Source organism: Carya illinoinensis, chromosome 13 (genome assembly GCF_018687715.1).
Source record: "Carya illinoinensis cultivar Pawnee chromosome 13, C.illinoinensisPawnee_v1, whole genome shotgun sequence".
NCBI lineage: Eukaryota > Viridiplantae > Streptophyta > Magnoliopsida > Fagales > Juglandaceae > Carya > Carya illinoinensis.
In genome coordinates, this window is record NC_056764.1 from 6,623,510 (window position 1) to 6,762,576 (window position 139,067).

At 34.2% G+C, this 139,067-nt stretch overlaps 10 protein-coding genes and 1 pseudogene across 18 annotated transcripts; 5 read left to right on the plus strand and 6 right to left on the minus strand.

Annotated features, from left to right (window-relative positions):
• Positions 1-1,465: 1,465 nt before the first annotated feature.
• On the minus strand, positions 1,466-4,198 carry LOC122292326 (CBL-interacting serine/threonine-protein kinase 10). 3 transcript variants are annotated; one of them, XM_043100610.1, is made up of 2 exons: positions 4,046-4,198; positions 1,466-3,430 (listed from the first exon to the last, which is right to left on the minus strand). In XM_043100610.1, exon 2 carries the CDS (start codon positions 3,053-3,055, stop codon positions 1,676-1,678), a length of 1,380 nt encoding a protein of 459 aa, XP_042956544.1. In that variant the 5' UTR covers positions 3,056-3,430; positions 4,046-4,198; the 3' UTR covers positions 1,466-1,675. The 3 variants fall into 3 exon arrangements, with proteins under 3 accessions (XP_042956544.1, XP_042956546.1, XP_042956545.1); XM_043100612.1 differs by having other exon boundaries at positions 1,466-3,417; positions 4,046-4,148; XM_043100611.1 differs by lacking the exon at positions 4,046-4,198 and adding an exon at positions 3,709-3,864.
• Positions 4,199-19,843: 15,645 nt separating this feature from the next.
• On the plus strand, positions 19,844-21,610 carry LOC122291484 (LOB domain-containing protein 15-like). The gene is made up of 3 exons (XM_043099215.1): positions 19,844-20,106; positions 20,268-20,517; positions 20,669-21,610. The coding sequence occupies exons 1-3, from the start codon at positions 20,093-20,095 to the stop codon at positions 21,095-21,097; spliced, it is 693 nt and encodes a 230-aa protein (XP_042955149.1). The 5' UTR covers positions 19,844-20,092; the 3' UTR covers positions 21,098-21,610.
• Positions 21,611-27,733: 6,123 nt separating this feature from the next.
• LOC122290745 (peroxidase 4-like) lies at positions 27,734-30,421 on the minus strand. The gene is made up of 4 exons (XM_043098362.1): positions 30,078-30,421; positions 29,125-29,316; positions 28,453-28,621; positions 27,734-28,361 (listed from the first exon to the last, which is right to left on the minus strand). The coding sequence occupies exons 1-4, from the start codon at positions 30,306-30,308 to the stop codon at positions 27,973-27,975; spliced, it is 981 nt and encodes a 326-aa protein (XP_042954296.1). The 5' UTR covers positions 30,309-30,421; the 3' UTR covers positions 27,734-27,972.
• Positions 30,422-57,140: 26,719 nt separating this feature from the next.
• On the plus strand, positions 57,141-62,527 carry LOC122292699 (biogenesis of lysosome-related organelles complex 1 subunit 1). Of its 3 annotated transcripts, none has more exons than XR_006236990.1 (4): positions 57,141-57,333; positions 57,432-57,637; positions 61,798-61,887; positions 62,262-62,527. XR_006236990.1 is itself a non-coding variant. In XM_043101176.1 (3 exons), the coding sequence occupies exons 1-3, from the start codon at positions 57,177-57,179 to the stop codon at positions 62,349-62,351; spliced, it is 453 nt and encodes a 150-aa protein (XP_042957110.1). In that variant the 5' UTR covers positions 57,143-57,176; the 3' UTR covers positions 62,352-62,527. The 3 variants fall into 3 exon arrangements, 1 of the variants encoding a protein (XP_042957110.1); XR_006236991.1 differs by having other exon boundaries at positions 61,798-61,870; XM_043101176.1 differs by lacking the exon at positions 61,798-61,887 and having other exon boundaries at positions 57,143-57,333.
• An 8,396-nt stretch (positions 62,528-70,923) lies between these two features.
• On the plus strand, positions 70,924-72,670 carry LOC122292633 (cationic peroxidase 1-like). The gene is made up of 3 exons (XM_043101074.1): positions 70,924-71,241; positions 71,631-71,825; positions 71,924-72,670. Exons 1-3 carry the CDS (start codon positions 71,014-71,016, stop codon positions 72,482-72,484), a joined length of 984 nt encoding a protein of 327 aa, XP_042957008.1. The 5' UTR covers positions 70,924-71,013; the 3' UTR covers positions 72,485-72,670.
• A 2,551-nt stretch (positions 72,671-75,221) lies between these two features.
• LOC122291407 lies at positions 75,222-77,400 on the plus strand (annotated as a pseudogene).
• Positions 77,401-82,266: 4,866 nt separating this feature from the next.
• LOC122291406 (cationic peroxidase 1-like) lies at positions 82,267-84,481 on the minus strand. Its single transcript, XM_043099115.1, has 4 exons — positions 84,202-84,481; positions 83,653-83,844; positions 83,261-83,426; positions 82,267-82,946 (listed from the first exon to the last, which is right to left on the minus strand). The coding sequence occupies exons 1-4, from the start codon at positions 84,415-84,417 to the stop codon at positions 82,561-82,563; spliced, it is 960 nt and encodes a 319-aa protein (XP_042955049.1). The 5' UTR covers positions 84,418-84,481; the 3' UTR covers positions 82,267-82,560.
• Positions 84,482-87,414: 2,933 nt separating this feature from the next.
• Positions 87,415-95,285, minus strand: LOC122291404 (protein TIC110, chloroplastic). Of its 2 annotated transcripts, none has more exons than XM_043099112.1 (15): positions 94,587-95,285; positions 94,353-94,412; positions 94,037-94,160; positions 93,827-93,895; positions 93,627-93,725; positions 93,289-93,355; positions 92,604-92,668; positions 92,027-92,121; positions 91,473-91,597; positions 91,260-91,360; positions 90,079-90,295; positions 89,643-89,797; positions 89,010-89,135; positions 87,924-88,910; positions 87,415-87,804 (listed from the first exon to the last, which is right to left on the minus strand). In XM_043099112.1, the coding sequence occupies exons 1-15, from the start codon at positions 95,114-95,116 to the stop codon at positions 87,562-87,564; spliced, it is 3,063 nt and encodes a 1,020-aa protein (XP_042955046.1). In that variant the 5' UTR covers positions 95,117-95,285; the 3' UTR covers positions 87,415-87,561. The 2 variants fall into 2 exon arrangements, with proteins under 2 accessions (XP_042955046.1, XP_042955045.1); XM_043099111.1 differs by having other exon boundaries at positions 91,473-91,600.
• Positions 95,286-95,447: 162 nt separating this feature from the next.
• Positions 95,448-99,866, plus strand: LOC122291405 (putative tRNA pseudouridine synthase). 2 transcript variants are annotated; one of them, XM_043099114.1, is made up of 7 exons: positions 95,465-95,825; positions 95,936-95,971; positions 96,220-96,332; positions 96,466-96,614; positions 97,165-97,309; positions 97,977-98,429; positions 98,752-99,866. In XM_043099114.1, the coding sequence occupies exons 1-7, from the start codon at positions 95,597-95,599 to the stop codon at positions 99,178-99,180; spliced, it is 1,554 nt and encodes a 517-aa protein (XP_042955048.1). In that variant the 5' UTR covers positions 95,465-95,596; the 3' UTR covers positions 99,181-99,866. The 2 variants fall into 2 exon arrangements, with proteins under 2 accessions (XP_042955047.1, XP_042955048.1); XM_043099113.1 differs by lacking the exon at positions 96,220-96,332 and having other exon boundaries at positions 95,448-95,825.
• Positions 99,867-108,093: 8,227 nt separating this feature from the next.
• On the minus strand, positions 108,094-109,749 carry LOC122291457. 2 transcript variants are annotated; one of them, XM_043099177.1, is made up of 4 exons: positions 109,597-109,749; positions 108,981-109,094; positions 108,685-108,858; positions 108,094-108,388 (listed from the first exon to the last, which is right to left on the minus strand). In XM_043099177.1, exons 1-4 carry the CDS (start codon positions 109,672-109,674, stop codon positions 108,287-108,289), a joined length of 468 nt encoding a protein of 155 aa, XP_042955111.1. In that variant the 5' UTR covers positions 109,675-109,749; the 3' UTR covers positions 108,094-108,286. The 2 variants fall into 2 exon arrangements, with proteins under 2 accessions (XP_042955111.1, XP_042955110.1); XM_043099176.1 differs by having other exon boundaries at positions 108,981-109,097; positions 109,597-109,740.
• Positions 109,750-125,080: 15,331 nt separating this feature from the next.
• On the minus strand, positions 125,081-128,751 carry LOC122291271 (protein NUCLEAR FUSION DEFECTIVE 4-like). Of its 2 annotated transcripts, none has more exons than XM_043098935.1 (3): positions 127,238-128,751; positions 126,397-126,817; positions 125,081-125,447 (listed from the first exon to the last, which is right to left on the minus strand). In XM_043098935.1, the coding sequence occupies exons 1-2, from the start codon at positions 128,461-128,463 to the stop codon at positions 126,397-126,399; spliced, it is 1,647 nt and encodes a 548-aa protein (XP_042954869.1). In that variant the 5' UTR covers positions 128,464-128,751; the 3' UTR covers positions 125,081-125,447. The 2 variants fall into 2 exon arrangements, with proteins under 2 accessions (XP_042954869.1, XP_042954870.1); XM_043098936.1 differs by lacking the exon at positions 125,081-125,447 and adding an exon at positions 125,686-125,929.
• Between the last annotated feature and the right edge of the window lie 10,316 nt (positions 128,752-139,067).

Consider the following 139,067-nt stretch of genomic DNA (forward strand, 5'->3'; position numbering starts at 1 on the left):
ACCGACAATGTCAAACAGGGATAAGATGGATATCTGGGTTGTCCAGATGGAACCACTTGGAGGAGTTGCTTAATTGAAAACATGGGGTCAGTTTCATATATCACATGATTACATCACACTATTTCCTTGCTTTATTTCTCGACCATAAGAATAAATGAGGGTCCCCGTTCTTTGGAGAAAATTCTTATCAAAGCCAGGTGGGTATTTGCCCTTTTGTCCGTTAGGGATTCACCACTATCGATAAAGCAAGGCTACAAGACCACAAATATTTTAAACCATGCACAAAAAGTAAAGTTTGAACTGCTTCTATCACTAGGACTGACTACAAAAACATGTGTGTGACACATCTGTTGGAAATATTTTTAAAATAATTAATTATATATTAAATTTATTAATAGTATTTTTGGGTTGATTTTGAAAGTAGTAAATTATTTTGGAAAGAGAGAAGATATGGAAAGTTTATAAGTTATGGTTTATAGTTATAATATTTTGGATCTTTATGCATGATACAAGCCTTTAAATGGCTTAGTGGTATTGAGGCTTTGGATTCAGCCATGGTGTACTGGGTTTGACTCACGCCTCCATCTAAGGATGGCAACACTTCACGCACCCAAAACGAGGACCGTGTGACACGAATTGGTGCCAGCCAGTTGGAAGAAAAACAACGTGACCATTGGACCAAGTCCAACTGACAACTGTTGCGTCTTATGGCAACAGACACAATATCTAAATGGCAAAGACCATTCAATTTCTTGTATATGTGTAAATTTGGTAGTCGTCATGTTCCATGGTTTTGCTACTAGAAGCATTCCTCGAATATAGGGAATGGACAAAAATGGGGATGAAAGAACTAAGAATTTGGTTACGCAGTGAGCTAAGAGATCAAAGATTCAGCCTGTCAAAGGAAAATGATCAACTGGCAACCATTTTACGATCCTATAGGAAATTGAGGATAACTTTGCAAAATTGATATTCATTTTTAATGAAGTGACATGATTGCATTGGTTGATTTAAAATGGGCTAAAAATAGTTGTAGTTGTATCATTACTTGCTGTCAAGATAGGGCCAATAACTAATACAAAAATAGCAATTAAATAAGTACGGGTAGCTTCTAAGGATGATGCTCATAATCAGATCATAACTTGCGATGTTGTTCTACTTGCATCATTGTGAACAATATCACACTAGCTACCAACTGTTTGTGCCTAAACTAGGATGAGTATATGGTGATATATGATAAATGACACCTCTAATACACCCGCTATTCATCTATCTAAATTTTGAAGAAGCCTTAATTAATAAGAAAATCCAATAATAAAGGCATACGTTGGCTCATATCAAGACCTTTGAATATGATCGTGATCCTTTCAAGGTATCTTGATATCACCAGGTTTAAAACCATGGAAAACCGAATTGAAACAAATCAATGAAACATGATTGTGAGTAAAACAATCGGAGAAGAACATGAAAAACAATACCAGAAAATTGCATTTGATGTTTTTGTGTGTCTTTTGGGGGAAAAAAAAAAAAGTAATCAAGCATATACAACAAACACCGCAAATATATAGAGTTAGGGAGAACAACACTCACAAGGACAAATACAACAGCAAAAAAAAGGCAGATTATCAATAAAAAATCAAGCATAAGATGCCATGGGAAATCTGGCAATGTGTTTTCATTGTTCTTGTTGCTGATGCTGCTCCTGCTGTTGTTGCTGCTGCTGCTGTGGCTGCTGCAGCTCTGGCAGTTGCTGCTGTTGCTCACCTTGCCATACCCAAACAATATCTCTTAGAGCAGGCTTTATATTCTCTTTCACTATTTGCTGATATTCTATGGTATCTCCATTTGCTTTCTTAACCTCCACCAAATGAAAAGATGGAGTGACCTCAAAGATCTCTGCATCAATGGACAATATCCCCTTCCTACCTTCCCTCATTCCCTCCAACTTTAACAAACCTGCCTCCTTCTTCATCACTTTCATCCTCAGATGCTTAGCAATTTCTTCCAGCTTAGAGATGATGACTGAGGCAGGTTTTCTGGAAGTAAACCTTTCTTCTCTCCTTTGACAATCTACTTCAAATAAGCCAGAAAGATCAAACCCAGCTGATAGGGAAATGATATCAAAAGCATTCAAGCTTGAAGGTCTAGCTGACTCTTGCTTTGAGTCAGCAGTCATACTGCTATTCTCACAGGGACCAGAAGCATTCAGATCTGAAGGAGATACAGATTTAATAAGTTTAGAGTTCAGTCCTTTTCTGAGCCATGAACTTTCCTTGATCTTTTCTATGGAAGCCCTAGTACTGGGGTTTGGATCCAACATCTTCATCAGCAGCCTGCGCACTTCTGGTGGGAACCAATTAGGGCACCTATATTCTGCTTTTCCAATCTTCCGATACATCTCCATCAAATTTGAATCATGAAACGGGAGATAACCAGCCAAAAGGACATAGAGAACCACTCCACAAGACCAAATATCAGCTTTGGCCCCATCGTAGCCTTTCCTGTTAATGACCTCAGGAGCGACATATGCAGGAGTGCCACAGGTGGTATGGAGTAGCCCATCTTGGCGCTTGGAGTCAGCAAGGGCACTTAACCCAAAATCAGAGACTTTTAGATCCTCGTTTTCATCCAGTAATAGATTCTCTGGCTTTATATCTCGATGATAAACACCCCGACTGTGACAGAAATCAACGGCATCAATTAGCTGCCTAAAATATTTTCGTGCAACATCCTCCTTTAGCCTTCCTTTAGCCACCTTATTAAACAGTTCACCCCCTTTGGCATATTCCATGACAAAGTAAATCTTGGTCTTGGTGGCCATGACCTCATAGAGGTGTATGATATAGGGGTGTCTAACCAGTCTCATAACAGATATTTCTCGCTTGATCTGATCAATGAGCCCAACCTTCAACACCTTTTCTTTGTCTATTACCTTAATGGCCACGCTTTGATTATTTCTTATACTCCTCGCATAATAAACCTTCGCAAAAGTGCCTTGGCCTAGTAATCTCCCTAATTCATATCTTTGCATCAACACCTTCGAGTTATTTTCCATCGAAAACTATACTAATGCAAAACAAAACCACAATATTTACTCCTGCCAACACAAGTAATCTAAAGTACAGGGCAGGAAGTATATTAGTATTATAAGCACTCAACCATCTTCACAAAGATCAACAACAGGCATTCTACCATGGCAAGTAGGCCCATATTGCTTTTGGGAACAACGAGCATATGAACTTCTATTTCCACATCCTGTCTCACCAAGAACAAAAAAGGATTTCTCTAGTAATTTGACAATCTCCTTGACTTCAGAGACAGAATTCCAAATCGTGATGCACATCTTTCAGCATTCCCCAGGTTCTCCCTTTACACAGAAGATCGTCTAGAGCATGGCTGAAAGCGTACCTGCAGGACCTTCAGTAGAAAACTGAAAAATTCAGCACAAAATCAACGTCAGTTAACTTCAAAACTCCCGACCAAGAGAGAAAAAAATGCAGAAACACGAACAAGAACAACAACCTTCAGACGCTCTTCAAAGAAGATAATAGACAGCACTAACACGCTAAATCCAAACTAACAAATAAACCTAATCTAAAAATTGACCATATAACTTAATAATGAAAGAACAAGATACCACAAAAATTCTGAGAAAGCTGCCTCAAAGTTCATACTTAATAGTAGAGAAGATTTTGGATAGATTAATACCTATGGAAGAAGATGAAGAATCCCATTATGCTAAAACAAAAAACTACAAATCCAGATAAGAAAACATCGCGATGTAGTCGGCTACAACTCTTAACCACAAATTCCACAAAACAACAGTGATGACGACGACGATGATTTCTAAACACAGGTTGCGACCAATATAAATAAAAAAAAGAAGATATTTCAACAAATAAAATCCGTCGGACTAATCAGGAATGAACAGATGTTTGAATGAAAATAGATCATTTAAACAAAACCTACTTAAAAATTAAAAATAAAAACATTAAATTTTGATACAAGACGAAAATCCAAACTAAGGAGGAGGGAAGTGAATTACCTTTTAGTTCGAGAAGAGAGGCGCTCCCTGAGGATCCGAGAAAACCACCAGAAAGACATGATAAAGAGAGGATTTTGAAATGTCTTAAATTTGGGAGGTTTTTCATTACAAGCTAATTTAAGGCAATTGGAGATACTCCGATGTAGGCGCGCCCATTCTGAGATCCATGAGCTTCTTTAATTCTTGTTTTTAATATTCTTACATATTAGTTCTTCCGTCACGGTGACGACGCTCACAGCTGTCAGCTAGTGGTTGATTTTTCTATTTTTGAGTTCCAATGGTTGAGTTCTTAAGGCCTCGTTTGATTCAAAGAATTAGTTAAGATCAATTCAATTTAGTATAAGTTTAAACTAAATTTAATATCTAAATATTTAATTTTTAAATTATTAAACTTATTTCAATTTAAAACTTACTTATATGTGGGATTTATAACTTTTTTCAATTCAACATGTTTTTATATGTGAGACCCACAATAACTTTTTTTAATTTTTCATAAATAGTACTAAATTTATCTTAACATCTAAACATATTTAAATTTATTTTAGATGGATCCTATATAATTCACTCTATTTACTCAACTTATTACTATTCATAAAAAAACTTAGCTCAATATCTATACGTAACCTTAAGATATAGATTAGATAATGAAATTGTTTTAAATGAAAGTTAAAAATTGAATAAAATAATGTTAGAATATTATTTGTAATATTATTATTATTTTTGAATTTAAAAACCTTGAATCGTTTATTATATCTTGTGTAAAAATTTTAAAAAAATTATAATGATGAGAGGATATGAAATAATTTCTGTATCCAAATGGGCCTAGTATAAAATCAGAAAGTACGTGTAAGAGTAGAATTACATGTACATACAAATTTATTTGTAATTTGATGTACTAGATTCATTTTATCATTTTCTTTTTAAATTTTATATTTTAATTTTAAAATTTTTCAGGATATGAATAACGTGTCATTTCATTAGTCTCTAATTAACCTTTTTAATGAAGCAGCAATTTTCGTGCAGAACCATGTGTCAATCAATTGGAAGTTAATGTGCGACAGTTTAATTTTATATAGGTCATCTATACAATATAGGAATAACGAAATAACCAAGAATTTGCATGTGCAATAACGTTTCAACTGATTATTGTTAGGCACTAGAGCAGTTTTCTGTGAAGGAAAGGAAAATTACCACAATCCTAGAGATTTAGATAAAACTAAAGGGGCAATCTATGTTTTGTCAATTATTTCATTATGTTATGGTATAAATTTAATTTATCATATATACTATTTTTAAGAATAATGTTATGCTCCACATTATCATTCTGGTCATTATGTAAAATGTGAAAAAAAATTTCACTTTTGGATGATTTTTTACTTTTTTAAAGAAAAAATATAAAGATGATGGGCAATGGCACCTCATCATAGTATGATATGAGAGTAGTGTATAAAATTTTTCTATTTTCAAAGGAGAAATTTGATCCTATCAAATCATATCACATACTCTTAAGTGATCTTATGTTAACTATCTATAAGTTTTTTTTTTAGTGGAAATAGACTTTATTTCATTCAATGAACCGAAGTTATAACTGTGAATTATCAATACAAGAAAATCCAAACTATAAGTCAAATTACACATTTGCTCTGGAGCATTCTCACACATATAGTGGCGGACATTGTCTTAACTTCTCAATAACCCTCTCCTAACAAAGAGAGAACGCTTTGTATAAATAGAACTGAATAGCCCCCTTCATCCTCTCAGGGAGGTAGAATACGGAAAATTGCTTCTATGGACACAAAGTCTAATAGCCTATTTCTACATTATTAATAACGAAATAACAAAAACTACATTATAAAACACAAAAAAAATAACAGAGCCACAAGGACCAGCATGAGCTCAAGCGGCATGCCCATCGCAAACATCGGCCTCACGAGCCCGGACGGCATGAGCATCTAGCACGCACACGGACCACCAATAGCCTCCACTGCAGAGACTGGCCATATGACCATCGGTCGTAACATCTTCTGCCACTCTCGACCAACTCTTGCCCCAAAGTAGGTCTGATCTAGTAACTCATCACCTTACTTTGGGTCAAAACATGAAGAGAAAGAACATAAACACTCCAAAATTGGAGTAACAGACCACAAAATCGGCGGCAGTGCCGCGTGCAAGACACGCACCACTCTTGAAGAAAAGTCGATGATCAATCTTTGAAGTTCTAGAGTCAGAAGTTCCAGAAAAGCAGAGCGTTGCATTGGCAGAATGCTCCTCGGTGGCACATGAGGGCCACACGCCGACAAGCTCCGAAACTTCCTCTTGCACGTGTAGGCTATGCTCTACTCTAAATGGCACTGCGTTCAGTGGTCTTGAAGATTGGCGGCTAAGCAACATCTAGGTGGGGTACATATTAACGGTTGGCAGCTAGAAAGACCCGAACGACGATCTTTTTTTATTTGTCTAAAAACACACAAAAAAAAAATTAAAAAACACTAGAAGAAACTACAGAGGAGAAGTGAGGGGGAAGGAAAGGGAGGGGGAGCCGAAGCTCTCCCACCCCCTTTAGCCAGATCTGAAACTTGGGAGATCTGAAACTTGGGAGAGTGGGAGAGTTTAGAGAGAAGGGAGAGAGATTTTAGAAAGGGGGGCCAAATCGATTCTTCTGTACTATCTATAAGTTTGTATACATATACTCAGAATAGCAAATTAGATGAATGAATGAGAGCATAAGAAATTTAGTCTAATCTAAGAACAACAGTGGTACCATTTCATTTTGATCTTGGTTAAAAAATGTAGATGGAAAGATAACAAACAATTATGAAAATAAGAAGAAAAATATTTTAAAAAATAAAATGAGAAAAATTGGAAAAATATATATTTAAAAAACTTAAAATGAAAGGGTAAAAAAGAAAAGAAAAAAGAAAAGCAAATATCCCTTAGTGGGCCACTCAAATATGAGCAACCTAGATGTGACCTTCAGATTAGGAAAACCCTTAGGTGGCGAACCAACACCAATGGCCCTTAGCCACCTAAACGCGCGTGACGGGCCGAGGTGGCTCATATCTGTGATTTTATTTTTTAAAAATGATATTTTTCTAGTTTGTGAATAACCCACTTGGTTGCCTAGGTCATTGAAGTTTTTGTTTGGAAAACACTATTTTGCCGCCTGGGGTTGACCGATAGGGTTGACCGCTGGGAAAAAAAATATATATATATATTTTTTATTTAGTGATTAAGAAAGTGATTTTAAATATATTAATGTATTTTTTTTTACTTAATAATTAAGAAAGTGATTAAAAAAATATGAAATAAAAAAAAAAAAAAAATTTACACTGGGCGGTAAAGCCCAGCGGTAAAGGTGAGGCGGCAGAGTAGCCTCACCCTTTTTGTTTTGTATTTTAAGAAAATATAATAGATCCGCCAGATCAAGCCACCATTGCTAGCAAACTGTTGACTAAATACCGTACCAACAGTTTGATAGCAACCAATTACATTTGATCTTCAACAAGATGTTCCAATTCTAGAAGGACACGTGGGTGCAGCCCACGTTAATAAATAAAAAATAAAAAATTCAAAGTAATTAAAGCCAATGTGCGAGCTCTGATGATTTTAATTGTGATATAAGTAGTCCTTTAATTTAAAAGTCATAAGAGTCACTGGCCATAGAATGGCTAGCTAGTCATGAATATCCTACATCTTCGTCTCTTAGATGCTTGACAATATTTTACAAAAAACTAAGTCATAGGCGCACGTTAATATATAATAGAGATCATCGATCTACATGCAGCTACCCAGATACGATCTCAACTAAGAATCAGCAAAGTCTTCATTATATTTAGGGTCTCTCAGCCTCATCAAGCTGCACTCAGCAGAAATGCCTACAACTAGCTCGGATTTTCCTCCAAAATCCCTCCAAACCAAGCAGAAAGATTGCAGGTTCTTCTCCAAGAACCATTCCAGGGAGTTCTCCAGACAAAAATCTTTCGAAGATTATCAAGGAGGGGCATCTGCTTCTGTTCCCTTCGCATGGGAATCTCAACCAGGAACTCCAAAGCTCCAGTTCCGCCAAGCTGGTACTGCTACTGATCTCCCTTCTGATCTCACACCTCCTCCTTCCTCCTATTCCAGTACTGCCACGAAAAGACCCATTAAAAAGAACTCGAGGCCTAGTAATCTTTTGCGTAGAATCTTCCCTTCAAGGAAATCACGAGATCTTCCATTTTCGCCGGCTTCTTCATCATCGTCGTCGTCTTCATCATTTAAATCTTCGTCATTGTCGCAGTCCTTCTACTCAGTGCCATCTTCTCCAGCGCTGAACTCTCATCGACGGGGTGATCGAATGTCAAGTAGCTCAAGACTGTCATTTGATTTGAGGATGGACGAGAAAAATCAGCACGAATATGATGATGATCGGGTGCCCATTTCAACTTTGTGCTTTAGTCGTGGATCAGTGAATGATAGGTCCAGAGGTTGCTATTCATCCATTATCAAGGTATTGCTTAAAGAATATGAATAAATAAAATGGGGTTTATGCTGCATGATCTGTTATTGAAGCGCTCTTGGTTATTTCTTTCCAACAAGCTCATGCAGATTGTACAACGTGTGGATCTTAGCTTGTCCCTGTACTGATTCTTAATCTGATCATCGAAATATATATATATATATATATATATATATATATATATATATATATTTATTTATATGTATGCATATTACTATATTAATCGAGCTGCTATATGTTATGAGTTTCTGATCATATATACGTATAGGATGATGATCTTAAAGATAATATGGCCAGGAAAGTGCCTCTTAATTCTGATCAATTGCTTCTCTTTCTTTCTATGCTTTTGTTTTTCCTTTCTCTTTGTTAATTAGCTTCTTATTTGTCAACTGTATAGATATAGTACCATAAATTTAGCTACACGTACAGGTTAATTTCCTCAAACCTATCTGATTGAAGATTTAAAAGTGCACATTTTTTTCCTTTATAGTTAAAGAAGACAGAAATTAGTACATGATGCATAAATGCATGCTTGCTTAATTTCGAAGGTATTATGACCAGGAACAGTACCCTTTCTAGTATCGAAAATCTTATGTACGTATAATCATTTTTATAGTTATTGTGCACTCCATTGATCTGATTGATCGTGTCACTTTTTTTTAATATAAAATAATTATTTTCAAACTGGAATAGAGTTCGGATCACCAATTAAAATATATAACTAATTACATAAAAATATTAATGTTTATGTGAATGATGGCAATATCTCTCTCTCCATTAATGGTACCTCCATGCTCTTCTCTTTTACTTTGTTAAGCATTGATCATCATGATTAGAATATTAGAAAAATATATACTAATCTTTATCCTATATATATATATTTATGAACATGAGAGATCCTACCGAGATGATCACATTAATGGAATTTCACCGGTAAATACGTTTAAGAGAGAGATGCTATATATATAATGTTTTTTTTCCCCAACAGATCCATATATAAGATAATATTGTTTATGAAATTGTCGGCTTGCAGCTCCAATTTTTAATTTGTGGGTCCTGTCTTAGGACTGCATGCAATTTTGAAAATAAAAATTATATGTATATTTATTTTTATATTTGTTTTTAAGTATTTTTTTTATATATTTTACTAATGTGATTGATTATATTTAAAAAAAATTAATATAACAAATCACTTTAATATATATAATATGTAAAAAATATACAAAAATAACTATACATAACATCATTCTTTTAGAAAAAGTTTGGATATCTTTCTCGATACCAGACATTTGTAATTTAAATTGGAAACATTCAGGTTGACTTCAATATTAATATGTTCAATTATTTATATAAATATTAATAGAATTGAGGGCAGCTGTGATCCATTATTGTTTTATAATCTTAGAATATATACATGTATATATATATAAACTAAGTAAGAAGCACGTGCAAAACACATTTATCTAATTGAGTTAAACAAGTTTTTTACAAAAATAATATGATTTTTTTTAAAAAAATTGGATTAATAAATAATTTAATGCATATAGACAAAAAATTAAATTTTAACAAATAATTTTAGATAATAATAGATCGTTAAGTATAATAATTATATATCTAGATATATTAGAAAACAAAAAAATTAGTTCAAAATTAAAGTCAAGATACATTAGAATAATATAGACAAATATTATGAAAGGAAAAAGTGTGAGAGGATGGATTTCATGGAGTAGGTAGAGAGGCAAACATCATAAAATGAGAATGAGGTTCGAGATGAGATTAGAGAGGGAATCGAGAATTAGAGAGATGTAGAAAAAATTAATTGTATTTTTAAAATAAGAAAGTAATGGACTTAATTATAATATAAACAGATTTAACAGAAAAACAAGAAAAATTATGGTAGCATTAATTAGATAGTCACTTATTATAAATATATATATATATATATATATATATATATATATATATATATATATATATATATATATATATATATATATATATATAATATATTAGTGTCACGATCGAAGACCTCTCTTTCGGTCAGTGAATTAATCTATTTATTTTTCTGCATTTTTATTTGCTTTAAATATATATATGTAAGTTAAAACAGACGGTGGAGATAGATCATGGGTTCCGCTTGATCGGGATGACAAATATTTCATTAATTCAAGAAGGTACTGTTGCATGGTCTGGGCTTGAGCTGGGATACGAGCATTAATAACATCTTTATAACCCTAGTGGGCCGTCTACTTCGCTCATTAGGCCCGTAATCAAGTTTATAATTTCTCGTAAAAAATAAAATAAAAATAAACGAATTACAAATATATATGGTACTAGTACTGGTGATTAACTATATTTAACTATAAGAGGGCTCCTTATGAACGAATGACTTGATTGATCTTATGAGAGATCCAAAAGAGACCAAATAAACGAGCTACCTACTAATTAATTTTGTATTTTGCTACCACCCCACCGTGGTCTGCTAATATATGCGTAATCTTAAATAGACCTAATCTCTAACTTTAAATTTAATTGAGACACTTTTATTTTTTCTCAAGCTAGGCGTGTGGGATGTTTTAGCTCTTATATTAATATCACATCTCTCCTTTTTAATTTTTCTTGCACCTATGCTACTTTGGCAGTGCTTGAAATATATAATATAATAGTAGGGGGTTCCTAGTCATGATATACAACTTTCAAATAGATAATTTTCAGAATGGAGTGCCAACTGGTGTTATAGTACCCGTATTCTCTCCAAAATGTACTTGAGGTGCCTTACAAGGCACTACCTAAGAAATGGTTCGATCAGTTGGTTAGCATGGATTGAATACAGCCGTAACACTAGTTGACACTCCATTTTGGAAAGGCCCCCATTGAAGTCATATATGGTTGGAAACTCCCTACTCTCGGCCTGTCATATCTTCCAAGCACCGCAAGGTAGCATTAATGGAAGAAGATCTAAAACAGAGAGATGTGACACTATGAGAGCTAAAATACCATTTACGCGGCCTAGCCCAAAAGAGAATGAAGAAAGTGTATGATAAGCATTATCGAGAGGTCGAATTAATTCCCTAAGTGGGTCTAGAAATTGACTGGGATATATGGCATCGGGCATACACCCTTGAACCAATTCTTCTCAGGTAATGTCCTGTTCCTTTTGATAGAGAAGTTAATACCACAATTGTGTCTTGTCCTCTAAATGGAAAGATGAACTAATGATCTGATCGTGATCCGTTGGAGTGCCATGATAACGAAAGAACTGCTTTGCCCTGCATGCAAACCCGGCCAATTTGTGGGGTTGTATTCTCAGTTATATAGTTGGAAATCAAGGCATGAAGATTTGAAGCTGAGACTAAGGTAGCCTAATTAGGCCTTGTTTGGTTTCATAAATAAGATGAGATGAAAGTTGCATGAATAAAATATTGTTGAAAAATAAATTTTAAATATTATTTTTATTTTAAAATTTGAAAAAGATAAATTGTTTTTTATATTTTATTTAAAAATTTAAAAAAATTGTAATGATTAGATGATCAGATCATGAGATAGTTTGTGAAAACAAACTAAGCCTAAATTATCTAATCGGGTGGTGTCAGGTGTGAGAACCTTGAGAAGATTCGCCCTGCTCAATTTGAGAGCATTAATCCTGGGTGGAGATCAATGACTGAAAGATTTTAGTGAGTTGGTCCATCAACTGCCATTGGTCATGCTCTAATTGTCGATCGAGCTCAACCCTCCATAGCCTATCTCTGATGCTAGGTCCCAACAGAGCACTTTTACTTTGGACCCATGTTTGACTATATTGAAGAGGAAAACGAAGAAAGAAGAAGATCAGATTACGGGGGCCTGCTTTGAGGTACCTGGTAGTACTTTTCTAATTTCATAAACATGAAATATGAGATAGATAATTATGGGAATGCTTTATTCCAAAGCAAATGGCACCTTATATAGATATAGATATGTACCCACATGCTTTACATGGAAATTATTTGACTTTAAATACCTTAATTATGACTCATATCCCACCACTTATTACTTTGATTGCTCGATCGATCATATCAAAATTAGATCTTATTCCATAACAAAACACGTGTTGATAACAAACTATCAACCAAAAGCACAAACATTTAGTATTTCAAAATTCAAATTCAATACCGAAATTATATTTGCAGTCATAAAAATTTAGAATGCACAAACGCTATATAATCATTTTGAAAAAAATGAATAAATATAGAACTCATATGAAAAAATTAATTTTTTCTTAGTGAACTCTACTATATTTTAAAAGAAATGTACAACGCTTATACAACTCATGATTGTACTCTAAATAATATATAAATACTAAGAGGATATATAAATACTTGAATTTGAAAGTGATAAATGCTGAGAAATCCATTGATCAATAGACTACCCTAAAATATCTGGAGGATCTTGATCGGACCAAAATCAGTACCGTGCATGTTCTACTTCCACGCTAACAGAAGTACGTACTCGTCATAGCTAGGAACATTAGACGTACAAAGCCTCGATCTAGTTTGCTTGTCTCCCTACACGGTACAGACACGGAACCATTAGCATCTCACGAATGTTTTCTTAAGTTCTAAACATAGAATTTATTTCTGGTCTGAATACGAAATTCCTTCCTTTTGCGGCTAATACCATGAATCCGTGATCACTATTTTTCTCTATTAATTCTTTTTGACGACATATTTAAATGTACTTATGACTGTTGGGAGTGTGAGTTCGCATATAATCTAATTATATTGTTCACATGAGCTAGGTACTGTCAATTTCTTCGCTCTCGATCAGTCTCAACATGCCATTAATGTGTACGGCTGACATCCTTGATTAATTGATCAAAGTTTTTTAATTACCCACATGGTCGGCCTTACAGCTAGCATATGTATCACCCCAGCGGCGGCCTGATCTATAAAAACAAAAGAATTTTTCCTTTTTCCTAATTTCTGCATATGGTATTTACTCAACCAACGTACGGTTAATTAGCAAAAGGTTCTTTAGCTGGCCGGCCAATGATCACATGCTTGAATATCAGACATCCATGCATGAATTTACCTTGGGCTTTGAGATTATATATATTATTGGTCTTGATGATCTGATCAATGATCTCATGCATGTTTAAGTCAACGAAATCAAGGGTACAGCGACTAATTAGCCCTGAAATACGGGTCAAAAAAGAATCCTTCTATTGACGTTCTTTTGTAATTTGGTGATTCGTGAATCGAAATGTACATATGAATCTGCGTGTATAGTTGAACATAGCCTGCCATTGGCATGAAACACGTTAAATATTCCTCTCGCTTTTAATGCAGTAATTGATGCTTGATAGCTCGGTAAAGCAAATTCTAACGTTATACTTGAAAAGGAGCCTTTTGCGAGATTGTCAGGGATCTATGTGTATATTCTACCATACGTAACCTTCCTAGGAAATGCTCATTCGGGTTAAATTAATTTTATTCAAATAAAATATTTAGAACTCGTACCTAGCTAGCCTTACTCAATTTTTAAAATATTTAAGCCATAAAATTGGCATCCCGAGGAACCTCAGGAAACTGAACCTCTCTCTCTCTCTCTCTCTCTCTATATATATATATATATATATCCCATTTCACCCAAGTACCTCGATCGATATATCGTGTGTGTGTGTGTCAGAAAGTTTTCCGAGCTAGCATTGGAGATTGATGGATCTATTTTCTTGCAATTTAAGGAAGTTTATTCGTAGTTTATAGAATCCCTCCAAAAATACGCTTTCTATAGGCCAGTTTCCCTCCTTTTCTTCACCTAACAAGATAGAGTTACAACTTACAACAAACTATACCGGCATTTTGAAGCTTAATCTAATAAATCAACTTAGCGCGCACTGGATAGCACATTTCAGAGCTGTTTCTTTCGACACGTACATTTGAAGTAAAGATCAGGCAACACCGTCAACAGATCAGGTCTAGATCACGGTGAAATTTCCAGTCTAGCAAGCAAACTCAAACGTGAAATCAGCCCAGAGGGAGGACCTCCATCTGGTTTAGACTAGATATGTTTGTTTTTTTTCAGTTTTTGTTTTTGGTTTTTCCGTTTAAAGTGTAACGAATCGACAATTTAATATTTTTTGAAGCCCAGAGACTACCACACGCCCCACCGCAAGATTTCCAAACCACTAATTTATTAGACAGACAGGAGAAGAATTTTGTCGAAAGGACAAGCAAGTGAGTCACATGCATGGGTCAAAGTTGTACATGTTCTCCACATGCCACCACACGAGGAGGCTCATGTAGCATCACTTGTGGTAGATCTAGGATCAAGGCCCTCAGCTTTTTTAGACTTGGTAGTTAACCATGCTCCTAGGGTGGCGCGTGGCCTTCACGCGCCTCCGACAGTATTTTTCTTTTAGTTTTAGTTTTTGGTTTTTTTCTAAGGTTAAAAATACGGATCTACAACTTTTCAAGCTATAATTCATTATTTTAATATGTAATTTATCTTTCTATTATTTCTTTTGTTTTAGGAAAGAAAAAAACATATTGTCTCTTGGATTTTTATTCATAAAGTGTGCCCTCATCTCTATCTTATATGTAATGTGGGGTTTTGTTTACTCTATCTTAGATAGAGCAATGCTTTCTCTCATACAGTTGGTCTATAGAAAGTTATACCATAGACAAAATCATGTCAATAATAAAAAAATTTGTGTACTAAAAAGCTATTAAAATTATTGTTGACTTACTGGTCAAAAATGTAATGTTTCATTATGAATGAATGGAGTTCGTTTTCCATTAAAAAAAATGTTTGAGCAAAATGCTGGGTTGTAAATAATGAATAATTGTGGATAAAATATGTATGCATGTGAGAGTATATTAAGAGCTCCGCTAGGTACAGTCGTGAATGGAAGTTGGCATGCAATTGTCTAATGCAAGTGTCACCTCACTGATAATGAGAAATTAAAATAAAATAAAATAAAAAGAAAATTGAATAAGAAGCAAGATCAGGCACAGTTTCAGCGAAAAAATCGATTCTAGCTCTCTGAAATCTAGACTTTTTTCCAATTTGGTTCGCAAACCACTTTCTTCTAGTTCTAATTTGCTTATTACATAGTCTGCAGATCTCTTCCAGTTTGCAAAACCAATTTCAATTATCCCAAACCCATTTCACAACTTTCTTCCAAGTTCCAGTTTACAAATATCTAGACCAATATGCAAATTTGTACACTTTTTTCCAGTTCCAGTTTCGACAATCATCTCTCTAGAAGCTTCTTTATTTTCCATTGCAAAAAAATATAAATATATGGCAACCATAACCATCTCTCCAGAAAAATATGTGGCAACCATTGCAGAAAATTAAAATATACAACAACCATTACTAAAAAATAAAAATATGTTTATGGAGATGGAGAGGACATCCCATGCGCAAGTTGTACCTATCCTCAAATATCTCATCTTTTTCTTATCCAGTTGTGGGAGAATTGGAAATGCTCAAAAATGTTTGAACAAAATAAAAATATATTTATTTCCTTATCTGTTTGATCTAGTGTCAGTTGTGGGAGACCGACATGAAGAGGGAGAGGGAGAGATTGAACGAGAAGAGGAGAGGGGGCATATATGGAAATTAAAGTGATGTGGGTCCACAATTGCACCACGGTTGCATAGGGCGATTGTTTTCGAATATTATTTGCTACTTTCATAAATATGTGTGCAAAATAATAGTCATAAAAACAAGATCACTGATCTACACCACATCCTGCATGAAGCTATGGATAATTGTAACTTTTCAACTACCTTTGACTTCTCTCTACACAAAAAAAAAAAAAAAAAAAAACCCATCTTTTTGATCAGTTTCGCTGAGAAGAAGGTGTGAGTCTCGGCTCTTCCTTCTCCATTTCATTTTCCTTTTCACTACCTATATGCATGTGAATATGCTTATAAGGTAGTTTTTTTTCTACAAGTTCAAATTTTTACAAATTTGCTACATTTCGACCATGGAAAGTCGATATGCACTCCACCAAAACGTTCCCCTGTTGCCGATCTACCGGGACAACGCGGAATTGTTCCCAAAATGTCAGTGAGTAGACCTCACATGTGGCTTGTTTCTGCATGTGGTCTTCACTCGCCTCCACCCCCAGGCAGCTTCGTCGGCTACACATGCCGCACCAGTAGATTCCCCTCCTTTCGATCCTTCAAATCGGCTCGACCCCACCTCCATCCCACCAGTGCGAGGCCTTCACACAGGTTGACTATCACTTTGCTGCAAATTTGCACTTCCGATGCTGGGGAATTTTTGCTTTCCCTAACCCGTACTCTTATTAAAGGGACTAAGGATTTATCTAAAAAATATCTCAAGACAACAAACTATAGTGCACTCGCTTACATCGTCTCCAGCGATGACTTACTTTTGTAACATCTCTTAAAATGGTACATTCTTTGTAGGGCTTGGGTTATGATCAAGAAATTGATCTCAAAACCCTTTTTTTTTTTTTTTCTTTTTCACTTCTTTTGCATTGTAGTTATTGTATTGGGATATTTGTTGGGAACCCCACACCCTAACATGTATCATATAAAGTTTGCTTCTTAAAAAATAAAATACACCACATCCTGCATGAATTTGACGATCTCCTGACGTTTGTAATATAATATGATATAACCTCATTAATAAGTATCCTTTAGAGCATTGGCATTGGTTTCATCAAAATTATTTTTAAAATTTGATAAAAAGTACAAGTTTTTCATAAATCTAAACCTTCCTATCTATAATTTCACATTGGATTAGCTATTGGATTCATCAAAATAATAATATAATATTATTTTTTTATAATAATATTTTTAATTTTTTTTTCATATTTTGCAATTACACTAACCATATTTACATTAATAATTTAATTTGATATTTAAATTATTGTTAATAGCCAATATTGTTACCAGATTAATAGCCAAAAAGCATCAATACCTTGAGAGAAAATTAACCAGACCATCAATATATATTTCTTAATATAGCCAACATTCAGATTAAATATTGCAGGTAAAAATTGACCATTTTGAAACCCAAACTCGCAGTCTGCTGCATATCTCCATAATCTTAGATTCAATGCAGAAATATAATGAGCTGATAAATAACCTTTCCAACATTCAGATTATGTACAAACATAAACACAAATGTTATTGAAGTAGCTACAGCAATATATCTTATTGATGAACACTCATCAAAATTTCACATGAGCTTCTTCTCTAAAGGCATTCGGAAACCATTCACACATTTATAGGGCAGCATTGAATAATCATGAGCTTAAGAAGTTAAAAGAAGCCTCATTTTCAATTACTCAAACTTTTGTCAGTACTCGTCAATCTTGTTTTCGCTGGCAAAATAGTTTCCAGTGATTTCTGGACAGCATAAATTGAAATCTTCTTTGTTAAGTTTAGAACCCATCCACTCAAAATCGACAAACTTCAAGTACAAAGATTGGAAGTTTCGAAACCCAAAATCAATTTCAGTCCAAAACTACAAAAACTACAGAAACATTATATATGCTAGAAAGATTACATATCAAGAACCGAGAAGAAAATAATGACAAGGATTTTCCATTTTGAAACAACACCCATGATCTGATCCATTATCACGGCTAGCCCACATGTCAAATCAGCTGAGACTTCTTGGTTCAAAGATTCAAAACTTCCAGTACCCAAAATAAATCTCAATCAAACAAACACAAATCCGAAGTAAACCAAGACTTCACGATCAAGAAAAATTGGAGAAACCAAATTCACAATATTTTCAGCTTTAGCTTCAAAGTAAAATCAAAACACAATCAACATACAAATTTAAACTGGAACTATTGCATACATTAGCTAATACTATTTACCAGAAACCTAGCCGAAAAGAGAAACAAGAAACAACACCATACTGTTTACCAAGAATTTTAGGGCCTCTGACATCAGAGATGAACAACAAAAGCCCAAGCCTTTAAATTCCCAATTTGAAAGAAACCTGTTTTCTGCAACCAATTTGATTTTCGTGTGAAGAATCAAAGAGAGACCAGAAGGTTAGGGTGCACTGTGAAGAACCAGAAAGGGAGAAAAGGGGAGAGAACACACGGGGAGGGGAAGGAAATAGCGGTTGGGAATTAAAATATAGTAAAATAATCGGTTGATGAGTGTATAGTAACCCTTCAAATTTGAAGAAAAACTTAGAAATCCTGTAACTCAAAACTCTCAATTTTTCATTTGCTGAGACCAATGCAGTTGTAATTTATACAAATTTATCATTTTATACATTTGGCTTGACTTTTGATGAAGCCAATGTCAATGCTTTTAGGATTGAAATACTTCTATATGACTAGTACAGCCTTTTCTTTTTCCTCTTCTGCATGGCTCTGAGACAACTCAATCGCCCTCAAAGCTGATTAATTCTGTTTTCATTGGGACATTCTATGTGTATAACAAGTGTCCATGTGCGCGCGCGCGAGAGAGAGAGAGAGAGAGAGAGAGAGAGAGATCAATTCGATAACGTATGTTAAATGTTCTTCTGTCTCCAGCTGCATTTGTTGACATACATGGTTTTTTTACTTTAACCAGTCATATGTTTTTCCAATATCATAATTTCAGGTTGTCGCAATGTTGGGTGTCGATCAAATTTGGAGGTGTCAGTAAAAAAACGCCAAACACGCTTTTCCTTCGATTTGATTTAAAATTGAGTACCTATGCTAGCTCAAACATGCGTGTTGCGTATATTCTTTTTTGCATAATCATATCAGGCTAAGATTGATACAGATCTTTCATGTTTGTTTTTATTGATGTGCAGCTATTCAGAACTGTAACGTTTTAAACTTGCGAGAGGATCCATACATATAACAAGGAATAATTACAGGGAAGTACGACTGATATTGACAGAGGAACTAAAAACTGTTCACTTCAGAAACCAAAGCCTATGGCCAATTTCTAATCTTGCCCACCATTCTTTTAATTGCCTCTCTTTTCAAGAAATAGTACACTTAGATGTCCATCAACAGCCATTTCATGTAGATATAATAAAAAAATGAAACGAAGAGAAACACATAATTAATATGAGGCATCCAATGCAGCTAGCTAGCCCATAGCAATCATCCATCTTATGCAAACTCGGCCATTTTTAGGTCAGGTGCTTCCCATCAAAAGTCAAATTCTCCAAGGATGCACTCGCAGGCATGCTATTGTAGAGCTGGCGCTCTCTCTCTCTCTCTCTCCCTATCTCTTGCTAAAGGACAAACGCAAATTATTCTGTATCTCACTCAACCGAATCCTTCAACACTATCTAGGAGATATATATATCATACCCGCTTGATAAAAATATTTCAATTCTGTCATTGATGTTAATTTATTCTTGTATAAGGTACTTTAACCTACTTCCCCCTTCAATAACCTTGCCTTTTAAGCACTGATCATTCCTTAGTTTAGTTGTATATCTCTTTGCTTGATCTCTTATATTGGTAGACATCTTTGCTTCGCGTCCTTCGAACGAGCTTTCTCCTCCGAACCCATCTAGCAAATTTGATCCATACATACAACCAGTTCTGGCATGCTTGAATGTCCACAGAGCGGTAATTAAGATATAATTCTATACCATCCATTTTTAAGAAAATCTTTTATTATTTTTCCCCAGATTTCAACTTTGCAATTAATTTCCTCAACAGATATCGTACATATAAACTTGATTGCTCTTCTTTATCTTTTAACTTGATCATCTTGTTGTTTATTTTAGGGAAAGATTTTACGACATAGGAAAAAAGATCAAAAGAGAGACAGATGCATCTTCTCAAATGGGAAGGAGACATTTATTTGGTCCTTCTGGGACCTTGAACACTCTCACACCATGTGCTGCATGTAAGCTCTTGAGAAGAAGGTGTGCTGAAGAATGCCCTTTCTCCCCATATTTCTCTCCGCATGAACCCCAAAAATTTGCGGCTGTTCACAGAGTCTTTGGTGCAAGCAACGTCTCCAAGATGCTAATGGTATATATACACTACCTGTTCAAATATTTTACTTTTTCAAAATGATCTACTTACTGCTTTTCACAATATTTTACTTTTTCAAATGATCTACTTACTGCTCTTGATGAAATATTTCCCGACTTTTCTTCAATCGACTATTTGGTTTATCTAGGAGGTGCCAGAGAGTCAAAGAGCCGATGCAGCAAACAGTCTGGTTTATGAAGCAAACTTGAGGCTGAGAGACCCGGTATATGGGTGCATGGGTGCAATTTCAGCTTTGCAACAACAGATTCAAACTTTGCAAGCAGAACTTAATGCAGTAAGGGCCGAGATGTTGCAACACAAATTTAGTAACATCATTCCTTCAAGTCCAGCTGCGATGGTTTCTTCTGGGGTTCCTGTTTCAATTTCTCATGCCCCACCTCGCACAACTCTTTCTAGACCACCACCACCTCGTCCTGATCCACCTGTATTGCCACCTCTGCCTTCAGCTGTCACTTCTTTCTCTTCTTCATCCTCTACTTCTCTGTATACACCACCTTCAAGCGCAACAGGTTACAGCTCCTTTATTTTGAATGCTAATGTCCCATTTTTTGACTGAATTCACTGCATCTACTCCTTTTTCTTCGTTTTTCTTGAAGAATGCCCATGCTCAATTGAGTAGGATTGGCCATTTGATATAGTAGAATTGATCCATTTGTTTCACGCTTATATATAATTCCTTGTGGTTGGGAAGTTATTGAAGAGATAAAAAGAGAACTTGGAGGCGCCTGACAATGGTCATGACTCTAATCTTCGCCAGTTATGATGAGATTCCTTTTGTTTTTTGTACGTTGTTTCTTTGGAGGGGGTGCGGCTGGAAGAATTTTTCAATTCTCATTCATTTTCCAGCTGATCTCTTTTTTATTCGAAAATGTCGAAGATATATGTTGCAAGTTTTACATCAAATAAGAAACTTACATGTTGAGTCCGGTTTATAATATGATCGATGTTGTCACATTAGTACTAAACCAAAAATAGTTGACTTTCCCTTTTATCTGTAACATTTTATGACTTTGTACTTGTAGAAGTACCTATGCAGTTAAAGTTACAGTGTTTCTAGCTTGACGTTTCATTAATTTTTGTCGTTGTTTCTTCGCGTAATTAAGGTACCAACAGATCATCATGAAGAGACTAGCTTACCTTATCAATTTAGGATCACCACAAGTGTTCCATTGCGTTAGGGTTTTAACTTTCAACAGTGCAGTAGCTATATATTACGACTGCATTACCCATCGACATTAATTCTGCTAATCTATTTTCTGCTAAGAAGAAATTTAAGAACCTAGAAATAGTAAAATTATTTCTGAAAATTATAAAATACCTTCAAAAAGAGGTCTGCATGCATGTCAGCACAGCCTAGACACATTTTTTTCTTCATTCACAGCCTATATATATATATATATATATATTGGTTAATAAAATGTGTGACATATACAAATTAAAGCCGTAGTTTTCGGTAGGGGTTGACATGCACAATCGCCGGCCAATCTCTTGCACAATTAGTCATTAGTGCACGTGTGAGGAATATCCAGACTTGCAGCTTGAACTTTTGAGTCCAAGTACATGTGCTAGCTAGCTACTAGCTAGTCTGTGCCATATCGGAGAATTTAAGGACCTAATCAAAGCATTTTTATCCGGAGAAATGCTTAGTCTCAGATATATCGTCTAATTAAACTCGCGAACTAATGCGAGCACTTGATACAGTAGTTAGTTAGATTGTAAAATTATTTTTATTATAAAATATATCTGACATATCATTTGAATTCATTTTAATTTGTAAATTTAATATTTTTACCAAATATCTTTGTAGTTATGGCAGTTATTTTTACTAATTAAAGAACTATTACGCAGTTACTCTAGCCGCCCCCCTCCTCAACCCCCTTTTCTTTCTGCAACTAGTTTTCTTGATTACCCCAATTCGCAGTTTAAACTTCATTGACTAGATCACATAGCATGGTCAATGTGCATTAGTGTTTGTCCCAAACGTCACAGCCTAAACATAATATATTATATATCTATATATTATGTATGGGAAAAGCAAATGACAAATCGGAAGACTAGAGAAAATAAATGCATGCCATGGAAGTGGAGCTCAGTAAGCAAGTTTGACATTTATCATACATAGATATTTGAATATTGACACACTGCGAACTTTAGAGTTTTCTGAATTATTTTACATTTATATATAAATTATATATATCCAGCGAGAAAATTAACAAAGTAATGGATTTCGTTGTCCGGTATCAATGAAAATGGCAGCCAGGGCGAGTTTTATATTCCAAGTCTAAGATGTATTTAAGTTTCCTTGGCGTGTGGATGAGCACAAACTCGATCGAGTGATGCAGAAAACCAATTATGCTCTAACTTAAATATATAAACAATACCCAAGAAAGGACTGATTAATATACATGCAATTGCGTGCACTTAATAATCACCAGAGGGCAGATTGCATTGGGAAGGATTTTGGTTTCACGTCGCAATTGCTTGAAAAAGCCGCATCTTAGCTTGTCCTTTCTCAATCTCCTGATTTTAATATATATATATATATATATAATGAATTATTCTATTCACAATCTTATACAATATACAAGAAAAAAAATAAAAGTAAATAAAAAAAAAAAATAGACGTACGGTATAGGGCTGCTAAATAGAAATTTTAGTTTATAACTGAACCTACTAAGGTTAGGTTGATAATATGTTGAAATTAGATGAATTGGACAAAAGTTGAAAGTTGAATAAAATATTAATGTTAGAATATTATTTTTTAATAATATTATTATTTTAAGATTTTAAAAAATTAAATTATTTATTATATTTTATATAAAAATTATAATCATAAAATGAGATTAATCGATTAGGACACTCAATTCAAAAGAAGCTAGCCGAACTAGAGGCGCCTCCATCATCATGATGCACCTTCCTTCAGCCTGATCTCCCAAGTTCCAACAATACAGTAGTATATACTTCCGTGAAATGATTTTGAAAGACGCCATATATCCTTGCTTGTGGACAAATTCATCATGTAATTATATATATTCAATGAAGACAGACTGACTTCTAATATTACCCTAAAAGGGACAGAATAGATGATATTACTTCCTATTCATGATGTTGCATTTATCAATATTTGTGACGTGCTGACATGATGAGACTTGCTGGTAAATCATATTACAAATGTCAATAATTATAAGTATTTTTATTGCTTGATTATGAGGATCATTCCTAGATCTAATGAAATTAGAAACCTACTTGCATCATCCAGTTCTAGCTAGCTATTTTTATTTCTTAAATCCGAAGATGAAACAGGTTTTCTAATGGGCTTGATTTTCAAATGGGAGAGATCAAGATCATCATGGTAATATATAATACAACAGACAAGAAGGTTTAATGACAAATTAACCTGTTACTTGGATTCTGTAATCAAATTGGAAAGGTAGTACTTGAACTATATAATATATATATATATATATATTTGCGTATCCCAAGCAAATGTTATTAATAGAAGATTACTGTCTGTAACATGAAGTTTCTATTATCAAGCTGATCAATGTGTAGAGTAACTATTTACATTATTTAAATTTTAAGATTCAATTTTTAAAATTTCTTTACTAAATCAAATTATGCTATATAAACACTTTAATAAATATGATATCCTCACCAGTTTAATTCTTCTGGCAATATCACCTCCTCCTCGTCCAGCAGGCACATTAATGCCTCCTTTCAATTAAGAAATAAGTTGACTTATTTTGTATTGAGACTTCCTGAGCTTAGATCATATTCATGAGTACTCAAATATACAAAAATGCATGGCTAGAAATTAAACATGCAGTTCTCTCTAAAACTTCATTTAGGTGTCGACATGCATTCATCCGACTTATGGAATAAATTAATCATGGGTTCGGTCTTGCCATCGGCTTGTTCAAGTTTGCTAAGATTCAGATCATGATCGGGACATGCTGCAGATGATCATCATCATTGGGAAAAGAAGAAACATGAAAGGATTAGAAAATCTCTCTGTTGCATGCATGTGGGAAAATGATGATCAGAATGCTTATATTTATAATTGCCTTGTGGTTTTACCTTATAACTCACTTGGTGATAGAATACCATTTCTCGATCGTGTGATGCCTCTAAGCTAGCTGTACGTAGTAGTATTTGAACTGCCAGTGATATAATAAACCATGCACCATCGTCTATAAGCGATAATTCAGTGGCCAACATCATGTCTTGCCAGCATATGCACACGGGAGAGATCAAAGAATAGGGGAAACAAGAAGGAGAATTAAACTTGATGGGCTTCCTTCATGATCAACGTCGTGATCGGATTAGTGCAGTGAAACTGATCAATCTCAATTTTAATAGGTAAACTCTTCTTTCAGGCATGTTGGTGCACCGATGCGCACCCATATCCCATGTGTACCATTTAGTTAAACAGTAGATTTTAATAAAAAGTTTTGCTATATACAAGTAAATTCGCGTACTAATTTGCGTATTAATATTGATTCTTTCATACTTAAAAATCAAATTAATACTGTTGTCAATAAAATTTATTTTTTTGAACAATCACAATAAATTGGTGTACATATTAGTGTACAAGTGTGCTTGCAACTAAACTTTTCCTTTAATAAAAGTGGGAATGAATTTTAAACAATGGGAAAACACCAACGCTTTTAATAGATTCCCTCTCTCTCTCTCTCTCCATTCTTTTCTCCCCGTCGTTTCCATTCTCTCTGCAATTCTCTTTTCCTCTCCCGTATTCCCATTCTACTATTTTTTTTTTTTAATTGTCTTCAAAATGATCACAATCATATTGTTTGACTCAGGAAAAGTGAATCATTGCTATTACGCTAAAGGAAAAGTAAGCCATTGCTTTTCCTTTTCCTTCTCCTCTTCTCAATCTGTGAACCATAAAGACACATTCTTATGAGTCCATACAAAGTGGCAGATCTATATTCCATAGCCGAAGGACCCTAACATTCTCGGGGACTTCTCCAATCTCTCAAGCTTAGCCAAAGCCCCAAATCATTCTCCCGTAGCCAGCCACGACACCTTCTCCATTCCGTCATATCAAGCCCCAAGTTAATTTTAACATGACAAGAGTTCTTCTACTTGGAAGCCAGTATGCAAAGCACATATTCATGTACATCCTCTATATTATTAACATAACAAGACGTAATTCGTAAGAGATTTTAATTTTAAATTTTTATAACAAATCAAGTACTGTCATATCAATTAACAGAGGGTGTGTTTTGCACACCGACTTCCAAATAGAATTTTTTTTTTTTTTTATGACGAATATATTGTCATTTGCACAATCAAATGCTTTTCACTCTGGATCACGCAATGGGGTACGATGGTGACCTATCCTTTACAAGGTTGCCTACATCCGTGTACTCAAGTTTTACTAGCTAAAAGTTTTGTTTTAATGGTTTATATAGATTTCGTATGTATAAGTGATCTTATGCAGTCATTCTGAGAAAAAATTTTATTTAAAAAAAAAAATCACACTTAAAACTTACATGAAGAAACCTATTTTTTCATGGTAGACCATATATTTTTCTCAAATGGACTATACAAGGCTTATACACTTTAAAACTATATCTAGCATTAATTTTTTTTATTTAATATTTTTATTTAATTTATTTAATATCTTTCTATTTTTTTTATCTATAATTTTAAATACTGCTTTTGAAAAAAAAAAAAAAAGGAGATTATGAACTATTATATATTTCTTATTAATGTCAAAGTTTAAAGTGTTCAATTGGTTGTAATATGGCAGATATATACCATGGTAGCGTTTTTCATTAATAAACTAATAAAGTATGGACGGAAGGATCATTATAATATGAACCTAACTTCAAGTATATGTATCTCTGAAACTTTCTCGATCCATTGATGAGTTCGAAAATTTAAACCCGAGGGAATCAGGGATTTATATAGTAATTTTTTCCTGTTCTTAATACAATCAATATTTCATTAATCACAGAAATTAATTCCAATTTTTCTTGTCTTTTATATTATTTTTTCAAAACATTTCCGGTTCTTTAGGAGGTTTGGGCGAGTAAAATTATTGTGATGCAAAAGCCAGTGGAAGCTGAAACCAACAATGTCCAATCTTGGTGGCCACAAGGATATTCTCTGGCAGCCTGTAAAAAACCCGGGCCCTTAAGCCCATTCAGGTTTAAGACTGTTTGTTTGTTGAACCGAGAGACCTCTCGTAAGCCTAAATAAGGAGGGAATACCGGTTTCTTTTCTGAGTATCTTATTGGAATTCCAGCCAGTGAGAGTGCCATATCACATCATTTTCGTCTCTTTTTTTTTTTTCCTTGATTTTCTAATTTTATTTTCGGTGAAGCATTGTCTTGGGGTACGAAGGCTGAAGCTCGAGCGCTTGTCTGCCACAACTCTCAAGGCTTTACTACATACAGTCGGCGTGCAGTTGGCTGTACAGAATGATTAAAAATTTTTTTTATATTCAAGAAAATTTATATGAATAAAAAAAAGTTATAAAAATAATTTTTTTTTTTATATAAGTCCTGTATTAATTCACTTTTTTACAGTCGACTGCATGCCGACTGCATCTACCGACTACAAAAAATATTTCTCCTCAAACTATTACCGGTCTATTTCTTCAAGCACGATTAACATAACATAATTAAACACGACAGAAAAAGAAAACAAAAATGGACATAACCATACATAATTCTTCATAATTATCTGATAATTTATTAGGAAAAATAATTTATATAATCGTGCTTAAGTCTTGTATATTTTCTTTAAAAAAAAGATAAATTTATGACCCACGTAAAAAAAACTAAATGATAAATCCTACTTTTTTTTCAAATAAAGTAATCCAGACTTGTATGTAGCTTTTGCTAAATATAAATTTTTTAAAATTTATTTGACTTTGGTAAGTTTGAGTTTTTTTTTTTTTTTTAAATTAAGGTTTTATTGAAAAACTATGTAAAAATAATAAAATAGTTGTGCAAAATTAATTATATTTTATTTATTTTATTCTCGGTGGCTGTAACTAGAATATACAATTCACATCATTTAAATTAAATTGTAAGATTCAAATTTAATTTGTATTCAAATCAAATCATATCTTATAAGTATTTTATTACGTGTGTTCTTGACCAACTTGATAATATAATTTATCATTAAATCTACGTAGAATGTGAATAAAAATTTGAAATACTTGAACGAAATTCTTTACTCCTATGATCCAAAAACAGCTTTCTACACATAAATAATAGAAACACTTCCAACATAAATTTGCAACCGATCAAGTACCTTAATACAAACAAACAAACAAATCGCCTCCCTTGTAAGGCGAGACAAGAGAAAAGAAACACTTGGGTCTACAAACAAACGACCCTCCTCGATCCAACTCATTCAAAGTAATTTTTTCCTCAATTTCATCATCTCCCTTAATTAGTTAGGCTTCCTACAGTTCTTCCTAATCTCACCGCTGGATCCAGTGAGGGGATCGATGTCTCCCATCTTGATCATTGCAGTCACAAAGTCCTCATCAAAGGTCTTGTCATTTTTGCTGTAGGTTTCAACCAGTGAATCGGTAGACCCACCATTGTACAAAATCTGATCGGAGTGGAGAAGACCCTTTTGGTCGAGAAGGTTCTTGAAATAATTGTTGTCAAAAGCGGTAGGAGTTTGGAGATCTAGAGGCGCAAGATTCTTGCGGCCACCGGTGTTCCTTGGGCACTGACTCTGCCTGGTTTTGGCAAATGAACTGTCAATGTTTGTCTCGTTGTATATGCGGTCTCTGAAAGTTATACACCTTGCTTGCCCGATTGTGTGAGCTCCTGAATTACCCAGAATATGATGAGAAATGTGTTTGATTGTTTAGAGAGAGAGAGAGAGAGAGAGAGAGATCAGAGAGAGGTATATACATACCAGACAAGGCAACCATATCCTTGGCAGAGAGACCTTTAGCTTGGAATCTATTGATGAGGTTATTGAGGGTGGAAGTGGGAGGAGGTATTACGCCACTGTTGGCATCAGAAAGGCTGGCTGTCTTGGAGTCTCTTCTTCCAACTTTAACATCCCAATCAGGCCCTCCAAGCTTCACAAAGTTTAATATGTTTCCAATGATAAAGATTAATTAGAATGGCATCATAGAAAATATAATATGCAGAGATTTGAGTCTAGATGCAGTACTACAGATACAATGAGTTAGAAATTTGTTTTAAAAACATATATAGTTTCAAATAGAGAAATACTAAATGATCTTCGTCTTAGATTCTCACCCATTGATGTGATAAATTTTACGTCTCGAATGAAAAATCTCGACTACTTATGTTGTGATACATGCAATTCAAAATGATAAGTTTTAAGATAAAAATTATATTTTTATTATTAATAAAGATAATAAATGACATTATGAAAGGGGAAGAAATTGTTAGATATTCATGTTAATATTTTCTATAATATTAAAAAAATTCTATATCTATAAGATTAAACAAAATTATAATTTTAGTTAAATATTATAAACAGTCCAGAATTAATCATATCTTGTAATCCCAGGAAAAGAGAACAAATTAAAAAGAAAAGAAAAAAAGAACTCACAGTTACAACAGAGTCGCGGGCAGTAATGGCTAAGATATCAGCACAAGAAACCACTCCTGGGCATGCTTTCTCCACAGCTGCCTTGATGTCATCCACAACTTTGAAGCCCCTGATGGATCTGTTGTTGGGGCCTGCTGTCTTCTCACCTGTGAAAGAGTCGGTGTCATCCAAGAGTACGGACCCGTCACAACCCTGCACGTTTCAACAAGCAATAAGCGGTATGTTCACGATCAGGACGAGACAAGCCGACGCTAAAAAAACATGATCCTTATCCAATAATGTTTGTCTTTTCCTGTGCTTTTTTTAACACTAGATTTCACCACTATTGCAAACTGGATTCGCTGGCCCCAAGCCCTACCAAACAAAGTTGACCATGTCTCCAAAGTGGGTGTCTTTTAACTGTGTCCATCATTTCGCTAAACTTTTGCATGTGCTTGCTGAAGTTCCGTGCATCAATATATAATCATGCACATGATTTCATGAACCTTCCCTTTTAACTCTGCTTTTTATTTTTCAGGATGAAAAGCACAGAGACACCGACACGTACGTTTTCAACCTTTATTTAGGAACTGCACGATTGAGTTCATATTCACTTAACTTGCTAATTACATATATGTTAACAACTATGGGTTACGAACTTTAGTTTGACCAAATCTACTATTTAAAAAAATTGATTTATACAGTATTAGAACGTGCAATTATAGCACTTCTAGCTCTTTAAAAAAAAAAAAATTAGGTGAATTTGAGATTAAAAAAAAACGCAATTTTTAATAGTTGATTATGCGTATTTTTTTAAAAATGAGTAACCAAGATTTATTTGACCATAACTATATCTAACGAAAAAACATCATTCGTAGTTTCTTTTTCAGTAAGGTTGTGCTTATAACTTGATTATGGCAACAAAAGTAGATCCCAGAAGATGAATATATAGAGACAAAGAAGAAAAAATTTACGTTGACAAAACAGTCATGGAAGTGGAGGCGAAGGAGAGAAGCACCCAGGCGGCGTTCTACAGAAATGGCATTCTTAACAACAGACTGCACGGTGCTGAAGACCTTGGGACAACTTTTAGAATAGAAGTCTGTAGAGAGTTGAGCAGAGGAGCTCCCCGTGAAGAGCACAAGAATAGCAAATGTGGCTATGATTGTGAAATAAGTGTGAGAAACAGTACTGAAGAAGGCCATTTTCTTTGAAAAACTAGGAAGTAGTGGAAATGGTCTGCCGAGAACATGGAGGGATGGGTATTATATAGAGGTAGACAGATGCGAAAAAGAGGCAGGTCTCGACCTAATCTCTAGGACTGAGTATTGCATGGTATGGTTTGCGCCTAGAAATTAAAGAAAAGGTAAGCAACGGGGACGTGGGGGGGGTTTGGTCTAAATTAAATAATGTATGATAAATGATAAAGCAATGCCCAGAGGCCAGAGACACGTTTGCGTAAATTGATCGACATCGTCGCTGCAGCATGCGTCAAATTTGTCAAAAAAACGTGGGTCCTTGAAATTATCTATCAATTAATGTAGGGGGTACGTTTGGTGAAGATAGACTACATCAGAAAAGATAGCTTGTGCAGCCAGCCATCCCAGGGTTTCTGTAATTTGATTTTCGTTTTGTCTTTTTTTTTACTTTGTCAGTGGCATGTGGCAGCCAACCTCGAGGTTGTTCTCAGACAATTCAAAAGTTAAACGTTGACGATTCAACGGGGGCAGTTGCATTACTTTGATCTCTCCATCGATCATTGACAATTGCAGCACACAGTACTCTTACTAGTTATTTTTTTTTTTTTTTTGATATTGGGGAGGGGAATCGAACCCAATACCTCTCTTATGGAGGTTGGGTCTCATACCATCTGAGGCACATGCTCTTGACAGTACTCTTACTAGTTATTAATTATCAGTTAAGGAACCCCTTGTGACAGACTTTATCAGCGTGAAAGTGCATGCATGTTACAACGTCGGCTCTTCTCGATTATTATTCCTAGACATGCACTTCTAAATAGAAAATTTTCCCTAGTCTGAACTACAAATGATCTTTATTCTCAATGATTATCAAATACTCAAATATTACGTGTTTATTCTCAATGATTACCAAATATTCAAATATTACGTTATTAAAATTATTTATATAAATTATAACGTGAGAAATATTATAGTTACAAAAAAAATATTATAAAAATAAATTAATAAACTGATATATTTTAATATGATATATTAGCTTATAAATTAAATCTACAGTATAGTATGAAATCATATTAATTTATAAATTTATTTTTAGACTTAGTTTGGATGCTCAGATGAGATATAAACTATCTCAAAAGTTGGAAACAAAATCTTATTTCATACCTAATTTTTTAACTAATGTTATAGTAACGCTAATTACTACGTTTTTAATATATATATATATTTATCTATTAGAATTTTTTATTTTATTATAGTATATAATTAGAAAAATATATTTCAAATTTTATAAAATATAGTATAGTAAATACTTCATAATATAATAACATAAAAATATATTTTGAAAAAGTTAAAATATTTATGAGTTTTTAAATTGATAATAAATATTACTTATTTTTAATATATTCATTATATTTTCCATCCAATAATTAAAAATAATTGTCAATAATTGGTAGGACCCACCACTTTATCAAATTTCTAAAAAGTAAAAACCATCTCATCTCATCTTATTATTTAAATATATATTTTTTTTATAAATTATCTTATCTCTAAATCTTAACTCAAAAATTTTATTATTAATCAAAATATTTCATCTAAACTTAATAATCAAACGAAATCTTAGAGATCTGATATGTATAGTTATAATATTCCTCATCCAGTAAATAGTGCCGGAAAAAAAAAATACTTTGTTCGAGATATTTTTCAATGGAAAGTGAGAGAATCGCCAAATTCATTAAACACATAGAAGAAAAGTGTACAAGTACTTGACCGAACGCCAATGCGTATTGTCAAAGAAAGGATCGAGGAAACGTCAAGGATTCTTCGGGGCTTTTTTGGTCTGTAATTTCCTTTAAAAGGACGAGCGGCGAATCTTTCAAATAAAGAGAAAGTACGAGACAAGTTTAACTATCAAAAGAAAAATAACCCAATCGGATTTTTTGAAAAAGTCTTACATGCTTTTATCGATATTCCACGAATATAATTAGTTCCCCACCCACTCTTCAGTCTGAAATTAGCTAAAGAGTCTTGAATCGTTATGCAACACGAAAGCTACCTTAAGCTCGGACTACTCAATACTCATACTTCCTATGTTCCTATACATATAGTTCATGAACGATCGATATAAAAATATTCTTTAAGAGCTCATTTGGATTTAAATAATATTTATTCTCATCTTATCTCATTATTACAATTTTATTAAATTTTCATATTTATTTAAATAAAATATTAATTTTCACGTCTATATCATATTAAAAATAATTGTATAAACTAATATATCATATTAAATTACATCAATTTACATATTTATTTAAATAAAATCCCTTCTTACCAAAGATATTTTTCTTATACATGTGATTCCGTTAATTGGTAGTCAAAGTTTCCAAGAAACTTTGAACAGGCCAGACGTGACTCTTATAAGCACTCCCTATCGATATTATACTATTATTTGAGACCAAAAAAAAAATTAATATGCCTATTTTTTTCAACGAAGGGTGCATGGACGGCTCCTAATTCAAGAAGAAGTGGTTAGATATGGAATATATTATATATGTCCAAAAATAAAAGTCATAGGACCACGTTGATGTAAATTTAAGGTGGACGAAGTTAGTCAATTGTTTTCTTTTTAATTTGTTGTAGTTATTGGGTATTAATCATGTATAATATTAATATATTATCGTCCTTATCGGAAAAAGTAATTATCACTCTTGGAAATTAGAAAATGTATAGGAATATTAATATATAGACAAGATAGATATTTATAATATTTGATCATTTCAGCTGTCTGATTTATGCTTTTGGATTAATTATTTAATATTATATTATTTTTCTTGATATCAACCTATACCTAAAATGAACATGACATGTATATGATCATATCATTTTCAAGAGTGGTTGGCTGCCCTTATTTTCTATACGAAAAATCTCTCATTATTTCTTATTTAGGTAGTGTTATAGATACTCATAACATTATATATATATATATTGAATGTCAGTTTTTTTTAATTATTTTTTTAATATAAATGAAATGAGATAAGATTAATTCATTATCTAAATAACTTTTTAATAAGATATGGGAGGTTTGTATATTTTTGAGCCTACATTAATAAATATTGTAAAAGATATATTTTTCAGCAGATTTTAATGAAATTTGAGGAAGTCAGATTAAAATGGTTTATTTATTTATTTGCTTTCTTTTTTGTTAAGAAGAATATTCCCTTCCATAAGAGCATAGGCAAACTTTTGTAAAGGCAAAACCGCAAAAGTGGCTGTGGGTGATATAAAATAGATCGACGTTGAATGGTCTTCAAAGCGTACTTGCCATTCCAATTAGATACGTGGCCTAAACGAATCAATAATTAAAAAGTAAATTCATTATATCTAATCATTGAGCTTACCGATATGACAATTAATATATGACTGTCCACTTCAATATATTACTAACTATATCCGGCCATGTCGGACTACTTCCTAGCTGGCAGCCGCATTATATTTATTTTAAGGTAATTGTCATAGACTTTGCTTTCCACTTTCCACTTTCCACTCACAATTAAACGCACCATGTTAAAATATATATATATATATATATATATATATATATATATATATTACTGACATTTCTTTTCTAAATATTCGATTATTCCCTCGCATAAAGATGAAAATTTGCCAACCAGAAATATTGCCAATAAATTAACAATAATAATAACGATGTTGACAAAAAGAGCTTTCTGAAAAGATAATCTTTGCTATAATTGGAGCTTAATAAATGCATGCATGCATATAGACAGGCTTCTGAGTGACGGAAAAGTTTAGCCAGCTAGTGGAGTACAATTATTAATTTCAGTGGGTGGTTAAAATTATTGATGAGCTAGCAGGACAACGTTTACCACGAAGGTGTCGACAACATGGCGATCTTCCTTTTGGTCAGCAGCTGAAGTTCATATCGATTTTGCCTTTGGCTCTTCACTCTGCTTTTTGGTGGACACCACTACTGGCTTTTAACTATCCTGTTCCAAATTATAGATATATAAAATATTAACGAGTAGTAATGATTAAGATCCATTTTATGTATACATTTTTATTGTTTGAAATTATAAATAAAAATAATTTTATATTTACAATTTTAAAATATATAGATTTAGCAAACTTTTTAAAAATAATAATAAATATAAAATCTACATAAAAAAATTATTGATTTAATAGTAATTTTTTTCAAAATAAATATACAAAATTTATATACCATAAAATTGTATATAATATTATCAATTGATTATAAATAATTATAAACAAGTCATTATTCCTTATATATATATAATGTTATCTTGTCTTTATTTTTTCTCCCTTTAAGTTCTGTTGTCGATATATTTTGTTTGTTTTGATTGCCAATATAATTTAAAAAAGGTTTATCCCTTATTAATGTGATCATAGAAGAAATAAGAGTAGTCTTACATGAATTTATAATTTTATTTACATTTTTATTTATAAAATTTATTTTATTAATTTTTTTAAAATTTAAATTTCATAATTTTTAGTATTCAATAATTAATATATAAAAAAGTGAATTTTTCTTAATTACCTTTAATATTAAGTTTCTTTAGTATCTTTCAAGAAAAAATATCATGTGACATAATCTCAACGGCCGGGAAGAATCCAAGGTTGACAGCTTGTGTCTTACGTAGATTTAATTTACACTTGGAGAAGTAAATTTCTTTAGTATTTTCCGAGAAAGAACATGTGACCTGTAATCTCAACGGGAAGAATCAAAGTTTGACAGCTTGCGCCTTTTAAAGTAGAAGCCAATACATGGTTTCAAAACAAATAATGACCTCGATAACGGGAGACGACCGGCGAGGCTGCTGGCTACCGAGTGCACTGATTATACGTGGAAAACTTGGGACATTATTTTGAATTGATAGAGGCATTTAGTACTACTAACTAGGATGGATTTTGACTATTGTCTTGTCGTATTCAATAACAGATCAATATCCGGAAGGAGATTCTCTGTAACTTTTAGAAATTTTGAACTTGAGAATTTTGATTTTGATCAAATTATTTGGGATAAAACAATCATTAAAATGTAATTATGAGTTATTAATATTTTTTTGAAGACCTGTACTACAAGTATTGTGGGAACAAAAATTCTATTAATGTGATTAAAACTCGTGTCAATTAAAACTCATGTCAAATATACAACTCGTCTCAAATATATATATAGACGAGTTTAAAATCAACTTTTAATTATATTATTCTGTTAAAAAAAGTCTATGATTATAACACTTTTTTAGGTTATACTATATATTGTTGATCCGTGGTGTCAAAAGGAGCGCACTACTCGTACTTACTCCTAGTTAATCTGCATTCACCAACCCTAATTAGTCGGACTCCTAGTTTCCAAAGCAGAGCGTTGGTAATTAATACGTAGGCACGTATATAGCATGTAGAAGTTGAAAAGTGAGGCTAGCGAACATGCAAAAAGTTCATGCTAACGTACGTATATAATTAGTCGCATTATGCACAGGGTGTGTAGTGTTCATGACTAACATAAGTCACGACTCTTAGGTACGCATGCCTACGCCCAATCTCGATCGTATGCAAAAAACAAAGTCGTACGTCTCTTTCTGGCTCGATGCACTCGTCAATGGCGTTGGCCGTTGGGAGGAGGAAATCGTCCTAGCTGGAGTTAGAATTTTTGTACAAGTAATCCTATACAAGTAATCCTATATAAGTTGTAGAGTGTGTAAATGTTTATAATTTTTTAAAAATAAATTAAATTTATTATTAAAAATTAATTTTTTTATATAAATTTTATATTTATTTATTTTTTAAAAAATATTATGTAATATTTACGTATTTTATGAGTATAAATATTATTATTTTATTTTAAAGGCCAAATTAATATGATGATTATGTGTTTGCGTCTATGTCATGTGTATATATATATTATTTATAGTTGTAAATGGTTTTCGATTAAAAAAAAAATTATACATTCAATTTTTTTAAAAAAACATATCATGACTAGATATTCGAGTTTTATAAGGCCTATCTCCATGGATAGAGTTATTCTCCTCAACACTATTACAATACGTGCCTGCTTAGAAAAAAAAATACAAGATAAAAATAAAGACAAGCGTATAGTTTAAAACTGCTGAGTAGAATTTATACATACATACATATAATATGTATGTACATACATACATATATATATATATAATTAGATTTTGGAGGACAAACTTGTAGATCTTCTTTTAGGAAGAGATACTCATGAGAGGTACGTTAGAAGATATTTTTTTAAAAGATTTTTGCTTAGAGCCAAAACGATTATCTATAATTTAGGGAGGAGCGAATTGATATTGTAATAATTAAATTATTTTACCTCTTGTGCATATTACTATAAAGTATAATATTACAAAGATAATATAAATAAATTCCAAAAAATAAAAAAGAAACTATTATTAACATGTTGAACTGTTGATCGATCTAATAACGACATGTGACACACGTCTATTAAAAATAATAAAAATCGTTTAAGATAACAGTTTTCCTTTTCAACGGAAGAAATTTCAATGCTTTCATGAGAAAAGTATTTTCCAGCTGTCAGAATGTTTTTATGTCCAAAACTTGAAAATTTAAGAAAATAAGCAAAAGTTTGGGCTAAATTTTGAGTTTGGGGAAACTTTAAACACATGATGTATTTCGAATAAGAATTACGCGAATTATAGATTTTTTTAGGCAGTAGGTGAATTATTTAAAATAAAAAATTATATTTATCATTTTTACATATTACATTTTTTTTTTCTCTCATTAAATTTGTAATATATAAATCAAAAGTAGAATAATTTAACTTGTTTACGAATAAAAAAATTTAAAAATAAATATAAATATAAATATAATGTTAAAAAATAATGAATAATTAATTTCTTTTAAAATTCCTCTATAAGATCAAAAGGAATATTTGAAAAAATTTTATACAGCAGCTACGAAAGAGAAGATTTCTTTTTAAAAAAATTTTAGGATAGCCTTGGACTCTTGCGCCTGGACCCCTCAAAACCCCGGCCGCCCCTACATTTGGTTTGGGCACAGAGCCATAGAACATGGACACGTAGATAAGGGTCCCAAAGAAAAAAAAAAAATGATGCAGCAGCCATGAAAAAGAAGATTTTAATTTTTAGCATAGACCCCTCAAAACCCCAGCCGCCCCGCCCCTACAAGATTTGGTTTGGGCACAGAGCCATAGAACATGGACAGATGGACAGGTAGATATGGCATTATTGGAGATCTATCGACTACTTGGTCGTGATTTGGTTTTATGAATACGTGGCCCTTGCAGCTTTCTGTTCTTCAAAAGTTTTTAACATTTTGTTACGCTGGATTTAGACATTAACTGAATTCAATTTTTTATGAGTTGAAGACGGTAGATTAAATTTTATAAGATTTATTTAAAATAAGTTTAAATATTAAGTTCAATTTTTTATGCGTTAAGATAATAGATTAAATTTTATAAATTTATTTAAAATAAGTTTAGATGTTAAGATAAATTTAATATTATTTATAAAAAATTAAAAAAAATTATGGATCCTATTAGGGGTAAAAATTGACCTTATCGGCATAGTTTTTGGATAAAACCAACGTCGATCAACGAGATGAGACATGCCAGAGCAATCGAATGTAACTGATCGATGGGCAGGAGGAAAAACGTCCGTCTCTATTCTGGCAGTTTATGGTTGGTTTTCAATTCTTTTAACAGCGCTGGTTCTCTAAGAGAGTTATAGAGGATAGAAAGAAATAGAGGATGAGAAACTCATAAACGGACGTGAATCGGGGAAGAAGAAGAAGAATAAGAAGATCTAGACGACGTCATTTGGTTCTAAATCTAACGGCGTCGTTTTACTTACTTTTTTTTTTTTTTTTTTCGTTTCTCATAAATAAAACGACGTCGTTTGCTTTAATACAAACGATGTCGTTTAGATGTGTTTTAAACACAACTGAATGCATTAAACGACGTCATTTCACTTAAATTTAAGTAGAACGACGTCGTTTTATATATGTATAAATTTTAAAAAATAATAAGTATATGTGGTCGGTCGGTTCAGCGATTTGAGCCCAACTCAAACCGTGACCAAACCGACGAACATTGGTTTTGTTAAATTTCTGTTGCCCGCCGACCGGTTCCCTAGCTATTCCAGCCGGTTCTGGACTCTGAGGGTCGGTCTGTGTCAGTCATGACTGGTTTATCGATTTATTATACACCCATAAATCTTACATATAAAGAAATTTTAAATTAACATGAATTTAATAATTTGATAATTATATATTTAGAAATTAGATTCATTTTAAAATTAAATATAATTGAATTGATATAAATACAGTCTAACAACCAAACTAATCCTTAATCTTATGAATGGTACAATAATTAAATAAAGCGACTAGGCTTCATTCTTTCTACATGGTACGAGATAAAAAGACCTAAGATATGGTACTACATTTAGAGCAGGGTTTAGCTATAGTTAATAGTAACAATAGTAAATAAAAGTATTGAGTTTTGTATATTCTAGGGGGTGTAACGTATCTATAGTTAAGAATAATGCTAAACAGGTCGAGAGATTGTACCAAAAGAGTCTATCGATGTGTGCATTTCCTCTCTTTTTGTTTTTGGTACACTCTCTCGGTGAATCGATGCATGTAGCAAAACCCTATAATTAAAGAATAATGATATACTGACGATTTTTTTTTTAATTTTGAGTATAATTATGTAAAATTAAAACATTCAAGTGAAGATGATTTTATCATGTTTTAAGAGATGCCATGCATTACCATATTGATTAATTGTAAAAAAAAATGTAAAATAATTTTAGGTTTAACATCTAGAGGCAGAAAAGGGACAGGCTGCTTAGGTGGCTGCCTAAGGCTCCATCATTGTGAGATTTTGTTGTTCTTGACAAAAACAAAGATAGCAAGTAAAAGAAGGTTTTAAGTTCTAATTTGAAGACGGAGTCGATGAAGATTTGCTTGTAAGTGTCCAAATAGATTTTTCATATAATACATTTAAGGTGATACTTTAAATTTTCAAATTTATGAAATGACAAGAATAATAATCTTATAGTAATATATTAAGAATATACCCAAAAAATAATAATAAAAAAATAAAAAGATTATGCATTCATCTTATCTCCAGCATATTGTATTTTAGTGGAGTACGTACTATGCATCATCTGTGGTGCTTATATCCACAACTTTTTTTTCTCAATTTTTTATTTTTACAAAAAAGAAAAAAACGTTTTCATGGGAGTTAGAACCCACACTTCAACCTCCCGTATGTAATTAGAAAGTGGGAATATGCCAATTCAACCATATCTCAATCCATTCTGTTGCTCAGATGATTAATATAAGAGGGGGGTGAATAGAGTTGTATTAAAAAAAATAATAATTATAAATCAAATATATAATATAAAATATAAACAAAATATGAAATAGCAATAAATATAAAGAGTAAGGGTAAGAGAGAAGCAAATTTAATATGTTAACGAGGTTCGGCCCCACTGCCTACGTCCTCGCCTCAAGCTACCCATGAGGATTCCCAAATTCACTATTCAACCTCCTTCAGGTGGAGATAGAAACCTATTACACTTTTGAACAATACCGCTACAAAAGATCCTTGTAGAACACCCTCTACACTTGCAATCACCTTACACGTGGTGATTCAACTATTCCCCGTGTAGAACACTTTCTACACGCATAAGGGTTATACACACTATTTTTCTGATACAAGAGCTGATAGTGGGTAGGTTATCAGAAAACACTCCTCAATGAGTGAAATAAGAATAATACAGTGCAAACTATATCTCTCAAAATGAATAAGGATTAAAGCTCAATGCTTAGAGAAGAGAAAATGAAAGCTTTGAATGAATGTTGTATGCTCTTAGTGTTATTAATATGAAGCTCTCAAATGATTTATTTATAGGCATATGAGACTTCATATTCAAATTAAAAAAGATTCACATGTCAAAAACAATATCATTCACTTTTTCAAAAAATTCAAATAAAAGGTTCTTCTTTTTCAATTGTCAAAGACAACATCATTCACTTTTTCAAAAAAATCAAATCTAATATTTTACTTTTGGCATATGACAAAAGGAGCACACTTTCCTTTTCAAAAAATTCAAACCTAATCTTTTACTTTTTGCATATGACAAAAAGAGCACACTTTCCTTTTCAAAAAATTCAAACCTAATCTTTTACTTTTTGTATATGACAAAAGGAGCACACTTTACTTTTCAAATTTTTCAAACAAAATCATCTACCTTTTGTATAAGTCTAAAAAAGCATCAATCACTTTTGAAAATATTCAAATAAAACATGCACATGTGAAAGATGACAATCAATCATCTTTAATATTTTCAAAGTTCAACCCTTTAATCAAGGCATGCACATGTAAAAGATGACAATCAATCACCTTTCAAAATTTTCAAATTTAATTTTCAAAAATATTCATGCACATGTGGAAAATGTATTTTAATGCTTTATGATAAAATATTAATTTTGAATATTAATCCTAATTTCGAATTTTAAGAGATTTACAACATTACTTTATGACTTTAATGTGAACTTGTTTCCTTCTTGCTAATGCTTGCCTCTTGGTTCTTTGATATGCTTGATTCTATTGTGTGGACAACTTGAGCTTGAAACTCCTTTATTCTTTGAATTCATTTGTTATCATCAAAATCCATGTGTAGATTTATAATCACATGAAACTTGAAACCTTGGGTTCAACAATCTCTCCCTTTTTTATGATGACAAATACTTGATAGAACTTAAAACCTGTATTAATACTTAAGCTCCCCCTGAAAATATGCGTTAGTTTTTCAAGCAAAAGTATAAATATAATTTCAAGCATATATAACAAGTTTAGCAATTTAAACAATGTTAATGTTCTAGTCTAAAACTTCTCCCCCTTTTTGGCATCATTAAAAAGGATCGACAGCAAGTAAATGGACTGAAGAAAACGATGCGTTTAATAGTCACTGTAAATAGTTGAAAAAGGAGCCGTCCGTGACCCGACAAATGCTGCAAAGTCTCGAGGCCTAACTCTATGAATTTTATAACAACCCGCTAGAAATTCAATTGTGGAATTTCTTTTGACCTTAAGAACCTCGTGAAAATTCCGTAAGTTTACACGAATCGACTAATCGCATAGGTTTTAGCCTGTCAACATAGTTAGTGTTATCACTCACTATGGTACCAGAAATGCAATTTTAATTATTTGAGATAGTTAGAAGTGTCAGAATACATTATAGTCTATACCACTAGGCTTAATTGAATATTTAGGATTTTTCAGTACTAAGTTTATTACGTTTATTTTTGGAGTGAATAGTAATCTCGGTAAACGTACTAAACGCAGTGTTTTCAAAATCACAGTGTGAAATGTCCAAATTAGGTTAGCGAAATTTTATTTGGATACTTGGCAAGATCTTAACCACACATAATGAATAGTATTAGATACTTAGCACAAAGAGAAACCATTAGATGGAATTATGAAGGAAATCAATGTGTGAGATCATGACATCTAAGCAAAATACACATTTGGAAAATATCTTAAGAACATAGATTTAAAATACACATGGAAAGATTTTAACCACCTTACTCTTCCAAATCTACTCCACATTTAGAAAATATTTTAAGCTAATTTTGTGGATATTATTGGGTAAAAATATTTTGAGTTGATTTTTGTAGATATTATTAGGTAAGAGAGTCCTACACTCCACTCTCACTCCGGTAAGAGAGTCCTACACTTAACTCTCACTTCGGGTAAGAGAGTCCTACACTTAACTCTCACTCCAGCCTCATCTCTTCCATATCTTATCCACAAGTATCTCCAGTCACCCCTCCCCACGAAATTATCTTCATTTATGCTTTCCATTGAAAGAATACCAAACACTCTCTCTCGGACAGCTTTTAGGAGTTCTTTTGCACACCCATTTCGAAGCTTTTGTAAGTGTTTTATCATAAAGTCTCCTTCATATAAGTTGTTCCTCTTTGAGTCTAGTTTCCGTAGATGTATTTTTCGTATCATTCCATGGTCATTTGGTCAGTCAAAAGTATTTTTAACCATGGAAAGGTCATTTTGGGCGTGAATCTGGAGAGTATGTTATAGTTTGGAGTTTTTGACCAAGCTAATGGATAGATATTGGTCCGAAATTTTTATGGAGTATTGTTAACATGTATATATGACTATTGGTTGAGGATTTTTGCATGATTAAAGGTTTTGATGAAAGATTTTCTTAGATTTAGAAACTTAGAAACTGGAAGAGGAAAAACAGTTTCTGTTTTGAGAAAGTTTAAGGCCTTGTTTGTTTAGCCAAAACCAAAAATCTCATCTCATCTCATTTCAACTCATCATTATTCCTTTTTCAAATCTCAATACAAAATATAATAAACAATCTAACTTTTTCAAATCCCAATACAAAATTAATATTCAAAAATTATATTATAATAATATTTTATTTATTACTATTTAAAACATCTCATCTCATCTCATCTCATCTGTGTAACCAAGCGGGGCCTAACTCTTTGGTGGTCTAAACCTATTCTAATGACTATGATAATTTTATTGGAGGATCCTAAGCATCTTATATACATGTTATATTATTATTTTGAAGATATTTGATGTTAGTTTCAAAAATATGAAATTTTATGTAAAGAGATATTCAGATAAGTCAAAGTGTGAATGTTCTTGGCTAAATTTATGTTTTGGTTAATTTTTAACCATGTGATCTTGAATTAGAAGCTTATATATGTTTTAAGACATCTTTTTAAACCATGTGATGGTTTGGTTTGAAGATCACATATTTATAAGTCATAGATCAAAAGGTTGATCAAAACAAGTTGGAAACAAAAATCAATAGAAATAGCATATGAGAATTTCGGCCCTATGGAGTTTTAATAGTTGTGATTAGTTTTAAATTTTTCTGAGTTGATATTTAAATTTAGGACAAAATTTACATGAGAAATGTAAATTTTGGAAACTTTTGGAGTTAGTATGCAAAATCCTTAAGTTATGAGTAAAACGGTCATTTTCCCACATGTAGAGAGTAAAATAAAAATTTTACTCTTTAAGTTAGTATTTTCCATATTTCAAATTATTAGTGATTTAGTTCTAACTTTTAGAATTACTAATTACAGTTTCTCGTGATCGCACTTGAAGTTTTATAAGAAACGCGGAGATCGAGGTAAGTTAGTTTTTAACTTACTAGCAGTCTACGGTGTATGTGTGCTAAGTAAAAGAACTACAGTGTATGTATGTATGTTATCATATGTGTCATGCCATGCCAAGTTATCATGTAATTGTCTATTATACAGAATTTATTCTGTCATCAATTTTTATCTGTTACATAATATATTCTGTTATGTATTACTGTACATTACAAGTACGTCATGCTAAGTATGTCATCTATTACATGTAAGTCAATTCATGTAATATTCACTGTTGCAAGTATGTCATGTTAAATATGTTGTCTATTATATGTTATGCCATGTTACGAAATGTTTCTATCTCAAGTTGGTTATGTATTCTAAGTTATGTTCAAGTCACGTTATGTTACGTCAGGACTTCAGTCCTTTCGTATTCCAGTCACATTTCATCTTGAGTACATTATGATGTGTAGAATACATGGGCCCACAACAACTGTGGAGTATGTATTTAACTACAATTGTGATGCGTAAAATACATGGGGCCACAATAACTGTGGAGTATGTATTTTTCATGTTAAGTCAAGTTTGTGTAGAATACATGGGGCCACAACAACTGTGGAATATGTATTTTTAAATGTTAAGTCAAGTTTGTGTAGAATACATGGGGCCACAACAACTGTGGAGTATGTATTTAACTACAATTGTGATGCGTAAAATACATGGGGCCACAACAACTGTGGAGTATGTATTTTTCATGTTAAGTCAAGTTTGTGTAGAATACATGGGGCCACAACAACTGTGGAGTATGTATTTTTAATGTTAAGTCAAGTTTGTATAGAATACATGGGGCCACAACAACTGTAGAGTATGTATTTACACGTAGAATACATGGGGCCACAACAACTGTGGAGTATGTATTTTTCATGTTAATTCAAGTTTCAGAGCAAGTTTATGCTAAGTCAAGTTCAGTTCATGTTTCAATTTAAGTTATGTCAATTATGCTATGTTGTACGCTAAGTTATTCTTTAATTACTTATGAATTTGATTATGCATTTATGCTTTTACTGTCATCCATGCATCATTAGTCTGTGTGGAAGTTTTTTGTTAACTTGCTGAGATTTGTAATCAAATCTCACTATGGTAGTCCCAACTACCATTCCTCCCGAATGGTAGATCTTGTTACAGGACCTGAAGGAGAATCAGGAGCTGACCAACTAGACACAGTCGACTGAACGACGTTGCGTCGTTAATGTTAATATAGTAGTTAAATTACTACTTGTACGATGGAGTTGCATCTCCAGTACTTTTGGATCATAACTATTTTGGAATAGTGCTGTGATCTTAGTTATTCAATGGATCTTTATGTATGAAGTATGTTTTAAGTATTGGGATATTTTCAGTTTGGTGCATAGTATTGCTAAAGAAAAAAATTATCCGCTGCGAATATTGCATAATGTTAGATGCATGTTAGGATTATTGCATCTTATATGTCATGAACGGGGGCAGGTAACCTTGTGTTGCATGTCTCGACGCTTCAAATGTCCGTCCGATCCCAAACGGAATTTGGGGGCGTCACAAATTTAGTGCGGCTAGAGATTTAAACAATCGCCTGATGTTGTTGACAAACGTGATTGAAGGCTTTGAGTTGATATAAAAAAATTGATCATTTTCATCAGTCGGATGCCAAAAAAAAATAATCGCTTCTTGACCTGAGTCCTGTTTTTCCACAACGATAGAATGGCTGAGCAATTCTCTTCCACTAATGTTCTAGACTTGAATCAGGAACCCTTGACGCATCAATCATCAATCTTCTCTCCTGAGGCCGTCAATACCATGATAGGAGCAGAGAACCGTTTTTCTAGTAAGGCTGATTCTGAGATTATTGCAGAATCAAGAATGCTCAGTAGTCAATATGCTGCCTCTGTTACGATCATGTCTTGGAGGTTAATGGCGAGGGTGAGTGAGATTGATCATCTTAACATGCAAATATTTGAATTACGACAAAAGTTTGCTAATAAGTATAGTAAGAATAAAAGTCTAAAGCAAGAAAGCCAAGAGTTGAAAAAATTTGCAGATTGGTATGCTCATGATCTGCAACCACGAATAGAGGAGCTGGAATGAGAAATGGTTCAGATACAAGGTCAACATCGGCAGATAACAGCAGAAGTTTATCGTTTACTAGAAAAATAGGGACAATCTACTGTTAATCTCGCTGGCTTAGTAAGAAAACTTTTGACAATGTGTGTCCAGCATATCTTGTATTTCTTTTGACTAAATAAGATTTGAAGAGACAATAGTTTGTCTTATTCTTTATGCTATCTCTATAAAATCAGTCCTGAAATTCATCCAATCCGCATCAAGTTTTCTTCTCATATCTATAACTCTTCTGCATTCCTTCAACATTCTCGTTTTAAGCCTTATATTATTTTCTCAAATGCTCATTCTTCTAACATTTCTCTAGATCCATCCATGAGACATTCTGCATCTCAACCTCCTGTCCTTTCTGCAGCTGCCATTGGTGCCATGTTGCAGCAAGAAAATAATAATCTGACTAATAAGTCAGATTCTGATGCTATTTATGACTTGGTGAGTCTTGGGACTCGCTACTCTTCCTCTATTGTTGCTTTTTCTCAGCGGCTACAAGCCAAAAATCACGAAGTTGAAAAGCTCAAAAAACAAATTGTTGTACTTCAACGAATTGTTCAAGAGTCTCACACAAGGGAAGGAATAATTCGGCAGAAGAATAAACAGTTGAAATCTTTATTAGATTCTTCATTCCGCTTGCCGGTTCTCATGGATAAGAATAACGTGATATTGTATGAAGAGAATGAGCGTCTCAAACATGAGGCTAAAAATCTCAAGTTTATGTAAAAGTATTTAAAAAATCTATCTCTATTTTTATTGACTCTGGTCTATCTTTTAAGAGATATTCATAGCATGCATCATACCTATTTCTCTTCTGATCATACATAATCTATCTTCTGGTAAAAGTTTTATGAAAATATCTACTAACTGATCGTGTGTGTTTGTGAACTCTAATATTATATTGCCTTTCTGCACATGATCTCGAAGAAAATGATACATTATTTCAATATGCTTAGTTCTAGAATGTTGTATTGGGTTCTTTGAAAGATTTATAGCACTTGTATTATCACATTTGATTGGAATGTGATTATACATGAATTTAAAATCTTCAAGTTGTTGCTTCATGTAGAGAACTTGAGCACAACAACTACCCGCAACAACATATTCTACCTCAGCAGTAGATAGTGCAACAGAATTTTATTTTTTACTAAATCAGGAAACTAGTGCATGACCTAAGAAATGACATGCTCCACTAGTGCTTTTTCGATCTATTTTACAGCCATCATAATTTGCATCTGTGTAACTGATTAGATCGAAAGATTTGTGCTTAGGGTACCATAATCCTAGATTAATTGTACCACTAAGATATCTAAGAATGCGCGCTTAACTGCAATTAAATGTAATTCTTTTGGAGATGATTGAAAGCGTGCACATAAGCACACACTAAACATAATATCTGGTCTACTGGCTGTTAAATATAATAAGCTACCAATTATATCTCGATATATTTTCGAATCAACTGGCTTACCGGATTCATCTTTATCAAGTTTAGTTGATGGGCTCATTGGTGTTCCAATTTCCTTAGCATTTTCCATCCCAAACTTATTCAGTAATTTCTTAATATATTTTGATTGATTGATGAATGTCCCACTTTTTGCTTGCTTAATTTGCAATCCGATAAAAAATATAAGTTCTCCCATCATATTCATCTCAAATTCTTCATGCATAGTTTTAGAAAAAACTTGACACATATTTTCATTAGTAGCACCGAATATTATATCATCAACATAAATCTGAATCAAAAGAATATCATCATTTTCATATTTAATGAAAAGAGTTGTGTCGATTTTTCCTCTTGAAAAACTTTTTTCAATTAAGAAACCACTGAATCTCTCGTACCAAGCTCTAGGAGCTTGTTTAAGTCCATATAGTGCTTTTGTGAGTTTGAAAACATGATTTGGGGAAATATGATTTTCAAAACCTGGAGGTTGCTCAACATATATCTCTTCATTTATAAAACCATTTAAGAAAGTACTTTTAACATCCATTTGAAAAAAATTGAAATCTTTATAACAAGCATATGCAAGTAGTATTCGAATAGTTTCTAATCTTGCGACTGGTGCATATGTCTCATCATAATCGATTCTTTCTTCTTGATTAAAACCTTGGGCTACAAGTTGAGCTTTATTTCTAGTAATGACTCCGGACTCATCTTTCTTGTTTCTAAAAACCCATTTTGTTCCAATAATAGTATGATTTTTGGGTCTAGGAACAAGTGTCCAAACATCATTTCTTTCAAATTGATTCAATTCTTCTTGCATAGCTAGAATCCAAGATTCATCAAGAAGTGCGTCATCAATATTTTTGGGTTTAATTTGATATAGAAAAGTAGTATGATTACAAATATTTCTAAGAGATGATCGAGTACTTACACCTCGTGAAGGTTCTCCCAAATTTTGTTCCACTGGATGATCTTTCATAAATTTCTACTGTTTGGTTGCATCTTGTATTAAATTTTGATGATCTTTTCTGATGGTTCCATGTTGAACTTCTTCTATTGTGTTCTCTTTGTTGAGATTGAGACTTTCCGTGTTATTTATACATCCTGTTTCTTCATCAATAGATTTCTTGGAGAGTAGAGAATTAGATTTATCAAATACTATATGCATAGATTCTTGTACAGTTGAAGTCTTTTTATTGACTACTCTATAAGCTTTACTATTAGTAGAATATCCTAGAAAAATACCTTCATCAGATTTTGCATCAAACTTGCCTAAATTATCTCTGTCATTCAAAATAAAACATTTGCATCCAAATACATGAAAGTAACCAATGTTGGGCTTTTTCTCATTCCAAAGCTCATAAGGGGTTTTATCTAATTTAGACCTTAGCACAACTCTATTTATAACATAACATGCAGTACTTACCGCTTCAGCCCAAAAATAACTAGGCAAGTTGTTCTAATTGAGATTGTTCTTACCATCTCTTGGAGAGATCTATTTTTCCTCTCTACTACCCCATTTTGTTGAGGAGTTCGAGGAGCAGAAAAATTATGTACAAAACCATTTTCATCACAAAATGTTTCAATATTTTTATTAACAAAATCTTTTCCCCTATTATTTCGGATACTTGAAATAGTATAACCCTTTTCATTTTGAATTCTCTTGCATAACTTGGTAAAGACATTATGTGCCTCATCTTTATGAGCAAGAAAGATGATCTAAATATATCTAGAGAAATTATCAACAATAACAAATGCATAATATTTTCCTCCTAGACTTGCAACTCTATTTGGTCCAAAAAGATCCATGTGTATCAGTTGCAATGGTCTAATAGTGGAAATATGTTTCTTGGTTTTAAAAGAAGTTTTTGTTTATTTACCAAATTGGCATGCATCACAAATTTTATCTTTAAGAAAATTTGTTTTTGGTAAACCTCTCACAAGATCATTTTTTGAAAGTTTGGAAATAAGTTCCATGTTAGCATGACCTAATCTTCAACGTCATAACCAACTAGTTTCATTTTGAGCTGAAAAGCAAATAACATCTTGTGAGGTAATTTCTTCCTTTTTGACCTTTACTCCATCAACCACTTTTGTTGGAATATAAGGTCCATTTACAATATATTTCCAGATTTCTCTACCTTGAGATTGAAGAAATATTCTCATTCTAACTTTTCAGAATGAGTAATTATCTCCACAAAAGAGTGGAGGCCGACTGCTAGATTGACCTTCACCAAATGAAGCTACAATGTTAGCCATAAGATCTTAACTCAAAAGATAGTTAATCTTATAATAGAGCTCTTAGCTCTGATACCACATTCCATCCCAGAGATTTTATTAGCTCTATGAACTTTGACTAGATCATGTTATACTTGTTGGCCAGATGATTAATCCAAAACGGGTGAATTGAATTGTTTTAAAAAATTAACAATTATTAATAAAATACACAATATAAAATGGAAATAAAATATTAAGTAACAATAGCTATAAAGAATAAGGGTAAGAGAGATGCAAACTTAATATTTTAATAAGGTTCAGCCCTACTACCGACGTCCTCGTCTCAAGCTACTCATTAAGAATTTTCAAATTTACTATTCAACCTCTTTTTAAGTGGAAGTAAAAATCTATTATACTTTTGAGCAACATTACTTTAAAGGTATTCTTATAATACCTTCTACGCTTACAGTTACATTCCGTGTGGGGATTTAGTTATTCCTCGTATAGAACTCCTACTACACTCACAATGGTTAAACATAATATTTCTCTATTTATATAAAAGCTGATAGTAGGTAGATTGTCAAAATACAATTCACATTGAATGAAGTTAAAAACAGTACATCACAAACTATATATCAAGATAAACAAATGTTAAGGCTCAAAGTTTAGATTAAAAAAAAAAAAAAGATTGAAAGCTTTTGATAAATTAATGTTGTAAGACTTATAGTTGATATGTTGATTTTGAAGATGAGAAAAACTTCAAACCAGATCTGGTGTGCTTTGGCATTTTACACCCTTTAATAGAATTTCAAGTGTGTGCAAGTTAAGGGATGTGGTGTGGGAGACTTATGTGTCTTACTGTGTGTGCAAGTTAAAGGATGTTTTTCTCTTTCTATCTCAATTTTTCTCTTCCCTTTCTCCCTGAGGTCTCCCATCTCCTCTCCCTTTTCCCTTTATCTCTTCACTCTTCTACCCCCCGGCTCTCCTCTCTTGTTGTCCTGAACGTCTCTCTCCACTCCTCCCTTCTCTATTCTCCCGCCTTCACAAAGAAAAATATTCATTTCGTCACTCTTGTTGCTCTCTTTGTCTCTACAAAACCTATCACCGCAAGTTCTATATATCTCTCAACTCGATTTGGAACCCAACTGTGGGTGTAAAAATTAAAGATGCCTCAAATGTGATAATTTCTTCTAAAGAGTTATACATTATAGTTGGTTTGTTTAAATTTGGAATGAAGACTTTGGGTTAAATCTCATCCACTTTTATCCAATTGGTATTTCTTTGCTCTATTTAGAACATGCTTGTATTCTCTTACTCTTTAACACTTATTTTTTCTTCTTGGAGTCCATGTGTTGTTTTTGTGCGAAGGGGGCAGACAAAATGAGTATGTCTGCACCTATACGCTAATTGCTTAACGTATTTTCAACATTCCCACACATAAGAAGGGGCATCTATAGCCTGATCCACGTGCCCCGCGGGAGGGGGGGGAGAGAGAGAGAGAAGAGACCAGGTTTGGGGGAAGATGATGGAATTAATATAGGAATTCTCTACTTGCAACTCTATTCTTCATTTTGCCGGAACACCTACGTTGTGACGCCCCCAAATTCCGTTTGGGATTGGACGGACATTTGAAGTATCGAGACATGCAACACAAGGTTACCTGCCCCCGTTTATGACATATAAGATGCAATGATCCTAACATGCATCTAACATTATGCAATATTCGCAGCGGATAATTTTTTTCTTTAGCAATACTATGCACCAAATTGAAAATATCCCAAATGCTTAAAACATACTTCATACATAAAGACCCATTGAGTAGATCACAACACTAGTCCAAAATGGTTATGATCCAAAAAATACTAAAGATGCAACTCCATTGTACAAGTAGTAATTTACGTTAACTACTATATTAACATTGATGTCGCACCGTCGCTTAGTCAACTGTGTCTAGTTGATCAGCTCCTGATTCTCCTTCAGGTCCTGTAACAAGATCTACCATTCGGGGGGAATGGTAGTTGGGACTACCAAAGTGAGATTTGATTACAAATCTCAGTAAGTTAACAAAAAACTTCCACACAAGCTAATGATGCATGCATGACAGTAAAAGCATAAATGCATAATCAAATTCATAAGTAATTAAAGCATAACTTGGCGTACAACATAGCATAATTGACATAACTTAAATTGAAACATGAACTGATCTTGACTTGACATGAACTTGATCTGAAACTTGACTTAACATGAAAAATACATACTCCACAGTTGTTGTGGCCCCATGTATTCTACGTGTAAATACATACTCCACAGTTGTTGTGGCCCCATGTATTCTACACAAACTTGACTTAACATGAAAAATACATACTCCACAGTTGTTGTGGCCCCATGTATTCTACGTGTAAATACATACTCCACAGTTGTTGTGGCCCCATGTATTCTACACAAACTTGACTTAACATGAAAAATACATACTCCACAGTTGTTGTGGCCCCATGTATTCTACACAAACTTGACTTAACATGAAAAATACATACTCCACAGTTGTTGTGGCCCCATGTATTCTACGTATAAATACATACTCCACAGTTGTTGTGGCCTCATGTATTCTACACAAACTTGACTTAACATGAAAAATACATACTCCACAGTTGTTGTGGCCCCATGTATTCTACACAAACTGAATGTATTCAAGATGAAACGTGACTGGAAAACGAAAGGACTGGAGCTCTGACGTAACATAACGTGATTTGAACATAACTTGAAATACATGACCAACTTGAGATAGAAACATTTCGTAACATGGCATAACATATAATAGACAACATATTTAACATGACATACTTGTAATGTACAGTAATACATGACAGAATATATTATGTAACAGATAAAAATTGATGACAGAATAAATTCTGTATAATAGACAATTACGTGATAACTTGGAATGGCATGACATATATGATAACATACATACATACATACATTGTAGTTCCTTTACTTAGCACACATACACAGTAGACTGCTAGTAAGTTAAAAGCTAACTTACCTCGATCTCCGCGTTTCTTATTAAAACCTTAAGCGCGATCACGAGGAACTGTAATTAGTGATTCTAAAAGTTAGCACTAAATCACTAATAATTTGAAATATGGAAAAATACTAACTTAAAGAGTAAAATTTTACTCTCTGCATGTAGGAAAATGACCGTTTTACTCATAACTTAAGGATTTTGCATACTAACTCCAAAAGTCACCAAAATTTACATGCCTCATATAAATTTTATCCTCAATTCAAATATCAATTTAAAAAAATTTAAAACTAATCACAACTATTAAAACTCCATAGGGCCGAAATTCTCATATGCTATTTCTATTGATTTTTGTTTCCAACTTGTTTTGATCAACCTTTTGATCTATGACTTATAAATGTGTGATCTTCAAACCAAACCATCACATGGTTTAAAAGATATCCTAAAACATATATAAGCTTCTAATTCAAGATCACATGGTTAAAAATTAACCAAAACATAAATTTAGCCAAGAACATCCACACTTTGGCTTATCTGAATATCTCTTTACATAAAATTTCATATCTTTGAAACTAACATCAAATATCTTCAAAATAATAATATAACATGTATATAAGATGCTTAGGATCCTCCAATAAAATTATCAAAGTCATTAGAATAGGTTTAGACCACCAAAGAGTTAAACTTTCTCAAAATAGAAACTGTTTTTCCTCTTCCAGTTTCTAAGTTTCTAAATCTAAGAAAATTTTTCATCAAAACCTTTAATCATCCAAAAATCCTCAACCAATAGTCATATATACATGTTAACAATACTCCATAAAAATTTCGGACCAATATCTATCCATTAGCTTGGTCAAAAACTCCAAACTATAACATACTCTCCAGATTCACGCCCAGAATGACCTTTCCATGGTTAAAAATACTTTTTACTGACCAAATGACCATGGAATGATACGAAAAATACATCTACGGAAACTAGACTCAAAGAGAAACAACTTATATGAAGGAGACTTTATGATAAAATACTTACAAAAGCTTCGAAATGGGTGTGCAAAAGAACTCCTAAAAGCTGTCCGAGAGAGAGTGTTTGATATTCTTTCAATGGAAAGTATAAATGAAGATAATTTCGTGGGGAGGGGTGGCTGGAGATACTTGTGGATAAGATATGGAAGAGATGAGGCTGGAGTGAGAGTTAAGTGTAGGACTCTCTTACCCGAAGTGAGAGTTAAGTGTAGGACTCTCTTACCGGAGTGAGAGTGGAGTGTAGGACTCTCTTATCTAATAATATCTACAAAAATCAACTCAAGATATTTTTACCTAATAATATCCATGAAATTAGCTTAAAATATTTTCTAAATGTGGAGTAGACTTAGAAGAGTAAGGTGGTTAAAATCTTTCCATGTGTATTTTAAATCTATGTTCTTAAGATATTTTCCAAATGTGTATTTTGCTTAGGTGTCATAATCTCACACCTTGATTTCCTTCACAATTCCATCTAATGGTTTCTCTTTGTGCTAAGTATCTAATACTATTCATTATGTGTGGTTAAGATCTTGCCAAGTATCCAAATAAAATTTCGCTAACCTAATTTGGACATTTCACACTGTGATTTTGAAAACACTGCGTTTAGTACGTTTATCGAGATTACTATTCACTCCAAAAATAAACGTAATAAACTTAGTACTGAAAAATTCTAAATATTCAATTAAGCCTAGTGGTGTAGACTATAATGTATTCTGACACTTCTAACTATCTCAAATAATTAAAATCGCATTTCTGGCACCATAGTGAGTGATAACACTAACTATGTTGACAGGCTATAACCTATGCGATTAGTCGATTCGTGTAAACTTACGGAATTTTCACGAGGTTCTTAAGGTCAAAAGAAATTCCACAATTGAATTTCTAGCGGGCTGTTACATACGTGTTATGTGATTATTGTGGGTGTAAAACAAGCATTCTCATCTCATTTGGCTAGTAGAGATTCTTTTTGAATATTTCAAATGAACTATTTATTGACATATGAGATTTTATTTTCAAATTTTAAATATATAATGCATATTTAAAAAATGACAATCAATTATCTTTCAAATTTTAAACTATTAATCATATTATGCTCATGTGAAAAATACAAAATGATTTTTTATAAGTATATTAAAATTATTTTTGAGCCTTGACCTTTTTTCGAATTTGAAATATATGTACAAAAATACTCTTAAGAGCTTCATTTGTAAGCCTAATCTCTTTCGTGTTCATGCTTGATTTGTTGATGTCCTTGATATTATGCGGACAACTTGGGATTACTTTATACTTGAACTGGTTTGTTATCATCAAAATTCATTAGTAGAGATAAAGTTGTATAATGTTTGAAATCTTTGATTCAACAAAACATAACATGAAATTCAATTATACTTTTACACATATATCATAACAATTGCAAGAACACAGTCCCAATGATGATTAAATTTATGAAATGCTTAACCAGTCTATGAACTATCAATTAAAAATAAATTGATTTTATTCTTTTAATTTGAGTTTATTACTTTCTAAACTTCTGAAATTGAATAAAATTTTCACCATGTTCTCTCTCTATAGTTTGTATCGAAGGGGAATGTAAAGTCATAGGTTCTAATTTTATAAAGATGTCCTCTCTCTGTGGAAATAAAATAAATGGAGAGAAGTTGTCGATGTAATAGCAATGAATGAAACACACGTGCAACAGAAAAATATAACGTGCTAATGATAAAAGAATAGAAGAAGTCCTCAGAGCTGGCCTAGGCATTTAATCTACTTAGTCATATATTAGCTAATCTAGTTAGTCATATATTATCTAATCTATGGTGATTTGGACTTGCATTGCAATGGACAATAAAATAGCCAAAATAGATTTTAGCTACATTAAGGTTTTGTTTGGATGTTAAAGTGATCTAAAATGATTTGTGAATATGATAACAAAATAGATAAAAAATAATAATAAATAATAAATAATATTTCATTGGTATGTAAAAATTAGATGAACAATCTAATATAAGATTAAGGCTCGGTTTGAATACTGGGTACAGATTTTCATCTCATATGTACCGTATTATAGTTTTTTCTATTAAACACACTATATTTTATTTCTAAATTTTAAAAGTATTAACTTAAATAAACAGTAATGAACAATATAATTTGACAATGAATAGTATAGGAGCAATGCGTGAATAGTATAAATAGTAAAATCTGACAGTAAACAGTGTAGGAACATTGTATGAACAGTAATAAATAGTACACAATTCGGCTGAAAATTAAAATAGTGGGACTCACACATTTTTCAAAATCCTAAAAACTAAAAATTATCTAATCTCATCTCATTATCTAAACATATTTTTTTTTGCTAACAATTTTATCTCATCTTAACTTAAAAATTTTATTACTATTTAAAATATCTCATTTCATCTCGTCTAAATATATATTCAAACTACTCTTAAGTTTTGAGTAAGATATATAAAAAATATAAAAATATGATATTAAAGACAATTTAATTAATTAAATAATCGAAGCTGTTGCTAGTTGGTTCCTTTCTCTATCGTTCATTTTCTTTCGGGAGTGTGAGAATCAAAGCTATTGCCAGTTGGTTCTTTCTCTATTTTTTTTTGTCTTCCGGGGGTGTGAGAGCATTATTAATGGATTATGTATATATAAAGAATATTTTTGATAAATATGAAATAAATTTAAATTTTGACTATTTTATTTATATAAATTTTCATATTGAAATAATTATTTTTTATTATTATATAATAATAAAAGAATATAAGATAAATTTAATTTTGACTATTTATATCAAATCTTTATATTGAATTATCTATTTATTCATTATATAATAATGAGTAATTAATAATTAAAAAATATTTATTTTTTTAATTATTAATTTATTTTATTTTATCATGAAAAAATGAAAAAAAGAATTCGACAAAAGAAACAGTGACAATTGCGTTGAAAGAAAAGAGATGCAGAGCTACAGATAAATAATAAAATAAAAATCTACGGGTTTTGTTATACAATCTCCCAACATCCCAACACCTTTTTTTTTTTAAATTTTTATTATTTTATTTTTTATTAAATATTTAATATAAAAATAATGAATAAAATAATTAAATTAATTTAAAAAGAATAAATTAAAAAAATATTAAAAAATTAAAAAAGGGTGAAATGTTTGGATGTTGGGAGGTTATATAGATTTTTTCAATTTGTTAATGTCTAATCCGTTGTAAGTGAATTTTTTATTTTATAGTTAAAAAGTACACTTATTTATAGATATAGATAATCTAACGAGACTTATCTGAAGTAGATTCTCTAGAACTCCCACTTCCCTCAAAAATCCAAATCGCATTCGTTTCTGGACCCGGAAAGAAAAAAAGCTGTTGCTAGTTCTTCTAAGGTTATTGTAGATAGTACAAGTAATGAGCACAAATTTTAAATAGATAAACTTTAAATTCTCTGTAAAAAAATATGTCTCATTAATAAAAATTAATTTTTTAATATTTTTAAATTGAAATTCATTGAATTCATTTTTAAAAAGCTATTTGAATAAAACTTATCTATTTTGTACAAATTATTTCATTAGATCGTAAATGTCATTTATTTTTGAAAAATTCTATTTATTGTGACTATAAGTTATATTTATTTTAATTTTTTTATTTTATTAAATATTTAATATAAGGATAATAAATAAAAAAATTTAATTAATTTAAGAAAGAATAAATTTTAAAACAATTTTATAAATAAAAAAATATAATGTGCGGAGAAAATGAGTAATAAATTTATTATTATTATTATTATTTTTACAGTGTTTTAATCCCGTCCAAGTGCGTTCGGAGCAACACACATGTATTCACCCCAGCTTCCCCTGGCGCGTACGCGCGTGCCGGATTCTTCCTCATCCTCAGAGACGCCAAACGCAGATCCAGGAGGCCTCGAAGCTTCTCTGCTCCAGTTTATCCACCATCATCATGAAGCCTCTCTCGGACTCCGCGACCGCACCGGTCAGTTCCTGAATCTGAAAATCTGTGATGGAATTTGCGATTTCCCCCAAATGCCACATTTTTTCTTTTTCATTTTGTTTGTAATCTAATCGGAACAGAGAGAGCGAAGAAAGATGCGATTCGAAATGCTGCCCGAGTTTCGGATCTATTGGTGGACGCCGTGAACGGTGGAGTACAAGAGGCATTCGTCAACCAGAAGCGAATCGAGCTCGAAATCCGAGCTCTGGCTGCGACGATTGCCCGCTTCATGAAGCAGACCGATCACTGGCTTACCGCCACTCATGCTATCAACACCGCTATCAAGGTTCGGTACCACCTTTTTTTTTTGTTCCCTTTCTTTCTATTATTGATGATGTAAATAAATAAAAAAATACTAACATTGAAAATAGAAAATAGAAAATAGAAAATAGAAAAAGGATATAGGGAAGGAGAAGAGAAGGAGGGAGAGACATTGAGGGCTATATCTTTTCTATTTTAAGTCTTCATGTAACAATGGGTGCTGTAATGGAAATAAGAGATGGCTGAAAGGTGTTTGTGAAAATGCTAAAGGGAGTCACACGTATATTGATAAGGGATTCTTCAAGGGAACCCAACCTCCTTACATATCAAAGCTATTGACAATTTTCTAAATCATGCCTCATTCTAGTCCCTTCTCTGACTTATACCCCCAGATTCCTACAGCCACAACCCTCTTAACAGAAAGGAAAAATAACTAAAATGACTGAAATGGTAAAAAGAATAAATGACAGAAATTTGAAACGCAACACTTAAAGCTGAAAACGCACAGCTTCACTATTGCTAACCAAAATACATCGTTTTCCTTCACTCTTCGTATGACGGCGTATTCCTTTAATCCTGCACGATACCATTTCATCTTCAGGTTCATAACATACACAGGGAGTATACATGAGAAATACCTAACTAGAGTTTACAACCGATATTAAAAAGTCATGGACATTTAGTCTGTTACAAACAATGGCCCCAACCCATGAGAACAATGTTTTAAAGAAAAAGACTTTCAGCTCCTCCATTGCCTTTTCACGGTTATATGGACCATTTTCCAGATTGCTGCAACTTGTGAATTACCTCAGAGACCTCTCCAGCTAGCTAGAAAATCCACCAATCTAAAAGGCATGACCCACGATACGCCAAGTCCTGCAAAAAAATAATCCCACAAAGTCCTCACCACCTCACAGTGTAGAAACATATGGTCTATTGATTCACCATTTTCCTTACACAAGCAACACCAGTCCAACACCATTATCCGATGTTTCCTTAAGTTATTTGTGGAGAGAATCTTGCCATTGCTGCTGTCCACATGGAAAAGGCAGTTTTGGAAGGAGCTTTCGTCTACCAAATGCTTTTTCATGGAAATGTGTGCATGCCTGGTAAGTCTTCATAAATACGAGGCATAGACCCTTATTTAGGAAAAAGATGCCGTATTAAGTTTTCTAATTAAAGTAATATATATCAACATAATCTAGGGAGTATTCTAATCAACTTTGATTTGATTAATACTAATCAAATCAAGATGATCATATAAAGATAATATCAAATTAAGAGTCTTAATTTGATATTATTTTCAACATCCCTTCAAACTTAAGATGAAAACATAATCTTGAGTTTTAAATTTGAGTGTAGTCTTCCTATCCATTGATTGATCGTCGATGAGATGATGAAAATAGTGTTGGTGATGAAGTGACTCACAACCGGAACATCAAATTTGGAGATGTGGCAACAATGGGCTGTATGTGACCATGGTCAACTATAAGACCAAAATTAGAAGGCCGAAACCCAATAAAAAGAAAAAGACTCACAACTAATAAGGATACTCTAGATGCATGGATGTGAGACGAGACATAATTGTTTAAATTAGAAGAACTTTTAGCCATTGGGGGAAGTCCAATGCTAAAAACCGACGGAAAATGTGAAGGCCTCGTTTGTTTACCCAAAATATCTGATCTCATCTCATTTTATCATTACAACTTTTACAAATTTTCACACAAAATATAATAAAAAATTTAACTTTTTCAAATCTCAAAACAACACTAACATTAAAAAATTATATTATAACAATATTTTATTCAACTTTTAAAAAAATATCTCATCTCATCTCATCTATGTAACCAAACGAGGCTGAAATGAGCCTGAAAAATCGAGTAGGAAGAACTTCGACCAAAGTCTATGGTCAAGGCTAATGTGCGCTAATGCAGGAACTGTTGGTCCATTGCTGACAGGGCTACGTGGCACGTTGTAATGCCGACACGTGTCACGTACTATGGCCCTATGAGTGGGAATTTGGCTAGAGTGTGGATAGTAGGACAGAACCTTTGGTTGGCACGTGCGATGTCTACTAGTGCCGATTTTTGTCTCGTTCGACTCGTTGGCAGCTGTTCTTTCAAAATATATTGATAAAAATCTGGAAAAGAAAATACTGGTGGCTGACTGTAGTGTTGAGAGTTGAATGTTGTGGTGGCCTGTGGTGGCGCATTTGACGGCATATGGGATTGGGTATTTCATAGATCGGATGATCTGTACCACGTGAACTTAATTCTGAAATTTGGTTTCAGAACAAGCAGTGTTGAAGTTTGGAAAGCACTGAGCGGCTACATGCTTGCCGAACAAAAAATGCTGTAAAAATTACTCTAGCGTTGACAGACTTGCTGGGAAAAAAAGGCCAAAAAAATTCTGGAAAGAGTCCATGGGAACCTTGTGGCTCTCATACCATGGTGAAGATAAAATAAAATAATAAAATAGAAAATAGGAAAGTAGATGGGGAAGGAGAAGAGGAGGGGGAGAGAAATACTTTGGCTACATATTTTCTGCTCTCAAGTGTTCATAAATACAAGGCATAGACTCCTATTTATAGAGAAAGAGGCTATAAGAGAAATGAGGGAGTGTTCTAATCAAAGTAGTATACATCAACCTAATCTAGGTAGTATTCTAATCAACTTTGATGTAATTAACACTAATCAAATCAAGATAATCATATCAAGATAATTTTAAATCAAGAATCTTAATTTAATATTATCTCCAACAATTGGTACTTGCATCTTTTTCCTTTCATAAAAATTTCGTATATTGGCAAGTCTACGATAGTTCTATTTTGATTTTGTCATTTTTGGCAATCTCTTGCACTTGGATGTCCAATCAGTTTAAGGAAAATCCTCTAACAGCTAGATTATCAATGGCTGCCTCTGTGTACTCATTTGGAAGGAGAGAAATCTCAAGATGTATGAGGAACTCTTAACAGCTTAATCATTGTCTATTGGAATATATTGTATTTTGTTAGGGCTAGCATTAACCATCTCCATGGTTTTCTACCTTCCCCTAAAACTTGTAGTAGGGTTTAGGATTATAAGGTATTTTGAGATGTTAGGGTGAAGGCCTTGGTCTTGGGGCCTGTAACACCCAAATGGAAAGCCCAAACCACATGGCCTATACTCTAAAAAGACTAGTCAGTAATATAATTGGAGCCCATTTGAAACCTCATAAAGAGAAAAAATTTCTCATTCTCAAGCCATGTGAGATCCCATACACCACCTACCCTTATTCTTATCATATGGGGATATCCCCCTTAAATTCTTGATGTCCTCGTCAGCCTGATTGTTGTAGGTGACACGGCTCAAGTCTCACCTTTATGGTTGGGATAGGCTCTGATACAATTTGTAATGCCCTAATGAAAGGCTCAAACCACATGGCCTATGCTTCAAAAGAATTAGTCAATGATATAATTAGAGTCCCATTAGAACATTATTAAGAGCAAGAACTTTTCCTTTTTAAGCAATGTGGGATCTCATACACCACCTACCCTTATTCTTATCATATGGGATATGACAATCTCTCACCCTTCAATTCCTAACGTCCTCATTGGGCTTGTCTGTTGTAGGTGGCACGGTTCAAGTCCCACATTTTTTGTTAACCTGGCTCTGATACCATTTGTAACGTCCCAATGGAAGGCCCAAATCACATGATCTATATTCCAAAATGACTAATCAATGATACAATTAGAGTCCCATTGGAATCTTATAAAGAGCAAGAATTTCTCATTCCCAAGTAATGTAGGATCCCACACACTATATACCTTTATCCTTATCATATGAGGGTATCACAGGGTCTTACTCCCTTCAAGGTCCAAGGTTCAACATCTCATGGGTGCAAACAATCTTTTGGGACTACACCTCCTGGTGAAAAGCTAGCGATTTAGCTTATTCCGTGTAGGGAAATTTTGAGGCGGGACCGGGGTTTACTCTACAGGGTTGCCATTTTTTGAGGTGCTTAGCTTACGAGAGTGGAGGCCTTTTGTTTTTTATGGACCTTGGTTCTCTTGGTTCCCGTTTTGTGTTGGTTTTAAGATTTGCTCCTTTGGCTGTTGGCTTCTGCTGTGAAGAATGAGAGGCTGTCGGAATGTGTTGGATATTGTTGGAACTGCTCTTATTTCTTTTATTATTGTTTTGCGGGCAGGTTGTGTATGCGTGAGGCAGTTTGTGAATCACAATGGCATGGTTATAGTCTCTCTTGACCTTGTGTTAAGCAGGTGCTGTGTTTGCTTTGGTGGGTATTTTTTGTCTCTCTAATCCACTTTTTATGAGCTTGTTATGCCGTGTGAATGAAGGGTATAGGTTTCCTTTAATGAAGTATATTCTCACTTTCCTAAAAAAATTATTTTAAATGTTAAGTAAGGAATAACTATGTTGCGAACTTGCGGTAGATATTGAAACAAAAAGAAAAAAGAAGAATTTGAATCATTTATATGATAAATAATTGTTAGGCTTTTAAGAATTCTCGAGTAAGTTATTTTTCTTTTAAATTGTTATATCCTTGTGCCTGTCTTTCAGATGTGGTTTTAATGATTTTTGTGTGCATCTTGAGTTTGTCTTTCAGTTGTGGTTAACCGAGTTTCGGTGCGGTATTTGTTTGTTTGATAGGAAATTGGAGACTTTGAGAACTGGATGAAGACAATGGAGTTTGATTGTAAAAGTGTCAGTGCGGCGATCCACAACATTCACCAAGCCTGATCTAACTGCAAAGTTATTTAGTTTTACCATTTGTAATTTGTGAGTCTCTTTTCTTTCTTCCTTTCTTGTTCGAGAAAATTTATTTAGAAGCTTTATTTATTAACACACCGGCACGCTGCTGACAAAGAAGCTTTTCACATTAGTTATGCTAAAAAATGATTCGTGTTTTGATTTTTTTTTTATTTTTAAAAAGAATTATAAAGGGTACCCCTATAAGTGGTGTGTTAACAAATCGACTTATGTGTAGCAAAATTCTAATCGTTCCTTACAAGTGAGTGAAATCTAACCTTGTGCATTCAACAGGCCAATTTAATAGAGCCTTTTCAATGAGAAACCCCCTACTTCAGTTCTTTTTCATGGTGCTAAAGATTTTAGAAGTAAAATAAGATAAGCCAATCATATTCGTTACTTTCATAAAGCATAGAGAAAGCTTATCTAGGAGAAGCAGATGATGACATCCACAATGACAAGTCGTTTCCTTATTCCGAGCTCTACCAGTAACCTCGTCACTCAATGTCACTTTTATCATCAAATTTCAGGGATTATATAACCACGACCCATATTATTTTCTGAATGTTATGCGTTCGAGTCTGGACTTTGATCAAAACCAGAACACGAGTCCTTTTCTAGCTTTTGAGTCTCAAGTCGCTGAATCACTTCTTATTATTGTGGTATTAACCTAGAAGCAGGATTTAATTTTAGGCTTAGTAATAAGCCCACAGTTGCTTTCCCCTGTTTCTTTTACGTACACGCTTCTATTATCCATCGATCAAAATTCGAACACGAGTTGTTTCTAGCTTTTGAGCCTAAAGTAGCTTTTGATAGTTGTGGAAATCTGGAAGCAGGATTTGGGCTTAGGAATAACCCCACCTCCTTGTGTTATGGGTTCGACGCTCAGCCTGCCATTGAACCAGCATTAGTTGATTCTCTGGAGATACTCCCACCCTTGGTATTAAAACATTGGTTCCGCTTTGCACCGGTCCATCTATTGTTGAGGCTTAAACAGCCTTCAATAGAATTACACCACGTCAACAATTTCAAACGAATTAGAAGATGAGCATCACACTAAGATAAAATAGAAATATTTCTGCAGAAACTCAACCTCACCTTCACCTTAGGCCAACCTTCACCTTAGGCCAATCGAACCTCGGCCTCAAGCTTGACATCATAGAAATCAGCTCTTGTAGCCGTCACCCACCACCGCACGTCACCACTTCCGTCACCCTCCAGTAATTTTGCCATTGAACACCATCTCCGTCACCTACCATCTCCTCTGTAAATGGATTATCATGCTAGCTATTTGTTTTCCCACTCGATCGTGTTGTTTGCTTCTCTGGAGAAAAACTCTCCTATAGAAAGGATTAGAACAACTAATTTAGACCATAAAGCTAAAAAGTTTCCACCCATTTCTCTATTATCACCGTCACCTACCACACGGATCACTTGCAACGAATAAAGGGGCGACATTGGTTGCCTTGTGGAAACTCGAATGCCAAAGTCAGAATAATAATATGAGAGTAAGAGTGTATAGTAAATCAAGTTAAGGATTTGTTACCTCCTGTAGGCTATTTATAGAGGTTATTTCCTTGGAGTGATAAAAGTCTAATTAGCCTTGTGAAACATTTTCCTTGTAGGAGTTTAAGTCATGTGAAGCCGTTCCCTTCTAGGAGTAGGAGCCTATATCCTATTAGGAATCTGAGTCTGTTTCCTCTTAGGAGAGTGAGTTGATTTGTCTTATCTCCTCTTGATTTTATCTCTTAGCTAAAGTTGTGGGGACTCAAATATCCCTTCCACTCCCCATCTCGCTCGGAAATAACACAGACTAGTCAATGGGTTACGGACAAGTTAATGGTCTTCCATTAACATAAGATATCTTCTCTTCTTTTCTTCTCATTTCTTTCAAAATTTATTTCGCCACCTACGCCTTGTTGAGCATGATTTTCCATCTGCATTGATTGAGTTTTAAAAATACACATGATTCTGATCAAGTAGTCTTTTGTTGTTGTTCAGAAGTTAGTTTTTCAAACTATTTTGAGCATGAGAGGGTGGTTAGGAACATGCGATTAAAAGGGGATTTGGATCTACTAGCTTGGAGCAAAGCGAAAAAAAAGTACCATGTTTATTTTCCCCCCACGAACATACAAATTGGAAGGGATATTTGAGTCCTCACAATTTTAGCTAAGTGATAAAATCAAGAAGAGATAAGACAGATCAACTCACTCTCCTAAGAGGAAACAGACTTAGATTCCTAATAGGAGATAAGCTCCTACTTCTAGAAGGGAACAACTTCACATGACTTAGACTCCTACAAGGAAAAGGTTTCACAAGATTAATTAGACTCTTATCACTCCAAGGAAATAACCTCTATAAACAGCCTACAGGAGGTAACAAATTCTTAACTTGATTTACTATACACTCTTACTCTCATATTATTATTCTGACTTTGGCATCGGAATTTCCACAGGGCAACCAGTGTCGCCCCTTTATTCGTTGCAGGTGATCCGTATGGTAGGTGGCGGTGAAACAAGTCCTTAACATTTGGCGCCGTCTGTGGGATATATATTTCCCGCAACCAGTGTGCTTTTCACATGCCTACTACTACGTGATCACAAGAAACCAGAGACTGAGAAGCAAACTCAACAGAGATGGAGGCGAGGTAGGTAGATATGGAAGAAAAACTGAAGAAGGTGACAGATCTAGTAAAGCAACTGCAGAAAGAAAACGAGGAGTTAAGGCGACAGCATGTTGCTACGCTGCCAGTCAATGGACAAACGAAAGAAGATGCCCATAGTGCAGGCGGGGTCGATACTGAAGAACTAGAAGAAAGAAACTGCACGACGAGCTAAAAAGTCTTGTTGACAAATATGAAGAGATGGCGAGGAAGATTGGGGGATCTTCCTTGGTAGAATAGTTGTTGAACCGTACAGACCTCCCCTACAGTGACGAAGTTATGGCAGTGCCCCTCCTACCTAAATTCAAGGTTCCCCAGATTGACGTGTACGATGGGTCCAAAGACTCGGTGAAACAATTGGAGAACTTTAAGGCGCATATCACACTCCACGGCTTCTCTGGAGAAATCGCATGCCGAGCTTTTCCCTTGACCCTAAAGGGAACGGCGAGAGGGTGGTTTAGAACCCTCCGACCAAGATCAATCAATAGCTTCGAGGAATTGGCTAAGCAGTTCTTAACACAATTTATGCCAAGTAGAAGGCGACGACGCCCATTGGTATAGAATCTGAAGACATACCTCACTCGTTTTAATATAGAGAGGTTGACAACCAAAGATCAAGACGAGAAGATCACTTTGGCTGCCCTCCTGGGTGGGATCTGGCCACGCAGCCCTTCTTTGGCTGAGTTAGCCAGGAGGACTCCATCTACTCTGAGGAAGTTAATGGACAGGGCAGATGCCTTCGTAAATGCTGAAAATACACTACAATCCCTTGTAGACCCGAGAAGAGATGAGCAGAGGGTAGAACGTAAGACCAACATAAAACTTACATCAGGTCATCGAGATAGAAGACAAGAAAGGCGACTAGAGCACAAAAATAGATTGATGTACAACAATCTATATGTGCAAGAAAGGGAGGAGCTGAATAGAGAGTATCGCCAGTTTAGAGCAGACAATCGTTATTGTAAATACCACTAGACGGGTTCACATTGGATAGAAGACTACACGACCATGAAGAAAAGGGTCACTGAACTGGTGACGGGAGAGTAAGAGCGAATGGTTGTAGAATGCTCAAAGCCTAAGAGATGGTATGAACGAGAACATAGCCAGCAAAGAGAGGACAGCCCAGGTAGGCGGGAAGATACTCGTGGCAGTAGTAGAGACAGAGTGCTCTTAAATGATGATAGGGACAGGGCGCCTCGAGGTGAAATCAGATGAAGTTTCTTGACTGACGGTGGGATAGGAGAAACATATGGTGAGCAGCTTTCCTGCCCTAGGAATGCAGAGCATTTGGAGAAACCTTACCCATGATAACAAAGTTTTTATTTTTTATTTGATTTATTATTTTATTGATGAGAATCTTTTTGCATATTTCTGGAACATCTGGCAAACATTAAAATTAACAATTCTATTTGTGTGCTGAATAAAGTGCCTCTTACAGATCAGCCTCGCAGTGCCATGTAAAAAGGGCGGAAAAAGTCAGGGACTGCCCAACCCCTAAACACCATGATGAGCTATCAATCTTGTGGTGCCATGTAAAAAAGGCAGGAAAGGTCAGAGACTGCCCGAGCCCTAAATACCAATGATGAGCTATCAACCTTGCGGTGCATTGTATAAAGGGCAGGAAAGGTCAGGGACCGCCTGACCCATAAACACCAATGACGAGCTATCAACCTCGCGGTGCCATGTAAAAAGGGTGCGTAGTTCCTCAGACCATGCTGACCCTAAACACTAAAGGCAAATCATAATAGCTTGCGGGACTATGAAAAAAGGGTACGTAGGTCCTCAGACCACGCCGACCCTAAACACCAGAGGCAAGCCTTAGTAACTTGCAGTACCATAAAAAAAGGGCGCGTAGGTCCTCAAACCACGCCGACCCTAAACGCCAAAAGCAAGCTATAACAGCTTGCGGAGCCATGAAAAAAGGGCGCGTAGGTCCTCAGACCACGCCGACCCTAAACACCAGAGGCAAGTCTTAGTAGCTTGCGGTGCCATGTAAAAAGGGCATGTAGGTCCTCAGACCACGCCAACCCTAAACACCAATGACGAGCTATCAGCCTCGCGGTACCATGTAAAATGGGCAGGAAAGGTCAAGGACTGCCCGATCTTTAAACACCAATGACGAGTTATCACGCTCGCGGTGCCATGTAAAAAAGGCGTCGAGGTCAGTAGACTATGCCACCCTTAAACACCAATGATGAGTTATCACACTCACGATACCAGGTATAAAAGGCACGGAGGTAAGTAGACTATGCCACCCTTAAACACCAATGACGAGCTATCAACCTCGTAGTGCCATGTGAAAAGGCGGGAAAGGTCAGGGACTGCCCAACCATTAAACACCAATGACGAGCCATAGTAGCTTGCGGTGCCATGAAAAAAGGGCGCGTAGGTTCTTAGATCACACTGACCCTAAACACCAAAGGCAAGCCATAGCAGCTTGCGGTGCCATGAAAAAAGGGCACGTAGGTCCCAAGACCACGCCGACCTTAAACACCAAAGGCAAGCCTTAGCAGCTTGTGGTGCCATGAAAAAAGGTGGGAAAGGTCGGGGATTGCCCGACCATTAAATACCAATGACGAGCTATTAGCCTCCCAGTGCCATGTACAAAGGAAACTCCACAACACCCAAGTTAATCTTCTCGCTAGGAAGCCCATCACCACCAGAGCAAGGCTCAGGCAAGCAAGAATATAGATGCCTCTTGGCGGTCAACTATACAAACGCCTCTAGGCGGTCAACTGTACAAATGCCTCCAGGCGAGCAACCATACAAACGCCTCTAGGGGAGCAAAAGGACAAATGCTTCTAGGGGAGCAATACGACCAACAACTATGGGCAAACATCCACAATTTCAAAATTGAGCTCCACGCTCACACTCAATGCGGTCGAGTACATCTCCTGCCTATCTCTCCAAGCTGAGCATCTCACCGCTTAGCACAAAATAAACAAAAAACCAGGGATTGGACAACAAATTAGGAATCGAATAGGATACCAGTGACCAAGGTTCTAAATTTATTTTCTAGATTATTGACTTGAAGATTCTCGAGGCTTTCTAAGGCTTCACAGCTACCAGAACTGCTTTTTCTACAGGTTACCTCAATTACGGTTGACTTGAAGACTCCCAAGATAACCATAAGGCTGAGCTACCAAAGGTCGAGCCTCACGCACGGTGCAACCAACTGATAGCTAACCAAAAGGAAGTGAAGACACCCACGCGCACTAACTAGCATGGATCCTCGGCGAGGTAGGGAAAACCAAAAACAAACAAATGCCCACGAGCCGATGGGGTAAAAGGTAGGTACAAAGAATGGAAAGTATTTAATTTCCCATGTGATAATCATGAAGGAAATTAACGGGGTAACTGGAATGGATATTTGAGTCCTCACAACTTTAGCTAAGAGATAAAATTAAGAAGAGATAAGACAGATCAACTCACTCTCCTAAGAGGAAACAGACTTAGATTCCTAACAGGAGATAAGCTCCTACTCCTAGAAAGGAATGACTTCACATGACTTAGATTCCTACAAGGAAAAGGTTTCACAAGGCTAATTAGAATCATATCACTCCAAGGAAATAACCTCTATAAATAGCTTACAGGAGGTAATAAATCCTTAACTTGATTTACTATACACTCTTACTCTCATATTATTATTTTGACTTTGGCATCGGAGTTTCCACAGGGTAACCAGTGCCGCCCCTTTATTTGTTGCAGGTGATCCGTGTGGTAGGTGGCGATGAAACACGTCCTTAACAGGGAGAGTGGATGAGGGGCTGGAGAGGACCGATCGAGAGGGGGGTCAAGAAGATATAGTTCCTCTTTGGGTTTGTCGCCCAATCCTCAAAGATCCTGAAAATGTACGCAACCCACCTCCATTTCTCTAAAGAATTCTAAAATTGTCACAATTCAGCCAATATCCACATGAGAGACTCGTAAGAAACCTAATCTGAGAGTTGAAGGAACCAAAATTTCACTCCGAACGGTGAAAAAACGAATACCCATTAGGAGACTTGGTCAGATTTGTGAAGCTGGAATGGTTTAGAAGAGATTTCGATGGGTTTGTAGAGATACAAGAAGTGGATTGAGGGGAAGAAGTTGGCCTTGTTGAATTGCACAGGAGGGAGGGACTTTTACAGGGTTATCTGTTGTAGACAGGCACACGGGATGGGAAATAGAAGAGTTGTGTGGGACAAATTTATTGGTGGACTATTGTGGGAGGAGAAGCAGATGTACTGGTTGGAAGTTTTCCACTTGAAACATATATGTTCTCTCTATTGCATGAAATCGTGGTGCGTGCCTCCTTTCTGTTCATTTACAGATTAACCACTCATTTCTGTTGTTAATTAATTAATACTCATACTTAGTTGTAAAACTCCTCGGGTCGTATAGTATATATTTTCCCTAAGTTTTGTGGCATATATAGTCTGCGTATAAATGTTGCAGATGACGAGGTCCATATGCTTACTGATTTTGCATTTCGCAAAAGTAATGCCCGTGATTTGAGAAAAACTTGGGGGCCGAGGGCGAGTATTATATCTCATACTTCTTTGAATAATTGCCCTCAACTAAGCTTATATAATTAGATATTAACTATTAAGAGAACGGTCAAGAGGATGGCGCCCGCGGAAAGAGAAGGGGGGGGGGGGGAGGGGGGCGGTGTTCAATTGTATATATATCTGTGGTATGTTTAGAAACATGATCATTAGTGCAATAAAGAACAACATGATATTAAATCATGTTGCTGTCGAACCCGTGCATGTACCAATAATAGTGGTGTGCAACGTACAATATATATTCGTTGAACTTGCAGTTAGATGAATTGAACTGCAACTCCGGAATTTCCAAGCAAGTTCTAGGGTGTGTACTGGACCCGGGTTCCTACGTATACCAAACTAGAGGCAAAAATTAATAATATCACGATCCATTACATAATTGACTTTTTGTTTGTATGCATTTTAAAATGTTGGGGTTTCGTGAACTAGAAAATCTTAAAAAATGATCTCAGTACCGATCAGATCTGAGAACCAGCTATATATATATATATATATATATGCATGCATAAAACTTCTGTCAAACTCATTTGTTTTCGTAAATGAGATAAGATGAGTTGAGATTCAGAAGAAAATTAAAAATTGAATAAAATATTGTACGTTAGAATGTATTTTTTTAATATATTTTTTTTAAATTTAAAAAAGTTTAATTTTCCATTTTGTTTTGTATAGAAATTTAATAAAATTGTAATGATTAAACGATATGAGATGAATTGAGAAAAGTTATGAAAATAAACAAATATTCCGTCGGCCAAGTTAATTCAAATTTCAACCATTTCTCTCCCTTGCCAAAAAAAAGAAAAAAAAAAATTTTACAGAAGCACTAAAATAAATATTAAATCCATTTTAAGCCCATTGGATCGTTTTACTATTCATGAATAGCATTTATAACTCTTGGCAAGGCTAGCTTTGACCATCCATCCATTTGCGTGCCATTTGTTAAGAGCTTCTCTTTGAAATTATAGCAGTCGTAAATTGTTATGTCTCCAATCCAAAACCGCTTAAGTTATGTGCTGACACTTAGGTTTACACGATGTTTTATTTATAAAACATTGTACTACGATGGTGTTTCAATGATGATATTGTTGTTGACCGTTTGCTAATCATGTATATCTGATGATCATATCCAGCCTTTATCATTTCTTTTTCCTAAAACCGTGTTATTTTGGGCTTTATTTTTATTTGGGGAGGGGGCCGGGCGGTTTTTTGATCTGTGACTGTAGTATGTTAATTATAATATAAATCGACCATAGTTATAATTGTATATATATATATATTATATGCTCGCAATACAAGGAATATTAATACTGGAAACGCAATAATATAAGGAATTAGGCAACATAAATTAGTAAGCTTTCTGTACGAGTTCCTCTATATAAACACATACCCCCCTAGCATTGCTTTCACAGCAATTTGATACATAGCCTGAGCTAATTAATACGCTAGCATGGCTGCTTTTCAATCTCATGTTGTACTGTGTGTAGTTGCAGTACTATTCTCTCTTGCTGCTATTTTGAACCCTACGTCTGCAAAACTAAGTTCTTATACCTTCTATAACAAAAAATGCCCTCGGGCATTGAAAGTCATCAAATCAGTTGTCAAGGACGCCATTGCTAAGGAGCCACGCATGGGCGCATCACTACTTCGCCTGCATTTCCATGACTGCTTTGTCAATGTAAGTTCCATGCATGTGAAGGCTTCGATCGTTTTCCTTGCAAAGTGTTTCTTTACCCATTAGACTAGGTACACGCGCGCACACACACACAACACACACACTGCCATTACGATATATAGTTTGCTTTTCAACGTAGACGTTAATGAGCCAAATCTATATCAAGAACAACTTAATGCTCCTGTGAGCAGTACCCTCTGGTAACTGTTTCGGGTAAGATCACACACAACATCCGGATCGAGCGTAACCTTTTTCATGAGTCTCATGGTGTAATATTTCAAGTGGAGCCAACCAACAAGAAGTATTAATTTACTCCTTGCTATATCTGTGTGTGCACCGTCATTAATTAATGATCTATGTTCCTGAAATACTGATGGTTGGAATATTGACAGGGTTGCGATGGATCAATTCTGTTAGACGACACGGCCAACTTTACTGGTGAGAAGACGGCCTTACCAAATTTCAACTCGGTTAGGGGTTTTGAAGTGGTTGATCAAATAAAAGCTGCTGTCAATGAAAAATGCGGCAGCAATGTGGTTTCATGTGCAGATATCTTGGCCGTTGCAGCTCGTGACTCTGTCGAAATCGTGAGTACTGTATTAGTAAATCTTTTATCCTGATGATGATTAATACGTATATTTACTGCATAACTCAAAACTAATGAGCTTCTTTGCTTGTATTCTAGCTGGGAGGTCGTTTATTTTCCTACAAAGTACCATTAGGGAGAAGAGATGCAAGAACTGCAAGCAGGAATGACGCAAATACAAATCTTCCTCCCCCAGTTTTCAACTTCTCTCAGCTTCTCTCCAACTTCCAATCTCACGGACTAGACTTGAAAGACCTTGTTACCCTTTCAGGAGGCCACAGCATTGGAATTGCTCGGTGCATCACCTTCCGGGGAAGGCTTTACAATGAGACAAACATTAACCCCAGATTTGCAGCCTCCTTAAAGAAAGGGTGCCCTGTAAGTGGAGGAGATAACAACAGAACGCCACTCGATGCAACTACAAAGAGATTTGACACGGTGTACTTCAAGGCTTTGTTGGAATCGAAGGGTCTCCTCCATTCTGATCAGCAGCTCTTCAAGGGTGATGGTAGTCAAAGTGACAAACTGGTGAGGCACTACAGTGAAAATCCACATCGTTTTGCTGAAGACTTTGGTGCTTCCATGATCAAGATGGGTAATATGAAACCTCTCACCGGTGCACAAGGAGAGATCAGGCTGAATTGCAGGAAAGTCAACTAGCTATAAGCACTGTTCCGGCTTCTTGGGGGGGATCATAAAGGAAATGGCAATTGTGATTCTACTATATTGTACCTTTAATTTGTGTCTTGGAAAATAATAATGGGACTAACTATATTAAATGTTTCTGTTCAGAAATTGCCATATATATATATATATATATATATATCTATATGAGCCTTGATTTTTTGTTGTCGTCGTTTTTATAAGAAGAAGATGATGATCAGTACAGAAGCACATTGATCACTGATCCATAGCATATGACACATAATTTATATGAAACGGATATATCAAGATGGCCTAATGTCTGTTCGGCTTTGATCGAGGTGATCTAAAATCAAAGAAATGGATCATATATTATAAATTGAAAAAATATAGTTGCAAGTACAATTATGTACTAATCTGCGCACCAATATAATGTGATTGCTAAAAAAGTAGATCTTATTGAAAATAGTGTTAATTTAAATTTTAAGTATGAATGAATCAGTATTGGTGCATAAATTAGTATGCAATTTTACTTGTATGTAGCAAAACTCTTATAAATTAAGTCGACAGTATATCTCCAAATAAAAATAAACCAAAAGCCCTCAAAGAATGATCCATCTCAAACCAATTACCGAAATTAACCTCCATGTATATACATGCAAGGCTCAAAAAAGGGTACGTATTTAATTGGAAGTAATTAGAAGATATATATGGATTTGAAGCTTTCAACCAGTGCAGAGAAATGATAATGTACTTGTCCCATAGAAAAATTGCAGATTCGACATTAATTTGTCCAATATATAATTGAGCCAGCGCAATCGGTTCTCTGAAAAAGAAAATTGCCTCCCTTGATAGCGTTTGATGAATTAATTTCTTTTGGCTTCTCATGATATATATATATATATATAAATATACACACAGAATATTGGAAGAAATAGAAGTCATACGTACCAAATACGTAGCTTTTTAACATGTATCGTATGATCAGATGTTGGGCGTAAAAAATTGTACGCACGTCGATCTGTATATGTAGCCTGATTAATTCATGGACGTTGGTTGGGGTACTTGGTACTTACTTCATTGACTAAAGGTTAGCGGCCTGTTAGGTGCTGGTATACATTGATCCATCATCGATTGGAGTTCTTAAAGAAATTCAGGAAAGTATAAATTAAACAACGTACATTTGAGTTCTAAACATTTGCAGGTTATATATATTAATTTATTATATATTAATGTTTATATGACTCACAAATTCATGCATGTGTCGTTCTCTTTCTTATAAAAAGGTCGTCGTTTTCCTCAAGATCAATTCTTGGAATCCATATTCAATGCTAAATATATACAAGTAGTGTAATATATATGTTATTTTTTGAGAACTTAGTTAAGATGGGTTTCTAATTAGGCTGTACTATTTAGATAATGAATTGAGATGAGATGAAAACTGAATAAAATCTAATTGTTAGAATGTTATTTTATAATATTATTATTGTTTGATATTTGAAAAAGTTGAATTATTTATTATTTTTTATGTGAAAATTTAAAAAAGTTGTAATGATAAGATGAAATACTTTCACTATCTAAAGTCATATACTGATAATTAAATATTTTGGAGAAAAACCTAATAATCTAGACTAACTACGTACTCATTTTTGTACACAGATTCGGCAAAACTACGTACTATGTATACGCACGCACTAGCACAACTACAACATAAACAGCAATGACGTTAACATATATATGGCAATTAAAGACCGTGGATATATAGCAAAGAGAAATAATATATAGAAATTTCAAATTATATATAAGTCTCGTGTAAGCTTTTTATTAAAAATAAAAATAAAAATGGATCTCACCATAAAAAGGTATAAAAAATTTACTTTTTTTTGAAGTCTTATACTTTTGTAAAAAACGTTCTCATTGATCAAGAAGTGTACCTCATGATATTACTCTTCCAAATAGTAATTTATAAATATCATCCATGGACACGTCCATACTTTGGTAGTTTGATCATGCCATGATCAATTCGAATTAAATCACCGAAACCTTCCAAAAGATTTCGATTAATATACTATATATGGTATTTCCATGATCATGCCTAGCTAGCTGTTGTTGACCACTGTAGTACCTATGCTTATTCATCATTTATGTTTTAAAAATAAAAAACCTTTTTAGGACTTGTACGTGTATGTATGTAGTGCTATATATGTTAAATATTACAGATATATATTTGACCATATATTTATACACACATACTAAAAGGATTACGGGGAACGCAACGCGAGAAATCAGGATGAAAGGATAAAATTTCTAATTCATAATAAATAAGAAAGATAAAAAAATAAAAATAAAGAAATCATTATCTATGTTGGGTCAATGATTCCGAGTGCTTAGTTCCCATGAATTGAATCGCCGGTTTAATTTCCTCATGAAGAATAATTCAAACTGCACCACTGGCCAGCACTTTGGGATCGGAGCAAGGTCGTAATATCTACCCTCAACTCAATTAAATTGCATGAGCCTCCTCCATATACAGCCAAGAATATCAGAATAATTTCTATATATATATATATATATATATATATATATTAAGATCAATCATCATCCATGTGAAATAAAATATTAGGAAAATGATGGGAACAAGCAAACTAATGGCGTGAGAATTCCTCTATATAAACACATGCCTCTTAGAGTTTATTTTGCACAGCAACTTAAAATATTTACAAGTACCTCATTGAGCTAATAGCACGCGGCATGCATGGCTGCTTTTTATTCTTTTGTACTGTGTTTTATACTTGTCATTGTGATCCCAACGTCTGCAGATCTGAGTCCTGAGTCTTTCTATACGGCAAAGTGCCCACGGGCATTGTCTACAATCAAATCGGTTGTCAAGAAGGCTATTAATCGAGAGCCACGCATGGGCGCATCATTGCTATGCTTGCATTTCCACGACTGCTTTGTTAATGTAAGTTTCATGCGTGCATGGGGTGTACCTTTTTTTCGCAAAAGTATTTCTAGTCATATATAATCCATTTGAAATGTTCGGGTATTACGTACGTGCCAATGTTTATTTTCTACTAGCTTTTACATATTTTTTTCTACAATTATTATATAAAAGTATATCCACAAATTAACGTGACTTTATATGCTATGTTAGATCTACTTTATACTAAAATATTTTTATAATTTAAAGTACTACATCAATCCACGTCAGTTTATGAATTTATTTTTATAAAATCTTTTTATCATCATTGAAACATTTCTCTTCTTGCTTGGTCATAATAAACTTCTACTCTGGAATAGAGCCCTAACCATGCACACTGATCCTTTAATTAGTCCTAACGCTAGCTCTTCGGTACTGAGTGTTTAGGGCAATATTGGTCGTATCGGCCTAAACAAGATAAACGTTATTATTCCTGACATTTGAGGGCTTTAAGTAAATTATATGATCTTTTTTTCTTTTCTTTTTCCCAAGATTTTGTGTTTGGCACGTTGTTTGAAGGTCAAGGTCAATGACATTGATCTTTATATTACAACAATGAAGTCGGTGTTCTTGATGCTTCCATGTTAGGTATTTCATTAATGTGATCACTCCAATTTTGATTCGACAGAAATAAGAAGTGCTATAGCCACAAAAACATGTCATAAAAATAAACATACAAACTGACATGATTTCATATGATACGCGTCAAATTTACTTTATAATAAAAATAATTTTATAATCTAATTAAATCGCGTCAATTTATGAATTTATTTTTATAAAATTTCTTTGTAACTAAAGCATTTCTCGACAAGTCGGAGTACGGAGTGAACATTAGGCACTAGGATATGAGATTTAATACAACAAAGAGTCCATCTATTATTGTTAGTAATATCCTGATTCCTGAAATGCTCATGCATGGCTGAAATATTGACAGGGTTGTGACGGATCAGTTCTGCTAGATGACACCGCCAACTTTACCGGGGAGAAGACAGCATTTCCGAATCTCAACTCACTTAGGGGTTTTGAGGTGGTCGATGAAATAAAAAATGCTGTCAACAATGCTTGCCCTGGCAATATAGTATCTTGTGCAGACACTTGGCTGTAGCAGCTCGTGACTCTGTCGCAATCGTGAGTGCTAGTAATTATTATTTTATCCAGATTATATATAATTTACTTCTTAATTCAAAACTCAAAAGATTCTGTGCTTGTATTTCAGTTGGGAGGTAATTCATTTTCCTACAGTGTATCATTAGGGAGAAAGGATGCAAAAACTGCAAGCCGGGACGACGCAAATACCAATCTTCCTCCCCCAGTTTTTAACATTTCTCAACTTCTCTCCAACTTCCAATCTCATGGACTAGACTTGAAAGACCTCGTTGTACTCTCAGGAGGCCACAGCATTGGACTCGCTCGGTGCATCACCTTCCGGGGAAGGATTTATAATGACACCGACATTGACCCCACTTTTGCATCCTCCTTACAGAAAGGGTGCCCCTTAAGTGGAGGAGATAACAACACAGCTCCACTCGATGCAACTACAAGGATATTGGACAATGTGTACTTCAAGTCTTTGCTGGAGACGAAGGGTCTCTTCCACTCTGATCAGGAGCTCTTCAAGAATATTACCGGCAGTGAAAGTGATAATCTGGTCAAGCACTACAGTACAAACCCATCTGATTTTGCCAAAGACTTTGGTGCTTCCATGATCAAGATGAGTAATATGAAACCTCTCACTGGAAATGAAGGAGAGATTAGAATGAATTGCAGGAAAGTCAATCCAGCTTAATTTTCCTTCCCCGGAGAAAAGAAGCGAAAGTTTGTTTACATCCAAGCAAAAAAAATATTCTACTATTTTTATCTTGTAACGTATTGGAATTGTTAAAATAAATTAATGTCTACATATTGTGTCTATTTTAATAATTTTCGTGCATGTTTATATAGTTGGCATGGGTTAATGTCGGATAAGTGTAATTTTGTTATTGAGTCATTTTAAGTGCTGATTAATGTAAAACATTACCCACAAAATTTCCATTCCGAGTCTATGTTTTGGAGGTTTTTCCCTCTTCTTTAAATAAGAGTACATTTTTCACAAGTTAGACAAATTTTTTCTTAAACTAAAATATCTCTATCTCATTTCATATGCATAATAGAATTATATTTATATATAGCTTGATTTCTAGGAATTTCTACTTAGAAATTAATACCATTCAAATAAGGCTTTTTCTTTTCTTTCCTTTGTGTTTTTGACATGAGTAATTCTGTTTAAGAATAAGCCGGGATGGGCATTGCTACTCATCATCCTCACACACCATAAATCATACTTTTTTTAAAATTTAAAAATTTTTTAGGTTTATTCTTCTTAAACTAATTGAATTTTTCAACTCATTATTCATATACCAAACATTTGATAAAATAAAAAAATAAAATAAAATATGATGTGTGGTATGTGAACTTATGTTCATAATTTTTCTTTCGTAAAAGTAATGGGGACAAGGAGATCGAAAGCCTTTGCCACCTATCAAATTCTAAGTAGTATAGAAGATAACAGGACCCCTTAAATATTGAACAGGAGAAAATAAGTTATATATAATTATCTCATTCAACCACCTCATTCACAATTAAGGGAATTAATCCATTGTTTATTTGATAAATGGCTAAAAATTTATTGTAATGTACGTGAAATATTAAGATATATAATAGAATGGAAAAGTCACCCTTATAATTAGTTTTACGAAGAAAAAGATTATTTATGACAAGAATAAGCATTTATGAAGAAAATAGACTTATTTTAATAGAAAATAATTATTTTCATAATAAATAACTGTATACAAATAAGCGTTTTACTTATAATAATCTTTTGAAAAGATTTAATTAGCACTTAATTTTCAAAGCTAGCCTTTTGAAACCTACCTTTTATAAACCGTAAATTAGATTATTTACATTTGTTATATCATCATAAATTATACTCGATCCACAGCTAGATCTAGATGATATTGGAGCTTAATGGCAATGAACAATATCCTTGACATTATACTAGTTGAACTCGAAGTTCCTAGCTAATAATACGAGTCATACTAGGGACACAAATGAATCCCATAAAGGGATCCCACAAACTAATGTGTCACCACATTAATTAATTTTTTTTCCTATTGGTTGTCGCTCTTTTCTCCTTTCCTCAGTCTATCCCTAAACTTAGTCCCTGCATTTTTTGTGTTTTCCACTTTGTCATCCCTGCATTTAGCTGGTAAATAATTTTTTTTCATTTTTTTTCGCACTTCGTGTCCCCACTCCTATATACATCCTTGAGACAATATTTTCCCATTCCTTTTTTTTACCTTGTCGACGACCATTGTTTCATGATCATTGACGTTGGTATTTTTACTGTTTTTGTTAATGAACAATGGGAAGACAACATTAACGTTGGTCCAAGAGTCATGAACAATACCAAAAATGTAGCATCAAAATCAAGATCAAACTCAAAATGAAAAATCCAGATGAAAAGCGAAGCATCAAAATAAGGAGAGCAAGATTTTTTTTTTCATGTTTCTGGTACAGATCACCAGCTTCCAAAAATGGAGAGACAAGAATTTGAGCGAGAGAGAGAGAGAGAGAGAGAGAGAGAGAGAGAGAGGGGAAGGGGGAGGGAAACTTGTGTGTGCAGTAATGAAAAGAACAATAAAAATGAAATGATACCTCAGTGTGAAGAATTTTTGTGTGGAATTATATTGTGTCTCTAGTAGTTTTCTAATAATATTATTGGAATTCAACATGAGATATTCATGATCTATTTTTTTTTTTTTTTTGGAGGAACATGAGATCATGATCTAGTACTGCTTTTAAGTGCTTCAAACTCCTAAAAAAGAATATGATCTCAACGTATAAATTAAGTACTTGTGGTGTTAATTTCAAAGCTGCGATCCTATATATAATAGATAGGGACGTTGGCCGGGTGCTGATCATCATAATCTCCTTTTTAAGTTTTCAAATTTCATTTCACTATAAATCATCCGTGAAGTGATCTTCTGTTTTTTTAATAGGCGCCAGTAATTAGGAAGAAAGGAAATTAAACTTATCTAATTCATAAAAAAAAAAAAAAAGAAAAAAAAGAAAAAGGAAATGATTATTTATGTTGATACGTTAAGAATATAATTTAAATAATTAAATTTTCTTTTTCTTATTAGTTTATTTAAGCTTTTGACGTACCGGAGAAATAATCATCGGTCCCACGTACGCGGATATTCTCAAAAAGAATGATTCAAAATGCAGTACTGGCTGGCAGTTAATTGGGAGCACGTACGTAATATCCATCGATCTCCCTCCCAACTAAAGCAACCCGGCCCCTCCATATGGCATATACAACCAAGATCAGAATAATTTCTATACGTTTATAAGATGATCAGTACTCGATATCATATCCCGTTTGCTACAATATTAGGAAAATGATGGGCACAAGCAACCTAATTAATGGTGTAAGAATTCCTCTATACAAGCACATGCGCGCCCTGCCGGAGAAAATTCAATGTAATTAATAATTATAAAATAAATAAACAAGTAATTATAATATTTATAACATTAATGAATCCTTATAGGATATGATCAACGTATTGATCATCACATGATCACTGGTATTTTTCTCTCGTGTTTATAATCTTTTAATTAGACTAACTTAAGGAATTAGTCAACTATTAAGTCCACCCAAATCCATGTTAAAAACTAGAAATTATAAACATATCTAGCGAGACATGTTGCTGCAAGCCTGCATGTCAATGGGTTGACCTTTGCACGCATTTTATCAGCTGTCACAGAGATCACGTAAGGGTCGGTTATTATCATTATCCTGGCCTGCATGTCTGGAATTGCCTTCTGGATTAAGTTTGTATATTTATGGGTGTGTAAAATAGAACGTGCTAATCCGTTGACATATATATATATATATATAGTACTACAAAGAACAAGCCGATGTAGGGGGTTGAGCAGTCTATAATTACCCATAAAGTTCCTTTCACACGTACGTTTGCCAGCTTCTTTTTATTATTATTTATTATTGTTGTTATTATTATTATTATTATTATGAATAATGATATATGCAAACCCAGCATGTATTAGTCTCCCACAAGTCTTTTATAAAAAAGTATATCTTATTATGAAAAAGCATGAAAAATTTACTTTTCTATGACGACGGACTCTACTTTTTTAATAAAAGATTTGTGCAAGACTTATACATTTAGAACTTATCATTATAATTACTCTATTATTATATATCAAAGCTCTAAATTAATTGACTACTTATAAAAATCACCGCGCGCACTTTTGCGGAAGTTGAGGAGAATCTGGCCTTGAGATCGATTCTCGATACAGAAAGTCCAGCAATCGTCTTGGCATCGAAGGAATATTACACAAAAATAACAATGGAGGGAAACATGGAAAAACAACATGAATGAGGCTTTCTTTCTACATGATCTGCAGTACCAAAGAGTCTTTTGTTGGAACTTGGACTAGATGATCAATGAACTAATTAGGTCACAAAACCAATGGAAAATTTTAACAAAATGAATGAATTAGCAGCATAATTAATTTGTTGGGGTATTAATTCTAGGCCGGAAAGATAGAATCTGATCACATGGAATAATAACAACAAATTAAAAAGAAGTAAACGCCCATAAACAATTACATTAATCTGGTTTGATTGGTGAAAAAAATGCCACCGGCAGGCACATAAAACAATTACCAAGTGTACAGCATGTTGTTTTGTTGACTTGGACGTACAGACAGCGAGATGAATTGAAGGTTACACAATCTAAGACCGATCTCTTTTCCAACGAGTTGCTTAATTTCCTAAATATTGTCTCTACTATGCATGTATAATAGGCAATTAATTAGCCAGCGCCAGGCAAGAGTCAGTTATTTGACTTTTAAATAACTAATTAAACATATAAATCTTCAGATCAAATTTGGGGTTGAGCAATTTAAGGCCCCATTTGAACTTGGATTGAATTGAGATCAACTTAGTTTAGTCTAATTTTTATAAGTTGAGTCTAACATTCAAACACCCAACTCTTAAATCACTAAACTCATTTCAACTCAAAACCTCTTTACATGTAGGGCTCATAACTTTTTTCAACTTTCTATAAATATATTTAAACTCCTTTTAACATCTAAACACATTTAAACTCATCTTAGGTAGGTCTCACAAAACTTACTCTACCATCTCAATTCACTACTACTTATAAAGAATTCAACTCATCTCAACTCAGCTTAACATCCAAACAGAGTTTTAAAACCTTCAGTGGGTGATTTTTATTTATTTATTTATCATTAAATCTCACCAATAACTAGTGATATTCAGAAGTTGTTGTTGATCATCAAGCTTGTAGTAATTTTTTTAAAAAAAAATAACTTAAAAGACTTCACTATATCAAAATAGCGTGGGAAAAGCACCTTGTTATTATTTAAAATTTTAAATACCGGAAAGTTTTTTGTACAAAAAAAAAGGTTCAAAGGAACAATTAGTAAAGCAATATGGTTTTTAAAAGTTTTTGACGTATTCCCAATTTCCCAGATCTCATTTGAAAGTTGTGGCCTCTGAAATTAAAATCAAAGAGAGTTTGTGCCATCCACTAGCATTATTTTGGGTCTCACATTTTCTTGCTAGGCCCATACAAGGCCCACGAGGTGATCTATAGGCTACGTGAAGGGACATAAGCCTTTAGATAAAGGGCCCATTACTCAGTTTTAACTCGTGTCTTATCCATAAAAACGCATTATACACGATTTCAGATCAAGAAAGATCGTTCTACCAAAAAAAAAATGGACAAAGAAAGATCACTTAAATTTTGTTGGGATTTTCAATTGTTCCATACAAAAACAAACAAACTATTACAGTGATTTCTAAATTTGTGTTTTGAGAATAGAATTCAAAGCAAAGCTTTATGTTTCACAATTCATAGATCGAAACACTTATGAAGAAAAGGAACTACAACAGCAAATCACACTAACAGGTATTATGAAGATATTTTGATCCAATCACTCCATTCATGTGGTGACTGCATCAGACAAAACTCAGAAAACAGGAAACGCTACACTCTATTTAAGTAGCTTAGTTTAGTGGTAAGCTTCAGTTAATTTTCCTGCAATTAGTACGTATTTGGCCACTGCTTCCTGTGAGAGGGCTAAGGTTCCCCATCTTCACCATGGCATTGGCAAAATCAGCTTTGAAAGTTGCGGGGTTGTTGCTGTAAGTGGTGACCTGAGAGTCTGTGGAGCCGCCATTGAAGAGCTGTTGGTCCGAGTGCATGAGTCCCTTACTATTCAGCAAGTTCTTGAAATAAGCATTATCAAAGGCGACAGGGGTAGTGACATCTAGGGGGGCAAGGTTGTCATCTCCACCGGTGCTTGTACAGTTTGATTTTAATGATGTTGCATATGCTGAATCGATGTTTGTCTCGTTATAGATACGTTCCCGGAAAATCACGCACCTGACTTGGCCTATTGTGTGAGCTCCTATTTATGGGAAAAAAAAAAAAAAGATGAGAAAAAGATGTAAGAATTAATTGATTCAAGTTCCATGAAACTGAGAGAAACTCTGTTATTTGACTCAAAAATTAGTACTGATTTTAGTGACATAATGCAGATCTCAGCTACTTTGAAAATGGTCAAATGACAGATATGATGCCTATTGAATGGTTGTTTAAAGTAAGCATCTGTCTCCATCCTAAATGTACTCTGAAATAATTCAGCGCATAGGAAATTGAATTGTGTATGCTCACCTGCGATTTGAGAAAAAAAGAAAAGAAAATTGTTTTGCTATGTTTTACCTGAGAGAGCTACCGTTTCTTTTTCAGTAAATCCTTTATTGGAGAAGCTAGATATAAGGTCACTGAGGTCCATCCCCGGAGAGGGCATTTCAGTGTTTGCTTCCGCAAAACCTGCTGTGGTCGAGTCTCTTCTGCCTAATTGAACTGTCCATGAAGGCCCCCCTAACTGGAGAAATAGAGACCATTTGAGATTAGTACACTTGCAATAAGATATAACCTTCTTGTATGATTTTCAATGTGTTACAATACATAAACTCTGGCTTCCGTATCCAGAAACTGGGAGCAGATTTTAGTTTTGGCAGATTTTAGAATTTGGGAAGCGATGATACTGTTAACCCTTAATAATTCTCATAATTCATACTCTTCCCCTCATGCATTTTAATTTTACTTACTGCAACAACAGAATCACGGGCTGCAACAGCTAGGATATCTGCACAGGAAACAACTCCAGGGCAAATACTTTCCACTTGAGACTTCATGGTATCTATTTCTTCATAGCCCCTCAAAGAATTTGCGTTTGGGCCTGCTGTCTTCTCCCCAGTGAAATTTGCGGTGTCATCTAATAGAACAGACGCATCACATCCCTGTTTAAGCCACAAGAAAATTCATCAGTCATAGCTGCAAGACGAAATCTACTGTGAAGAAAATTATAAGCAGGAGTGATTATTTCAGTCCCAATGAAAACGAAGTATGATCTATGCATTTATGCTTATATATATTGGACATGCAAGCAAGAATTGCATGTTTTTTATGTAAAGTATCATGGAATATAGGGTGTTGGAGTACCATGTAAGGTTGTATGCATGCATATGCATGTGTGTGTTTGTGTGCGCGTGTGTGTAACTTCATCATATAGTGGCAGAGTGCATGTGCATGTACGGTTCTGTGTATATGCGTGTGCAAGAAAGGGAGGGAAAAAGAGAGGGCGCTAGAGAACATGCATTGATAAAACAGTCGTGGAAATGGAGGCGAAGCAAAGAGGCCCCCATGCGATGCTCCTTGGAGACCGCATTATTCACAGCAGTTCTAATGGTAGATAGGGCTCTCGGGCATGTTGTTGCATAGTAATTCGAGGATAATTGCCCAAAGGCTCCTCCACCAAACAGTAGGAAGAATGCAAAGAAGCAGAATATGTTTGAGTGCAAGTGAAATCCCATAGTTCAAAGAAGCTGAGAGACCACAGAGAAGTTAGAGCTTTTGATTCGTGTTTTGGCCTTGAATGCATGAAGCTGTATTTATAGAGGAACATTACTTAGACTCTCAATTTGCTCATGGTCCTAGGTCAAAGTTCCTTTAAAAAAATTGAAAAAAATAATAATAATAAAGAGGGAAGGAATGTGTGTTACGCCTCCACTAAACATCTTGGTTGTATTTTATCCAAACCTACCATGCATATATACATGATGCATTGGCCTCTTGATGGTTATTGAGGTTATGGAATGGTCAGCTCCAATCCTGTCGTTGAAAAAGAGAGAGACAATTTCAAATAAAACTTATATACGAAAGCCACGGATTCAAATCCCCCAAACTCTAGGGGATCCAAATTCCTAAGCTCCTAACTCCTGGCCACCAACTTGTGGCCAACTCTTTTCCAAAAGCAGTGCTTGCGTTTAGGCCTCAATATTGGATCAGGGTTTTAACTTTTAAGACTGCTATATTGTTCTAAAGAGTAATGTAATACACCACACCACCATTCCACTATGTAAAATGTGACATATTTATCATCATTGGATAATAAAGAATTATCTAATAGAGGCTCATCCAATGGTGATAAATGTGTCACATTTTATATAGTGGGATAAAAGTGAGATGTTGGTGTGGTGTATAAAATTTTCCTTATTTCTAAAGGAGGCAACTGAACCCTTATTTTATTTTATTTATTTGTTTCACACAAATTGTCTGAGAACTGAAAAAACCTAAGGGCATGTCTCTGCGAGGAGCTGCTGCGTTGACAAATGCTGTGGTAGGTGAAAAGTGTGTGAACGTATTTGTGATAGGAATCTTATTGGTCAACCAAAACAAAGGCTCATACATCTTTATTCTCTTGACCTTTGCACCGAGATATCTTGATTTGGAAGCCATCTATTTTGCGAATCCCCCAAACTTTAGAATCTTCCAACTTTTGTCGGAGAATGGAGATTTTTAACAGCTTCGAAAGGGTCGTTATAGACTAATGATAATCTCTGAGAACTAAACGGCAACAAAGTCTAAAAGGTTTATATTAGGCTTGCCATATTGGAGTAATGAAGATGTCTGACGAAAGATCTGTTCAAAATTTTCCTCTTTGGAGACCGCACATTTGACAATTGGGCTTATTAAATTGTTCTGAAGTTAGGACTAAGGAAGATAATCAAGCAAGGTAGCATAAGCAATTATTATAAGTTTGGGGAATGGGGCTGTCACGCTTTAGACCATATATGGGAACTACAACCTCACTCAATTCTTAAGCCGTTTCTTATTTTGACAGGAATAAGTGCCAACTTCTTAACTTTTTGAATTATTGCAGCAAATACCACCGAAATGTGTTTGTTCAATGTTGAAACTCTCACTCCTCCTATAAGGTTTGGTAAATGAGACGTTTTGAGTTTCCATGGGACAGTGATATTAGGGGTGCAAGACTCGTTCATGCTCGTTATCCGTATGTACAGGCTGAGATTGCTCAAATTAACCATCTCGAAGATATAGCACTCATTGATGGGACTAAGGTCAGATTGTGGCTCCACCAATCTAGAGGGAACGACTCATGGGAGTTCCCGACATGCTCGGGCATTATCTATCAACTGTTGAATGTTCTCTCCTTCCATTTCTAAACCATATAAAGCTAACATCGTGCTAACTTTTACATTAAATTTAGAAATAATTAATGAATATAGACACAAACGTTTTTACAATTCTTTTTATAATTTTTTTTTTTTGTAAAATAATTAACTATTTTATAACTTAATTTATAAAAATAATCTAAATTTAAAACACAACTGTAAAGAAAGTCTTAAGAAACAAACGTTAAGCCCCTGGTTTCATGCGATGGTTTTGTACTAGTCTACACATAGTATTGACAACAAGGTGTTGTCGAGGGCTAGAATTTTTCAAACTTTTATCATTATAATGATTAAAGTAGTTCTAGAATTGGGAATTCCTCGGCGTCGTTGAATGTGAGAAACTAATTTGACATATGTACTCTTTTCCATTGATACAAGTGAGTTGACAATTTACAAAACAAAATAATATGGACAGGGGGGAAGCTCTGGGAATGTGGACGGAGCTTGAACGGTTTGAAGGCGAGGATAACTTCATTTTTCAGGTAGTTTCGAGAGAAAAATAAATGCATAAAATGAATTTTGTAATATCTACTAAACATTTAATACTTTCTAAATTCTTTCGAACAACTATAAATACTATTAACTTATTTTATATATCTATTTCTTTTTCAAATGTGAAGTTAGTATTTTCAGGTAAATAATTGTATATATGGAAAATACTTTAACTACAAAAAGATTACATACAAATAAATCTATTAAACTGATATAGATTGATGTGATACCTCAGATTATAAATTTATTTTTATTACAAAATAGATTTAATAAATTCTATAAAAACATATCAATTTGTAGATTTATTTTGTATAATTTCTTTATGTCTGTAACAATTCTCCTAATGTCTAGCACATCAAGACTGTGTTTAGATCATTCCAATACTAATCAATATTTAACATTACTTTTTATTACTATTTAATATTTTATCATTACTTTTTTATTACTATTCACAAATTATCTAAAATCAACCGCTCCCCAAACGTAGCGGCATGTCTCGAAACTCGACTACAATTTAAAGTTGATATTCGCAGGGTTGTAATGTATGTGCATGGTTTGATCTGACTAGGCTCCTGAAGACGCAATAAAATTTACGAGATACCATTCTCTTCGAGGAAACAAAAACCTAAGGATATGCTTAGCAATTCAGCAAAGATAACCAGTCTCCTAAGAACAAGGCATAACCATTTCTTGGTTTATTCTAAAAACACTTGCTTGGACACGACCATCAAAATATACTTTGAAGATATATTAATTTTTCTATAGCTGTCTAGATTTCACTTGATATAACATTAAAAAAAAAAAAAAAACTCTCCCGATTATCATCTAAGGTCATGCCAAAAGTTTGTCTTCACAAATTACAACCACATCATTATTTTCTCTTCGTCAAATAAAAAAGAAAAAAGAGCACAAAAAATGAGCAAATCTGGCAGGAACTTGTTGGCTCTTCAATGTGCCTAACGGAACTAATTTGCTATCATCTTACCATACTCAAAATACAAAGTTCTCTTCTTCTGCTGCGACAGAAATAGTTCTATCTCCCATCTCCCGGAGAGCAGCTGCTGTGGAGTCATCTATCCCCAAGAGATATTGCACACGAGACAGTTTCTCTGGTGCAGGCTCACTCTTGAGATATATAGCATACAAGTCAGCCAGCTCCTCCGGCACTTCCCATGACAGTGGCTTCGATGGTACAGCTTTGTCACAAGCCAACAAATCATTAAGAGAGGAAACCTGCAACAACAAAAAGAAGCCTTCAACCTATCTGTCCAAACATTCAAATCAATAACTGATTTGCCTTTCCAAAACCAATCAATAAATAACAGGAATAAAAAGTTCCAAAATATCCATACCACTCCTTGTTGATTTCTCTGTCTTAGCAGTGCCACAGCCTGAATCAACGAATTTGATAATCTACTTCGTGCAAGCTCAATAACAACACTCTTTGCCTTATTGGCATTAATGCTGAGATCTGTTGGGATTTTTTCATAAACTTCTTCGTCATTGAACTCTCCAGTCCCCGATGAGAAAATGTCATCCACAGTTTTTTTGAAGAGGTTCTCTCGCAAACTCTCAGATATCATGTTATCTAATTCAACACCTGCTTCCTTAAGTTCTCTTATTTGCTTTATGGTTAGCCTTCCCTGACCAACAGCTGTTTCTATGGCAGCTGCCATTTTTGTAGTGGTTATACTCTTTATTATCTTCTGTGCATATTGTGCAGGCAAGCCAACTTGCTTCTGCAACTCATCAAGCTGCTCTACTCTGGTTTTTGTCAACTGTCCGTCAGCTAAAATCACCTCAGCTTGTTGCCTAAAAGCCTGCTCCGCGAGGCTCCTATGTACTTCCACGGTCTCCTTAGAACTCAAACCCAGGATCCCACCAAGCTGACTTAGGAAAACAAACTCTGAATCATCCTTTTTTGTAGTGATCTGAGCACCAAATGGAATCTTGGTCACTTCACCAGTTAGACAAAAGAGCAGATATGTCTTGTATAGGTCAGTCCTCTCTCTTTCTGGAAGGTCATCTTTGAGAGTTATCTCTGTCTGGCCTGGCTTCCCCAACTTTGCAGAAAGCTCCTTGCCAGGTCTTATTTTCCTAAGTGTCTGAAGTGATTCCCATTCCTCATCCTCTTCAACTTGTTTTTCCTCAACTTCTTTGGCCTCCTCCTTTACAGGTTCTTCAGATGAGGTGTCAGATGACTCCCCTTTTATATCAGCCACTAATTCAGTTACAACCAAAGTGTTGAAAGCTATCATCTTCTTGAGTTCTTTTGCAGCCTCAGTTCGGTTGGCAGCAGCACGTGCTCGTTTTATGTAGTTGACAAAAATTTGTCGGACCTTACATTCAATTTGAGGGAAAGGAGAACATATGAGATTTGGATTCAAAAATTTCTCTGTAAACTATCAATGCAAAACACTCAAAAGTAAAATACTCACTGCCTTGCTAGCAATAGACATGGCAATTTCCCTTGTCAGCTTTAAGCCATGTGCTGCCTTTTGCACAGATTTCTTCACATCAGCATCATAACCATCAACACCAGCTGCGATTGCCTCCTTCACGGCCTGGAAAATAGAACAAAACTTAGCATAACTTTTCTGATAACGAGGAATCCCGAGACTGTGCAAACACAAAATGTCTTTTATCTGGTGGTTAAACCTTGGAACCATGTAACACGTCCTCATTATAAGGATCAAGTAAATCATTGGCTTTTCACTGGTGGTATGTGGCCCCTAACATTTGTTTGCACACAAGGGCTCGGACCTTATACCTAGAAGAAGCATACCACCAGGACCACGGCCCTCACCACTTGAGCCAACCACTAGGAGTCACAAAGCCTAGCATAACTCAACAGCCTAGCACACCAATTAGACTCTATAATTCTGTCTCAAGTAAATGGTATATGACTTGGTATAAAGGTGCACAGTGAACTGGGAAACCAATGGATTCCATTGTCATAACACAACAGAAAACCATAAAACGGTATTCCTAAGGGAACCTATACTTCTGCTCTGACAACCAGATACCCTTAGATGACTTTAGAAGATAAAGGCAACCAAGAAAAAGGTTACCTTTTCAAACAAACTGCCACAGATATCTGAGTGGGCTGCTTCAACGGTCTGCTGAGGTATACAGAGCATGACACGCAACCTCAGCAAGGCAGAAACATCATTCTCATCCAGTTCTCCATCAGCAACACATTGCTCAAGTTTTTGCCGGTAAATTTCTTAAGACAAAAAGAAAAAAGGTTTTAGGTACTATTTCCCCCAAAAATATAAGCGTAAAAAGCATGTCTTAGCAATTAAAAAAACAAAGAAAATTTAACAACGTAATCAAGTTTGAATGACTACATATCACAAACCTTAATGGCATATTTTTGCAAATATATCGTGTACTTGGGCCATGCCTATTCTTATTAATATAATCTTTTAGTCGTAAAAAAACATTTTAGCAAATATATACCTCCTAAAAGAAAGTTTGTGAATACAGGCATTACAAATCTCTTACCTTTATGAATCTCACTAGCCTTTTGCGGATCAAAGTGCAACTCATCACAGAGGTTTTGAAGGAACGCTGCTTTGCTATCTGCCATTTCTAAATCACCACTAGTAACAGCCTGTGCAAGTCTCTTACGATATACCTTCGAGGTTACATCTAGCGTGATGGCTTCTGCTTCCCTTTTGCCTAAACCAAATATGTTCCTCAACTGATGTAATGCAGCAAGCTACATCGAAGAATTATGCAAATAATTAGAAACGGGGGGGATTCTATAGGATTCAGAATGAGTGTCTAACAGAGAACAGAGCTGAGCAAAAGCAAACCTAGCATCAGACATGCACCCAAAAGAGATGGATTTATATTGGTAAGAACTACATTATTATTTACCTTATCACAGAAAATTCTCTCTGCCAAGTAGTGAGATTCCCTCACCCCTTCTAGTTTTCTAATCATTTTATTAATTGTCAAAGTCTGCTCCATATAAACGTGTGCATATAAATTTAAACAACATGGAGAACGACAAATTAGTATGAGATACAGAGATAGAACCCCTTGTTATGTAGATTCCAACCTTTTTTTTATAAGTAAAATGAGACAAATAAAGGTAGATTCCAACTTTATAAGACATCATGGATCTTAACTATGAGAAATGGAGCTGAGTCCATCATGAAATGTTAAGAAGTCAACATCAATGCAGTTAGCAGATATAGAAAGGTGAATTGAAAGAACCACCTTTGACTTGGCTTAAAAAACAAACTTCCAGCACCATGAGAAAGAATTAGGGCTAAGCCTTTTGCACTTTTCAATAAAACCTTTAATCACTTATCATAAAAAAGGAAAAGGACTATGGCGGGTTCACCACAGACTGGTTTATACGCAATTATAGGATTAAGAACAAAGTTAAGCATAACATTGGAGTTTGAGGGATGTTCTGATTGTTTAAAAGGCACTCTCAGCTGAAAAAGATCATGGCTAGCGCAGCTAAGAAAGAACAAGAAAATAATCTCCACAATCACTTTCTCAAAAAAAAAAATTATATTGGAAAAATGAGAATCTTCTTAGAAATCTTGTCCCAACAAGCTTTCCGTCGTCGTTGCAACAATACTTTGACATTCAGTTTCTAGTTTGTAAAGAAAATACAGGATGAACTTGACTGGAAACATAAAAAGTGCAAGACAGTGTCTGTTTACCTTATTTTCTTCCAAGCGACCTTTCGATAAAGAATCTGTAGCATATGCTCTGTAAAGGAGCTTCAAGTCATCCATCTTTCCATCACCATCATACTCACCACCTAGTCAAAGAAACAGAACACCTCAATACCAGCTCATAGATTCGGAATGTCCAAAACTCAGTTTTGGCTGCTGTGCTAAACAAGAAAGCAACAGCTCAGTTTGGCTAGTTACCTAGTAAAGAAACTGGGCCAACCCCAGGGGCAAAGTTTTCTGCATTTGGATGGTTCTTCAATGAGATAAGCAAATTATTAAAAGCAAGTATCTGGTCAATCTCTTCCACAACTTCAGTGATACCCCTGCTGGAACCCTATTTTTGTTAGATGACGTTAATGCTAAAGAATACAAACTATAAACAACATCACATAGAGAAACCTCCAAAATACATAAATAAAATGAGCAAAAGACCCTTCTACCATGAAATTCACAACAGAAGGCATGTACAGGAAGGCAACTACACTCTTAGATCAAATCATCGAAATAGAAAACGAATTTAACAAGTAAATGAATTTCTCAAAAGAAACAAAAGTATGGGAGGAGCATGGCCCCGGCATATAGGTGCATAAAGAGTGGTTCACCGATTAAGGAAGAGTATATATGAGTAAATTGTGAAATAAAAGACAATGCTTTCAGACATGATCTAATTAGATGTGATAATAACATGTAGAAGTTTGTGACAGATTAGAACATCACTAAGCTGCATTTAGACTGAACAGTAGTGACCATACGCTGATCTTGTCCTGGACTTGAGTTTATTAAGTGCTGATGAAATATTTTCCTCGACCAGTTTTCTTGCACGCCCCTTAAATAAGTCCATGGCAAGCTGCAATATAAAGGATATATCACATAGAGAAGAATTATGAAACAGCAACATCACCATGACAACCCAAGGAAAGTTTAAGTCACATCTGGACTTATACCAAAAGGACTGGTCAAGGTTACAATTGGAGCTTCTTGAAATCAATATAAACCACAAGCCGTAAGACACTCTTCCACCAAGGCAATGCCCACCCTCCCATACAAATTTGGGATATCACAACATGCCCCTCCTTAAATCTATAAGAGCATTCTATTGTAGGTGGCACGATTCAAAACCCATACTTCTGGTTAAGCCTTGGATTCGATACCGTGCAACAATCTAAAGAAAACCAAAGCCGCATCTAGGCTTACGCTCCAAAAGGACTAGAAAAAGTTACAATTGGAACCCTCCTTCCCATGCAAATCCCATTTATCACCCTTTTATACTCAATCAGGAGTGTTAAAATAAGTTCTCAAAAACAAAACAAAAAATATTTGAGAAGTTACCTCGTCAGAAAGCCGACAAGAACGTTGGGATTCTCTAAGGCTAACAAGAAACTCCGCATCAATATCTAAAAGCAATAAGAGATGATTTTTCAGCATTCAGAATACAACACAAATATAGCCATTACAAGATCACAAAAATACAGCCATAAATGAAATCTTTAGGCACAGTTTTTCAACTCTAAATATATGGTATCAAAACAATTAATTATATGGAAAAACTATCTAGCCTATAAATGTTTAGTAAAATTCTTATTTACTGATAAAAAAAATTATCTAGCCTATAAACGGAAGTAATTGGTTAAAAAACTTGGGCTATGCCTATTATTATTAATAAGATTGTGTTTACTTATAAAAAAAAAAAAAAGTAATTGGTTAAAAAACCTATCTTTAATGCTCAAGAAAACCTGACCTATATCAAATACATGTGCAACCCCATCATTTCCTGCTAGCGTTACAAATAAAGCATACAATGCAAAAATAGAACACATTTTTTTTTTTTTTGATAAGTAAAAATAAAACAAATAGTCCCAGTTGATATCCAGCATGGCACACCCTACAAAGTTGATGGTAAGGCACAACACTGTATGAACGGCCTAGCATTTGCAATCATGCATGACACAGACTAGCTAGGGCAACACAGCAATCTCATAGTGTCCAGCAAAGACAAGGTTCATAAAGTATATACCTCGGCCCACTGATTTTAGCTTAGAAGTGTACAATCGCTGGGCATTATCACGGATGGCAATCTCAACCTGGCAAGAAAAAAAAAATAATGATTGCCCACTTGGTAATGATGGACAAACTGCTACGATAAAAAGTAACAGATAATGCAAGAAAGAAATTTGATCAATGCCAACGTATGATAAGATGTAATGGCAGAAAATTATTCTTATAAATGCAAGGTTTTTTTGTCGATACGTGATATATGCAAGGTACTTTGATTAAAAATATATTTAAACTATACAGACAACGATTTTAAATTACTTGAAAACATACTAGAGCCAAAGATTGATGATTAATTACCTGGGAATCAGTGAACTTGAAAACACGTTTCCAAGGTAAAAGGAAAGCCGATGCTTCTCCAAACACAAGAGTTGAAACATAAATGAGCTTCTGAAATGCCTGCACTGGAGATTCGCTAAGAATGGTCAAGCTCCATATCTTCAACTCAAATACTTGATGTTAATGGATAATAATCAAGAAACCTAGCACATATGACCTACCCGGCGCTGCTCTATGTCCCCATCACGATCTCCAGTTTCAAGCCTTTGCCTAAAGATTCGCCTACCAATCTGGACGCCACCAAGAATTAACTCCAGTAAGATTTGAAATTTGTTTTACATACATATTAAGCATTTTCAACCTTTCACATTACATAACCTTAAGCTTCTCGACCTTTCACATTACACACAAACAACAATCGTAAGATGTACCTCCATATGCATGGCGGCTGCATCTGGGTCATCCATGCCCAAAGCTTTTTTAAAGTTGATTATCGTATCAGCTTCGTCGCCTTTGAGTTCTTCCCCTCCTGGAGGGAGTACGGAAGATACGAAACTGGGACGTAATCGAAATAGAAAATTAAAACCAAAGAAATTCAAATCAAGAATCTAAATTCACGTTTAAATTCTCAAACCACGTATCATAGCACCTCTGACACAAAATTCACACGCATGTGTAGCACATTCAGTTCACTCCCAATACATGGACAACGTAATAAAAAAAAGAAAAAAACTATTTTGGACTCACCGGCAATATATATCACAAAGCTCAGCATTGAATGCCTCATCTTGCTTGCTAACACCATATCTGTCATAAAATGAGGGAACTCAGAATTACAATAAACTTAATTGATCAATTATAGATTGAAGTTGTTAAACCAATGAATATGGATTCACTAACACTGACCAAAACCTCCACCAAAGGATTAATTTTACTAGTAAGTTTATCATAATCAACCAGATAAGAATTAATTAGACTGACTTTTTTGCGATCCTTTCTATATCATCCTTGTTTACAGCCCGAGGATCGCCGTGGCCGGCCACGTAGTTGTGCAAGTCGGCAGCGGCGACCTCCGGCGCACAAGCCTTAAGGGCATATGCGGCGGCCCCACCGGCCACTCCAAGTACAGCAGCTCCACCCAGCGCCACAGTCTGAGACTTGCCGAAACGAGAACCCAATCCGTATCCCGCAGCTATTGCTGCTCCGATAAATAAAGCCGAGCTCACCAATCTCACCGGTGGCGACATGGTGGCCACCAGAGGCTGAATACCGGTGAGCTCCCTTTTATCTCCGAAAACATTGGGAGGAGGCGACGACGTGGAGGGGACAGGTTGGTCGCCGTCGGAGGAGGAAGAGTTGCGAGGGACAGACACTCGGAAACGGTGTCGTTGGAGAGTGAATTTCCCGGAGCTCGCGGCGGTACGGAGGGGGAGAGGGTTAAGGAACGGGGAGTAGAGAACTGACCGTTGAGGAGTAGCTGAAGGAGGGTTCACGAGAGTAGAGGGGTTCATGGCTCCCTCTGAGAAAGGTGGCTCCGGGACGACGTCGTAGGCGGAGTGTGCGAGGAGAAATGGATTGTTTTTCTTTAGGGTTTAACAAAGGCAGTGAGAGTAAAGAAGAAGAAGATAGGGAGAAGAGTAGATACTAGATAGGGAGTTGTCCGACAGTCCGAGCGCAAGACAAAATGGGCTAAAAGCCTAAAAGGAGTGCAGACGGTTATTCTATGCGTTCACCGCACGGTAATGCTATCGTATTCGTACCTCCGCGTTAAAATATTTTGCCTGGTTGGGTTGAATTTTTTGTCTTGAGTGGGCCTCCGCGTTAAAACAGTATTTATAATAAGAAAAATACTAAACGATGGTCGTTTCCACATCACAAAGAACACCAAGTATAATTTGGTCGTTTCGCCCCCACCGGACCGCAAGAGTACCAGCCACCCCTTCGCATCCCGAACACACGCTCATCACCTTCAGCACAGTGTACACTCTCCCATGGCCGTCTCTTCGCTTCGTTTCCCGCTCTGTCCATTCCTCATTAAAAACCCAAACCCAACCCCGAGCTTCAGACTTTTCGGAATCCCAACATCACCCTTCAGACCATACTGCTCTTCTTCGTCTTCGTCTTCCTATTTCGCGTCTCCATCCTCCGACCACACATGGGAATCTATTCACAAAAAGAAGGTCGTCTTGCGGGTTGGGTATGTCGGGACCGATTACAGAGGTCACTTTCTTTATCCTCTCTTCACCATGTTTATAAATTTTCCTTTGATTTTCCCGTATGATACGTTGATTTTGTTTATATTTTTATAATTTGTATTTTATATCTTCCAGGTCTGCAAATGCAACGAGATGAACACTCATTATCCAGTAAGATTCTACTTTCCTTTTTGTTGCTTGATACTCCGCTGAGCAATATCTGCATACATTGTCAAGGATAATAGGAAACAATCTTTTTCTTGTGATGATTTATGAGAGGATTTTATGTAATCATGCTATGCTTGGTATTTCATTCATTTTGAAGACTTTGACCTTTTACTGCCTATACTACTTTAATCGGCTCCAGCTAGAGGGGAGGGGTTCTTGCTAAAAAAAGCGTTACAATCTTTGATATGTAGCTATTGAAGAAGAATTGGAGACGGCCATTTTTAAGGCCGGTGGGATTCGTGATAGTAATTTTGGGAATCTCCACAAAATTGCATGGGCGAGAAGTAGCCGTACTGATAAAGGAGTAATTTGTTTAAATTAGTTCTGCTGATTAGTTTGTTTTGTATTGCATTTTCAGTATATTTGCCTGCGTACAACACGAGGTTGCTGATTTTTTTTTTTTTGGTGGATACTTTGTGGCCAACCACATGTTTTAGGTTCACTCGTTGGCGACAACAATATCCTTGAAAATGGAAATCCCTGAAAATGCATGGAAAGAAGACCCTTATGGCATGGCTCTTGCAAATCACATAAACTATTATCTTCCCAAAAATATTAAAGTCTTTAGCATTTTACCCGCACAGAGGTGAGACCCTGAATTTTTGCCTTTTATTTCTTAGGAAATACCATGGTGATAGAGTAAAGACATGAATATGTGTGTGTGTGTGTGTTTTTTTTTTTTGTTGAAAAAAGGCTCTGTTTCACTTGTTTCATATTTGAATTGGGGCAAGAGTATCTAATAAGTTAATTAATTACTTCCTCATTAGACTGACTCAAGAAAATTGCAAACCGTTTCCATGATTGCAAGCCTTTTTGTCATATCTTGTTACTTTCTCCCAACTGTGATTCTCGTCATGCCTTACTTAAAACTGTAGAAAGAGATCGTTTAGCAAAACCAAATAAAGGTTTTCTCAAATATAATTATACTACATTATAAGATGAAGACCGCATAGTTGACTTCTGATTGTTCAAGCCTTGAAGTGTTTTCTGTACAGTTAGAATTGCATTTTCTCATTGTTTGTTAAAAGAATACAACAAGCTGACCATTTACATGAAGTTCTGTTTCACAAGTTTGTGTTGCTCTCCCATTTCATCTTCTAATCCTTTGATTATGTTCACCTGCTTTTATGTTATAGGAGATTTGATCCTAGGAGGGAATGTAATCTCCGGAAGTATTCGTATCTTCTTCCTGCTGAAATCATTGGAATTAAAAGTTACTTTAGCACAACTGAAGTTGATCATCATCTGTTGGACTTCAACAATATATTGAATGCTTTTGAGGTGGGATACATTTTTCTTTTTATTCCCTCTATTAATATAAATTTCCATTTCTTCTCTGGTTGTGAAGTGAATGTTAATTTTGCATAACCTGTTATTGATTAAATCCTGTGTCAGCCTCCAAATTTATTCCTACACTCTACATTTTGCTTATAGGCACACTAACATGCTTTTAACTTACACCTATAAAAAAAAAAAAAAAAAAAAATGCTTTTAACGTAGTTTCAGAACTGCTCATATGATTGATCTGGTGTTCATACTTTTGGATGGTGAAAAGAAGCTATGAGATGAATTGGAGGAATAAAATGTCATTGCTTTTATACTATTAGAGTAATGATCTTCTTCATCCCAATCCTTATCATCCCCAGTCACACTCAATGATATGGCACATCACAATGTGTAACCGAAGACGAAAAGCTTTAGTATGAAGAGTAACATTGCTTGTATTATTAATGCTAGGTATTTTTTCTCTTATAAGAATTCTTTAAGCCTTCTTTTAGGATCATCACGGTCTCAGAGAAGGCTGGCGGGTAAGATTTATTATGACCTTGCTGATCTGGCCTTTATGCAGAGTAGTCCATTGTGATTTTGGTCCATAGAAACTGTCTATTTTTCCATAAAGAAGAGGTCACCTGTACACCGATTTTTAATTTGAGAATGCCATTTGTAGGGAGAACATCCCTTCCACAATTATACAGTACGGTCCAAGTACAGAAAACGGTTTCCTACTAAACAATCACATGGAAATGGCAGTTTTCCCAGAAGAGCAAAAGCATCTGGTGAGGCAGCCTCTGAGATCGAGGGAAGCGATGGAGAAGATGATTTTCAGAGTGATGGGACAATTGCATTAGATGTTGAGAGGATGAGCAAAACTTCTTTAGAACCCAGTGTTTCCCATGAACTTCTGGCTGACGCTTGCAACAAGCATGAAAATGGTCTGAAGTCCTGCACCACCAATTTAGTTGTCCATGCAAGATGGCTACACGAACCTGACGAGATGGACAGGATAGGTGCTTCCCACTTTAGAAAGATCTTTCACTGTTCTTGTGGAAAGCTGGAGAAATCACTTGGATTTCCTTATGTCGAGCTTTCAATATGGGGAGAATCATTCATGTTACATCAAGTAAGTTTTCCCAATGTAACTCAACAAATTTTTTTTTCTATCCCATTTTTTGTACACACCTTTCATCTTTATTTCACGTACTAAAAGAATCTAGATGTGGAAGCACACACATGGGGAAGTGTATGCACAAAACTTACTTTAATTACCTGTGGGTGCAACTTAAGGTTATGGTGACTTCTATGGGGTTGATCTGCTTTAATTAACCTTCTTTGGTTGCCTTGTACTTGGTAAAGAAATTACAGTCAAGTAAGCTAGTGTATTCCCTGTGTTTTACTAATTTATTCCACAATCCTTTAACATCAATTTCTACTTATTTCAATAGATCCGCAAAATGGTTGGGACTGCTGTGGCTGTAAAGCGCAACTTACTTCCTAGAGATATTCTAACTTTGTCGCTTTCCAAGTTCTCACGGATCATTCTACCCCTTGCCCCATCCGAAGTGTTGATTTTGAGAGGAAATAGTTTTTCTGTGAGGAAAAGACCAGGAGATGTAAGGAGGCCTGAAATGCTAGCGATAGTTGAATCAGAAGAAATTTTGAGGGCGGTTGATGATTTCTACACCTCTATAATGTTGCCTGAAGTTTCCAACTTACTGGATCCTTTGGGTTCTCCTTGGAAAGAATGGGTTGAAAAATTGGATGAGCATACAAGCATCCCTGATGCAGAATTGGATGAAGTCAGGGAAGCTTGGAAATTGTGGAAGGAAAAGTTTCGGAGTAATGCCACAGTTGCATCAGTCATAAACCAATGAGACTAAGATAAGTTTTTACTCGTATGATTTAATTGTAAAATTAGTTTTTCCTAGAATTTGGTTACCTTCTTTAATTATAAATAATTGGGCTAAACTTCTCACCAGTTACCCACATCACATCTTGAAGTTTGCTTATGTCATTTGCAAAACTCAATGATTGGCATAATCCTCATGTTCCGCCATCTGTTCCAGTTCTTGTGTGATTTGGTCAAAGTACCGTGGCAATTATTTCTTAGATATAGGATGAAACACTTTCACGAATTGAGTGAGTATTAATACCATAGGCATGTCTAAACGCAGCCATGATCTTTTGAGATATAGCTATGCTTGCTACCCGCTATTTATGCTATATTTGTATTGGCTGATGATTGGATGTGTCCAGAGCATGGAAGTTTTACTATTGCAAATCAAGGCATGTAAGAAGAAGACTTGGAAAGAAGTTTAAGAGGAAATAGCCTTCGGTGGCAAGCATCTAGATTGGCAAGGTGTTGGAGCAACTGTCGTACGTTTTCTTCCTGCTGATCGACAAGGTGCTGTTTCCTTGTGACTGGTTGCCAGCAAATGCAAAAGTTCAAAGCAAGTTACAGTTTTCCTTGTCCTGACGGATGAACTTTTCAGAGTGCCCATAACACTACAAAAGTCACAGATTGTGCAAAACTGAGTTCAAAAGTTGGGTTTTATTCTCATCTTCCTTGAAAATCAATATTATATATATATATATTGGTAAGGGCGGTACGTGCAAGGCACGTGCCTTGCAAGTAGCGCCCGGTTAGTGAATAAAAACATTAAAAAAGTAAAATATTTTTACATAAGTAGATTGCAGTAATAATTCATCTAAAAAAAGTGTAAAAATTAAGAAAAAAAAATTTAAATAACAAAACATCATCGTCTCATAACAACATGTATCAAAAAGTGTCAAAACAACTCTTCAAAGGCAGATTGTGAACAACATATATAAGGTAAAAGGTTTTTTAAGTTAACAAAACGGTTTTATTGTAGTTTGAGGGAAATATATACCTGAAATTTATGTTGTTGATTAAGTCACTGGATGAATGGACGGAACGTTAAATCTCTTATGACGTTAAAGGATGAAATTATACATAGCATGTGTCACAATGATCTTTGCAAATTATACATAGCATATTTTTTAAGTAGGACTCTTTAAATTTTAGAATGCAAAAATAATATAGTTTTAAAATTTTATTTTGTTTAGATTATATTATTTTATTCCTTTTAAACTACTTGAGTTATTTTATTCATGATCTATACATCACATATATTTGTTATGAGAAAAATGAAACAAAATTAAAAGAGATGTGATGTGTAGTGTAAGATATGATAAATAAATTTTTTATTAAAATTCATATTATAAAACTGTTGACTTTTGATGTTATATCCTTTGAAATTTTGATTATTACTTCATAAGTCGTGTAGCACGAGATATCTGATTAATAAGGTCGAATGAACTTTTTTTTTCATAATTTTTTTACATTTTCAAACCTTTTTAAAAAAAATTACAACATCATTAAAAAATACTTACTTAAATCATTATTAAAAAATCAACAAACAAAAAACTCTCTCTCTCTCTCTCTCTCTCTCTCTCTCTCCCCTTCTTCCCCACCACGAAAGCTCATCGTATCCTCCACCGTCGCCAACGATTTCGCAACAACCTAGAGCAAGCATTTTCCTTTATCTACTCTCCCACTTTTTTCTCCACAAAATTTAATCCATATTCTTCTTTTTCTCTCTCTGTGTTTTTCTATTAGTATATTAGTAGTCTTTATTGGTTTTCTAGTCCATTTAAAAATCAAATGAATGGCATCTTCTTCTGCCCCATTTGAAAATCAAACAAAACAGTATTTACTCTCAATAGAAATGACGCAAGATGCCTATGGTTATAGCCCACCAACAAGGTTTCTGTTGCTGATCTCTTATATGTCTCCACCCTAGTTCTTATTAAAAAAATATATATAGGGGTTGATGAAAAACGAACTAGAGCCAAAAATTGCCAAGAAATTTTTTCAACGAGAGAGAGAGAGAGAGAGAGAGAGAGAGAGCTTTCAGACTAATTCGTGAAAAAGGCAACACCACATGAGGGACAAAATTGAAAAGCAAAGAGATTAGTCAGTGAAATGAAGAAAAAACACAAAAAGGATAGGGAAATTCTTGAGAAAACATGGGGCACAATTGGTAAAAAAAGTTCAGGTGAAAAAAACGTAATAATACTCTATCAAACAAGGACATTAGCATAACAAAAAAATCAAATAACACAAGAACCAAGGGCAAAATCGTAGTAAAGATCACCTACAAAAGGGTACAAGCAGAAGGTAAAATACAAAGAACCAGCACAAAACTGTAATAATAACTAGCCATATAGGGGCAGAAACGGAAAATAAAGTGTCAAATAAAAATTATTGTTCATTCCTATTCACTTAAGGATGGCCACTTTTAAAGTATAGGAGATATATATGTTATATTGTTTGCCTCCTACCAGGGTTAACATTCTCATGGCTCTAAAACTGGTCTGGACCTACCCATCTAACAGGTTGAACCTCAGACGGGCCGAACATTGCAATCCGGTTATACACCCTCATAATCCGGGTGTGCTACAATCTAGTTTGGGTTGTGGGCTTTTGACCATGTAACATAGGCCATTGACCACCTCAGAATTATACTTCAATTAATTATGTTGCTAGTTTCAAAAAAAAAAAAATTGAATTATGTTGCCAATTCTTGAAACCACTCTCTATTACAAGCATCGTTCAACCTTTTTTAAATAAAAATTTTATATATAGTCATTTTTACAGACTCTTTTATATACTTTAGTGATATAATTAGTTGTGTATTAAAAAAAATTAATCCAACCAATTATATCAGTGGAGTGTGCAAAAAGTACACAAAAGTGATTGTATGTAACATTACTCTTTTTGAAAAGAGTAGCACTTGGAGCCGATTGGATGATAAAAATAATTTTACACCAACCAATTGAAGGCTGCCGCATATCTCCATAGTTTTATTTTTACACCCTCACACAGGTGATAAACACAATTTTTTTGATCCCTCCCCCGCCGACGAGACTGTCCCACTCTCCCCTCATCTCTCTCTCTCTCTCTCTCTCTCTCTCTCTCTCTCCAATACTGCCTAGTTCAAGATTCATGGGGCTTTTGGTTTTCAAGATTTGTTGGGCTCTCGTGTCTGGTGAACCTTTCTTAAAGGTAAAATTTTTTATTTGTTTATTCCCTCATTTTTGTTTTGCTCACAAAGATGGGTTCAGAGGGGTGAGGGGTTTTGGACAATAATACAGAGGGAGAAGACGATGGGTTTAATTGGTTTTCTTGAAGGGGAAGAAGATGGGTTTGAATTGGAGAGGAGAGGAAAAGAAGGGCTTCTTAAAGGTAAGTTGGGTTCGAATTGGAGAAGAGAGGAGAATAAGGAATTCGGGAGAAAAGAGAAGGAGTGATTCGGGGGAGAAGTGAAGAATTGATTCAGGGGAGAGAAGAAGGAATACAGGGGAGGAAAATGAAAGAGGGAAAAGAGAGAGGGGTTTACCTGAATGCAATCCCATTGTAATTTCTATAAGTTGCATACGTGTTTGTACATCACTGGGTGGTGTAAAAAGAAACCTTTCACCCGACCAGCTATAAGGTTTTCCTTTCGAAAAAGAGAGGAAACTAATAGAAGCAATACTTTCATGCCTCGATGCCCTCTTGATAGAGTTTAGATGCTCTTTTGATGATGAGCTCGAACTCAAGTTGTATGTGAAACAAAATAAAATAATCAGAGTTTAATTGTTCAATACTTTATTACAGCCCCAAGATATTCCAATTTGAGATAGGAAAATGTTATTTATGACACCCTCATCCAACTCTTATTCTATATTAATGTGACATTATCTATTGAATTTTGAGTTTATTATTATTATTTTTTTAAAAGAACTGATCTAATGGTTGATGGGCAGTGTTATGATGTGATCATGTCAATTCTATTCATTTCCCGGTCACCCCTTGGGTAAAACATTATCATTATTTATTTTTCATGGAAAACTTGTTGATGACAAATTTTGCTTTGCCACCAAACTAAAAAAAAAAACATGGAAACAAATTATTAATAGATTTTTGATAATATAATTGTGTGTAAATAGAAAATTACTAGATACTTCAAAATATTGATGATGATACTCTGTCTTTTGATCGATCATAAGATGTCTTGCCATTAAAATTATTACATAATTACTATTCTTAATGATTGCATGTCATCTTTTGAATGAACTGAGTATTCTAAAAATATCTAAGAATTCCATGTATATTTAATATCCAAATAGGGGTGTGTGCACGATATATTTACATATATATATTTATATATATATATACACATATAAGATTTTGTTCAATGGTTTGTAATTAATTACTAGGATCCCACTATACCTATTCCAAGGATATTTACTATTCTTAATAATATTCTTGGCAAGCAAATCTTGAATTTTTAGTTTTCAAAATTCTCTCACTATTCATTTGAATAGGTCGAACTTTAGTGGAAATATTTTTTCAGAAAATTTTTTACTATAAGGCAAAAAAATAACATGCTTTTTCCCATGCTAAAAGACATTTGGAAGATCAAAACAAATACAGTTACATCATCAACTAGTTGTTTATTAAAATCACTGATTCTTGACTATAACAATTTACCATATAATTATTCAGCAATTATTTATATATTTGATTTCTTGTTGTAGCATAAACCAAAGATTTCAAACAATCATTAATATCAATATTGAATTTTGAAGCAAATTTGAACTTCACTTACTGACCGAAATGATCAGTAGTAATACCATCATGTTATGAAATGAATAGATATAATGTGGAGATAGAAGGAATTCCTAGTATTTATCGATCATACTTTTAACAAGCACAGAATGAATTTTAAAGCAGACACTATCTTGGAAAACTTGTGCATTATTAAGCTCATACTTAATTTTCATTTGAAACCCATTAGCAGAAAATAATTTTTCAGTAAGTTTTTCATAATACTTACTAAGAATGATTCATTCTCGGATACAATTCATATCCGATCCAAAATCAATCATAACAATCACAGTAAATTCAAACTTATGACAAACAATAATAGTAACTTTAGAAAACCATTCGGAGGGAATAGGATGATGGATTAAACAAATATGATTGTTGTCAGAAGGAGTAACTTCCTTTTGACCAAAATCAGAATCATCATTTTCTTGCTCATCATTGTCGGAATGAATATTTTGATCAAATTGTTTATCAATTTTTAAACATATTAATTTTTTAGATTTGATATTGTTTATCTCAGTTTTGAGATCAGCAATCTCTTTTTTAATAGAAATAATTCCACGCTTTAAATCATTAACATAAATTTCTTTGGGCTTTTTCTTATCAAATCTCCTTAAAATTTCTTGAAAACTGATTTTAGATTTAAAATTCTCAAATTCTTGTTGAACCGCAGTTTTCTTGAGTTGTTTAAAGTATTCTTCTTTGAGCTCGGAATTAGTAATTCGGCTAATCAAGGTTAACAAAAGATTTTCTTGTTCTTCAGTTTTAATTAAAACATTGATTGTTTTACCCAAAGATTTGCAACAAGAATCATTGCATCTAAGTTTAATCTTGGGATAATCAGACAGTTCAGTTTCTAAGTGATAATCATAATCATTTGAACTAAACTCATCAATAAAACCTAGTTGCAAAGTTCTCTTAATTATGTCGCTGAGTTTTACAAAGACATAAGGAAACACTGTAGATCACTTTTTGAGCGATTACAGTTCAAACACCTCCATGGACTGATATTCATACTTATTTTGTTAAGCAAATTAAAACATGTATTAAAACTCTACCGTGTCTAGATATTCCTACTACTACTTCTTTTAAAACTCATCTGGTTTTCCCTTAATCTAGTTGTATCCAATTTTTATCTCTATTGGTGCCACCCCAGTTGTAAAGAGAATTTCGAGAACCCTTTTATAAGACCCCCTTTGCCAGGAGAGCATTAGGGCATGAGTGGTAGATGGTTGGCTAGGATATGTGTTACGAAATGCAATAGGAACTAGAGAGAAGACATGACTAGTAAGTGTTAATTAAGCCTAGGTTTTTGGGTGATTTTCAAGATGAATACAATGTTTAGATCTAATTCATATATTAGTTCCAGATCTAGTATACCTCCTGATATTATTAAAGACTATTCTGTTGAAGAAACTGATAATATTGATTTCAACAAATGAAGTATTTCAAAAATTGATGCTAAATTTATTTACAAAACTAATTGGACTCAATTTGTTTTTAAACGTGGGTTCAACGTTAAAACTATTGCATAAACCTATGCTAGTTCAAAAACTCATGAAAAATATTGCCTATTTAACAGAAAATCGATCCAAGATTTCTAGATAAAAGGTTACAAGTTTATGCATATTGGTTCTATTCAAGTTATTGTTAAGCCTCTCACAAGAAAATGCATAAATGCTTATGTACTCCTTTGTTTTAGAAATGCTAGATTCAAAAAATTTGAAACTAACATACTTAGAATGATTCAATCATCTTTGTTTAGTGATCCAATTCATTTTGATTGTTTCTCTGACTTAATTCTTGCTTTGGATGACCATAATGTTATTAAAACTTTAACTTTGAATATTTTGACACCTGGTTATGATATGGAAGAAGATAATAAGTCTCTTGCCATGGTTTACCATATTTATTATTATTTGCTAAAAAGTAATTTAAATCCTAAAGCTATTTTAAAAACTTCAGGTGATAAAACTTTGTTAATCTAAAGTTTTATTTCTAATGCTAATATTCAGGTTCTAAAAATGATTTATTGGAAGGATATTACCATTCCCAATAAATGGACTTTGGAACATGAAGTCCTACCTGCAAAAGTTATTTCTGATGAACTTAATCTTGATTATATTCAACAGTATTTAGATGGTACCACTAAAATTAGTTTTGATAACCAACCCTTGGTGATCAATGAAAGAAAAAATTCTTTTACTGAATCTAGAAGTTCCTTAGCTGGGTTTGTTGATTACAATCCAAAAAGAATAGACCAAGATCTCATAAACTTTTTGGAAGATTGAGTCAAAAATGTCAAGCTTGATTTAACATTAAAAGGTGTTTCTACCTCTTCTCAAGTTATTTCAACTTAATATACTACCAAAGATACGGAATTATTTAAAGGCAAATCCATAAAGGAAAAAGTTGTTATGGAAGAAGAAGAAGATGTTTCTTCTTTATCCCAACGACTTCAGATCAAATGTTCACTCCTATTAATAATAGCCAATTATCCAAGATCAACAGAGCTTTTAAAATTAATTTGATTCTTTGTATAATGAATATAGTTATGTTAGAAATCCTTATAAGAGAAAATCTTATCATGCTACTTTTTCTGATTAAGAAAAAGTACGTATTAAGTAAAAATGGAAAGAAAAAATATATACCCTGCAAAAGCATATATTGTTCTTTGACTTCTTTGAAAATTATTATATTTCTAAAAACAGTTTAAATATGGTTAAAACAAATTTTGTCAAGAGAAAAGGGAAAATTGCGATTAGATCTAGCCATCTATCTTAGTAGACAATTATTATTTCTCATAAAGGAGAGAAAAAGTAAAAGCTTTCCCTTTTAAAAGATCTAATGTTGATTTTGATTCTACTATTTTTACTTAAATTAAAAATATATATATTATTAAACAAAACAATTTTCTCAATAAATCTCTTCATTTTATTGGACAACAATAAGACCGTATTGAAAAAAAAAAAAAATTAAAAGTCGAGTTAGCCCAGCTCCTTCCCTGACTACTAAGCTTGAAAAATCTTTGATTATTCTACTAGAGAAAATGTAAGGTTTAAGTCTCAAGACTAAACAAATCAAAACTCTTGGTAAAATTAATCAAATATTTTCTGATTTAATGAATAGCAAAGGTAAAGAAGTTATTTTTTATCTTTCTTCTAATTTCTAAAGAATTACTTACTCTAATTCATCTATCAATGAAAATATTGTTTTACTTGAAAAAAAATTTCAAAAAAATTGATTTTAAAAAACTTGGGACTAAAAGATTTTCTTCAAAAAAAAAAAAAAATCTAATCGATCTCATGAGTATTACAACAAATCTAAAAGATATTCCAAACTCACTCCTTCTAATTTACATTTTGATAAAATAAAAAAAAAAAAAAATTCTGCTGACAAATTGTAAGAATGGAATATTGATATATATATATATTTATATATATATAAATGCGCGCGCGCGCGCACACGATAATGTTGTCATTCCAAGCGTAATGATTGGTACACAACAGGTTCAAGATATTTTCAGAATCAAGGTACCTAAGAAGTGATCAGCTAAAACTGTTGTTATCCCAAAAATCATGGAAGTAAAAGCTAAAATAGTAGTTTCTTTCACAAAATAAATGAAGATGTCTTAATTCGTAATTCTCCTTTAGTTAATTCGTATTGCTAGTCAAATAAGAAGTCTGTTTTTCTAGTACTTCCCATGCAACATTTTATATATTGTTTCTACTTAATTTCTACTTAAGAAAAATCATTTTAAAACAAAATCATATTGTGGCTGATCATAATGTACCTGAAATTCATATTTATTAATGCATAATATTTAATATATGTGAATGCATGGGACCTGCAGGCCAGCCTTCATGATAATATATAACATGAGTAGTACTACTACTCCAACATGAGTTGTACTTACAATAAAATTAATCACATTAAAGTTACTCTAATTATTAATATCTAAATAGGCATCGCTGCATTATTCTAGCTAACAGAATTTGCACTGAGCAGATGAAAACAAATTCACTCACATGTTGACGTGATCGATATTGTATATCTACTCGTTGGATTTCTCTGGAGAATTGGACCTTTTGGATTCTCTGGAGCTAGCATGCATTGGCAACCATCAATTCACGAGAACCATATATACGAAAAAAGAGGTACCGCGCGCTAGCTAGAAATTTAAATTCCATCTAGATATAAGTTAATTGGAAATTGAAAGGAAATTTGAAAAAAATAAAGGAAAACGAAGCTAGCTAGAAAGTAGAAGAAAATTATGTAGTTCAAGACAATAAGATTTGGCTTTCTTATTTTTGCTCGCTTGTTTCACTCCAGCATTGAATAGCTTGCAAAACTGCTTCTTTGACCACTTGAGCATCTATCTGGTCCTCATGACCTCCTTGATTATCCTGCAGGTTTATACATATATATAATCGAGTTCAAGTTCAACAGCCTGACCCTAGAATCTCCATCACACCAAAGTGCATGGAAGCGCATGCGCATGCAAAATATATTGAGCATATACCATCGATGTAGTCGATCGTCTATATATCATCATGTATATGTGCCGTGTGCGTTTGCATATATGTTGTGAGAGAGAGAGAGAGAGAGAGAGAGAGAGAGAGAGAGAGAGAGATGTATGCGAATGAGCACGTGTGTTAATGTGACCCAACAATAACATTCATCCACTTTAAATATTTCTTACTCTGGCTCCGATGGCTTCCAAGTGAAATCTGTCTGAACAAGAAACCCTAGCTTGGCGCACATCAAGGCCCAGCTCTTCAAAGGCTTCCAATATGAACACAAGCAAACCACAACAACTCCTTTCCGTGAACACCTCAATCACAAAACCCTTTTCTTGCGCTTCTACCTTAAGTTGCTGAGGTACAGATCATTAGCTATATGTAGTTAGTAATTTACATGATATATATAATATTCCATGCAATTAATTAAATATAATAGATTGAAGCATGCAAGATCGATGCCTTAATTAGATTCTACCAGGGGCAACGAAGCTTGGACAGTTTCCACGACAATATCTCGATTCATTTCATCTATCTTTCGCTTTAGATCTTCTATGTACTTCGATGCATCTAATACAATCGAAGTTTTACTCTGCTGTATGTAAAGAATAGAGATCACAAAAAAACACAGGAAATATTATTCAACTTATCACGATACTCGAATGGCCATCTATACTATATGCTTGGAGAAGGGATTAGAAATTTAAGAAAAGAGATCACGTGCAAGGATGATTAACTTCCTGACAAGCAAAACCAAGGCTTTTGTATGATAGTATATATATAAAACTGGGTATTTGAAAAAGGAGATCATGCGATAGATAAAACTAAGTCAAATTTTCAAACAGGTCTTAGATGGAGAAAACGAAAAGCTAGCTGGTGATGATCGATGATCGATGCGTGTGATAACCACGAAAAATAATGCGATATGATCACCAATCTGCATGTTTCGTCCCACATAACATATTCTCCATTGAAAAGAGGCCAGTTCTGTGTATATCATTTATAATATGGTTGATAAAGAAGATGCAATATTAAGATGGAATAAAATATTTATGAACATATATATATATATAGACGTTTTAGAGAAAAGTTACCGCATGGGAGTTGGTGATTGAACGAAGCAGTTGCAGCTTCTTGTACATGGCTGCTCTCTTGTGTTTCCTAGAAACCATGATTCTCTCTCTCTCTCTCTCTCTCTCTCTCTCTGAACATTAATATTAGAAGACCTGATAGCAGCTTCTTAAATAGGGATATGATAACTCAGTTTTGTCGCAACAGAGCATCATGTGGATTCCTAGAATATATTACCAAAACGCCATGCACTTTCAAATTAGTTACTCAGAGTACCAGATATTGTTCTTTTTTTTCTTATTATCTTATTGGGTCTGTTTTTGCAAGGTGTAGTACTATCACCCATGGCCCTAAACGTCCTTTATCAGCGTGCATGTTAGCTAGAGTCGGCATCGATCTTTGTTTCGAGGTATATATGTTGCTGTCTTGCATTAATACATTTAATTATTAATTTAAAGTTTTCATTTTTGTTTCTATAACCCACAACCAACAAGAATAAAATTCCTCTGGCTGGCATATTATTCAGGAAATGGACCAAAAGGGCCGCGAGCTGAATCATATTTTTTCTAAATTAAATCTGTTCTGTCTAAGACATGAAATTACAGACATCCTATTAAATTCACGGAACATTATTAATTAACTCGAACGGCCTTCCATGTGGAGTACTTGTTCTTTTACCGTTTTAAATTAGAGGATGTTATTGTAAAGCCTCTAAACCACACTCCATCAACGTAGTATAATTTGATTTCTAAAATTCAAATTATAAAATTTATCTTTCAAATCAAATAATGTCACGTGAATCATGTTGTCGTGTAAAGAATTTATAAAAAGAGTAATGTTACGTATAGTTATTTTTGTATACTTTCTGAGTATATCTTCACTGATATGATTGGCTGTATCAATTTTTTTTAATACGTACGCAATCAATTACATTAGTGAAGTGTGAAAAAAATATGTAAAAATAACTGCAAATAGAAGTTTTGATTGAGATAACTACATAAGTTCATGATGTAACACTCGGAATAATAATTTTAAGTGTTGTACAAGTTAATATGAGAGCGAGCTAGGGTCGATCCAAATGGGAGTTTTCATCTCAAATTCCTTCTAATCATATAAAGGACCCTGATTGCATGGGATTGTACCTCAATATATGTCAAAAGAAAACAGAATAATAATGCATGACGGAGATGGAAATCAACCACATAGGAAAAAGAAATGATATGGGTTGTGGAAGAAAATAAGGTGTAGTGGGGACATGTTAGAGACACGGTGGAAATAATGAAACAGACATTTTGCATTGGAGAGTGAAGGGCCGCGCGGCTAGTAGTGGTGGGGTTAAGTTGAGGGGAAGGAATCTACTCGTGATTGGGACACCATCGAAAGTTGCAAAGGAAGCGTCAAAGAATGATCAGTTTGTGTTTTTTGAATGCCTCCAAGCCTTCCTCACGGGAAGGAATTAAAGCTCTCTCTCTCCACCCTTGGTTTCCTATCTTTCCCAGAAAGAGCCATTCGGTTTAGTTGGGCTATTAAATAATTGATAAACTTATGGAAATGTCTTCTTCTTTTTTTTAAATAAAATAAAAATGGAGACAGCAAAAACTTCTCAGAAGTGTGTCGTATCTTTGTGTTTTCTTCTGCCTTACAGGTCATAAAATGAAACAAGATAAACAGTTTTCTTTTTTTCAAGCTGCGTGCGGAGAGGATGATCTACCGTTTAGATCAGTAATATTGAAGAACAAATAATGACTGAAACTGCTAATTACAACGATTGGCCGGTGATTCTCTCAAAATCCCATCCAATTAATTTAGAGACCATTTTGTTTATCCTATACAAGCAAGGTAACACGTGAGTAATATTGAAGATCAAATACCGTACGTTTAGAGAAATAAGAACATGATGAAATTAATGACTAAATTAAAATTAGTACTGCTTAAACTTGGACACTCTTTCAAGAAGTCCATCCAAATTGAGAGAGCATTATGGTTATGCTATATATACATGCAGGTAACACGTCCAATATTAATTCTAATCTCCATATTTAATTAGTTCCACAAGCAACTATATATATAATAATAATAATAATAATATTGAATTATGCAAAATATAGAAAAGTGTTTCGAAACGTGAATGTTTTGTTGGTTTTCTTGAAGCCAACCAGCACTAGGACCTAATTATTTGTAAGTACTTAGCCTAATGCATAAGTATCTCTCTGGGAAACCGATCGGGTTATAATTAGCAGGCCGCTATGCTTGAGTTGGAAGATAATTTAAAGAGAACTTTTGCTATGTTAGAATAGGGTTTGGATTTTTTTTTTTTTTTTTTGAGAGAGAGAGCAATTTTCTTGTTAATTATGCAAGGACTACTAGTACTAGTCGATCTTGCTATTCTCTCTAGTCATCAGTAACCAAATTAGGATAAATAAAATCAATTTAACAAAGTATTTTATAGGTTTCGTTAATTGATTATATATATATACTTCCCTTTTAATTAGATGATCTAGGGCTAGCTTAATTTGTAGGATTAAAGGATAATTAAAGTACTTGTTCTGATCCTAGGGTTACAGATTGATTGGAAATGATAGATCAGAGATTTATATAGAATGCAGAATATATATATATATATATATATATAATATGATGTCCAATTCAATATTGTTTTGTTTTAAAACATTTCAAGCTAGCTAGCCTCTTATATATTGTTTCATGCATTTTCTGCGCTTTAAGGACAAGTAGCGCAATGCTTGGAATTAGTGGTGACGTCTATATTCACGCATCTTGGCCTGTGCGCTCGTTCAGAACAGAAGCAGCTCGAAACATATACTGCCTAAAGCAAGAGCCACACGCGGTTCATGCATGCACCGCCCATGACTTGACTGCTGCCAAAGCAAATGGCAACTCGCGCGATCTGCACTCGCTGGGAGACATGCCCTGGCCGGAAGGAATTAATTACGTACGTCGACTTTGCAGAATGTATGAATGATATTATATATATATATATATATATATATATTGGATCCTAGCTAAGACGTCCAGAGAAACCCCACGCTATTGATGATCCACTTGAATTAATTTTTAGCCGTTTCGCTTGTAGCTAGAACGAAGAAGATGATCAATTGTATGTTGCTTGCCACTTAAATTTTTAATGTGATTTTGTTAAATGTTATGTGGGAACATGGGCAGAAAATACTAATAAAAATAACTTTGCTTACACTTTTTTTAAGTATAATTTACTTTTTAGCACGAACGTACGTATATGAAAATTACCTATTTTAAACTTGTAAAAATCATTTTCCTATATTATAATTTTAACAGTTTCATTTTGTACGTTTTGGCTCCTGATTTATATACTATTATTAGTCAAGTGACATTAATGGGACTGGAAGTACTAGGCTTGCTTTGAAAGCTGTCTGCCTTCAGCGCATGGACAAATCCATGCAGTAACCATCCGTTCACATGAGCGCTCACTATATAATCATCACAACCAAACAATATACCTCTTAAAACATTTTCCTGCTTTACCTTGTCTTCTTCTCAATTGCATGTGTATGTGCAACTCTTTTCTGCACGGATTTAATTAGGGTATAATTAAGCTAGGTCTACATTTAATTAGTCAAACTTACGATCCAATCAGCTAGTTAATTACCCAGCCTTTGTAAGATATCTCCAATATTTATATTAATGTCTCTATCATAAACAGAAAAATCTTGATCATTTTCTGATCTAACGTGAGATCTAAATATTTATATTAATATTTGTTTAATTATATAATATATATATATAATATTCTTAGGCCGGTTGTTAAATATATAGATCATCTTGTTCCCAAACAGCTAACCTAGATAAGTGATCCGGGAGGGATCTCAGACTTAACACCCTTACGGAAACATTGTGAAAATTAAGGAATTAGTGTCCAACAATATTATATAATTATTTTATCCCCAAGTTAAGTTTTGTGGTTCTTTAATTTACTAATTTTCATCTTGTTGTGAAAACTGACCATAACAAACAAGTTAAAGCAAACACAAGCAAATCAATTATACGATATAAAATTAACGTGATTCAGCAACTTACTTGCGTCCACAGAGCTGTAGAGGATTTTACTATACTGAGGAATCACAAAATACTCTTTGGGGCAAAATCTCAGTGTACAGAACACTTCGAGTGTACTAAACTGTCACTGATAATATATTTATAATGGCACATGGCAGAAACCATAATTTTCTCTTTTCTGTGTTATTCAGTACTCAAGCGGAATGTCGAGCACGCCTCGAGCGATATCTCTATCTGATTCTTGCTCAAGCTACTTGTCGTGCAAATGTCGAGCAAACTTTCCTGGCTCTTTTTCTGACTGCAAATAGTGCAAAAAAATTTTCCCGAGCACAATGACCTAAGCCTCCTTTAAAATCTGCCAAAAAATATAACACATCATTATCAGTTCGGGTCATTAAATCAAGCTGACATACAAATAAAATTAGGCTCCGCAAACCCAACAAATGCTTGTTGAACAAGTTTGTACATATGCTCTAAAGCAGCACCTCATGTTGACTCCATGCAACGTACACAACTGCACTCACAACACTCCGAAATTATTGCAACAAACCATCCACTGTAATCCATTATATTGCTAGCTATACATTGTCCTAGCATTAGGAATATTCTTTCATTCTCGTGTACATATTGAGAGGCTTTGCCTCATCGTAAGTAGGAAGAAATTATCAATATACAAGGAGTTTCAACATGGTATCAAAGCATACCTGGGACTCATCGTCCACCTCCTTCCTTATCATCCTTCACCATGTCCGAATCATCTAGTACTCTCTTTTCTTCCTCCTCTTCTTCTCTTCTATCTCTACCTTTACCTAAGTTTTCTTGCATTTTATGTGTCAAACTCAATCTCGAGAACTACCTCTTATGGAAAGTTCAACTTGTTCCTTATCTAAGAGACCAAATTCTCTTTAAATATGTGGATGGCTCTCATCCAGCTCCACCAGACCATCTTCCCGATCAATCCTGACTATCATACTTGGGTCCAATAAGGCCAGCTTGTTATATCAACCTTGATTTCTTCTTTGCCTAGATCAATTATAGCTCAAGTAGTGGGCTGTGCCTTGGCTCGTGAAGTATGGTTATCCCTTGAATCCACTTATGCCTCTTCTTCTCAAGCTCGATTAATTCAAACCCAACTCCAGCTAGCATCCCTAAAGAAAGGATCCGACTCCATTTCGGTTTACTTTCAAAAAGCTAAAGGCTTAGCTGATATTATGGCTATAGCAGGAAGACCTCTTCCCTCAAATGAATTTGTTCCCTTAATTTTAGCTGGACTTGGTCCTAACTATGACTCCTTAGTGTCATTGGTAACCACTCGGATTGACCCCATTTCAACCGAAACACTTCTTGGTCATTTCCTCTCTCATGAAGCCATACTACAACATCATGCTACAACAACTTCCTTATTTTCCCTCCTGAAATGTTAGCAAACTTCTCATCTCGATCTCCTTATTTAGTCAAGGTCGTGCAGTACGTGGACAATCAAAAATTTGGCCGCAATCATAGAGCTCGCTCAAACAACTGGGGTCATGGTGCCTTTGGTTTTACAGGTTGCCAAGTGTGTAACAGGCTTGGATATACATCTCTCACTTGCATCTATCACTTCAATCAAGCCTATACCTGTGTGGCTCCTACTTCTAGTCACTATACTGCCTCCAACTATAACCCAAGCACTGCTTGGTACCCTAACACATCTGCAACAAACCACATTATGAGTGAACTTGCAAATATGAACCTACATGCTATAGATTATACTAGTGTTGATCAACTCCAAGTCAATGATGGCTTATTTGTCCCAATATCACACTCTGGTTTAGCTCTTTCCTCATCCACTTCCTCCAAATTCCTTTTAAACAAATTACTATGTGTTCCTCTATTCACAAAAAGTTTAATCTTGATTCAACAGTTATGTTCTGATAATAATGTGTTCTTTCAATTTTTCTCAGATCAGTTCTATGTGAATGATTGCAACACAGAGACTCTACTGCTTCAAGGGACAACAACACCTAATGGTCTCTATACCTTCTCTTTATAGTCCCCTCAAGCAAACTCAAGCTCCATTTCCTCTTTATCACAATGGCATTCACGCCTTGGTCACCTATTTGTCAAGATTGTCAAGTCTATTCTTGTTAAACATAGTCTCCCATTTGATGAAACATTATCCATGAACTTTTGTAATGCATGTACTATAGCAAAGCATCATCGAAAACCTGCTCATGCTAGAATCACTAAATTTGTTACACCTTTTCAATTTGTGTTTAGGGACTTGTGGGGTCCTTCACCTCATGTTTCAAATGAGGGTTTTCAGTTCTATATCTTTTTTGTAGATGATTACTCAAGGTATACATGGTTGTTTCCCATGCAACATAAATCACAAGTTTTGTCAATCTTTCTTAAACTTAAGGCACATGTTGAGTTACAATTTAACACAAAAATTAAATAAATGAAAACTAACAGGGGAGGGGAATTCAGACCCTTTTTTCTGAAATCCTCTATAACTCCGGCATTATTTACAGAAAAACTTGCCCTCATGCTCTCACTCAAAAATGGCATCATAGAAAGAAAACAAAGGCACATTGTTGATTCGGGTTTAGCACTACTTGATCACGCCTCCATCCCATTAATTTTTTGGCCCTAAGCGTTTTAGCATGGCATACATTTAATTAATATACTTCCATCATCTTCCCTCAAAAACTCATCACCAGATCTGCTTCTTCACAAAATTGAGCCTGATTCTAAATCCTTATGTGTGTTTGGATAGGCCTATTGGCCTTTAACTCATCCGTTCAACAAACGAAAATTCGACTACTAGGCTTTGCGATATGTATACCTTGGTAGAAGCCCAGCCCATCACGACTACATCTACTATCATATACAAACCAAACATATCTATGTTTCTAAAGATGTCCAACATGATGAAAGTTCATTTCCTTTTGCTAGCATATCAAAGCCCAAACCTGCACTTAAGCCCACATTTGTATCACTTCATTTTATTATCTTCAATCCAACCCAAGCCCAACTAACTCCATACATTCTCAACCCACCACCCACTTCATTTTCTTCCCCATCCTGTCTCACCCTCGATCATCAACTCTAATAATTTGTTGTAATTAGGTTTAATGGTGACACGCTCAAAAAGCAATTTAGCTCGCCCACATCAGTTTACAGATGGCACAATTAGGTGACCACCTCCCTAACTAACTTCATCAATCCAGCCCAAGCCTAACTAACTCCATCCATTCTCAGCCCACCACCCACTTCATCTTCTTCCCCATCTTGTTTCACCCTCAATCATCAACTTTGATAATCTACTGCAATTAAGTTCAACGGAAACACGCTTGAAAAGCAATTCAGCTCGCCCTTATCAATTTACAAATGGCACAATTAGGTGGCCACCTCCCTGAGCTCATCTCACTACTGCTTCTATTCCCAAAACACCTATATGTTTCTCAGTTGCTCACAAATTTCTTAAATGGAGATAAGCCATGTGAATCAAATTCAATGCACTTTTGGCAAATGATACATGGTCTCTAGTCCTAGCTTTAGAAGCTCCTAATGTGGTCTCATGCAAATGGGTCTTTCACACTAAAAAGCTTGCCAACGACAAAATTGAGAGACAGAAAGCCCAATTGGTGGTGAAAGAGTTCCTCTAACAATCTAGTATTGATTATGACTAGACGTTTAGCCCTGTTTTCAAGGCAACAACAATTCGACTTATGATAGCTCTTACAGTGAACAAAGGTTGGTCAATTACTCAATACGATGTCCAAAACGCATTTCTTCATGGTCCACTATCTGAAATTGTGTTTATGACACAACCATCAGGGTTCATTCATCCTCAATACCCAACAGACGTATGTAAGCTGCGTAAGGCTATTTATGGCCTTAAACAGTCGCCAAGGGGCGTAGTATTCACGCTTAAGCTAGAAACTTGTTGATCTCGAGTTATATATATATATATATATCATCGGCTGACTCTTCATTATTTGTCTATATTAATGGCCGGGATAATATTGTTTATGTCCTTGTTTATGTAGATGATCCACTTGTAACAAGATTGAATTTCACACTCATTGCTAACATGCTTCAAGCTTTAAGGCTTGAATTCCCAATTACAAAGCTTGGCAAATTACATTTCTTTTTGGGGATTGAGGCAACGTATACATCTGATGAACCCCTACTTATGCAGCAGAAGAATATCTGAGTTACTAGATAGGACCAATATGAGTGTATCCAAGCCAATTAAAACTCCAAAAGCTACATCAAAAAAGCTCAATTTGCATGTTGGGAATATGTTTGAGGATCCATCCTTGTATCGAAGCACTGTTGGTTCTCTCCAATACTTATCTTTTACAAGGCTCGATTTGGCTTTCGCTATGAGTAAGGTATGCCAGTACATGCATGCCCCTAGAGTACCACATTGGCAAGCCGTAAAAAGGATCCTAAAGTATCTAAGGCACACATATGAGCATGGTCTTCTTTTCTCCAAATCGAACTCAATGAACATCACAACATACTCGGACGCGAACTGGGCAGGGTGTCTCAACGACAGAAAATTGACCAATGCATATTGTGTGTTCTCTAGCTCTCACTTAATCTCATGGTCCTCCAAAAAGAAACAAACATTCGCCAGGTCCTTCACCGAAGCAGAGTTCAAGGCTATAGCCAACGCCATAGCAGAAATAATTTCGATTGAACACCTATATCGTGATCTTGGTATCCATCTTCCCACTGCTCCAATGTTATTCTGTGATAATTTGGGTACAACGTACTTATCTTCAAATCCAGTATTTCATGCAAGAACGAAGCATGTGAAAATTGATTTCCACTTCGTGTGAAACAAGGTCCTCAACAAGTCACTATCTGTGGCTTTCATCTCAGGCAAAGAGCAGCTTGTAGAACTGCTTACCAAACCACTATCTGCTGCAAGGTTCCAATTGCTATGCTCAAGTCTTCACTTACATCCATCGCAACGTGCACAGCAGCACTCACAGCTACACTTACAACACTCCAAAATTATTGCAACAAATCATCCGCTGTAATCCATTATATTGCTAGAGTACATGCATTATCCTAGCATTAGGAATATTCTTTCATTCTTGTGTATATGTTGAGCCTCATTGTAAGTAGGAAGCTAGAAATTATCAATATAAAAGGAGTTTCAGCATATATAAATATATATATATATATATATATATAATATGTACATACACTAGCTGTTTAATTTGAGTTTAATTATTTTGTTGTCATAAATCGATCATTTAGTTCAGATTAAATTATTTAATTTTGTGTTGATTCCTACAGTAATGTTGCACCCAACAGTTCCAGTTCCACTAAGTTTCATGTATATCAAATAATATCAACCCCAGAAAATCCCAAAATAATTACCAGCTAGCCATGACGTACAATAATTTCAAGTCATCAATATATATATATATATATGTATGCATATTAGTGCTCTCTCTCTCTCTCTCTCTCTCTCTCTCTCTCTCTCTCTCTCTCTCTCTCTCTCTCTCTCTCTCTCTCTCTCTCTCTCTCTACATATATATTAATATATAGTCAAAAATTGATAATAACTCTATGTGATCGCCTAATAATTGTGATCAATCGCGCATTGGGGGATCCCTAGCTAGCTTGATGTATGCTAGAATAATTCCAATTTCTTATGATCTCACATGCTAGCTACCTAGAAGTCTAGTCATGATTCTTCAGCTGGAATTCTCAAATTACAATATTACATTTCTTGTCTTCGATCAGGTGCAGTAGTAGCTGGTAAGTACATTCTACCTTATTCAAAGCTACTAATTATAAAACGATGTCTTCATTAAGACTGTCTGTACCAGATTTTGTAGTGTATGTGTACGTATATATATAAATATATATGAAATATCATGTGGTGTTAATAAAATGTTGGTTTCTTTAGAAAAAGATTTCTTCATTCTCATCATATTATATCTTAATATCCATCACAACAATCGATGGATTTTTCTTGGAATCTAGATGCATAAAACTAAATTCACACCATGCTGCATGCATTTGTACAAAATAAAGAGAATTGAAGCACGTGCAATAATGGGGTAGTAGTACTAGATCAGCTGTTTTTCATTGCTAGAAGATAAAATCATCCACCTCATGTGGGGCCATAAACCAGTCAAGCATGTCATTATATATAATTTGATCGAATATGAATATATATAAATATATATATATAATGAAATTATACATCCTTCGCATGCATGATTTGATATATATCAAGGCCGACTCATGATGAGTTTTATTCCTTTAAAAGGTAAATGGAGAATCGATGCTCTAAGAAAAAAATAAAGGCGTGATCACATGCTGAAATGCAGACCTGGCCAGTCGATCGGGATCGATCGGCAGCACGCTCACGCGTAATTCTCTGGTTAAACTAATTCTATCCGACCAGTAAGCATATTTTCATATGGGAATTATTATATACACTATATGCACGCAATATGACACACACACATATATGCAACCTAGTTTTCGTTATTCTGCGTTTTAGGATTGCATCCTCAAAGGTGGTCATTTTCACTTGTTCTAGAAAACCTTGCTGAGAGAATGGCCACCCATATTCATGCATGCATAGTTGCCTTAAATCCAGACAGATCATCCCTTTGTCCTTTTCTTCATGCAGTATAATTCCAAATTACGCCCATACTTTTCTTTCGTTCTAATTCAAAAGTCTCGCGTACCCTTTCTTTTTATCATTATAGTATTGTTATGTCGGTGCCTTTTGGAATCGATTTGGTCTTTTTTTTTTTTTCACTCTTTCCAAATTGTTTCCACGCATAAATGAGTGCTAGGCTTTTCCAGCCCACCATGTATTTCGGGCTACTATCATCGGCTAAGCAATTCTACTTTTACAAAAGCTACGGATTCCCCATCGGGTTAGGACTTCGATGCATCAGTCTAAGTACAGCCCATTTTTAGAAATCGGGCTTCCGCGCGTTAAGCCCATTGAAAGTGATATCTCTCTTTTTCATTTAAGTTCCCTTTAATTATGGCCACAAGGTAGCCAAGCTAATTCCAAACACTTTTTACTGATTTTTATCGGTTTTAATTCCCTGCTCATATATTGGAGGGGTCAAAAGCAATAAATGCTTCTTTCAATGCTTTTAAAATGTTTCACAACACTATAAAATCACTACAATTGTCAAAAATCACTGTAAATAGATAATATCAAAAGCAGCTTGTTTAGTTGCTTTTAGTATTTTTTGCAACGCTCTAAAATCACTGCAAATACTTCAAAAGCATTATAAATACTAAATATTAGAAGCAATGCTTGCTTTTTTCATTACATTAATAGTTTTTGCAACACTCAAAAATCGCTGAAATTAGTCAATTGTAGCAATTTTGGCTATCATTTTTAACGCTTGAAAAAGCATTTCTGGAGCTTATTTTCAGTGATCAAAAATTGCTGCAAATGACTTTTGATACTCCCCCCCCCCCCCGCCCCCGGCGCTTCAACTAAAGACGTTGGTATCTTTCCAATTGAAAGTTTCATTTTCACAGTAGAGCTAAGGGAAATTTATTATTATTTAAATCACTAAATTATTTAAATACCCAATTTAATGACTGACTTGAAATACCTAAATTTTTATATGCCCAAAGACCATAATGAAATAATAAATTAACTTTGTTTTAATACCTTAAACTGCACTTAATTATGGAACACTTTTCAATCATAACCTAATTTATGAATTTTCAACACTTTTTCACCTATATGAAACGACCACACATAAGCCTTTGACTCTTTTTATTCCATTGCTATATAACATTTTTAGTGTTTATCCAACACCCAATATTAAGTACTTAGAAAGTAGTAAACATAATAGAAAACCCTGGAACTTTCATTATATGCATTTATGAACATGGTGGATCAAATTAAAGAGCACCATTTTCAACTAATATAATAAATCAATTACATTCATCCATCAAAACCCAGTTAGGAATTCACATTAATGCAGTTATGGGCTATACATTGGGATGGACTAATTGGAACCCAGAACTTACAACTTACAAACTACTAAATATATAGAACACATTGTTACTTCTAAACATTGTATGAAAATCTTAACATTCATTTAGATATGTTCAACTATCCTGCTCCTTTATATTTAAAAATTATATCTAGATCAAGTGCACCTGACCAATGTGGGTTGGGTAGAACAATTTCATCACAACTACTTCATGTGGGGGGAATTCATTGTCGTATTTTTTATAACGTCTCTCTTTCCAACCCCAATATGGCATTGATAAATTAAAAAGACTAGTTAAGTAAACCGATTAATTTAATTGAACATAAAATCTGATAAACCAAAGAAAACAATACTCAAATCGATCACTAACTTTGATACTCCTTCATCATCGCCATATGCTAAAATGTCAACCACAAAACTCATGTAGCCTATAATGGTACACAAAGAAGGACAAAGACCCAGTTCTTTTTGTTTTCTAGAAGATTAAACTCAAACTAGAGAAGAACAAAAATTTCCTCCTAAATCATTCATAAAAAAAGACGTAGAAGAGAAAGAAAAACACAAAAGTGTCCTCCCAAAATTGATTATATAGTATATGGAAACTCTAATCTAGTACTAGTACCAAGCAAAGTGATTTCTTGATTTAAAATAAAAAAGAAGGCCTCAATTTTCAATTTAAGTAACACTTGACTAAGCTAATATCAAGTTCACGTTATGGAAGTTATAACTAGTTTAATACAACTCTATATGAAGATGACATGCTGACAATAAGTTTTTTCATTAAAAGCAAAATGTAAGACATGCCCCCACCAAATTATTCAACATTGCCTCGTATATCAAAGTTGAATCCCAAACAAAATTTTCTGATGATGTTCGATCAAATATAAGAAACATGCGCATTATATATAAATAGCTAGCCATTTTTTAGTGCTTCAGTGTCCAAATCCATTATCTAATCTTTAATATTATTTGCAGCAGGTTCATTTCAAAAGAAAGCATTAAGAACATATAAATATAGACATGGGTAGTAATTCTCCAATTGAACTGAATCGACCCTACCATATATATATAGATTTTTTTGAAAGATAACTTATAACTAAGAAGAAGCTAGGTGCGCATGAACCTTATGATTCTTGTGGTTCCAAATTAACTAAAAGATCATCTACAGGCTGCCATTCCTAGTGGGCTAAAAATCTCATAATCGACTAATTAATTAACCTTGCTTAAATATATCTCATGAATCCATCATTATTTCCAACCTTAACCATTGTTAATTGTGACCTAATTGAATTTTGTAATTATGACTAGTGAGAAATGGTATATATAAATCCTAAACACACCAATCATCACGCAAGTCCTTTGAAAAAAACTCACTTTTTTATGGAACCCACATTTTTACAAAATGCTTATACAAGATTTGTACATTTAAATTTATACCCAACATTATTCATAGCTAGTAGTACTGTTAGTGGGTAAATCCCTGCAAGGAAGGCCAGCTAGCATGCATGCATGCATGTCTCGTAAACTTTTACAATTTATAAGATGAATAACACCAAAATAATTATATGTATATATATCTTCCTTTTGAAAAGCTTGGTGGATCACAGAATTATGAAACATATATAATAATGCTGCGATATTTTTGCTTTTAATTATCCTTTAAATAATAATAATTTCTATCATGCAGGCACTGAGATGAGCTTGTTTCAGCAGCAGCATATGCATGGAGGGCCCGATTTCTTGTAGTAAGAGGTTGCATACCTGCTGATGAGGGGTGACAATGACGACGTTCCTACGTTGGTGACAGGGTGAGGCAGATGCCGCTGAGGGACAAGGAAGGTGAGGGCTGCAGCAATAACACTGGCGAGTAGTTGCGGCAGCACGAGGCTCAAGGGTTTGGAAAAGGGAGTCGGGAAGGGGAAGGAGGGGAGGGACGCGGGAGAGGAGGAGCGCTGGGAGAGGGTGGACAATGAGGAGAAGAAAAAAAAATAATGTGACATGTTAGTAGTGTGTCACATTAATTTATAAGATCTTTTTAACAATTTTTAAAAAATAAAATATGAGTGTATATGCAAGTTATAAATTCTACTTATCGTCATGTATCTACACTATACAGTAATATATAATCTATCATTTTTAAATTTTTTATTTAAATATACAGATATTGATTTGTTAATATTATATATATATATAAATAAAATGATAAATAAGATATTGATACGTAGGGTTGAGATAATAAATAGGAGTTATCTTCGTTTACATGATCATGTATATGTCATGAGAAGTCAGCCAAACGAAAGCAAATCATAAATCATCGATCTCCAAGGCGAGCGGCTGCTAACAAAGACGATATTTATGAATTCTCACCATCATCTACCATGAAAGGCAATAATTAAGTAGTAATGTAGACAAGTAGGATCTAAATCCAATCCACTTCGGTTCCCAGCTCTCACTTTCACTTCTCACTTCACGACACATAAGGTAGTATTACTTAGTAGTCATCCAAGTCATTATTACTCGAGGGATGTAGCAAGAAACTAAACTGATTAAAACCAAGTTGATCAGTACTGGCGTCAGCATATATAGCATATAAACATCAGATTGGCCGGATCCTTAATTAAGTATTTATTGATCAGATGATCAGTTTCCTGATCGTAAATATCATTAATTAATTAAGTTTAGTGGCTGACAATAACTATACCTCAAAATTAGTCAAAGATGATGATAATAATAATAATAATAATAATAAAACATTTAATTAGCAGTTCCTGACGTAATTATGACGAATGAATACACCTGAAAATAAAAGAAAGAGACTTCCACGTCCCATGCGATTCACTGGCCTGACATTAATGAAGAAATTAAATAGAATGAATCTAATTGTGACGTGTGTGTGTGTATATATATTTATAAAGTAATGTTATGGCAAAATTTAATTGCAAGTATAATTATATATTAATATGTGTATTAATTTAATGTGATTGGTCAAAAAGTAAATTTTATTAAAAATAGTATTAATTTAAATTTTAAATATGAAGAAATTAGTATTGATATACAGATTAGTACGAGACTTTAGTTGTACGTAACAAAATTCTAATATTATATACAGCAGTCTTAGGATATGCAAGTCTTGTTTATTCTTTTTTTTTTTTAAAGTAAGGTTTATTATTAAAAAAATAATTTTTTCATATAAATCTTATATTTAATTTTTTATTAAATATCTACGAAATTTATACAATTTAAAATTATAAATATCATTTATATCATGTATAACCCCGCCCAATTAATAATTAAAATTAAGACCAAAGGATTGCACGGTTGGAACCGACCATCGGATACAAACAAAAATATAACTGACCTTTTTAAAAAAAAAAAAAAACTGATTGGTGTCTAACATGAAGTACGTACGATTCAAAAATTGATAAAAACAAATTAATTAAAGAAAACTCCGAAAACATTGCACAAATAATTAATTAATTAATTAAACTGATAATGATCGATCATCGGGAAATTACATTTTAATTCGAGTAATACAATGCAAGAAAATATTCATGAGTGTCATGATAGGGCAAGGTTTCGTGTAGGAACAAACAACTAAATATTGCAGGCCGGCCAGATATTGTGGCGTGATCATGAGTTTGCCAAACATGACATATTGTTATTATTTAATTAGTTGCATGGTGGATGGAGAAAGCGCGCATATTGTATGATCCAACCGGACCATCATTCTTACGTCATTAATTAATTTGGAGTTGCATGCAGATGGCCGGAATAGTTGGTGTTGCGTGGTCTGATCCCAGCTTCCTTGTGTACGCACCTTTTTCCTACACCAATAATATTTGCTCCTTAGTTAATAGCCTCCTCATTTAGGTTCAAGCACTTGAAAACTAATTTTATTGACAGCCTTTATGTATTGTGGCCCCGTGGCCGGGAGTGCATGTGGCATTGACTATGGTGAACTTCGTACGTACTATATATACATATATATATATATGGAAGATGCGGTTCGATCCAGAACATTCACATCATGATCCAAGTATTGAATAGTAATGAAAAGATATATACATCAAAAGAAAAGTGATATTTAAGTGAGTGATTCATGAAGGTTAGCGTCAAGCTGAGTGGTTCCCAAGGGCGTGAAAAATTAGTACCAGGCCATGACTTATGTGTTAGATGATCTCTAAAGTTAAAAAAATATGACATAGCAATGCATGTAACATTACAAGGGATCAAAGTTCAGCGGTGCGTGGCGTGATGCGTAAAACACATAAATTCGTCTGATTAAGCCACGACTTGATCTCTACACTTGTCAAGGAATGATCAATTTGAAAATCAACATCAGCAGACGTCCTTGAAGGGCAACAATAGATAGTCTAACGGCATTTTCATATAAGAACGCCATGCGACACACAACAACAGATTCTCACAATATTAATTGTAGTGGACGTACCATATTATTCCACAAACCCTAGGATCGATCTAGAAGAACCAAAGGAAATAAAAACTCTCAATCAAAGTAATTAAAAACTCACTCGCCTAGCTTCGATCAACGTCGAAATCTAACAAACGCTTGTGTCCTATCTATACTAGTATATACCTTTACAATCGATGATCAGTTAAATCGATTGATGTGCGAGCATGTTGTCCCCTTGCTGATCTATTACTATATATATATATATATATATCAATGTCTTTCTTGTAGGGCATTTAGCATATATATAAGCATTAATTTGCCATTAGATGCTATATATAGAACATTAAAAACAAAATTACCTATACTTTTTGCGAATAAAACTTTCTAGTTCGAGCGTATAGAATTAACGCAAGAAAAGTTCCAAGCAAACAAAAAGAACCCCAGGTGATGAAAGTGATTCTGTAGCATTCCATCCCCATGCATTTCCCAGCTCCATTTCCTTCCTTGTGGTAAAGCACGGCTGCCATGGAACCAAAGAGAAAAGATCCTATTGGTATATTTGCAACCAACACATTATGATTTACTGAGAAATTTTTTGTCCCAAAAAGTTCGGTGGTTGTGGATACGGAAATGGAAGTAATTGCCCCGCAACACACTCCTATGGTGGCAGTGCTCATGTGGAGTGCCAGGTTGGAATTGTTGATAAGTAGGAAGAAAGCTCCTGCTGTTGGCGCCATTAATGCTACAATTGAGGCTGGTCTTGACATCGCATACTTAGTCCTGGACAAATCAAATCAAACTGATCAAAATTTGCAACCATATATGTTACGTGTATATATATATATAATAGAAGCTAGGTATCTATGCATTGTAATTTCTACATCAAAGTTAATGTTCAAGGTCAGGTTCGCACTTGAATATATCAACCGGCCAACACAAATTTATGCACATTGTAGTACTTTTGTATTAAATACATGCAGGAGGTGCACCACCAAATGCCTTAAAGTAATTTTGTCTTTTTTTCCCTAGACGCTTAATTAAGACCATCCAACCTAGCTGATCTGCATATCCCATGCATCTCATACTTTGGGCGGTTGGCAAAAAACCTAATTAATTGATGAAATCTAAAGTTTGATACTATCAGGCCAAAGGGCCGTTGTTCCTGTACTAGATCTCAGATCTAGATGAAAAGTGGGTTACCTTGAGAAGTAGTAGTCCACAAATGATGGCATGAGTCGGCCGAAAAACCCAAAGGAAGACGATAAAGAAACCAAAGAAGACGTCCCAGAATACCCACGGGACTCGGCTATTTGTCCCAAGTTGTTCAAAAACACCAGCCCCAACGTTGCACCGAAAAAATAGACCAAGAAATATAACCAGAAATTCAATCTTTTCAGCATCTCCTTCACTCCAATCTCCTCTTTAACACCAATCTCAAGAAATTCACCCGCTTCCCCTCTCATCTCTTTTAACCCATTCTCCATTTTTTCTACATCGTCACTCTCGTTACGAACTTCACCAACTTCCTTTCTATCTTTTAACCTATCCTGATCCACTCTTTCTTCACCTTCACTCTCTTCTATAGTAAAATGATACACTTTTCTTTTTTTCCTTTCTGCGTTTAAATCGATTTTTCTTACAGCTGATTCTATAATTTTCTCGGCAACTGGAACTACTAGTGGGGCCAACAAAAACACACCGATACCAATGGCATGGCTGGATGGCGATAGCTTACCTGATATAGACTGCAAACTACTGATTACAGCATAGACCCCAGTTGCCATTGTTATCAAAAACATTGTTATGATCCCAACACCCATGTTTCTTGGCCTTCCAACATCAAGTTCTCTGGCTAGTGGTGCAGCTATAACACAAACTATCACAGGCAAGATGGAATTCAGAAGGAGATAGGCTTTAGCTCTTTCAATGGGGGAAGATGAAAAGGCAGCATCTACAATATCTGTGTAAATCTTTGCACTTAGTCCTAGGTAGCTAGTCGTTAATCCCACCGCAACCTGGCGACAATCAGAAGGGAAATTCCGAATGGCAACAACGTAACAAACGGTGTTGATCCAGCAAATACTATTTCCTGCCATAACAGTCAGCACAAAAATATGCCCATATGACAGAGAAGAAATTCGGTCCGTCAAGAAAAGATACTGCAACCCATAACCAAGCAACCCGAGAGAAGATCCAATAATGAGAACAAGCCAAAGGGGGAGATAAATAGTTGCAACACCAGAAAACCAACCCAATAGTTTTCCTGCATCTGAGGCGAAGGCAAGGTTGTTAAGTTCCAGCTGTGACATGGAAAGGAGATGCTTGAGCTGGGATGAATAAGCAGGGAAATTGGAGTTTGTTCCATTGATGGACTGAAGCCATATGATGCCAACAAGGCTCAGCCATTGAAGATTTCTCGAAGACATGGCAAGGAATATCGATCGAGGTTACTTTGAACTACTACTTGCCGGGATCGTTTGAGCCGCACCGCTATAATTTATAAGATTTGAACTTGCCTGATTGTTACGAATTGTGAAAGGACGTGTTGTGTAAAAGGGGGGAAAACTGAACACGACACAATGTGGCTGTGCACGTAAAATGTACGTGGTCTTCTATCGACCACCACCTAAACCATTAATGGGACGGCTTGAAAAGGGAGAGACGAGAGTAGTGGCCAGTGGGGGTTTAGGCGGGGGCGGTGGCCGTATTCTGAAATAAAATGTTTGTGTTTCCCACAAAACCTTGCCGTACGTGTGCGCAGTGTGTGTTACGAAACATTTACCAGTATATAATCTATATACAGTCTGTAAATACCAGAACAGAAAGCAATTACAAGTACGTATGAAGAGAAATACGTACATCATGAATGATGACGTTCGGAACCAAATTCCTTTGACTTTTGCTTCATTTATATATATATGAATACTGCTCTGCAATTCCTTCGATGTGTCATTGTCTCGGATGATTATTGCCTACGATTCTTATGAATTACAAAAAGAAAAGAAAAGTGATCTTGTGTGAGAGATGGAACAATATTACCTTTGAACTTAGCAATCAATTCCATATCGTTTAACTTGTACAAAATAATTACTCAATCCGTACGTACGTGATCAAGAGGAGATCATGAGTCTCATGTAGTTAATTGGTTGTTGGATCATTGGGTGTGCATATTTGGAAAGCGTTTGAGATTTGGTAAGAGTTTTACAAGTTGTGAGATGTTGTTTACAGGTTAAGGTTGGGCATATTTTCAGGGAATTATAAATCAGGTTGCTGGTTGTTTGGCTAAAGTTGATGCCTCTGGTCTTTAATTCGCGAGAATGTGTGGATTTACGTGCATGCACTGAACAATGAATTTTGATATAAGAATTAATTAAAGAAATGAGATGAAATGATATTTGCTTTAATTTTCTTAATTGTGCAAATGTCCCGTATATTTTTTTAAAAATAAATCAATAAATACAATATTTATATTAAAAATATTAATATTGTAACGATAAATTATATTTTAAAACCAATAGTAAGCGACAGTACTTGCCTAAATTATATCTAAAATTATTCAATAAAAGTGACCCTTTCGTGTGATAAATTATCTGGCCGGTATGCACTTTCTATTTTCAATTTTACTAGAATTGAATCAGAAAATAGAAAAATTACGAGGAGCATGACGAACGTATACATCATGATCCGGTCCATTCACCTGTTATTGTGGTAATTGAACGTTTTACACCACACGATTACGATGGCGTTAAATCATCAAAGATTAAATAATGTTTGAAAAGAAAAGTAGGCCAAAATAATAATAGCTAAGACTGGCATAGATGCCCCAAACTTACCAGAAAGCATCTCATCGGATAAGGATCATGTGCCTGCAGTCAATATTCATCCGAGACTTCTCCTACTCACTCAGTGGTTTTATATTACACATCTGTTAATGTGAATTTTTTATCTTTTTCCCCTCATCAATTATGTGGTCTAAAGCTATTCGGTAGAAATTTTCTTAAACCCCCCGGCCACCATATCTGACTACAAAGCTATTTACTAAAAACAAAAACCGATCTGACTCTTTATTATTAATTTTTTCACTCTAAGGTTATATTTGATCGTTGAATTCATCTTAATTTAATTATTAATAAAATTTATTATTTTTTCAATTTTTTATAAAAAAATTTAATTTAAACTCAACTCAACTCAAACTTCATACATTTAAACACACATCTCAATCTATTTATATTTAAACATATATTAATAAGATTTAAAAAAATATTATTATTAATTAGATATCAACTCAGATCATCTGATTTGATCTTAACATTTAAATACAATCATAAATACTCATATATAAATTATACTCACTAATATAACGCGTTTTATTGATGTTGAATTTCAGTGAATATAATTGAAGATAATAAAATATAAATTAACCAATAACATTTTTCTCAATCAAATTAATTATTGGATAATAAAGTTTGTAACAGCGTCCAGCTAGCTAGAAGCTGTTCCAGCATTAATTAGAATTTCAATATTGAATTTATTTATTTTTCTTAAGATTCAGTCCTGATCATTAACGTACGGCCATATCATGTTAACGTTAGTACGAATTGCCTCCATCAAAAAGATTATCGGGTGGCAAAATGCTACTATGCACTATGCAGTGGGTGGTGCCGTTCAAATATACCGTTCGGTACCCAAAAAAAAATAAAAAAAAATTATTAATTGATTAAAAAAATAATTTTAAGTATATTAATATATTTTTTATTTTTTAAATATATTTAAAAAATATTAAAAAAAATTTACAAAGGGCGGCAAACAATAGCCTCACCCTTATGTGGAAAGTAACTCAACTATGCCAGATCTTTCTAGTTTCCGCACGTAATGCAGCTAATTATTGTCAATTGACAGTTCCCAGCCACCCTACCCAATTAAAGGCGAGAGCTTGTCCTAATTTAATTATATCGTTGCCATTCTTCATTAATGTAGCAAGTAGCTAGCAACAAAAGGCAGCTGGCTGTTGCTCATGTCAACATACTATAACATATATATATATATATATTTATATATAAATAAAATTAATACTATATATAATCATGCAGTGTATAAATATTATATAAATATTATGCAATCGTTTTAAAAATAATAATATGATCTATTAAAAAATTAATTAATTTTTTATTTAGATCTTATAATATTTACTCATTTTTTTTAAATAATTACGCGATATTTACATTCACGACTACAAATATCATATATCTATATATAATATCCATCTTAAACATTGGATTTTCTCAAGTTTTTATCTAAATTTAGGAACCTCAAACAAGACATAAGTTAGAAACCAGAAATTAGTTCTACATTCATTCAATATTTAACGTTGTCTTCAAAAACCTACACAAGAATGAATATATGTTATAATATTGGCCAGTTTATAATGTATGTAATTTTACTCTACAGAGCTAATTGATGAATGAAATATGCATGATCATGAGGTACTTCCCGACACAATATTGACCGTGATATAATACATAACGTGGTCCCGTCGTCTTTCTCCTAGTTTGTTTATTTATTTATTTATTTATTTATTTATAGACAGCACATGCATATCACTACTGAGCTAATTAAATTATAATTTAATGCTTTAGTTCTCCGTATTGTTTGGGTTGGGCTTGTCAAAAGGGTCCACTAGTACTGGTAGTTGCCTGCAGGAATTAACTATATATAAACAGTGCACTAGTCATTCATGGAACAGCAGCTACCCCCAAAGACTTTTTTGAAAAAAGAAAAGGTGATTATTTGATCCCAATACACAACTTTTAGCAAATTAGTCTCATTTTAAAATATTTTTGTTTGTTAAAATTAAAAAAATTTTATGCTTTTTATTTTTATTTTTAGTATCATCTATTTTTCATTTTCTAAAGTGTCTTTTTATTTTTTCAATAATTTTTTCATACTTGCACTTATTTTTTGTCATTAATAAAGTTTCAAATTCTATGATAATGTTTTTGGCATCTCAATATCCAAGAAAATCTCTTGGTCTATTTTTATAATTTTTTTTTAGTCTTTTTCTTTGGTAACTATGCAATAAGATACATTCTCTACAAAAAAAAAAAACTATCTAGTCAATTGACAATGTCATTTCTCGTAAGGGTGCTAGTACATGTCTCGTGTGCATGATACCTCGTTTTTACGTATATTTTTATAGACTAATTATTTAAATGATTATAATTAATGATTCTCTTATTTTAAATCTAACGTGTTAATCGTTGGACTATCTTATAATTTTTAAGTTGTGAAACATATTTTAATGACCTTTCTTAATATTAATTATTAATTATTATTTAAATTACTATTTAATTTAATTTACTTTATTGTTGAATTTACTATTTTATTTTATTTAGTTACCATGTTTTAATTTTATTTATCGTTTTAAATCTTATTTGTTGGATCAGTTTCGAAACCCCAAGTTTTAAAGACTGAATCTTATTTCTTTCTCTTCATTTTTCTTTTTCTTCTCTTTTTCCTTCATTTTTTCTTCTTTCTCCTCTATTTTCCCCCAGCCGTCGCGCGACCCCCCTTTCTTCTCTTCCGTCCGTTTCCTTCCCCTCCACCCAGTGCCGTAGTACGCGGCCCGTGGCCATCACCACCAAGCCCACCCTCTTCCCCACTTGCCGGTGACCACCCATCTCCATTCTCAGCCCTTCCAACATCGTCGTTAGCCCCCACGCCCCTCTCCAAGCCGTTGCCCTTTTGTGCTCCAACGCCGTCGTCGCTCCACCATCAGCTACCACATCTTCACCACTCTACCACTGACCTTTCGGCTACCTAATCCACACATCCTCAACTCCGATCCACCACGGTTGAAGCCCCTCCATCGCCATTTTTTATTTGGGTTTTTTGGCCTCCAACCGCCGCTACCCATGGCCAACCACCACTACCATTAGTTTCACCAACACCCCTAAACCCTTCCCTAATCATCTCAAGCCTTCGTTTGTCCTCGTTCAAAATTAGGTATTTTGAGACCCGTGACCTTCGCCCAAATTGCACTGTTACGTTACTGTGCCCCTACCTCTTGCACCTCCTTGATCCTCCAAAAATTATATTTTAGCATTGTAAGTATTTTTCAAATAACCTTTTGAGATTTAAATATATTTTGCATTAACAAATTTTTGTGATCTGGTTGGTTGTGTCGGGCTAAGTTTGATGAGTTTGGGGGTCAGTTCGATTTGGAGGATGGAGTTGTTGGTGTGATTGGTTTCTACTGGAATTGGTTGGCTGTTGATTATTTGTGTCATGTCTTGTACATTGCATTATTGCACGTATGTTCATGTTTGTAAATGAAAACTAGGTTTTTCGTATAATTGCATGCAAGTTCATAAGTATATTTGGAAACTGATATTTTATGTGAGAAATGGTTTTTGGATGCGTGTGCATCACGACTCCAATATGAGATGGAGTATTATCTCGGTGGAGCTCATCTAGTTACTCGGGAGCAGAATATACTAAGTAAAGTCTCTAGGTGATCATTGGGATCGAACATGCTAACGCTCTCGTGCTGACTTTATGGCCCTTCTACTGGCGGGAGCTAGAAGATGTTTGGCCACAAACGTGCTGGACAAGGAACTGGACATTTCTCATTACGAAATCACACGCACAGTCATTGCCCGTGATGTGGCAAAGGGAGCCAGGGTGTGTGGATTGTCCCTATAGGAGATCGTGATGCATACAGTTTAAAAATAGATAATGGGCTATTTTTCGAAAAAATGACGGGTTTCAAAAAATGAATTTATGTGAACCATTTTTTAGAAAAATTGTAGATTATTATACTGGGCAATTTTCTGAAAAAATAACAGATGTTATTTTTAATGGACTTGGCTTTGAGCCAAAATGAAATTTTGGCGTGTTGGAAAATAATCAAAGGATGTAGAGTCTGAGGATGCACTCTGCCGAAGGACTGATCAGGGATCACTTTCTTGTGGGAAGGAATTTATATCCCACTTTTGGTTATTATATTTTAGTTTATTTATGTTTTCATCGGATAATTGTATTACTTTTGAAATGCTTGTATTTATGTAAATTTATATTTAACGATTCTGGTACTTAGTTGATTGACTTTAACTTATCCGTTACATCTTTTGTCTTACACATATTGCATGTGCACACACTTAGCACTTGTCGTTTGGGTGTATGAACCGTGTTGTCATCATCCCGATACCTCGATTCTCGTGTTTCTGTACGTAAGAGTTGGGGGCGTCACAAGCCCTATATTAGTGGACAGCTACTGATCCTCTCGCACCCCGCTCCTATTTGGGTAGAGAGTCAATTACCCCCCGTGCACTCCATCCCCTCCCTCGTATAGTACTCTTTAGCCTCCTCCCTCGTATAGTACTCTTTAGCCTCGTTCGTTCGACAAGCAAATGGGTGGCTCAACCCATCTTCTATAAGAAGAAGCGAAAGTAGAGGAGAGATGGCTGGAGAAGAGATTCAAAATGATTTGTTCGAATCTTAGGTTATTTTCTTATTTTATAGGGAGGCATGCAAGCGGGTGGATATTCATATGGGTAGGATATCCACTCGCATCTAGTCTCCTTTATATATATATATATATATATATATATTTCTACCCGCCCAATACCATACGGGTCGGGTGGGACACACAGATGGTTTGGGGGACCAGCCCCTCATTACCTAGGTTTAATTTTTCCAATCTTGCTTACACTTTTCCTTTCAAATCTTCCACTAACGTATTTTGATTGGTTTTGTTAATATACATCTAGATCACCATCAGGCATTAAGTTAACAATTAGGGATGTTTGGTAACAATTTTTATCTCATCTCAACTTATCTAATTTTTTTCATAAACATCACTCAAATACAAACATTTTCAAACTAATCATTACAACTTTTCAAAACTTTCCAATAAAAAATAATTCAACTTTTTAAATCTCAAAATAAAAATTATATTAAAAAATTATATTCTAACAATATTTTAATTTTATAACATTTTTTATTCAACTTTTTTTCTCTCATTTTCTAAAGTCTAAAAACTACTTAACTCAAACTGTTTTACTACTACTCACGAACCATCTTACTACTATTCACAAAGTTTCCATCTTATCTCATTCCTTAAATATTTCCTTAGAGGGAAAACAACAAATCTCTAAAGGCTAATATCACTATTTCCGATCAATTATATAGGTTTTATAACATTCAATCTCAACATTTCAACAAGGAAACTTAATTTTTGTTCTCTTAATTTTTATCTTCGTTTGTACGTTGTGATAGATTTATAAAATATTGTTTGATTTGTCATTAAAATTCTTGAATATATCTTTAGTAATACTTTTTTACTCAAAGATTTTTTAATATATATATTTAATAATGCAAGATCACGTGAAATTACGTACCTTTGTATTTACCTGACCCCAATAGAAAATTCTTGGTTCGCAGCTATCCTTCTTCATAGAGCCCTTATACTCATTATTCATAAACTATACACTACATTTGATTTTTATTTTTTTTTTATTCTCACTAATCTAAATGGATTATTTTACTAATCGTCTATATGCCATATATTTGATAAAAAGAATATAAAAAATTATATGTGATGTATAATATAAAAATGATGTGTAGAATTTTAATTCTTAATAAAACAAAGCTGGTGAAGGCCGATCAAACGTCAAAACTGCCACGGTCAGGAATTTATGCTTGAAGTCTTGAAGACATCAGTATGAAATTTCAAAATAGAAATGACATAAAATTAGTAAGAAAAGAAAAGAAAAACTTCAAAACTTTTTGTCACCAAGTTGCGGTTAGATGCTAAAATGATTTCAAACTATTTAAGTTAATATGTAAATAATAATATTTTGTAAGTTTCGTTGACAAGATTTGAATGTTTAAAATATGTTGAGATATGTTTTGAAAAAATAATAAGTCTCAACAATAATTAATTTGAGAAGGATTGAAATGATATTGATATCCAAACATAGTTGTACATACTGATCTACTTCTTTAGTTAAAACTGTTGGTTCTCAATCCATGATGGCCGTGTGCAACTCACCCGCATGCTGCATGCAGTGTGAATTCTAGGATTTGCAAAGAAAACACGGATCAACTACGTTACTATTTCCATATTTCAGATGGTGAATACATAACTATTCCAAGAAAACTAATATCGGTAATAATTACGTTTGATATATTTTTTATTTTGTTGAAGAGAGACATATATAGGTCCGTTATGATCAGTGTTTCTGTCGCACTCTGTGGCCAACTTTAGAGGCTCTAAATCAGGCAATCTTGTAGCCTTAAAAATGTGAGTTCCGACTTTAATTATAACGCTCTTGAGAAGAAGCGTTGGAAAGGTTTCCCTTACATCAACCTTGTAAGAAAAAACAAAATGAAGAAGGCGTCGCGCCCCTCAATAATTATCACGTGCATGCCTTTTGTCAACAGTTTTTTTTTTTTTTTTTTGGGGATATGAGTAGGGATCCAACTAAGGTCTTCAGATTGGGTCTATGCAGCTACATGCTCTTGACACCTTTTGTCAACAATTAGCAGATGGTGGAGAAGGTGCTATGTTCTGGGACGCACGAACAGAGCATTTTCAGCTCAAACAGATTGTGGTGAAGCTGCAAGAGCTACGCGGGTTAGTGTTTGTTTGGGATTGTGTTTAGTTTAAAAAGTGTTTAAATAGATTTAAAAGTTTTTTAATAAAAAAATTATATTTTTTGAGTATTACATATTAAAATATTTTTTAATCATAAATAAATTAAAATGTACGTTTGAATAAAAACATTATTTTGATATTTTTTTCTCAAACGCTTTTTTAATAATACAAAAAATAATTCAAATTTTATAAAGACTATTAATGTGTTAAAATATCCATATAACTTTAAAATAATTACAACTTTTAAATTTTTAAAAATATGGTCATAATTTAAAAAAAATTAAATAATCATCATTTCTACTTCAGAGAGTACTTTTTTAATTTGTTTATAAACAAATGTAAATATTTGAAAGTGTTTTAAGCATATAATTACCAAATAATAAATAAATTTTTAACAATAAAATTCTGTTAAAAATTTATTACTTAAACTATAAAGTCTAAGCTATATTTTCCATCAAAATACCAAACATGCACTTAGAGCCTGTAAAAACGCAACCAACAAGAGCTTACGAGGAAGAGGACTGTTGGGTAACTCTAATTGACTTTTAAATATGTTATATTTATTAGGAAATAAACTAAACAAATTTTTTTGAAGTAGAAATAATATAAAATGTCATTTGATTTTTTAAATATGTAAAATGCTATCTATACTTATAATTTTAATTACATAATCATACATGATGATCTGTCAGTTATTAAAAGTGATAAAATTTTAAGATTAGGTATATTAAATTCAAATTAAAATATAAAATACTGATAAAATGAAAATGTCACTTAATAAGATAAGACAAGGACAATACTATAATTATATAAAAGTTATGTCAATATGGATATTTTTACCCATTAACAATTTTTTTTTTAAATAATTACGTTATGCAAAATTTAAAAAAAAATACATTCAAGAAAAAATATCAATTTTAATTTTAGTTAATATTTTTTTAAAAACGTATTTTTTTATATTAAAATGCTTTTAAAATTATTTAGTACATGTTTAGAATTGTAGTAGGAAATATAACTTATACCTTTACGGCTTATAACTTATAACTTAAATAATAAACTTTATACTTCAAAAGTTGTTTATTGTTTGATAAACATATATCTAAAGTATTTTTTAAGTTAGTTACATTAATTTTTTTTTATAATATACAGTTATCTGCAAGAGTTTTTCGATAAAAGTTTAATTCATTGTCTTTTCAAAAAGTGGCCTTTAAGCCTTTTTTACATGATTAAAGCACTTTTTATAAATTTACTAAACATATTATCTTTTCTTTAAAATAATTTTTAAACAATTAAAAGCACTTTTTAAATTTTCAAACTCAACTCCAAACATGCTTTAAACATTTTGTAAGACTTTTAACTAAACCCAAGCATGCCCAAATAACCGGGCAGTGTTCTGATTATGAATTAAATTCTCTAACATATCTCTTCTATTAATAATGACAATAAAATAAAATAAAATAAAAATAAAAAGAAGGAAAGAAAGAAAAAAGAAAAAAACCCAAAACTTTCGCTCAAGAAATTGTAGGCCATTTATCTTAGGATTTGAGAAATTCTATTTGCAGTCTTTAAGTGAGGGATTGCATGTGCATGTCTTTTATTAAAAAAGAAAAAATATCATTTTAGGAGAGATATTTTAATAATTTTAAAAAATTTTAAAAATAAAATTATCTATACCTATACTGCAATCCTCAAATACAGACTGTACGTTGCATTGCTCCTTAGATTTTCTTGTTTACATGAGTTTAGAGTATTCAAATTCAAATGAACAAAATTTTCTTCAAGTTTTTAGCAAAAATCATCTTATTCTATTTTCTTTTTAATTTTATTCATCTTTCTAAAACTTCTTACATCTCACTCATTATTATTTCTCTATTCTATTAAAATAATATTTTTTTATTATCTCTTGATTAGTTTTTCTACTCATTTATTTGTACATCTTTAACTCCTTTTTTTTTTTTTTTAAGGTCTTTCATGAAAAGAGCGGAAGAGCAATTTTTTACTTACACATTTTCATAATTATTTAATTATTTGTTGTACCCATGTTTTCACGTTTCATCTGTAATGAATTGTTTAAAAAAACTACTTATCTCTCTCAACAATAATATTTTTAAAATCAGTGCTTTCATAAGTTCATAACAATAATATTTAAAAAAAATCATATTTTCACAATGGTCAATTTAAAAAAAAAAATGAAAAAAATGGATAACCTCAATGATAACATTTTGTTTTTCAAATTTTAACTATAACAAATATGAGTATTAGAGAAAATGTAGACGATTGGAATAAAAATTTATTTTATTGGTTAGAATAAAATATTTGTAAAAAATGATTTAAGAATAAATAGTAGCTCCTCATATTTAGAGTCGATATTAA

Bases quoted from the DNA above. Each gene is read 5' to 3' on its own strand.
- LOC122291405 (XM_043099113.1), top strand. From the start codon at position 95,463: ATGGTCGTTTCCACATCACAAAGAACACCAAGTATAATTTGGTCGTTT. The intron at 95,826-95,935 runs GTCACTTTCTTT...TATATCTTCCAG, and splicing joins TGTCGGGACCGATTACAGAG to GTCTGCAAATGCAACGAGAT. The intron at 98,430-98,751 runs GTAAGTTTTCCC...TTATTTCAATAG, and splicing joins AATCATTCATGTTACATCAA to ATCCGCAAAATGGTTGGGAC.
- LOC122292633 (XM_043101074.1), top strand. From the start codon at position 71,014: ATGGCTGCTTTTCAATCTCATGTTGTACTGTGTGTAGTTGCAGTACTA. The intron at 71,242-71,630 runs GTAAGTTCCATG...GAATATTGACAG, and splicing joins TCCATGACTGCTTTGTCAAT to GGTTGCGATGGATCAATTCT. The intron at 71,826-71,923 runs GTGAGTACTGTA...CTTGTATTCTAG, and splicing joins CTCGTGACTCTGTCGAAATC to CTGGGAGGTCGTTTATTTTC.
- LOC122292699 (XM_043101176.1), top strand. From the start codon at position 57,177: ATGTATTCACCCCAGCTTCCCCTGGCGCGTACGCGCGTGCCGGATTCT. The intron at 57,334-57,431 runs GTCAGTTCCTGA...TAATCGGAACAG, and splicing joins CGGACTCCGCGACCGCACCG to AGAGAGCGAAGAAAGATGCG. The intron at 57,638-62,261 runs GTTCGGTACCAC...TTTGTTTGATAG, and splicing joins CTATCAACACCGCTATCAAG to GAAATTGGAGACTTTGAGAA.
- LOC122291457 (XM_043099176.1), bottom strand. From the start codon at position 109,674: ATGGTTTCTAGGAAACACAAGAGAGCAGCCATGTACAAGAAGCTGCAA. The intron at 109,098-109,596 runs GTAACTTTTCTC...CTTTACATACAG, and splicing joins CAATCACCAACTCCCATGCG to CAGAGTAAAACTTCGATTGT. The intron at 108,389-108,684 runs GTAAGAAATATT...ATAAACCTGCAG, and splicing joins TGGAAGCCATCGGAGCCAGA to GATAATCAAGGAGGTCATGA.
- LOC122291404 (XM_043099111.1), bottom strand. From the start codon at position 95,116: ATGAACCCCTCTACTCTCGTGAACCCTCCTTCAGCTACTCCTCAACGG. The intron at 94,413-94,586 runs GTCAGTCTAATT...ATTTTATGACAG, and splicing joins ATAGAAAGGATCGCAAAAAA to ATATGGTGTTAGCAAGCAAG. The intron at 93,726-93,826 runs GTAGGTCATATG...TCTCCAGTGCAG, and splicing joins GGGACATAGAGCAGCGCCGG to GCATTTCAGAAGCTCATTTA.
- LOC122292326 (XM_043100610.1), bottom strand. From the start codon at position 3,055: ATGGAAAATAACTCGAAGGTGTTGATGCAAAGATATGAATTAGGGAGA.
- LOC122291271 (XM_043098935.1), bottom strand. From the start codon at position 128,463: ATGTCTTCGAGAAATCTTCAATGGCTGAGCCTTGTTGGCATCATATGG. The intron at 126,818-127,237 runs GTAACCCACTTT...TGATTTGTCCAG, and splicing joins GTGGACTACTACTTCTCAAG to GACTAAGTATGCGATGTCAA.
- LOC122291484 (XM_043099215.1), top strand. The intron at 20,518-20,668 runs GTATATATACAC...TGGTTTATCTAG, and splicing joins ACGTCTCCAAGATGCTAATG to GAGGTGCCAGAGAGTCAAAG.
- LOC122291406 (XM_043099115.1), bottom strand. From the start codon at position 84,417: ATGGGATTTCACTTGCACTCAAACATATTCTGCTTCTTTGCATTCTTC. The intron at 83,845-84,201 runs GCATGTTCTCTA...TGGCTTAAACAG, and splicing joins TCCACGACTGTTTTATCAAT to GGATGTGATGCGTCTGTTCT. The intron at 83,427-83,652 runs GTAAGTAAAATT...CTATTTCTCCAG, and splicing joins CCCGTGATTCTGTTGTTGCA to TTAGGGGGGCCTTCATGGAC.
- LOC122290745 (XM_043098362.1), bottom strand. From the start codon at position 30,308: ATGGCCTTCTTCAGTACTGTTTCTCACACTTATTTCACAATCATAGCC. The intron at 29,317-30,077 runs GTAAATTTTTTC...TGAAACGTGCAG, and splicing joins TCCATGACTGTTTTGTCAAC to GGTTGTGACGGGTCCGTACT. The intron at 28,362-28,452 runs GTATGTATATAC...TGGGTAATTCAG, and splicing joins GGATATGGTTGCCTTGTCTG to GAGCTCACACAATCGGGCAA.